The sequence below is a fragment of the Homo sapiens genome, chromosome 2 (assembly GCF_000001405.40).
Source record: "Homo sapiens chromosome 2, GRCh38.p14 Primary Assembly".
Lineage (NCBI taxonomy): Eukaryota > Metazoa > Chordata > Mammalia > Primates > Hominidae > Homo > Homo sapiens.
In genome coordinates, this window is record NC_000002.12 from 223,158,018 (window position 1) to 223,302,196 (window position 144,179).

Here is a 144,179-nt window from a genome sequence, read left to right on the forward strand (position 1 = left end):
TAAAAGTCCTTTGGCTTTTACTTACAAATGTAGAGCCAACAGATAGAGATCCAGTGCCCCATTTAGAATATTTGGCAGGTTTATAAATATTGTTTCAGGCAACAGCTCTTCTCCCATCTTGTTTAGCTTTCATGGTAGTGCGTTATCACATCCTTCACCTGGATTCTCTTGTTTAGCCTAAACAAGTTTCTAGCATTAATCGCATTTGTATTATTTAAGATGGCAAGACTCAACCTGACTTCTATTATTGTTCCTCTCTTAGTCGGCTTTAGCTAAATAGGAACTAGTCTGATTTTGGTAAAGGCAGCTGGAAGTGGGGGTGGGTGTATCTCTCTTCTAATTTCTGTTGTCTTTGTTATTGTGACTACAGCAGCAGTAGATCAGAGCATGGACTTTGGTAGCAGACAAGCCTGGGTTTGAATCCTGACTCTGCCACTTATGTAAGTGATTTCAGCTCTCAGTATCTCAGTTTCCCCATTTATAAAATGAAGCCAATATGGGATTGTGGAAATAAAATAATCCATTTAAACTCTCTAGGACACAGTAAACACTCAACAATTATGACCTCCTATTGTGAATTCAAGCCACCTGCCTTATTATTATTATTATTGAGATGGAGTCTTGCTCTGTCGCCAGGCTGGAGTGCAGTGGCGCAATCTCAGGTCACCGCAACCTCCGCCTCCCGGGTTCAAGCGATTCTCCTGCCTCAGCCTCCCGAGTACCTGGGACTACAGGTGTGCTCACTATGACCAGCTAATTTTTGTATTTTTAGTAGAGACGGGGTTTCACCATGTTGGCCAGGATGGTCTCCATCTCTTGACCTCGTGATCCAACCACCTCGGCCTCCCAAAGTGCTGGGATTACAGGCGTGAGTAATCTACTTACTAACTCTAAGTAAACTTCTGGTAGAAGGCAGGTCACCAGATTGTAAGCCACCCAAAGGCACTACTTGCTTCTTGGTATATTGCACAGGCTAAGACACCTATTAGGTGGTTGTTTGGAAATCTTGGTTGGATGTTTTATGGTCAAGATTGGAGACAATAAGTCATAAAAACATGTTTTCCTCTTTATTATCTCTTTTATCCATAAGTTAGTACCAAGAAAAGTTTGACCAATGATGAAGGCAGGGCTCCCTGGGAAGCTTCAGGCAGGTAGGGATTGGTTTACCTGGTTCCCTCCTAGACCATCCTACACAGTGTACCCAGCACCTGTATGTGATGGCATACAGTAGGAGAGGTATCTTTTGACTGACTAGCTTTGCAGGCAATGAGCTTGACGTGACTGAAACCCTAAAGTCAGTGGCGGACAAGCACTGTGGCAACAGAATATAGTGAAAACCAGATGTGAGATTGTGCTCTCACAGTCTCATTATTGTCCTAGAAATTAATGAACTTGGAGAATATTTCTGAGGTTTAGTAGCTAGGGCACCAGATAACAAGCACACAAAATGTACAGTATAGCTGGATGCCTCATTAGTGCTGTAAAGCGAATAATGCATACGTTACCTCAACAGGTTATTGTGTAGGATTGCTAATTAATGTCAGTTATGAACTTTGGAGCTACTGAAAGTACTGAATTGCTGTGTTATTTGTTAGGAATAATTTGATTCAGTTGTATTTTGACTCTTGGTGTTTAGGATAGAGTATCCAATGCCCTCAGAATTCCCTTTCTCTCTCTCTCTCTCTCTCTCTCTTTCTTTCTTTCTTTTGACAGAATCTCACTCTGTTGTCCAGGCTGGAGTGCAGTGGCTTGATCTTGGCTCACTGCAACCTCTGCCTCCTAGGTTCAAGTGATTCTCCTGCCTCAGCCTCCCGAGTAGCTGGAATTACAGGCGTCCACCACCATGCCTGGCTAATTTTTGTATTTTTAGTAGAGATGGGGTTTTGCCATGTTGGCCAGGCTGGTCTCGAACTTCTGACCTCAGGTGATCCATCCGCCTCAGCCTCGCAAAGTACAGGGATTACAGGTGTAAGCCACAGCGCCCAACCCTAGAATTTCATTTCTAAACTTTTTCTAGATGAGTCAAGTTAGACCTTTAGAGAAGTTGAAATTGGGCCAGACGCGGTGGCTCACACCTGTAATCCCAGAACTTTGGGAGGCCGAGGCGGGTGGATCACGAGGTCAGGAGATCGAGACCATCCTGGCTAACACGGTGAAACCCCGTCTCTACTAAAAATACAAAAAATTAGCCAGGCATGGTGGCGGGCGCCTGTAGTCCTAGCTACTTGAGAGGCTGAGACAGGAGAATGGCGTGAGCCCGGGAGGCGGAGCTTGCAGTGAGCCGGGTTGGCACCACTGCACTCCAGCCTGGGCGACACAGCGAGACTCCGTCTCAAAAAAAAAAAGAAATTGAAATGTTCAGCAATGCATATGTTTCTGAGGTTTTGCCATCACATATTATATGTGGTAAAGGGATAAGAACACTGGCTTGGGAGCCCAGACACCTGCATTTGGTTTTAGTTCTCCAACCAAATCATCCTGGGTAACATTCAAGATGTAACATCCCAGAGTTTCAGCTTATTAGGACTGATCATTACTACCAACTAAGTTTAATATTTATTCAGTTTCAATACTCATTAGTTGTTTTGATTAATAACATCTTGCTATGATTTATCCTGTACTGCTCATAAGCAACAAACAAATAGATACCATTTTAAAATCACTGAAAGAGTTTAGAAGGATTAACAATAGAATATAAGGTATTTTTGGGATTTAAAAATAAATACTAGCCTTGTATTGGCAAAATACCCCTTTAAACCCATGTGGCACTGTTATTTTACTTGATAATTGGTTCTGTTTAAAATTTACAACATGTTTGAGTGAAGAAATCCTTGATTATTATTCCTCATTCAAATACCTGTACATTTTGTGCTAGACTGAGTAGAAAGGAATATGAGTTTTATTTCATCTACTGTGTGTCTACTCCTTTGGGGAAGACAGGGTACTAACAATTATGGGCTGGTAAATATTTCAACTTGTTTCCAAGACTGCGGTAAGTAGTACAAAACTACAAGGCTCAAGGAAAAATTTCTAGCTGGGTAATATGTACCTTGCTCCCAATTCCATTTTAATTCAGGTGGGGTCAAGAATTGTGATAAAAATGTTAGCACTTATCTTCTAACAGAAAAACAGGTTGGCTTTTTTAGTCATGCAAAATACAATTTTGAACTTCTGCAGAATGTTCTGAAAAAATGTGAGGTTATTTAGTTTACTCAAAATTTATTTCTACCTACTTCTAAAATGGATTTCAGGTGACTAAGGTACAGTGAGTCCTCACTTAACGTCACTCATATGTGCTTAGAATCTGGAATTTTAAGCAAAACAATGAATGAAGAAGCTGATTTTACCACAGGCTAATTATATAAACAAGAATTAAGTTACTAGGGCATATTTCTGGTTACAAAAATATAACTAATTTTAAATAAAGATAAAAACACTTCTAATATTCAATATTAAGATAAATGTGAACCATACACATATTTAAAAAAGATGACTAAGAACACGAAAATGGTTTACCCAAGTTCTGGGAAATCAGTGAGCGAAGGCAGTCATAGTGCTGGTGGGTTAAATCAAAGAATAAATGCAGAGCAAAAATGTCAAGGATAAATATCTGCCACCATGCAACTCAAAAACAATCACACATATGGCAGGCTTACTGAACACTTTCGTTTTACATCGTTTATTGTGGTAGCTCTATAGGATTATCACATCTTTTACAAGTTTTTATTTGACAATAATTTGTATTCATTCATTCATTCTTTCATTCATTCATTTTCCTACCAGCTTACTCCAGTTCAGGGTTGTGGGTGGCTGGAGCTTATCCCGGCACTCAGGGTGCAAGGCAGGACCCAATCCTGGCCAGGACACCATTCCATCACGGGACACACTCACACACACATACACACACATGCACACACGTACACACACACACACGCTCACTGAGACTGGGACAATGGAGACACACCAGTTCATCTAACATGCGCATCTTTGGGATGTGGGAGGAAACCAAAGTACCCAAAGAAAAGCCACGCAGACACAAGGAGGATGTGCAAACTCCACCCAGATAGTGGGCCTGGCTGGAAATCCATTTCTCCCCTCAATGTTACAACGAAATGACGTTGAACAGAATGGTGTTATTCAAGGACATGCTGTACTAACAAATTTGAGCTGCAATTGAAATTCATCGTTATTTGCTGTGCTGGAGATGATTTGGTTAATGGAAGTTTAATGGGCTAAAACTGCCCTTATTTGGTAAGGATTGAAAAGTGATTTTATTGCTCCTTCATTTTCACATGGTTTTCATCAACACTGATGGTTCAGAAAATAAACATGAGTGCTTCTGAGACCTGCAATTTTGAGAAAGCTGAGTCCAAAGCATTAGTATTGAATTTGCATACAATGAAGTATGCATTCATGTTAATGTGGCCCAGCTGGGTTATTTTAAATAGAAATTTGGCATCCTTGGACTAATATTCTGAAAACCTCCAGATTATAATTTATTATTATTTTATTCAAATTTTAAAATTCAGTATATATCTCCCAGAAGGCTGATTTTTATTTAAAAGAAAAGGAAAACGGGCTGGAATTGTTTTGGGGATGTTTTATTTCCATCTTGCCATTTAAGTGGTTAGGATAGTATGGAGTGATGGAAGAATTATTGTGTTTCATAGATTCAAAGGTACACATTTTTTTCTTTTATATTTTAACATCTTTAAAATCAGCATGCATCTTATAGCTGATAGTATCTTAAAATTGCCGTCAACCAAAGTATACAGTTTTCACTGCTTGCATATAAACAAACTTGGTGAAAACAAAAGTACAGTCCCTTGAAGCTACTGTCAACAAATCATTTAGATGATTTGACAGAGGACCCGAATTCTAGTTATCGTCTGAAGACTTTTAGTTGACAATTTGGTGAGATGAAGGAAGTATCAATAATCAAAGCTTACAGAATGGTTGTCAGAGGATCGGCAGAAAAGCCAGAGACAGTAATGAAAACTCTTCAGGACTGTTGCCATCAACACTTTAAGTTGAAAATGTATTCAGAAGCTTGAAGTCTGAATAGGAAATAGTTTTAGGAATACCTCAACCAATTTATTTCACTTTCATTTTATTTAATATGTATGCATTAAAATGGCTAGGCACGGTGGCTCATGCCTATAATCCCAGCACTTTGGGAGGCTGAGGCCGGCAGATCACCTGAAGACAGGAGTTCGAGACCAGCCTGGCCAACATGATGAAACCCCATCTCTACGAAAAATTCAACAATTAGTCAGGTGTGGTGGCGCACATCTGTAATCCCAGCTACTCAGGAGGCTGAGGCAGAAGAATCGCTGGAATCTGGGAGGCAGAGGCTGCAGTGAGCCAAGATCATGACACTGCACTCCAGCCTGAGTGACAGAGCCAGACTCTATCTCAAAAAAAAAAAGTGTGTGTGTATATATATATATGTAAATATATATATGCATTAAATGATATATGATAAACGTTTATACTTATTTAATCAGTAGGTTGGTTTCTTTCTTAAAAGTGAACAAAATAATAATCTGTGCTGTCACATTTTAGACAAAATATGGTACTTATATATTGTTTCAATTTCTACAACCAAAATGGTTGGGGCCACCAATGATGGAAAACCAGACCCATATCCCCAAACAGTCAAAAATACTTAATGGAAATTTAGGACATCCTGTGTTATTGTTTCAAAAAGCCTGGTACTCTTTCCTAAAGACCCCACTGTTCCAGGAGCTGCCCCTTTGATTATGGGAAAAAGTGAGAACTTGGACAACACAGATGTTTCCAATTTGGAGACTGAGGAAGCCCCTGTGCCTGCATCTTATTCTGGTTCTTAAGGATCATGGGAATATGTTTTCCAGCTTCCCCCCTCCCATGATCAACGTATACACAGCAATAAACTTTTATAGATGTACTTTATGTTAACCTCTGCCCCAACCCCAATACACATAAAAATATGTGGAATTTTCTCAGGCAATTTGGGGTAATATATTACAAAGATTGATTTTACGTTAAAGCCCATAATAATGAAAGGTCTACCCTTCTGAATATCGATGTGATGGACAGATAAAAATGTCCTATTTCTCTGGAAAATACATATCCTGTAAGGTAGGAAAAGTCAGAAACAAAACTGTAGGAGCTATAAGATAGAACAAGCACACTATGGCTTATTTGTAAACCTGGGACTTCAGTGTTCACATTTTGTATAAATTTTGACAGATGCTACGATCTATGTTAGGATGTTGTAATAGCTATCCCAAAATAAAATCTTTAAATAAAAAAATTAACTCAAATCTTCTCACAATCAATACTATCATATTAAAACTTCCCAGCTTAACAACGCCAACATCAAAATTATTTCCAAAGTAGCCAATGACCACTTTGATTCAGTAGCATTCTGCATATTCCAGGGCAGTAAAAGAAAAAGGACAGTCCCTGAAAGTTGTTCCAATGGAATTTGGCTTCTTCTCAGGCTAATTTGTTCCATTTATCTTCAAGCCTAAGATCCTTGGCATAAGGTGCTAAAATACATACCAAGCTATAAGGACTAGTGATGGATAAGGGGCCTCAGGACAAAGGTATGTATTATAGTTCCACAATAAGAAAATACACTAGGAAGACAAATCTTTCTTCCTTTCTCCCTCCACACTTATATCTAAAAACTATTTATTTTAGCATCTACTATGTGCCAGGTACAGCCTTGGACAAAAAGAAAAAAATCCACTCTCAAAGAAATTACACACTGTTAGAGGAAAAAGTAATGAGCAATACATATACTATATAAACCACATCGTGTATTAGAAGGAGATAACTGGAAAGAAAATAGAGTGGAAAAATAGAGTGTGAGCATGAGTTAGTGGGAGAGAATGAGATACAGTTTTTGTTTTTGTATTTGTTTTTGTTTTTGTTTGAGACGGAGTCTCGCTCTGTCAGCTAGGCTAGAGTGCAGTGGCACGATCTTGGCTCACTGCAACCTCCGCCTCCCGGGTTCAAGTGATTCTCCTGCCTCAGCCTCCCCAGTAGCTGGGACTATAGGCGTGCACCACCACATCTGGCTAATTTCTGTATTTTTAGTAGAGACAGGGTTTCACCATGTTAGCCAGCTTAGTCTCGAAATCCTGACCTCGTGATCCGCCCGCCTTGGCCTCCCAAAGTGCTGGGGTTACAGGCATGAGCCACCGCGCCTGGCAGGGATCCAGTTTTAAATAGGGTAGTCAGGGTAGGCCTCATTGAAAGGTGAAATGTTGGCAAAGACTTGCAGGTATGAGGGAGTTAGACAGGAAAATGTCAACGGGAGCATATTCCAGACAGAGAGAAGAGCCTGCAGACTAGTCCCAAGGCTGAAGCAAGTCTGGAGTGTTAGAAAGACCACAAGGAGGCAAGAATGGCTCACTTGGAGTGAGCAGGGCAAAGTAACAAGTGATGAAGTCAAGAGAAAAGATGATGAGATTATCTGGGACCATGCAAGTCACTGTAATTGTGAGGTCTCCTTTGACTGGTGTTCCAGGCCTGCAGCTTCCTTCAATACCAAATGCACCATGGTTATCTCAGACTTCATATATGCTGTTTCTGAACTTTAGATAACCTTCCCCCAGATCAAGGTGTGGCTCGCTCTTTTCTTCATGCAGTTCTCAATTTTAATGCCACCTCCTCAGCAAGGCCTTTTCTCATCATTCTGGTCCACTGCCACACTATTGCACTTTAGTTTATAAAATTATAACAGTCAACAATAAGAAAATCCATGTATTATGCAAGTAACTAGTGGCTTCCATGTAAAGAAACCTGCTCCCTCTATCAAGGTACTCTTATTCTTTCTCACCGAGTGGAATCTACAAGCTGCATAGCAGTTTCCTTCCAATTATAAAGTAATGGTGGCCAGGGACTTTGGCCTTGAGTAGTTTTGCTAAGGAAGCTGGATCTGAGCCAAAAGAGGCTGTGGAGACCAGCCCATCTTACCTTCTTGGTGGAAAATCACTGAAAGATCTTTGATTTCTGGTGTTTTTCAATGCCAGCATTGTGGTTAAGATATCTTCACTCATTTTCTGATAACAGAACTCTGATTTCCTCCACTGGCCATTGGCCCAGTGATAGGTTTGAGGATGAACACATGGCCCAGGTTGCACTAATTGAGGCTGCCACTGGAACTTGCCTGCTAGAGTCATCAGGGAGGGTGTTTCCTTTCTGGTTGATCTGCTAAGTTGTGCACTGGGTTATTAGTGTCCATAGTGCTTACCATATGGAAAAATCTTCCCTAAGAGGTAGTGAGAGAGATCAAGACCTGGTGGCACCATATGGGACATTGATCCTGCTGTACCTGAGTCAGTTGTGCTCTTGGACTTTGTAGTGATAAGAGCCATGATTACACTAATTTGAGTTAGATTACTTTCCCTCAGAGTTGAAAGAGTCTTAATAGTGCAGATATCATCTAGTTTCTACTCTCTTTTTCAATAAGTAATAATTCCCATTGCTTCCTAACCACTATGGGATTCAGAGGCTAGCTAGGCCCTTGCAAACAGGCCTTCTGTGGTTTTAAATTCACTTCTCATTGCAAACAGGCCTTCTGTGGTTTTAAATTCACTTCTCATATATCTCACACTGTAGGCCATTGTGGGCTGGGAATTCTATTTGTTGTTGTTTCTTCTCCAGTAAATGGAAGATGTTATTTTCTTCTCCAACTTACATATCCTTATTTCTAGTTTAATTATACTGAAGATCCCCCAAAGATCTTGGAAAATTAAATCAGGCGTACGTGCAAAATTTCCAGTTCCATTAAGAAGGTCCTAGAGAGTCAATTCCTTCATAGTCTCTTGTTTTTCTTAAAATGATATTTTTTCTAGTTAAAAAATGATTCCACTCCACATCTAAAAGCTGCTGATGTTATTAGGCATTTAGAACAACTCAGGAGGAAAAATGGGTTTCTAGGAGGATGTTTCTCTTCACTTGTTTTCTGTTTTGCTTTTTCTTTTTCCTGGCATCACAGACCATGAAGGCCACAACATCTGTTACCCAGGAATACACAGAAACAACCTAGTCTCCAAAGTAGCATCTATTATCAGCATCTTTCTATTGCTGATGAGTATCAGGGGTTTCCAGAAAGCCACACTGGAGCAATCCCACTTCCGGGTATAGATCAAAAGAAGTGAAAACAGGATCTTGAAATGGTATTTGCATGCCTGTGATCATTGTAGCATTATGCACAATAACCAAGAGGTAGAAGCAACATACATATCTATCAACAGATAAGTGAATAAAAAATGTGATATATACATACAATGGAATATTATTCAGCCTTGAAAGGCAGGAAATCTTGTCATGTGCTACAATAAGGATGAAATTTGAGCACATTATGCGAAGCAAAATAAACCAGTTACAAAAAGGCACTTGTATGAGGTATCTAAAACATTTAAACTTACAGAAACAGAAAGTAGAATCGTGGTTGTTAAGGGTTGCAGGGCGTGTGAGGGGAATAGGGAGATGTTGTTTAACGGGTGTGGAGTTTCAGCCATTCAAGAAGAAAAATTCCTAGAGATCTTCCGTACAACAATGTGCATATAGTTAACACTATTGAATTATATACTAAAAAGTGGTTAAGATAGTAAATTTTACATTATATGCTTTTTACCACAACCTTTTTTTTTTTTTTTTTTTTTTGAGATGGTGTCTCACACTGTTGCTTAGGCTGGAGCACAGTGGTGTGATCTCTGCTCACTGCAATCTCCGCCTCCTGAGTTCAAGTGATTCTTCTGCCTCAGTCACCCAAGTAGCTGGGATTACAGGCGCCCACCATCACGCTTACCTAATTTTTTGTATTTTTAGTAGAGACAGGGTTTCACTATGTTGGCCAGGCTGGTCTCAAGCTCCTGACCTCATGATCCACCCGCCTCGGCCTCCCAAAGTGCTGGGATTACAGGCATGAGCCACTGCGCCCAGCCTACCAAAACTTTTTTAAAACTAAAAGATATTTTAAAAATAAAGCAAAGTAAAGTGAAACGAAACAAACCAAAAAAGCAACACTCAAGCACTCACATGGTCTTTGGGAGGCACCTCTTCCTGAGAACTCAGCATCACCAAGTCAGAAATCCCATTGGAGGGGTGGATACTAGACCTGGAAGACTACTCACTTACCTTTGTTTCTCGAGTTCCACCCTCTCATTTTGCTTTGCTTGTTTTATGGAAACACAGCCACACACATTGGTTTGAATCATCTATGGCTGCTTTCACACTACAATGGTGGAGTTGAGTAGCTATGATATGGTCTACAAAGCTGAGAATACTGACTATCTGGTCCTTTAATAAAAAGTTTGCTGAGAGATCTGGGCATAATTGTGTCCCCCTCCCTTCATTCATATGTTGAAGTCCTAATTCCTAATACCTCAGAATGTGATGGTGTTTTGGAAATAAAGTCTTTAAAAAGGTATTACTCCAGTCAGAATAGCTATTATTAAAAAGTCAAAAAATAACAGATGCTGGTGAGGTTGTGGAGAAAAAGGACCGCGTGTACACTACTGATGGGAGTGTAAATCAGTTCAACCATTGTGGAAGACAGTGTGGCGATTTCTCTAAGACCTAAAGACAGAAATACCATTGGACACAACAATCTCATTATTGGGCATATACCCAAAGAAATATAAATTATTCTACCAAAAATACACATGCATTGATATGTTCATTGCAGCACTATTCACAATAGCAAAGACATGGAATCAACCTAAATGCCCATCAATGGTAGACTGGATAAAGAAAATATGGTACATATATACATATATACCATGGAATATTATGCAGCCATAAAAAAGAAAGAGATCATGTCCTTTGCAGGAATATGAATAGAGCTGGAGGTGATTATCCTTAGCAAACCAATTCAGGAAAAGACAATCAAATACTGCATGTTTTCACTTATAAGTGGAAGCTAAATGATGAGAACACATGGACACAAAGAGAGGAACAATACACATTGGAACTTATCAGAGGGTGGAGGTTGGGAGGAAGGAGAGATTCAGGAAAAATAACTAACAGGAACTAGGCTTAATACCTAGGTGATGAAATGGAGGATCTGTACAACAAACCCCCATGACACAAGTTTACCTATATAACAAACCTGCATATGTAACCCTGAACTTAAAATAAAGGTTAAAAGAAAAGATATTTCAGCAAAATGAAGTCATTAGGATGGGTTGTGATCCAATAAGACTGGTGTTCTCATAAGAAGAGGAAATTTGGACACAAATATACAACAGGAAGACCATGTGAAGACACAAAGAGAAGACAGCCATCCACAAACCAAGGGGAGAGGCCTCAAAAGAAACCGATTTATTGCGGCACTATTCACAATAGCAAAGACTTGGAACCAACCCAAATGTCCATCAGTGATAGACTGGATTAAGAAAATGTGGCACATATACACCATGGAATACTATGCAGCCATAAAAAGGATGAGTTCATGTCCTTTGTAGGGACATGGATGAAGCTGGAAACCATCATTCTCAGCAAACTATCTCAAGGACAGAAAACCAAACACTGCATGTTCTCACTCATAGGTGGGAATTGAACAATGAGAACACTTGGACACAGGAAGGGGAACACCACACACTGGGGCCTGTTGTGGGGTGGGGGGAAGGGGGAGGGATAGCATTAGGAGATATACCAAATGTAAATGACAAGTTAATGGGTGCAGCACACCAAACTGGCACATGTATACATATGTAACAAACCTGCACAGTGTGCACATGTGTGCTAGAACTTAAATTATAATTTAAAAAAATTTAAAAAAAATAAAAATTAAAAAAAAGAAAAGAAGAAACCGATTGTGTCGACACCTTGATCTCAGACTTCCTGTCTCCAGCACTGAGACAGTAAATTTCTGTTGTTTAAGCCACCAAGTCTGTGGTACTTTCTTATGACAGTGCTAGCAAGTGAATACATCTACCCACAGAAAGTCCTTTGCTTTCTGGTCTTTGCCAATGCCAGCCTCGTGGTTAATGTCCGTTCACTCATTTTCAGATAGCATAACTCCTGTTTCCTGTTTGTTTTGTCTTATGAAGAGCCATGGTTATATCTGACCATATGAAAGTCAAACTGGGTAACAGCTGGCTGCATTGTGGCCATTTCACATGTTAAGAAGATTACACCTAAGTAGCTTAACACTTTTAAATGTGTCATGGAGCCTCATACTGTGCTGAATAGTGCCCCCCTAAAAAATATTATATGCTCAGGTCCTAATTCCTCAAACATGTGAATGTGATCTTATTTTTTTTTCAAAAAAAGAGTCTTTGCAGATGTGATTAAGTTAAGGATTATCTGGGCGGGCCCCAAATCCAGGGACAACTGCCTTGTAAGAGACACATAAAGGAGATACACAGAGGATGGGGCAAAGAGACCAGGGAGTCAGAGTTTGAGGGATATGGCCCTAGGCCAAGGAATGCCCAGAGACAGAAAAAGCTGGAAGAGACAAGAAATAGATTATCCTTAAGAGCCCTAGGGGAGAGTACAACCCTGCTAACACCTTCCTTGATCTTGGACTTTTGGCCGCCAGGACTGTGAGAGAATAGAGAATATACTTCTGTTATTTTTTAAAATTTATTATTATTATTATTATTTATTTTATTTTTGAGACAGGGCCTCACTCTGTCACCCAAGCTGGATTCAGTCGTGCCATCTCAGCTCACTGCAGCCTCAACCTCCCAAGCCCAAGTGATCCTCCCACCTCAGCCTCCCAAGTAGCTGGGATTACAGGCATGTACCACCATACCTGGCTAATTTTTGTATTTTTAGTAGAGACAGGGTTTTGCCATGTTGCCCAGGCTAGTCTCAAACTCCTGAGCTCAAGTGATCCACTTGCGTTGGCCTCCCAAATTGCTGGGATTACAGGCATGAGCTACCGTTCCCGGCTACATTTCCGTTGTTTAAAGCCATTTGTTATGGGAGCCCTCTGAAACTAATTTCAGCCCTAGTGATATCCAAGTTATGCCAAGTGTTGTCACACACAGTGCATGCTACATTTTTTATGATATGGGTTAAACAGGAAGACACTGTTATACTTGGAGACAAGCTTGCTCTTGAACTGGTCTTTCCTTTCTCTGAATTCTTATTGCATGTATGATAAGGCTTTACACAATCAGTATACATTGAGATTTCCAAAGGACTTTCAATGATCTACTGTCTCACTTGAGAGAGTACTACGCAATCTCCAGCAGATAGACAGGGGAGGTGTATTAGTCTGTTCTCATGCTACTATGAAGAAATCCCCAAAACTGGGTAATTTATAAAGGAGAGAGGCTTAACGGACTCACAGCCCTGCATTGCCAGGGAAGCCTCAGGAAACTTACAGTCATGGGGAGAGGTAAAGGAGAAACAGACACCTTCTCTACAGGGTGGCAGGATGGAGTGAGGGCAAGCAGGGAAAATGCCAGACACTTATAAAACCCTCAGATCTTGAGAAACTCACTCACTATCATGAGAACAGCTTGGGGGAAACAGCCCCCATGATTTAATTCTCCACTTGGTCCCTTAACACATGGAGATTATGGGGATTACAATTCGAGATGAGATTTTGGGTGGGGACACAGCTAAACCGTATCAGGAGGCATGATACTCCACTGATTCAAGAACTGAGGTTTAGGTTGATAACTTTCCCAAATGATTCAGACCCAGGCCTGCTGATCGCTAATGGGTGTCCTTTCAACAACCATGAAGGCATGCCTAAAGGCCAGCAATAACAAGACAGATGTGCCAAGGACCTCCAATGAAGCGGGGTCTGTACTACAGTCATATCTACTCATGGTTTCCTCGATCAATATCAATAAATGCGGTATTATATTTCCCATTCATTTGGATGGATATTTTCTTTGTGGGAAAGCAAACACAAATGAATTTATTATATATATATAATGTAAGATTTCAGAACCACAGGTCATTAAGCTGAATGTTTTGTTTTTGTGGGGCTAAGTGAACTGTTGTGAACGAGTACGGCTCATCTCCATGGTACTGACCTCAAAAGTTGAGAGAAGTAGTACCATTTCACCTTTAGTTTTACTTAATTGTTGCCATAAGCCTACTGGAGAAAATTTAGGTAACATTTTTAACTTCATTCTTCTTCTTATTTTTTTTAATTATACTTTAAGTTTTAGGGTACATGTGCACACCGTGCAGGTTTGTTAAATATGCATACATGTGCCATGTTGGTGTGCCGCACCCATTAACTCATCATTTAACATGAGGTATATCTCCTAATGCTATCCCTCCCCACTCCCCCCACCCCACAACAGGCCCCAGTGTGTGATGTTCCCCTTCCTGTGTCCATGTGTTCTCATTGTTCAATTCCCACCTATGAGTGAGAATATGCGGTGTTTGGTTTTTTTGTCCTTGCGATAGTTTGCTGAGAATGATGGTTTCCAGCTTCATCCATGTCCCTACAAAGGACATGAACTCATCCTTTTTTATGGCTGCACAGTATTCCATGGTGTATATGTACCACATTTTCTTAATCCAGTCTATCGTTGTTGGACATTTGGCTTGGTTCCAAGTCTTTGCTATTGGGAATAGTGCCACAATAAACATACATGTGCATCTTATTTGAAAATCAGAGCTAGGTATGGTGGCTTATGCCTAGAACTTTGAGAGGCTGATGTGGGAGGATTGCTTGAGCCCAGTAGTTCAAGGCTAACCTGGGCAACATGGTGAGACCCTGCCCCTACAAAAAATAATTAAATCAGCTGGGCATGCTGGTGCATACCTGTGGTCCCAGCTACTCAGGAGGCTAAGGTGGGATGATCTCTGGAGCCAGAGAGGTTGAGGCTGCAGTGAGCCATGATCACGCCATTACACTCTAGCCAGGGCAGCTGAGTGTGACCTTGTCTCAAAAAACAAAAACAAAAACAAAGACAAACCAGCCATAAACATTTTTAGTGTTTATCTTGTGTAAAACTTTTCTTATGTATTATTTATAACAACTCTACAATTTAAGTATTGATATTCCTATGAATGAAAGAAATTGAGACTTAGAGAGGTTAGAGTTATTCAGAGTCACAGAGCACCAAGTACTAAAGCCAGGATCTAAAGCCCAGGTCATTTGATTCCAGAGCCTGAGGTGTTAGATGTTGGTTACTTTTAATGTAATGGTAAAAACTGCAGTTACTTTTGCACCAGCCTAAAGGTATGCTCCCACAAGTGGCAGGGCACAACCTTCCTCAGACCTGTGTGGACTTGGCTCTCACCCCAGGAGGGGAACTCGGAGAAATGGTGTCTTTCTTTGGCCCAGCATGTGTCACAAAGCAAAGCAGACATATTTCAGCAGCTTTGGGCTGCTGAGCTGCTGGGTCCTTGACACAGCACTGATGAAGTGCTCTATTTTCCTATCTGATTTCACTGCTTTTCACAAAGCTATTATTTAGTGTGCAGCAACAAGGAAGCATAAACATCGCTCTGACTTTTTGCAAGTAAATATCAGCTACAATAAGCATTTGGTCTCCCTCAAGGCTTTCAAATCTACTGAAATGTCAGGTGCAATGAGATTCTGGGCAAAGGACAGAAGAGCAAATGGATTTTATAAAGGTTCCCCGAATGCTCAGAGCCTTAAATGAGCTGACCAACCCTGCTTTGGCTAGCAGCTCCCAGGATCATTTGCATGGTTCTAGCTGTATCTCCTCTGGTGGACAATGAGTGAGGATTTAACTTAGATGTCAATTCAGGTAGTTGCTTAAACTGCAGTCACAGATCACTGACCCATCTCCCCTTGACCATACCTGGAGCATCGTGTGGCACAGAAGACTGCTTGGGGTGTGCCCGATCTGAGGGAAGCAGCTGCCGAAAGGAGACTACTTGTTATCCAATGAATTTAACCTTTCTGCGGGCTTTCGTTAGAGGAAACTTTTACATCTGGGTTGCCAGAAGAAAAACTGTTTGGGTTTACATGGGCATTCAATACAAATATAGGTCCTTCTGGCCAAGGCACAACATTAGCAGGATGTACACTGGCACTAGTGAGAATGTTCTGAGCATTGCATTCATACCTTTCCACTCATCACAGCTCTGGATTTCCAAGTAAACTATTTACATGGAGTAGGGGGGTCTCCTCATATTTGCCTATCAGAATCTTCAGGCTTTGTACATGAATGTTTTACACCCTCTTTGCACATTATTAAAAGATGAATTTAGGCTGGGTGCAGTGGCTCACGCCTGTAATCCCAGCACTTTGGGAGGCCGAGGAGGGTGCATCACGAGGTCAGGAGATCAAGACCATCCTGGCCAACATGGTGAAACTCTGTCTCTGCTAAAAGTACAAAAACTAGCCAGGCGTGGTGGCATGCACCTGTAGTCCCAGCTACTCGGGAGGCTGAGGCAGGAGAATTGCTTGAACTTGACAGGCGAAGGTTGCAGTGAGCCGAGATCATGCCACTGCACTCCAGACTGGGGACAGAGTGAGACTGCGTCTCAAAAAAAAAAAAAAAAAAAAAAAAAGAAGATTTTTTTCTCATGTAACCAGGATCTCCTGGGTAACAATTTTAGATGGGCCAAAAGTTACTGGTAGCTTTTATGGGCCATTTGAGTGGAGTGGTTTATTTACTTCTTCAAATACTTTTTCTCATCATTTATATGTCTCTAGGCTTGGGAGCAACTATTTCCAAAATTACACAGCTATGCCAAAACACCAACAACAATAAAACATAACAACAATGACTTATAGCATAGACTTGGCATTGGGGCGGGCAAGCATCATAAGGATAGCTATAATTCAACATAATTATTTAAATGTCTTTCTGATTTTTTTATGCTAAAAGCATCATCAGCATTTGCTCCATATTAATATTGATCAAGTCTCTGAAACAAACATTTCTGTGAAGTATTTTTATTAGCTATTTTTGTACTTTAAAAATCTATGGAAACATAAAGAAACACCCTATAAGATTTCATATTTTTAAAGGTTTTTAATTAACTCACCATCTCTCACAAGTTAACTCTTCTTTAATAGGAGCTTAAAAGGACATGTTGGGAACTCATAAAACTCTAAAGCCAATTAATTATAGGAGGTCTGGATAATTTATGGTAGTTTTGAGAAATACTAAGTAGCAAAAAAAAATTGCTCTTAAATTCATGTCCCTCTTATCTGACCTCTGGAAAAATGTTAGTAAGATTTATTATTTTGTTCTTGGGTGGTTGATGTATTCTGCAGATAATTCAGATAGGGCATTTAGAATTCAGGAACTCTTTAGTTTTATGACACTGCCTATGCGGATATAAGAAAGTGATCCTCTGATGTGTGCAAAACTGGTACTAAATCCTTTAGACTCATGTAGCACAGGGGTTTCGAAGTCTGTCAAGCCCCAGTCTTGCAGTAACTTCAAGAGTGCATCATTTGCAGAGGATTTGATGCAATTGTTTCTATGTTAATCTTAACGTTTAGTTGGGTCACTTATTGGAATCATTCTTGATCTCTCTGCTTTCTGTAAACATCAGGCTGGAGCTATGTAGACTCCATTTGCCTGAGGGAGTTGATGAGACCCTGACAACTGATGTGATTACCCTGACTGGTGGTATATCCCCTCCTCTCCCCAGCTGCCCATCCTCATGGCCTTTCCCTGAGTTAGGCAGCAAAGACAGGGGACGTTGTCTTCAGAAGACCATAAAAAGTACAAATGCTATTTGGAAGCAAAGGGGAGATCTGGGGAATCTTCTTCTTTTTTTTTTTTTCCCCTCGTGAACCCTACTGACATGATTGGTTTGCTCAAGACTTGGAGAGGCACAAAGTCTGGCCCTAAGGAAATGTGATCCAGTGACTGGGGTTTGTTGGAGGGAAGGAAGAGGAGAGGCACACAGACACAAGCCTTTTGTGACCTCCTGAGCACCCATAAGCCTGGCTTTGAGAAAGGATGTTCTCTGCTTATATTTTCAGTTAGGGAGGCAATGGGAAGCAATGGGAGTTCATAGGTGAAGTGCTTAGCAATGGCAGGTGTGATGGTAGAATGTTGCAAAGGAAAGATGAAGGTACAGCAAGGAAGCCACTCCATCTCTTGCATGATTATGCCTGAATCAACCCTACAAACTGGATTACTGGATTATAAATTCTGTGGGACTCCAGCCAACACCAATTTTAAGCATGTTTTCTAAGCTTTGTTTGAGGGCATTTGTGTATTAAGCCAATATTTCACAGAGGCTCTGTTCTTTGTAATAGTCCATTTTAATCCTCGTTGTTCTACTAAGCAAATCATGTTTGAATGTTGGCTTATAAAGAATAAATACTGGAATCTAGTCTGTTGGCGTAATATGGCTTTGGGTTAGCATATACTTAACTATCTTAGAAACTGCTGTCTTCCCGCACTCCAATAATGTTGTAAGCTTAGTTCATGGATATAGGGAAATAATCTCCATTTATAAGTTGTTTACCTGCAATCCCCCATATTTCCAGCATCTTAGGCATATCTGTCTTTAAAATATAAACAACAGTATGTTAGCCAGGCTTGCCGGCTAACATACTGTTGATTATGGGCTTTTGGTATTATTCACAGCAGGGGTCCCCAATCCCCGGGCTGTAGACTGGTACCGGTCTGTGGCCTGTTAGGAACTGGGCCACACTGCAGGAGGCGAGCATTACTGCCTGAGCTCCACCTCCTATCAGATTGGCAGTGGCATTAGATTCTCATAGGAGTGCGAACCCTATTGTGAACTGCACATGTGGGAGATCTAGGTTGCACGCTCCTTATGAGAATCCAACTAATGCCTGATGATCTGAAGTGGAACAGTTTCATCTTGAAACCATCCCCCGCTGATCCTGTGGAAAAATTGTCTTCCAAAAAGGTTGGGGACTACAAATCTAGAGTAATACTGAAATCCAGAAAGACTGCTGACTGAGGATGAAGAAGAATGAATTGCACTTTGAAATAGGTTCTAGTCAATGTCCTCAGAATGTGCAGGACTGGAACTCAGGAGAGAGAACAGGGATGGAACAAGAAGGTTAAGTCATTCTGCTGAGGGTGAATGTTAATGCCCTAAGTGTGCTGAGAGATGTATCAGTTGGGAAAACAATAAAATAATTGCTTAAGAAAAATAGAAGATTATGTCTCTGTCATGTCACTGAGGTTCAGGCCTGGGATATTGGTCCTATAAAGCAATGATCCAGTATTCTTCCTGCTCATGGCTCCCTATTGTTAGGGCGTGTCTGCATTTGTCTTTATGGTCTAAGATGACTGCTAGAACCGTGGCTGTTACATCTGTATTCCTGGGAGCAAGAAGGGCAAATATATTCATTTAAAGAAGACTTCCAGGAAGTTTCACAAAACATGTTCTTTTACCTCTTATTGGCCTAAATTTAGTCACTTGGGAGGCTGCAGGAGAGTCTGGCAATTGTAGTGTTTTTCCTGGATAGTGAAAGATCTGAGTGAACAGTTAAAAATTGAGAATTTCATTACCAAGGAAGAAATGGAGAATAGTGGATATTGAGAGGCATCTATGATATTAGTGTCTTCCATGAAGAGTCCTAAAGGAAATGATTTGGGATGTGAGTGCAACCCAAGAAGGAGAGAAAGATTTCTCCAGAAGGAAGTGTTAATTCCATTGCCAAGTAGAGAGAGAAGTCAAGGAGAATGGGAGCCAAGAAAAAGTCACAGGATTTCATGTTAGTGGATCATTTTAGACTTCAGCAGTATTTAGTTTGAGTAGTTTGGGGCCTCGTTGCAGCAGCAAACAAGGCACGAACACCTTCAATTCTTAAGCTTACTGTTTGAGTAAAATAACAAAAAAACTAGCCAATGAACAAACAAATATATAATGTCAAGTAGTTATATACTTTCCATAGAACCAGGCAGGAAGAGGAGAGCATTATTAGTGTGCCAGCTTGGAAACAGTGGCCAGGAAAGCTCTTTTGGAAGAGGTGATGTTTGAACAGACACTTGAGGAAGTGAGGGATGGACTCAAAAAGTTGCCTGTTAGGAACAGAGAACAAATGGTCAAAGCCCCAGGCTGCAGTGTGCTTGTGTTATTACAGGAACCAGAGGAGGGTCATGTGGCCACAAAGAAAGGAACAGAGGAAGGATATTTAGGAAATAAGTCAGAGGAATATCCAGGTGCTGTATTGTGAAAGCCCGTTCAGAATACAATAAAATTTTATTCTGAAAATGATGAGGAGTCATTAGAAGGGTGAGTGCAAGAGGGTGACATTTTATTATCTACATTTTATTTTATTTTATTTTATTTTTATTTTTATTTTTATTTTTTTTAAGTTTTTTTTTCTTTTATTATTATACTTTAAGTTTTAGGGTACATGTGCACATTGTGCAGGTTAGTTACATATGTATACACGTGCCATGCTGGTGCGCTGCACCCACTAACTCGTCATCTAGCATTAGGTATATCTCCCAGTGCTATCCCTCCCCCATCCCCCCACCCCACCACAGTCCCCAGAGTGTGATGTTCCCCTTCCTGTGTCCATGTGATCTCATTGTTCAATTCCCACCTACATTTTAAAAGAATCTCTTTGACTACTCTATGGTGCGTGGGTTGCAAGGAAGCAAAAAAGAAGCAGAAAGACCAGACAGGTAGGGGCTGTGGTAATCAAGGCCAGGGATCATGGTGCCTTAGATTTCAGTTGTAGAGGTGGAGGTGGGAAGAGAGTATTTGGATCCATAAGATATTGAAGGTAGATAAAATAATATTTGCTGATGGATTTTATGTGAAATACGAAAGAAAGAAAGAAGTCAAGGATGATTCCTAAGTTTTTCGCTGTTGTAAATGGAGAAATAGCGCTGTCATTTGCTGAGATGAGAGGTTAGTGAGCTGGTTTGTGTAGGGGCGACAGGAGTTTGGTTGGACATGTTAAGCTTGAGATATCCATTAGACATCCAAGAAGAGATGTTTGGTGGACAGAGGGATATGCTAGTTTGGAGTTTATAGGAGAAATGGCTCAGATATAAATATTTGGACTTACCAGCAGATAGACAGTATTTAAAACCATGGGACAGGGTGAGATCACTTAAAGACAGCATGTAAATAGAGGGTAAAAGAAGGCTGGGGAGTGGGGGTGGGGGGCTGAGTCTAAGGGCACATTAACAATTTACAGCTGAGAAGAGAAAGAAGACCCAAAAAGGAGATGGAGAGGAAATGGCCAAAGAGATAGGAGGCATACCAAAAGAGTACAGCCTTGCTAAAGCCAAGTGACTAACTTGTTTTAAATAAGAAGTGATCATGTATGTCAAATGCTGCTGAGAGGTCTAGAAAGATGAGGTCCATGGGATCTGGTGATGGGCAGAAGTAGTGAGGATAAGTCTGATTGAAGGGGATTCAGGAAAAAGTGGAATTTAAAAAAAATGGAGAAAAGGGTAGATAATTATTTAAAGAGTTTTTCTATAAAAGGAATCAGAGAACTAGAGGAGTAAATGAAAAATGTGAAGGTCTTAAATATGTATCTTTGTCATGGGAGATATCTTAGCATGTTTGCCTGGCTATGGAAATATCAAGGAGAAAGAGAGAAAAAAAAATTGGTGGTACCACTGCAGGTAGATGGTTAGATTTCATGGTCAGAAGTTGTAGTTCTTTTCTGATGGCATCTATTTCCTCAGTGAAATAAGAAACAAGATCACTAGATGAGAGTGAGAAGTGGCCAGGGGATCTCCTGGATTTTATGAGAAATATAAAGTGTGAAACAATTATCTTGGAAATTGGGAGATTGACTTGTAACATGGAAAAGGGTCAGTAGTAAGCTACTAACACTACTGTGAATCAGCTTATTTGATAGTTTCTTGGAAGAGAGGATGGAACAAGGCTCAGAGAGGAAACCAAATTCCTAAGGTGGAACACACAGCAGGAGGGAAAGAGTTCAGAAGAGAAAGGAAGAGAGATCTCCTTTGTGATTTATTGTAGAACTTTACATACCAGGGGACCTCAAAAAGTTTATGGAAAATGTGCATTATGAAAAAACTATGCATGGATGAACTTTTTTTTGCACCACAATAAACTTAAATAACTTGTACTAACTTGTTATAATATGTCTGAAGAGAATCTACTTTGAGGGCCTGAGGAGGGTAATGTATCAGTTCGAATACAGCCCTTATCATAGTAACATGAATTCTGCTAAAACTGAAGCAAGAACAGACACCAAATTTATGGTGAAGCTTGTGTGGAAGAATGATGAAATTATCGATGCTTTACAGAAAGTTTATGGGGACAATGCCCCAAAGAAATCAGCAGTTTACAAATGGACAGCTCATTTTAAGAAGGGATAAAATGAGGTTGAAGATGAAGTCCACAGTGGCAGAGCATCCACATTAATTTGTGACAAAAAAATTCATCTTATTTGCACTCTAACTGAACAGAACTGATGATTAACAGCAGAAACAATAGCCAACACCATAGACATCTCGATTGGTTCAGATTATACAATTCTGACTGAAAAATTAAAGTTGAGCAAGCTTTTTACTTGCTAGATTGTTAAAACTGTTGTGCCCAGATCAGCTGCAGACATGAGCAGAACCCTCAATGGGAAATATAAACAAGTGAGATCAAGATCCTGAAGCATTTCCTCAAAGAATTTAACAGGAGATAGAGCATGGCTTTATCAGTATGATTTTGAAGACAAAGCACAAAGCAGTGACTACTAAGAGATGGAAGTGGTCCAGTCAAAGCAAAAGCAGACCTTTCAAGAGTAAAGGTCATGGCAACAGTTTTTAGGATGCTCGAGGCGTTTTGCTTGTTGACTTTCTGGAAGGCCAAAGAACACTAATAACATCTGCTTATTATGAGGGTGTTTTGAAAAAGTTAGTCAAAGCTTTAGCAGAAAAATGTCCAAGAAAGTTTCACATGAGAGTCCTTCTTCACCATGACAATGTTCCTGCTCATTCCTCTCATCAAACAAAAGCAATTTTGTGAGAGTTTCAATGATAAATCATTAGGCATCTGATGTACGGTCTTGATCTGGATTTTTCTGACTTGTTTTCTAATCTTAAAAATATATACAGGGGACCCATTTTCTTCAGTTTATAATGTAAAAGAGAACATAGAAAAGAATTTAAGCATTGATGAGGTTAAATTCCCTGAATCCTCAGTTCTGTAGGGATGGACTAAATGGCTGGTACTATCATGCATAAAAGTGTCTTGACCTTGATAGGTTTTAGGTTGAGAAATAAAGTTTATGTTTTTCATTTTTATCTTTTAATTTCATTTTCTGTGAACTTTTTTGAAGTCTCCTTCTATACTGAAGAAGGGAGTTTAATCAAAAGGTAGCAGGAAATTATCCCTTTAAGAAATCCATTTGCCATGACTAATGATAGTGACATATATACAATCAGATCTTTAAAACAAGCGTAAAAAATCAGGACTTCTGTATTTGAGACACAATGTGAGTATTTATACCAGAAACTCATAATAATTTCTACAATTAAACATTAACTTATGCTCTGGGATTTTTGGCAGACAGGAAAGCAAGCAAGCAAACAAACAAAATAAAACAAAACATAATGGCTTATATAGCTCTTATTGTCTGAAAAACAAAGCATATGATTTTCTAGATGAGTTAAATATTTTTATAGCATGCTATTCCAAAAGAAATTTATTTGGTGGGTTTGTTTACAATGACCAATTTAATTGAAAATCTCTTCAATAGCAATTTTACACAAGATTTAAACACAATTTTCCTATGACCATTTCATATTCCAAATTTGCATAGAAGCAGATGGTATTATGTTAATTATTGTTTTGAGAAGACATTTACATGGGATATAAAAATAATGTAGTCTAGTAGCTTCCTGCTGTTCAACATATACAGGAATAGAACTGAGAGATTCCTGGGAAGGAACACATGGTTAGCATGTCCTTTAGCCTTCAAATATAAATGATTTCAAAGACATTTAGCATTTATTTTGAGATTAAACTATCTGGAAAGTATTGAGAAATTTGGTATATTGTGCTAAACACGAAAACTTGGGGACAAATGACACTTTGTTATTTATTTATGTAAAGTATTTATTGAGCATCTACAATATGTCTGGTACTGTTCTAGACACTTGGGTTACATTCATGAACAAAATAAACAATGTTCCCTGCCCTCATGCATAAATGTTATGAAAATTAAAGACCCTGACTTGCTTCATGCTCACACAGGCAATAGCTATAAGATTTGGTGGGGAGGTGGAGTAATTAGCCAGGAGAGGAAAGGTCTTTAAAATTCTTGTATTTGTTCATTCATTCTTTCATTCATTCATTCAGTAACATTTAGTAAGTGATTGCTAATAAATCGGGCACTGACCCAGGCTGAGATAGGTGAGTCAAGGCTGTGAGACAGTTATCAGAAAGAAAGACTGTTGGGACAATTTGCATCAAGGAAAAGCCTGTGGGCAAAATATTGGTGTAAGATAAAAGAATATCCTGCCATTTAGACTCCTTCAAAAATGTTGTGGGTTTTCAAGAGTGTGATGGTATCCTCCTTACTGGAAATATTCAAACAGAGTCAGAATTAGATGCATCTGATAATAGCTTACTGGAAATTTTCTAAAATCAATTCCAGCTCTGAGTTTATTTATTCTTCTGGTCCTGTGTCTTCGTAAATGACCAATGTATGCATATATCTGAAACTCCCTGGGCTGCAAGCTTGGTACTGAGCCTAACAGTACATCCTAAAGGAAAGGACCTAGAAATCCGGAGGGGATTCTTGAGCAATATGTTGTTTGACATGATGCCATGAAGTCCTCATTCCCAACCAGACTGAATTGGTTATTTCCAGAAGCCAACCTTACAATGGCAGAAGTGGAGGTGAGCTGGTGTTTGAAACAGATTTTCTGTATTTGTGTTTTTCTGGTTTGTGTCAGGATCATTTTCTGCCTTATTCTGTCTGGAGAGTTAAGAATGATTTAAGATGGTTGTTAAAACATGGATTTTTAGAGACCTTTAGTTGTCCACGTTGATTTGATGTGGTGTGATAGGTTGTTCACTGTGATGTACAATGGCATTAACTTCTTGAAGCCTAAAGGCGAGTTAGAAAATAGCAACTCTTGAAAGGTGATCATACGTGAGATGTATTTATTTTGTAGATAGGAGTGAATGCAAAATCTCTCATCTCACTAACATTCTTCCTTGCTGCAGAATAGCAGCTGTCAAAAAGTGGTACAGGTGGAATGAGGGACTCTCAGCTGCAATCTCTTGGAACACTGGAGCCAGGCATCCTGCTCATGACACTCACAAGGGGAGTCCCTTTCTGACCAGAGAAACACGGAGTTACTGGAAAAGATTTTCTTCATTAACTTTTTATCTCATAATGCTTTCCCTTTAAATGTTTCTGATTACTTTACTCAAAAAATCTCAGAACTAATAATCCTCATTTATCACAATGTGATATAGTTTGTCATTTTAAGTTTTATTAATAATATTTTGTGGTATTTAACAAAGAATAGTAAAATTTTCAGGGGTTCCACTGCCTGGATAAGTTTGAGAACAGCTGTGTGAGATCCTCCTTTAATTTATATATTTAACAACCATTCATTAAATGTTTGCTAGGACTATACACAGTTAATAACACAGGGAGTGGATACATAAACTTTAAACATGATTCTAAGATAAAAATTATTAAACAGTTTAGGAATATAATGGGAGGAATATTGAACAAACAAGTATAATACAATATGTGATATAATAAGACAAGATAGTTAAATAGTCCAAAGAGAATTTAAATGTTGCCAGTGTCCAAAGCAATAATTAATCTTAACTGGAGATCTGGGGATAAAGTAGCCTTGAAGATTGAGTCAGTAGAAATGCTGGTTTAAGACTTTGGGCATCAGTTACAAAAACAGAGGTATGAAAAGGCACAAATTGTTTAGGGCAGTGAGTTGCCTTGCAATTATGGTACTTGGTAGGGTGAAGTAGGACACACTAGATGGGTAAGCAGAGATGAGTCATTCAGCAATGGCTATTGAATACTTCCTATCAGCCACACTCCTATCCCAGTTTGTGAGGACCTTGAGTGTCATACTAAGGATTTAGAAGATAGCTCATCGCTTTTATGTTAAAGTCTGAAATCAGTGACTTGACCCTAACTGTGTAACAGAAAAGACTTGGCAGAAGGCTTGTGGATAGAGAGAGGCAAGACCAAAGTCATGGAGACTAATTGGAGAATATTGAAATAATCCAGATAGACGATGGAGAGGATTGGAAATCCTCTTACTTACTGAGGAAGTCAGTCGCAGTAAAAATAGAAAAGTGGGGTTGGTATATATATACCATGGAATATATGCAGCCATAAAAAGGAACAAGATCATGTCCTTTGCAGGGACATGGATGGAGCTGGAAGCTGTTATCCTGAGCAAACTAACACAGGAATAGAAAACCAAATACCGCATTTTCTCACTTACAAGTGGGAACTGTACGATGAGAACACATGGACACATGGTGGGGAGCAACATACACTGGGGTCTGTCGGGGGTCAGGGGAGGGAGAGCATCAGGAAGAATAGCTAATGGATGCTGGGCTTAATACCTAGGTGATGAGTTGATCTGTGCAGCAAACCACCATGGCACATGTTTACCTACGTAATGAACTTGCACATCAAGCATGTATCCCGGAATTTAAAATAAAATAAAAGTTGAAGAAAACATAAGTGGGGTTGGTTTGTTTCCTTTACCATAGATAATTTGCTACTGGGTAATCACAGATGTATTTCCCATTACTGACTATCTCAGGTCTTTGATAGCTCATGGAAAACATTATCAATATATATCTTTAAAAAACTATCCTTAATTCTTAGCTATGGACTCTGAAACATTATAGAAGACATGTGGGTTTTCTATTTTCTTTCATGATTAATTAAATAGATATTTGTTGAGTACCTAAAGGGTGCTGGGGATAGAGCAGTAATCAAGACAAAGGGCTGCCCTGTGCAGTTTACATCCTCATGGGAAAGCATAGATGAATATGTCAACAAAGAAATAATGTTTACATGTACTGTTTTATTTTTTAATTATGTCTTCACATGCTACTTATATTGTCCAAATATGAATCTTTATAGTCATAACATAATCATATGAATACATGCCAATCTCTTGGCCCAAGGAATTGGGCCTTATTGATATTAAGAGATGAGTTTAATATTTAATAGATAGAGGAGGTCTTTGGGAACACATTTTTAAAGCAGCAGTGGATTTGGCATGTATTAATATATTTAAACGAAATCAGAAAAGTTATTCTACTTGTACTGAGATAATATAAAATCCATAGTAAAAGGCTAATCCACATTTAATTTATGACAAATGGAGGCATGGCAGAATCATGGGGAAAAGATGGTCTTTTCAATAAACAGTGTTGAGTGAATTAGATATGCTTATGTAAAAAAGGAAATTTGAACCCTACACCACATAGAAAATCAATTACAGATGCATTTAAATTTAATTATAAAAGTAAAACAATAAAGCTTCTAAAGGATAATATAGGAAAACATATTCCTAATTTTGAGGCATGGAAAGATTTTTTAAATAGGATACAAAACCACTAATATCACGGGAAAATCAAATAAATTACATTAAAAGATGATTTTTTTGTTCTTCAAAGAACGCTGCTGAGAAGGTTAGAGAAAATAAGCAATAAGGTGGAAGATGATAGTTGCTATATATAAACCAACAATGGGCTTTATACAGGATGAATAAAGAATTTCTACAAATTCAAAAAAAGAAAGACAAGCCAACAAAAATGGAGGGGGAACAGATGTCAACAGCCACTTCACAAAGGAGGGTTTAAAAATAATCAATAGGCATTTGAAAAGGTGCTCACCCTCATTAACAATAGGAAATATAAATGACAACCATGATGAGATATTTCAATGAGTCACCTCTAAAGAATAATCAGACTAGGTAAAATAACAAAGAATGACCTGGCCGGGCGTGGTGGCTCATGCCTATAATCCCAGCTCTTTGGGAGTCCGAGGTGGGTGGAACACTTCAGGTCAGGAGTTTGAGACCAGCCTGGCCAACATGGTGAAACTCCATTTCTACTAAAAATACAAAAATTAGCCGGGCATGGCTGTGGGCACCTGTAATCCCAGCTACTCAAGAGGTTGAGGCAGGAGAATTGCTTGAACCCAGAAGGCGGAGTTTGCAGTGAGCTGAGATTCCGCCACTGCACTCCAACCTGGGCAACATAGTGAGACTCCATCTCAAAAAAAAAAAAAAAAAGAAAAAAAAAAGAATTAGCAAGCTGTAATATGTTAATACAATGCAGTAGCATACAGCAGTGAAAATTAATCTATAGGAACACACAACCACTAGATAAATCTGCAAAACATAGTATTAAGCAAAAGAAGTCATACAAATAAGAAAACATCTTATGTGACTTTACTTGAACTTCAAAAATTAGGCATGAGAAATCTAAGGAGCTAAAAGTCAGGTGCATAGTTATGTGTGGGGAGGAGGAAGTCAGTGTTCTATATCTTGATCTAGGTGATGATTGCACAGGTATATTCACCATGTAATAATTCATTGATCTATATACTTATAATTTGTGCTTTCTATTCTGAATATATGATAGTTTACTTTTAAAATTTTTAAATGATTTTCAATTTCCCAGGGGAAGATTTGTTTTGAAGACACCTTGAGAATGGTCAATATGTAATTACCTTAGTTCCCTAACTTTTATCTTATACTCCACCTTGGGGCTGAGAGGGAAACGTGAAAAATTTGAATTCTTAACACTATCTGTAGTTCTTAGATTTCATAATCGTCCCAGATTTTTTACTTTCAGATAATCCCTTGCTTGTATTTTCCAACAATACATGATAAATTATAGACAAATACAATCTCATTTTCTCCATTTAAACTAATGTCTTTATTGCCAATCATTTCTGAACCAGCCAACTGTGGTAGAACTGATGAAATAGTATCCCACTTATAATAAATATGTGTTTTTCATTAAAGAGACCCAGACAATCTTGTTTTATTTCCTGCAAACTGATGTGATTTGTTTCTTCATGAAGTTAGAAACTGCTACAGAGCTAATTTATAATAAAAATTAGGAAAAAGTATTTAGCCAAACTTTCAAAAGGCATTTTCCTACCAGGGCATATGTTGAACAAACTGAATCTGTAGCTACTTTTTTGGATTATCTTAATCCAGCATCAAAGGGGTCAGTGGGGCAGGTCTAACAGGTCCATGATGGCTTAGGTCTTTGATTAGAGACTTAAGTCAGCAAGCTTGGAAGGAAAAGATGCCTGAATTTAATTTTGTCTTTCCATGGCAATGGCTGGCTTTGACTTCTCTTCAGTGGTACTTCTGGTTGTTCTGTTAGAGTTTTTGATTTCCCAAACCAAAGTGATGGTGGGGAGACCATGAAAGTACCTAAGCCCAGACTGCAATATCAATAAACATCCTCAAAGCATTTGTAGGCAGGTGGTAAATGGTTCACCTTTGAGTTATAAACTACTAGAAGAATGCTTGTGTGTATAGGAAGAGGACTTCAGGAGCTTGTCTAGGCATGTCATCTTTCTAGGTTTTGCTGGGACTGCATGAAGCCAGATTTCAAGTTCTTTTAGCAGTCCCACTGACAAGATTGGGTTATCTCAAAAAAGGCAGGCAGATTCCCATGATGCTGGAGCCCTTCACAGAGAGATTTTGTTGGGACGACAGCCACTTTTCTCACCAAATTCCAGCCCGGCTTCCGAGTGTTACCAGCGGCAAATCTGTGGGAGTCTGCAGCAAACTTGAGCCTTGCCTCCTCAGAGGAGAGAATTTGACCGATGGGCAGAAGTAAGTTTAAGGCAGAGGGAAAAATCAAGGCAAGTTTTTAGAGCAGGAGTGAAAGTTTATTAAAAAGTTTTAGAACAGGAACAAAAGGAAGTCAAGTACACCTGGAAGAGGGACAAGCAGGTGACTTGAAAGATCCAAGTGCCCTGTTTGGCCCTGGGCTTGGGGTTTTATGCAGTGGCATGGTTCTGGGGTTTGTTTCTCCTCCCTTGATTTTCCCCTTGGGGTGGACTGTGCACATCCACAGTGGCCTGCCAGCACTTGGGAGGGGCTGCATGTTCAGTGTGTTTATTGCAGTTGTGTGCATGTTCACTTGAGGCATTTTTCCCTTACCAGGTGAGTGTTCCCAGAGGAAGGTCATCTACTGGTTAAACTCTGCCATTTCACCTCTTCATGCACATCCTTGAGCCTGCTTGCCCTGGTCTTGAGATCTTATTGGGAAGCTGCTGCTCACCAGGTTCAGGTGTTTTCTATCTATTGAGAGACTTTTTTTTTTTTTTTCTGGCACTGGCTATGACAAATTATTATTTTACAGAGAGAGTCTAACAACCAACAGCCTGATCATCCAGGATGGTTACCTGACATTCCTAAGGGAGGAGGGCCTCTCTTGCCCTGCTCAAGTCTGCCTAATTATCTACTCTGGCTCAATGTGCCACTGCCCTCTTGCTTAGCATGAGGCTTTCCTTTTCTCCAACTCATATTTGAAGGTCCTTCTTATTCAAAATTTGATCCAAACATCAGCAGTGTCTAACTGGGGATTTGTTGGAAATGCTTTCAGTTAATCTACAGATTTTGAAATTCTGTTAATTGCTTCAAAAGATGGAGGAAATCCCTACATCAGAGAGTTTTGACACTGTTAGTCACTCACTGGTTAAATAAAAATGTTATATTTAAACCCCTATTTTGGGAGTTGAAACATAGAACATTATTTGAAAAGTTATACATGGGCTTCAGATATATTTTGCACCTAGTTTCATTTTTCTGGAATTTGCAGAAGGGATTATTATGTGATTCTAGGGGCAGAAAAATAAATTTCATGAATTTCACTCAAGTCCGTGTGAAGAGATCACCAAACAGGCTTTGTGTGAGCAATAAAGCTGTTTATTTCACCTGGGTGCAGGTGGGCTGAGTCCGAAAAGAGAGTCAGCGAAGGGAGATAGGGGTGGGGCTGTTTTATAGAATTTGGGTAGGTAAAGGAAAAAGTGGGGTTGTTCTCTGAAGGGCAGGAGTGGGGGTCACAAGGTGCTCAGTAGGGGAGCTTTTGAGCCAGGATGAGCCAGGAGAAGGAATTTCACAAGATAATATCATCAGTTAAGGCAGGAACCCACGATCTGGATGTGTACGTGCAGGTCACGCGGGATATGATGGCTTAGCTTGGGCTCAGAGGCCTGACATTCCTGTCTTCTTATATTAATAAGAAAAATAAAATGAAATAGTGGTAAAGTGTTGGACAGAGAAAATTTTGGGGGGATGGTATGGACAGATAATGGGCTATGTTTCTCAGGGCTGCTTCGAGCGGGATTGGGGGGGCGTGGGAACCTAGAGTGGGAGAGATTAAGCTGAAGGAAGATTCTGTGGTAAGGGGTGATATTGTGGGGTTGTTAGAAGAAACATTTGTCATTTAGAATTATTGTTGATGGCCTGGATACAGTTTTGTATGAATTGAAAGACTAAACGGAATAAGAGAAGAAGAAAAACAGGTATTAAAGGACTGAGAATTGGGAGGACCTAGGACATCTGATTAGAGAGTGCCTAAGGAGGTTCAGCATAGCCTTGCCAGCAAAGATTATTTATTTACTTTAAGAGTTAAGAGTGGTGGTTTGGGGATAGCACCAGGAGATATCAGCTGTGATGGCTTGGAGAAACAGTGTAAACCGGCAGTGTAAACAAGAGCAGGGCATGTATGAGTAGTTAAGAACAGTGAATAGGAGTATGACTAGACAGAAGATAGTAGACATGACAAGTTTTTTGGGGCACAGTCCAAGTTGGTCTGGTGTCTGGAATGAGACTGGGGCCTAATAAGAAGGAACGTCCATACAAGAGCGCAAATGGGCTGTACCTTGTAGCATTCTGAGGACAGGCCTGAATTCTGAGAAGGGAAAGTGGTAAAAGTATTGTCCAGTCCTTTTTAAGTTGGTGTCTGAGTTTGGTGAGGTGTGTTTTTTGAAGACCATTAGTCTGTTCTACTTTTCCTGAAGACTGAGGACTGTAAGGGATATAAAGGTTTCACTGAATACTAAGAGCCTGAAAAAATGCTTGGCTGATTTGACTAATAAAGGCCAGTCTGCTATCAGACTGTATAGAGGTGGGAAGGCCAAACCGAGGAATTACGTCTGACAGAAGGGAAGAAATGACCGTGGTGGCCTTCTTAGACCCTGTGGGAAAGGCCTCTACCTATCCAGTGAAAGTGTCTACCTAGACCAAGAGGTATTTTAGTTTCCTGACTTGGGGCATGTTGAGTAAAGCTAATTTGCCAGTCCTGGGCAGGGGAAAATCCCTGAGCTTGATGTGTAGGGAAGGGAGGGGGCCTGAACAATCGCTGAGGAGTAGTAGAATAGCAGATGGAACACTGAGAAGTTATTTCCTTGAGGATAGATTTCCATGATGGAAAGGAAATGAGAGGTTCTAAGAGGCAGGCTAGTGGCTTGTACTATAGCATAGCCTGCCTTTGCTGGTGTGTGGTGATTAGACCTGGTGGAACTGCTATCAATAAACCAAGTGTGATCAGGGTGAGGAACAGGGAATAAGGAAATGTGGGGAAATGGGGTGAACATCAGGTTGGGGTGGATCAGTGTGGGGAAAAGAAAGAGAGATCAGATTGTTAATGTGTCTGTATAGAAAGTAGACATAAGAGACTCCATTTTAATCTGTAACCCTACCCCCAACCCTGTGCTCCCTGAGACGTGTGCTGTGTCAACTCAGGGTTAAATGGATTAAGGGCGGTGCAAAATGTGCTTTGTTAAACAAATGCTTGAAGGCAGCATGCTCTATAAGAGTCATCACCACTCCCTAATCTCAAGTACCCAGGGACACAAAACACTGCAGAAGGCTGCAGGGACCCCTGCCTACGAAAGCCAGGTATTGTCCAAGGTTTCTCCCCATGTGACAGCCTGAGATATGGCCTCGTGGGAAGGGAAAGACCTGACCGTCCCCCAGCCCGACACCCATAAAGGGTCTGTGCTGAGGAGGATTAGTAAAAGAGGAAGGAATGCCTGGTTGCAGTTGAGACAAGAGGAAGGCATCTGTCTCCTGCTCGTCCCTGGGCAATGGAATGTCTCGGTGTAAAACCTGATTGTATATTCCATCTACTGAGATAGGGGAAAACCACCTTAGGGCTGGAGGTGGGACATGCCGGCAGCAATACTGCTCTTTAAGGCATTGAGGTGTTTATGTGTATACATATATAAAGCACAGCACTTAATTCTTTACCTTGTTTATGATGCAGAGACCTTTGTTCACGTGTTTACCTGCTGACCTTCTCTCCACTATTATCCTATGATCCTGCCACATCCCCCTCTCCGAGAAACACCCAATAATGATCAATAAATAATAAGGGAACTCAGAGGCTGGCGGGATCCTCCGTATGCTGAACACCGGTCCCCTGGGCCCCTTTTTCTTTCTCTATACTTTGTCTCTGTGTCTCTTTCTTTTCCAAGTCTCTTGTTCCACCTAATGAGAAACACCCACAGGTGTGGAGGGGCAACCCACCCCTTCAGATCAGAGAGATGCAGTCATGAGGGTCAGGTGTGGTATCAGGAATAATGTGGGATGCCGGATTGAAGTCCCGGCCAGGAATAATGGTAATTGTGGGAGACTCAACAAAGAGTGAGTACAGCTGAAGGAGCCAGGGAGCAGAAAGTACATGCATCAGGTGTGAGGAAGAAAATAGATTTTGGAAATTATGAGAGCTGTAGAGAGTGAGTTGAGCATAGTTTGTGATTTTAAGGGCCTCTAAAAGTATTAGGGCGGCAGAAGCCGCTGCACGGAGACATGATGACCAGCCTAAAACAGTAAGGTCAAGTTGCTTGGACAAAAAGGCTACAGGACGCGATCCTGGTCCTTGTGTAAGAATTCCAACTGCACAGCCCTGCACTTCAGCTGTGTGTAATGAAAAGGGTTGGGATGAGTCAGGGAGAGCTAGGGTTGGGGCAGTCTCTAAAGCTGTCTTCAAGGAATGGAAAGAGGAGTGGGGAAAGGATTTAGGATCTATAGGGTCAGCTAGGTTTCCTTTTGTGAGTTTATATAATGGTTTTGTTAGGATGGCAAAACTAGGTATCTAAAGGCAAAAGTATCTAACCATGCCTAGGAAGGAAAGGAGTTGTTGTTTTGTAGAAGGAGTTGGGGTTTGAGAGATTAGTCAGACACGATCGGCAGGGAGAGCACGTGTGTTTTCATGAGAATTATGCTGAGATAGGTAACAGATAAGGAAGAAATTTGGGCTTGACTGAAGTAATGGGGGCTGTCTGTGAAGCTTTGCAGTAGTACAGCCCAGGTAATTTGCTGAGCCTGATGGGTGTCAGGGTCAGTCCAAGTGAAAGCAAAGAGAGGCTGGGATGAAGGGTGCAAAGGAATAGTAAAGAAAGTATGTTTGAGATCCAGAACAGAATAATGGATTGTGGAGGGAGTTATTGAGGATAGGAGAGTATATGGGTTTGGCACCATGGGGTGGATAGGCAAAACAATTTTGTTGATAAGACATAGATCCTGAACTAACTTGTAAGGCTTGTCTGGTTTTAGGACAGGTAAAATGGGGGAATTGTAAGGAGAGTTTATAGGCTTTAAAAGGCCATGCTGTAGCAGGCGAGTGATAACAGGCTTTAATCCTTTCAAAGCATGGTGTGGGATGGGATATTGGCATTGAGTGGGGTAAGGGTGATTAGGTTTTAATGAGATGGTAAGGGGTGCATGATCGGTCACCAAGGAGGGAGTAGAGGTATCTTATACTTGTGGGTTAAGGTGGGGGGATACAAGAGGAGGAAGCAAAGAAGGCTTTGGATTGGGAAGAAGGGCAGCAATGAGATGTAGCTGTAGTCCAGGAATAGTCAGGGAAGCAGATAATTTATTTAAAGTGTCTCGGCCTAATAAGGGAACTGGGCAGGTGGGGATAACTAAAAAGGAGTGCTTAAAAGAGTGTTGTCTAAGTTGGCATCAGAGTTGGGGAGTTTTAAGAGGTTTAGAAGCCTGGCTGTCAATACCCACAACTGTTATGGAGGCAAGGGAAACAGCCCCTTGAAAAGAAGGTAATGTGGAGTGGGTAGCCTCCGTATTGATTAAGAAGGGGACGGACTTACCCTCCACTGTGAGAGTTACCTAAAGCTCAGCATCTGTGATGGTCTACAGGGCTTCCGAGGCAATCGGGCAGCATCAGTCTTCAGCCACTAAGCTGAGAAGATCTGGGAAGGAGTCGGTCGGAGAGCCTTGGGCCAGAGTTCCAGGGGCTCTGGGAGTGGCTGCCAGGTAAGTTGAACAGTCCAATTTCCAGTGGGGTCCCACACAGATGGGACATGGCTTAGGAGGAATCCTGGGCTGCAGGCATTCCTTGGCCTGGTGGCCAGATTTCTGGCACTTGTAGCAAGCTCCTGGGGGAGGCGGTTCTGGAGGAATGCCTGGCTACTGCGGTTTAGGCATTTGGAAGTTCTTGTGTGCTGGAGATGTGGCTGGGGTTTGTCTCACAGTGGAGGCAAGGAATTGCAACTCAGAAATATGTTGCTACTTGGCTGCCTCTACTTTATTATTGTACACCTTGAAGGTGAGGTTAATTAAGTCCTGTTGTGGGGTTTGAGGGCTGGAATTTAATTTTTGGAATTTTATTTAATGTCGGGAGCAAATTAGGTAATAAAATGTATATTGAGAATAAGATGACCTTTTGACCTTTTAGGGTCTAGGGCTGTAAAGCGTCTCAGGGTTGCTGCCAAACGAGCCATGAACTGGGCTGGATTTTTATATTTGATGAAAAAGAGCCTAGACACCATCTGATTTGGGATAGAGAAAAAGGAGCATTAACCTTGACTATGCCTTTAGCTCCAGCCACCTTTTTAAGAGTAAATTGCTGGGCAGGTGGGGGAGGGCTAGTCACGGAACTTAACTGTAAGGCGGACCTGGTGTGAGGAGGGGAGGTGATAAAAGGATTATAGGGTGGAGGAGCGGAGGCTGAGGAAGAATTGGGACCTAGCTTGGCCTGGTGAGGAGGGGAGAGGTCAGATGGGTCTGTAGAAAAGCAAGATTAGAGAGACTCAGCAATGCTTGGGGTTGGGACTGAGCGGACAGGTGGGAGGGAAAGAAGGAAGGTTTGGGACGAGTTGCATTGGGAACAGAGACTAGGGAGGCACCATGTGTAAAAGAATGCCTGGACATCAGGCACCTCAGACCGTTTGCCTATTTTGCAACAAGAATTATATAGATCTTGTAGGATGGAAAAATTGAAAGTGCCATTTTCCAGCTATTTGGAACTACTGTCGAGTTTGTATTGGGGTCAAGTGGCATTGCAGAAGAAAATAAGATGCTTAGATTTTAGGTCAGGTGAGAGTTGAAGAGGTTTTAAGTTCTTAAGAACACAGGCTAAGGGAGAAGAAGGAGGAATGGAAGGTGTAAGCTTGCCCATAGTGAAGGAGGCAAGCCCAGAGGAAAGAGAGTAGAGACACGGAGAAGGGGTGGGGGTTCTTGCCTTCCAGAAAAGCAGAGAAGGGGTCGGGGCACAGAAATAAGGGGTTGGGGTGCAGAGATAAGAGGTTGGGGTTCAGAAATAAGGGATCAGGGCGCAGAGATAAGAGGTCGGGGTTCCTGTCCCTCCCTCAGAAAAGCAGGACTTGCCGCTAAGGGTGAAGGAGAAGGGGTTGAGGGGTTCTTGCCCCTCCCCTAGAAAAGTGGAGAAGGGGTAGAGACACAGAGAGAAGGGGTTGGGGTTCTTGCCCCTCCCCCAGAAAAGCGGGACTTGCTGCTAAGGGTGAAGGACCAAGGCAGGCATCCCTGCGTGGTCTGACACCTCTGAAACCTGGGTGAATAATCAGAAAGGCGTCCCTGCAATGATTAAACACCAAGGGAAGGCTGCCTTCCCTAGTCCGTGACCGGCACCGGAGTTTTGGGTCTCCTTTGTCTGTACCAGAAAATGAAAGGAATTGAAATTAAGAGAAGGGAGAGATTGAAGTGTGGCGCCAAGATTGAAAGGAGAAAGAGGTTGAGGGATAGTGAGGGAGGTTGGGGAAGAGAGTAAAAAGAGGCCACTTACCAGATTTGAAATTGGTGAGATGTTTCTTGGGCTGGTTGGTCTGAGGACCTGTGGTCGTAGGTGGATCTTTCTCACGGAGCAAAGAGCAGGAGGACAGGGGATTGATCTCCCAAGGGAGGTCCCCCGATCCGAGTCATGGCACCAAATTTCACTCGCATCCGTGTGAAGAGACCACCAAACAGGCTTTGTGTGAGCAATAAAGCTGTTTATTTCACCTGGGTGTAGGCGGGCTGAGTCCAAAAAGAGAGTCAGCGAAAGGAGATAGGGGTGGGGCCGTTTTATAGGATTTGGGTAGGTAAAGGAAAAAGGGGGGTTGTTCTCTGGTGGGCAGGAGTGGAGGTCACAAGGTGCTCAGTAAGGGAGCTTTTGAGCCAGGACGAGCCAGGAGAAGGAATTTCACAAGATAATTAGTTATCAGTTAAGGCAGGAACAGGCCATTTTCACTTCTTTTGTGGTGGAATGTCATCAGTTAAGGCAGGAACCAGCCATCTGGATGTGTTCATGCAGGTCACAGGGGATATGATGGCTTAGCTTAGGCTCAGAGGCCTGACAATTTGTTTAGGTTCTACCATAGAGAGTTTGTTTTAAGTTAGCAGGGCTATAAAATTAGCTTTATGTTGCCAGTGGAGAAAGGATTTGCAAGGGAAAATAGTCACAATAGCAATAACATGCAGTGCTTATTATTGTCATAAGTATATTGTCATAATTATTATATTATACTAAATATGATAATTATATGCCAGGCACATAGTAACTACCCTATGAGATAAGTACTATAATTATCACTGATTTACAGGTGAGGACACCAAGGGTCAGTGTGGTTTAATAACTTGCCCAGTCACCCAACCAGGAGGTGGCACAGCCAGGATTCAAACTCAGAGAATCTCGGTCCAGTGTCTGTCCCTTTAGAATCATTGTATTAAGATGTATCTCAGCTGTATTTTTAGCATGGAAATGTAAACTTTTAAAGTTTCTATCAGAGGGGTCCAAAGAGTTGTGGCCATTTTAAAGAAAAGCTAAAAATCTTGATATTCGCCTGGAATTTATGGATCTTTAAATGTTGGCAATTAATTTGAATTGTTTTTAAAAACTCACTTTGGGGGCTAAATTATCTAAGGCTGCCAGTTTGAGATGAATGTCCTATATAATTTCCATTTCATTAAAATCTTGATATGCTAGTCTCAAATAATTATTTTTCCATTTCTTAAAATCTTAATCTGGTGCTTCACCAGGCAACATTTTGTTAACTTATTCTGGTAAAACAATAAATGGTTTATACCTAAACATAATAACATTGCATTTCTTCAAGTTATATTTTATATTTGACCATCTTAGTAGTCCAGGTTGGCCTCAGCTTTCCCCAGGGTCAGAATTCAGGGTGTCTGACTACTTTCAGAGGCCCTGAGGGCATGAAGGTTGCTGGGAACCTTCATGAAAGGTCATGAACAGTACATGAACGGGTTGGCCAGTGAAAGCTCCCTTTGGGTCCCCAGCGTCTTCTTCTGACATCGTTTTTCCTGGGGCAGGACATTTCACACAGTCCCCCGCTGCTCCCTGGAATCTGGGACTCCTGCTTTCTTGAAGGAATGCCTTGTTGTGTAAGTGAACCCACAGGGAGGCAGCGGCAGGAAGCATTCTTCACAGGAGGCTCCTTTGAGGACCCAAAGCTGGCCTCTAGGAGGGGTCAGGACTGAACTTGAGTTTGTCTGTGTTGAGACCTTAGGAGACTCCATGATTTCTGTGTCTTCTAGATCCTGAACTGTCAACCACCATGAGTCTGTTGATCCTTTATCTGACACTTCCCCAGTTCCCTGTTCTGTTACTGGAAAGCTGTTCTCTTACTAGAAAGGGATCCAGAACCAGACCCCAGGAGAGGGTTCTTGGATCTTGTGCAAGAAAGGATTCAGGTCAATCTGTAAAGTGAAAGCAAGTTTATTAAGAAAGTAGAGGAATAAAGAATGGCTTCTCCATAGACAGAGCAGCCCTGAAGGCTGTTGGTTGCCCATTTTTATGGTTATTTCTTGATTATATGCTAAACAAGGGATATGTTTTTTATGCCTCCCCTTTTTAGACCATACTGGGTGAGTTCCTGATGTTGCTATGGCATTTGTAAACTGTCATGAAGCTGGTGGGAGTGTAGCAGTGAGGACAACCAGAGGTCCTTCTTATTGCCACATTGGTTTTGGTGGGTTTTGGCTGGCTTCTTTACTGCAAGCTATTTTAACAGCAGGTCTTTATGACCTGTATCTTGTGCCGACCTCCTATCTCATCCTGTGACTTAGAATGCCTAACTGTCTGGGAATGCAGCCCAGTAGATTTCAGTCTTATTTTACCCAGCCCCTATTCAAGATGCAGTTGCTCTGGTTCAAGTGCCTTTGACAGTTCTTTACCCAGGCCTCTTCCAGTTTCCTCTCTCACTCAATGGAATTGTTCTTTACCAATTCCACAAACAAGCCTGAAACCTAGAATCTGCCCCTGACATTTCTTGCGCTTGCCTCCTACAGTCAACTTTCTTCAAGTCCTAGGGATTTTACCCTCTAGCTCTGGAATCTTTATTTCTCTCATGCTCATTGCCACAGTCATATGCCAGGTGACCATTATATCTTGTCAAAGGGTTTTTCACACATTCTGGCCCTGCTCTCGTCTGTTCTCCCCAAAATGTAAAGGGATCATTAAACATGCAAATGTGGTTATATGACCAACTTCACCTCACTATCCTACAGGGGTCACAGCCAGGCACTCCACAATCTCATTGCCCACCACTCACCCCATCGTGGACTGCCCTGATTAGCTAAGCATGGCTATTCCTACGTTTATGGTAACGGGAGTGTTTTCTGTCACCAGGTAGGAGGTGGGCTGATAGCACAAGCATTGGAGACCAGAATCAAGAGCTACCATACAGTTGGGAAAACTGGCTAGCCATATGCAGAAAACTGAAACTGGACCTCTTCCTTACATCTTATACAAAAATTAACTCAAGATGGATTAAAGACTTAAACATAAGACCTAAAACCATAAAAACCCTAGAAGAAAACCTAGGCAACACCATTAAGGAAGTAGGCATGGGCAAAGACTTCATGACTAAAACACCAAAAGCAATGGCAACAAAAACCAAAATTGACAAATGAGATCTAATTAAACTAAAGAGCTTCTGCACAGCAAAAGAAACATCATCAGAGTGAGCAGGCAACCTACAGAATGGGAGAAAATGTTTGCAATCTATCCATGTGACAAAGGGCTAATATCCAGAATCTACAAAGAACTTAAACAAATTTGCAAGAAAAAAAAAAAACCCATAAAAAGCGGGCAAAGCATATGAACAGACACTTCTCAAAAGAAGACATTTATGTGACCAACAAACATATGAAAAAAAGCTCATCATCACTGGTCATTAGAGAAATGCAAATAAAAACCACAATGAGATACCATCTCATGCCAGTTAGAATGGTGATCATTAAAAAGTCAGGAAACAACGGATGCTGGAGAGGATGTGGAGAAATAGGAATGCTTTTACACTGTTGGTGGGAGTGTAAATTAGCTCAACCATTGTGGAAGGCAGTGTGGTGATTCCTCAAGGATCTAGAACCAGAAATACTATTTGACCCAGCAATCCCATTACTGGGTATATACCCAAAGGATTATAAAACATTCTACTATAAAGACACATGCACCCGTATGTTTATTGCAGCACTGTTCACAATAGCAAAGGCTTGGAACCAACCCAAATGCCCATCAATGGTAGACTGGATTAAGAAAATGTGGCACATATACACCATGGAATACTATGCAGCCATAAAAAAGGATGAGTTCATGTCCTTTGCAGGGAGATGGATGAAGCTGGAAACTATCATTCTCAGCAAACTAACACAAGGACAGAAAACCAAACACTGCATGTTCTCACTCATAAGTGGGAGTTGAACAATGAGAACAGTTGGACACAGGGAGGGGAACATCAGACACCTGGGCCTGTCAGGGAGTGGGAGGGGGCTAGGGGAGGGATAGCATTAGGAGAAATACCTAATGTAGATGATGAGTTGATGGGTGCAGCAAACCACCATGGCACATGTATACCTATGTAACAAACCTGCACATCTGTACATGTATCCCAGAACTTAAAGTATAATAAAAAATTAAAAAATAAAGATGTCATGGGTGGTGAACAAAAAAACAAACCAAAAAAAGAGCTACTATACAATCTCACAGGTAAGACTGGCCTTGTAGTAAGAAAGTTGGTCTCATGTTGACTTAGTGGAGAATGCTACCTAGAATTTTTCTCATCATAGTCTGATTTCTCATATAGTTCTGTCTGCTGCAAGATAATATATTATTTGAGCTGATTTGTCTAACAGTTGTATTTCAGTGTAAATTAATTAATTAATTGCCATTCTGGTTTACACATTACCCCTGTGATCTTGGTAAGAAGTGTCTGTCCTTATGGACAGTTTCCCTTCTCAAGATGCTAACAATTCAGAGTTCTTAGCCTGCAAATCCTATCTGAATATCCATGAATTCACCTGTGGGGGCACCTTACCAGAAGGCCAAAGAGCAGTACCTCAGTGACATCCTCACCTCACCTTATAACTTCTATTTGACCTTTGATATGTAGTAGATGTGAGTAAGGATTAAACAGAAATTAGAAATGTGTCCCAAACAGTCAGAGTCCATATATCATCCAGAGTGGGCCTCAGAATTCCAAAAATTTTCCTCTGAATGTCTTCCTCTTGCTTTTTCCACTCTTTGTCCTTTTGTAGGTATAACTCCCCAGGGGGCTGTAAACTGTGTCTGTCTCATATATTGCTGTATCCTGAGTGCTGAGCCTGGTGATTACACATCAATAGTAGCTCAGTAGATATTGGTAGAATAAATGAAGGAAGGAAGGAAGGAAGGAAGGAAGGAAGGAAGGAAGGAAGGAAGGAAACCCTGACATTTTCCATTCTGCCTTTTCTTCTACTCCCCCTCTACCTAGGCAGAAGTAATTTAAAAATCCCAGTTTTCCTAGATTATAGATGCAAATTTCTCCCACATATTTGTGATATGTCTTACTGTTGATGGGTGTTGAAATGCTAAACAATCCAGTTATTTCCATTGTGCTACTGGGACTTGTTTTGCAGGAGCATAGCAATGGCTGCTTTGATTATTCCACACCCTTAAGAGAACCCTCTGTTTTCCTCCAAAAATTTAGTCAGGTGGTTGAATTACTTGGCTTCCTTGAAGACTTCTCTGTTGTCAGGTTTTCCTTCTGAAAGGAAAAGCTTCATTAAAATTAGATGAAGAGCACACAGCTTCCAGTTGTTAAACTGTCAACCCTGGCAAAAACAGTGGTGAAGGCAAACCAAAGCTTTCAAGAGAGCGTGTTCTTGAAGAGAGCATGTTCTTGCCGGCTGAACTAATGAAGTGCAGACCCCCTGCTGAAGTCTCAAGTAGATTGCCAGTTCACACAAATGAGCTGAAAAATACCATTCAGTTTTAATTGTGACATTTCTTTCGCGAGGCAGTTCCTTTCACTGGGTTTTTGCTTTTTTCTTGTTTTTGTTTTTGATTTTTTACAAAAATTCTTGACGAATAAAAAATGAAACCAGCAGGAATGTTCTTTAAAGAGCCCAAGAAATGGTTTTGAGAATGCACTGACACTTGAAACATGGGAGAAATCATTATTTTAAAATGCCCAATCCGCTTCCCTCAGTTTTGAACAAAATCAACGACAAAGCAAAACCAGTTTTCAAGTGTTATAGTAATTCGCAAAATAAATTGCAAAGAATGGCAGAGTACCATCAGGGTTCTTCAAGGGCTCTACAAACAATCAATTTGAATTTAAGTTTCTACATAGATTTTAAACTTTTTAAAGATGGTAATCTTTAAATAGTTAAATGTCACATATTTAAAATATAAACTCATCAGAGGACTTCAATCAATGTATTTGCTTGGACTGATGGGTTCATATTTTTCCAAGTAGGAGTAAGTTATAATGCTTCTCCTGACCATTCAATATCCTGAGACTCCAAGGCAAGTGGTGAAATGACCCTAACACTTATAAGTACTTGTCTGTCTTGAATGAGGATTTTCTTTATGCCATATTGCTAAAGGAAAACATATAAATTAATTGTAAGCTAAAACTGCAAGAAGTCTTTCACTGCCATTTATGAGCCTGGATTTATATTTTTGTATGAAAGAAAAAGGAATTGTGTTTTCATTAATTGGCTTTCTAAGCAAAATGCCATAAATTTGAACCAATAAAATGAATTTATTCTAATAAGATGTCTCCTTGTTTTAAATCTCTGATAAGATGTTGTTTTAAAAAAGAATTCTATAGTTAAAAGTTATTTTAAAGACCACTTAATTATATTATCTCTATGTTATGTCTAAAACCATGAAATGACTTAGTGATTTTGTAGTGAAGCTAGTATTTGGCAATTGTTATAGGCTACCCTTTGGCTAGAATATTTTTAGTCCATATTTCAGTTATATATTGCTATGTACCCCAAAACTCAGTGGCTTAAAACAAGTGCCATTTATGTATGATTCTGTGGGTTGACTGGGTGTCCCTTCTGCTGGTCTTACCTGGGCTCACTCATGTAGCTGTATCTGGCTGGTAGAACTGCAACCTGGGCCCAGCTGCACTCTTCTTTCTGCAGTGGCTTTTCATCCCAGGATTTTTATGGCATTGCAGTTTCAAGGTGTTCAAGAGAACAAGCCCCAGTGTACAAGCCCTTCTGAAGCTTCTATTTGTGTTACATTTGCTGATGTTCCGTTGGCCAAAGCAATTCACATGGCCAAGTCCAATGTCGACTTGGAAGGGGAATACATAAAGGCACGAATATGAAAAGGCATGTGATTCACTGGGTGCCATTACTGTAATAATTTACCATAGTTTCCAATCAATAGAATTATGAAAGACTCTCCTAAACTTTACAGCACTGGAAAACAGGGCCCACAGACTATAATACAAGAGGGAGTGTATTATAATAATGGCCTTAATGAATAACATTCTCTATATTCACACTTATTTGCAATATAATACTGCCATTCTTCCTGTTTTGGTTGGGCTGCTATAACAAAATATCATAATATCATTATAAACAATGGAAATGTTTTTCTCACAGTTCTGGAGACTGGAAAGTTCAAGACCAAGGTGCCAGCAGATTCAGTGTTTGACAAAATCCTACTTCCTGGTTCATAGATGGTACCTTTGGGCTATGTCCTCACATTTTGGAAGGCGTGAATTCACTCTCTGGAGTCTCTTTTATAAGGCACTAATCTCAAAGAGGGCATGATCTTCAAGAATTAATAACCCTCTCAAGTCTCTACAATCTAATGCAATTACCTTGGGAATTAATATTTCAACATATCTATTTGATGGGACACAAACACTGAGAACAGAGCACTTTCCATTGAGTGGTAGATACTATTTCTCCACCTTGAATCCTAGTTAACATTCTAACTTGCTTTAACCAGTAGAATGTGGCTGACATGATGTTTTGGAAGCTCTGGAGCCTAAGCCTCAAGATGCCTTGAAGCCTCTGCCTTCACTTTCTTGGAACTTAGATGCCATATAAAGGTGGGCTAATCTACTGAATGATGAGGAACCATGTGAAGAGAGAGGTCCCAGACTTCCAACCATTCCCATCAGGGCCTTAGACACATGCACGATGTCAACACAGACTCTCCAGCTCCAGCTGACCCACCAGATGAATACAACCACAAGAGCAAGCCCGTGTGAGACCACCCAGCCATCCCAGAGATTTGTGAGAAATGATGTTGAGGTGTTTGTTACTTAGCGATAGATAACTGGTATGGGGGTAAATATTAACTCTTATTCATTCCTTGTATGAACCATATGAAGCAAGCATTAATTTTCCTCTTTTACAAAAAAAAAAAAGAAAAGAAAAGAAAAGAAAAAGAAACTGAGACCCAGAAAGTTTGAATCTCTTGCTGAAGGTCAGACAGCTAAATAACTGAGAGGATACACATTTGCTGACTTGCAAACTCATAGTCTTTCTATAACACATTGAATTTGGAAGATTTAAAACCTGTCTTTTTCAATCTGAATAAAGATGAGCGATTTCAGTCTAAGTTTCACTTTTTATCCCTTTGAGCAACATTACCCTGAAAGCGGATCCTTGGTGTTTTCTCCTTTGGTGGAATGCTTTCTCTTTCTTTGACTGATTGTTTGCCCTAAATTTTAGAAAATCCCACATGCTTCAGAAATGGAAGAGTGAGGTGAAATCATCCCTAGGAAATAAGACAGCAGTCAGAATTGTATGGTTAAGTTAATCTTAACAATGAAAGAATTACTAAAACTTTTCTTCAGAAAATCAGCAAGAAACATTTCAGTAACCATGATATTCTGTTCTAGAATATTTCTACCTCATTTTTCTTCTGTGTTTTGATTTTGATGGGATAGCCTAAGTTTCTAAGTTATTTTTTGAGATTTTGGATTTAATACAGAAGCAGAAATTTGTCACAGTAAGGGAGGAGGCCACCCCTCATATCGTCTTATGCCCAATTTCTGCCTCCAAAGAAAGAAGTAAAAACTAAAAGGCAGAAATGAAATCCACAGGCAGACAGCCTGGCGCCGCACCCTGGGCCTGGTAGTTAAAGATCGACCCCTGACCTAATCGGTTATGTTATCTATAGATTACAGACATTGTATAGAAATGCACTGTGAAAACCCCTGTCCTGTTTTGTTCTGATCTAATTACCTGTGCATGCAGCCCCCAGTCACGTACCCCCGCTTGCTGAATCAATCACGACCCTCTCACACGCACCCCCTTAGAGTTGTGAACCCTTAAAAGGGACAGGAATTGCTCACTCAGGGAGCTCGGCTCTTGAGACAGGAGTCTTGCTGATGCCCCCGGCCGAATAAACCCCTTCCTTCTTTAACTCGGTGTCTGAGGAGTTTTGTCTGCGGCTCGTCCTGACACAACAGAAGTAGGTATAGTCCAATGACAGAAATGGGACTGCTTCTATTTGTAAAATATTCATTGTTTTCCAATGGTGACAGCCATTACAGCAATGCAAAGCATATTTTGGAGACTCCAAAAAAATGTGGAAGGCATAAATAAGGATGAGCATATTTGGTGACAGGGCCATCAAGACACTGGTGAGTCAAACTTGAGTGATCCAGGCTCTTACACTCAGTGACTCAAATTCACCAAACCCATTTTGCTCCTGAAGGCCATGCTCAGAGAATCAAATTCACATGCAGAGAAAGAGAAAATACTTCCTTTGTTATTGAATTTTTTTCTACAGGCACATCGGGAGCACATTTTTTTCTAACCACATAAGACACAGCTGAGATAAACACTTCTGAGTATTGCTGAGAGAGAAAGTGAATTTAAGAAAGTTATGTAATTTTGAACAAGAGGAATTAATTTCTGTTTTTGGAGAAACTTGAATCAGAAAGTGGCTCTAGATACTAACAAGAGTAAAAGAAGAGAGAGCTCTGTTCACTACCCCCAACTCCCCTCCCTAAGAAACATATTTACATAAACAAAGCAGGGTGGGGATGGGGTAATCTATGAGTCAATAGGATCATGTCCATCAGCTTCCAGCAAATGAAAGTCCACGAAAATGCTTTTTCCTTTCTCTTTTTAAATGTACTTAGTTAATTGACCATTTTAGAATGCGATACAACTCAAAAGGTGTTTAATGTGCTAGGAATAAAGGGTCTTTAAACATAAAGAGTCAGGATGACTACTAGAGGCACCTAGCACTAGCCTCCTCCACAAAGAAGGACTGAAACAGCCAGTAGGTAAACACGCATTGAATAGGGGCTTAGGGTGTCTAAGAGAGAACACTGAAACTTAGCAGGAAAGTGACAGGGAACCTCCCAGGCACAGAAGGAAAGGGAAACAATGCAGCTGACCTGGCTGGGGTTGGCTTGGAGCTGGGAGAAATGCTCCATTGTGGGGTAAAGGTAAGTGAGAGATCCCTAGTGGTCCACATTCCCACCACAGACTCCTGCAGTCCTAGCTATGAGAGAGTCCCTTAGACCTCATGGGCCCTAAGACTAGTATAGGGCACTGCCTGGGGTCCATGAGACAACATTGTTACAGACAGGACATTCTCTCCACATCCCACATCACCTCCCAAGACCTAAGCAGCTGCAGTGCATTGGCATTTGGGAGCCCAACACTTCTCAGACTACATGCTGCCCTGGGCCCCAGCAACCCCTGCATCTCCACATCCATGAAGCCCCTCTGACATCCCCCCATGTCCATCCAAAGAACTATAGCATTCCAATGCTGGCTGGACCTAGCAGCGCAGCCAGGTCTCAGCATTCCAGCCCTCTCAGAGTGCTAACCCTTGGTAAACAGGCGATGCAGTGCAACAGGGAGGCTGCCCCTGGGACAAAGGGAACCAAAGCATGGGCTCAACAGAGCTTGAGAGCTCTGCCTCTTCTGGGCTGCTGCCACTAACTGCAACCCTGCCTCCTGTGTGCTTGCATGTGCCTTCATGGAACCTAGGGACTGAACTTCCCAGACACTGTCCTGGGGCTTGAGGACAAATCTCACATCCTCTCCTGACAGCGCCACCCAGAGACCTTGAGAACAGGCTTGTACCACCTTTCTCCACCAGCACCCAAGTATGCGATCTGGGGGTCTGGGGATCAAGCCACCCTGCCCAATACTGCTGGTGCCCATATGTGCCATTCGGGGGACTAAGGACAGGCCGATCCCATGCACCATTACCACTGCCAGTGCCCAAGTGTGCCATTTGGGGGTCTGGGGATTGTCCTACTCTCTCTGCCACCACAGGTGCCCATGCACAGAATCTGTAAACCTGAGGGCAGTCTTGCCTAGCCCACTGCCACTGCTGCTGGCACTCCAGTGCATCATCTGGGGAACTGAAGATTAATCCTCTCCACCCACTGCTGCTGGCACCCACGCACATCTTCAGGGGGCCTGACAAGAGGGCCTCCTTGCCAACCACTGCTGGTGCCTGCACAGGCCATCCAGCAGCTTGAGGACAGACCCGCTTCACCCACTGCCATTTCTGCTGGTAATTCCATGCACTGTCTGTGTGCCTGGAAACTGCTCTGCCCTGCTCATCACTGCTAGTGGCTGTGCACACTATTGAGGGGCCTAAGGACAGGTCTGCACTGCCTGCTGCTGGTGCTGGCACCTACATACCTCATCCCAGGGTCTGGGGATTAATATGCCCAACTGGTGTCTATGCAAGCCTCCTGGGGCCTGAGGATGGACCCACTCTGCCTGCCCCCACCCCATGTGCATGTTATCTGGGGGCCTGGGGATAGGGCTACCCTGTCCACTGCTGGGGCCCCATGAGTTCTTGGAGGACTACAAACTGGCCTGCCCTGCTTGCAGCTACTACTGCCACTGGCAATCACCCATGTGCACCACCTGGAACTGGCCATCACTGGCAACTGAGCAAGCTGCCTGGAAACCTAAGGACTGACCCGCCCAGCCTTATTACCACAGGTGCCCACATCTATTGCTTAGGTGCCTGAGAACTAGCATGGCCAACCCACTGCCACCACCACTGGTACCTGAGGACTGGAACACCTGGCATCCCTGTCCCCAGCAAAGCCTTGCCACAGCCTCCACTAAAAAACACAGCCTAAGCCACTAGGGAACTCAGAGACACTACTGATACTGATTACAGCCAAAGAAATCATATAGAGAAGACACTACTAAACCCATCCAGAATAAAAGTCAAATGTTAATTACAGGTACATCTATGGGAAAAACTTCTTCCCTACAAAAGCCAATCCACAAAATGGGAAAAAGTAGCTGTTACACCAGGTGTGCAGATGTCAATGTAAAGACACAAGAAACACAAAAAAAGCAAAGAAATATGACATCTTCAAAGAAACACTGTAATTCTCCGGTAATAGAACCTGATGAAAAGGAAATCTATGAAATGCCTGAAAAAAATTCAAAATAGTTATATTTAAAGGAACTCAGTGAGATGCAAGAAGACACAGATCAATAATACAAAGAATCAGAAAAACAATGTATGATACGAATGAGGAATTCAACAAAGAGATAGACATAAAAAAGAACCAAACAAATTCTAGAAGTGAAGAATTCAATGAATAAAATAAAAATACAAGAGGTTCAACAACAGACCATATTAAGCAGAAGAAAGAATTTCTGAATTTGAAGACAGGTCTTTCAAAATAACCCAGTCAGACAAAAGAGAAATTAAAAGAAAAAATAATAATTTTATAACTTTAATATGGGCCATCATAAAACAACCTAATATGAATTTGGGGAGTTCCAGAAGAAAAAATGATGGGCAAAGTCATAGAAAACCTATTTAATAAAATAATGGCTGAAAATTTCCCAAGCCTTACAAGAGTTAGAGACAACCAGATACAGGAAGCTCAAATATACCCAAATATATCAACCAAAAATGTCTTCTCTGAGGCACATTATAGTCAAACTGTAAAAAGTCAAAGACAAAGAGAGAATTTAAAAAAAAAGCAGGACAAGTGCATCAAGTCACATATAAGAGAATCTCTATCAGACTAACAGCAGATGTTCTCAGCAGCAACCTTACAGGCCATGAGAGAATGAGATGATATATTCAAAGTACTGAAAAAAAATCCTTTTGCAAGCAAGAATACCAAACCCAACAAATGCATCCTCCAAAACTGAAGGAGAAATAAAGTCATTCCCAGACAAGCAAAAACAGGGAATTCATCACTAGTAGTCTGGCCCTACACAAAATGTTTAAGGGATTCCTACACCTGGAAGCAAAAGGAAGATATCTACTATCATGAAAACACATAAAAGTGTAAAACTCATGTACATAAATATACAAATGAGAAAAGGAAAGGAGTCAAATATTACTGCTGCAGAAAACCAGCAAATCACAATGACAAACAATAAGAGAGGAAGAAAAGAGCAAATGATATATGAAAGAATTAGAGAATAATTAACAAAATAGCAGGAATAAGTCCTCACCTATCAATAATAACTTTGCATGTAAATAGATTAAATTTTATGCTTAAAAAATATAGACAGGCTAAATAGACTTTTAAAAAACCTGATTCAACTATATGTTGCCTACAAGGCACTCACTACACATGTAAAGACACGTGTAGATTGAAAGCAAAGAAAGGAAAAAAAATTAAGTTGGTGCAAAAGCAATTGCGATTTTGGCCATTACTTTTAATGCTATTAATGGCAAAAACCACAATTACTTTTGCAGCATAATGACATTAAAAGTAATGTCAAAAACCACAATTACTTTTGCAGCAACCAACTACATTCATGCCAATGAAAACAAAAGGTGAGCAGGAATAGCTATACTTACATCAGATGAAACAGGATGCAAGTCAAAATCTGTAAAGAGAAAGGAGATCACTATATAAAGTAATTAATTCAGCAAGAGGTTATAACAATTCTAAATATATACTTATCCAATACCAGAGCACCCAGATACATAAAGCAAATATTATTAGATCTAAAGGGAAAGATAGACTACAATGCAATAGTAGTTGAGGACTTCAACACTCACTCTTAGCATTGGACAGGTAATCTAGGCAGAAAATAAACACAGAAATGTTGAATTTAAACTGTGCCATAAATCACGTAGACCTCACAGACATTTACAGAACAATTTATCCAACAGCTGCAAAATACACATTCTTCCTATCAGCACATGGAGTGTTGTCCAGGACAGACAATCTGTTAGGCCACAAAACAAGTCTCAACAAATTTGAAAAAATCAAAATTATGTCTGAGGGCTCTGTTCTGTTCCATTGGTCTATATCTCTGTTTTTGTACCAGTACCACGCTGTTTTGGTTAGCCTTGTAGTGTAGTTTGAAGTCAGGTAGCATGATGCCTCCAGCTTTGTTCTTTTGGCTTAGGATTGTCTTGGCAATGCCGGCTCTTTTGGTTCCATATGAACTTTAAAGTAGTTTTTTCCAATTCTGTGAAGAAAGTCATTGGTAGCTTGATGGGGATTGCATTGAATCTATAAATTACCTTGGGCAGTATGGCCATTTTCACGATATTGATTCTTCCTATCCATGAGCAGGGAATGTTCTTCCGTTTGTTTGTATCCTCTTTTATTTCGTTGAGCAGTGGTTTGTAGTTCTCCTTGAAGAGGTCCTTCACATCCCTTGTAAGTTGGATTCCTAGGTATTTTATTCTCTTTGAAGCAATTGTGAATGGGAGTTCACTCATGATTTGGCCCTCTGTTTGTCTGTTATTGTTGTATAAGAATGCTTGTGAGACACAGGAAGGGGAACATCACACACAGGGGCCTGTCGTGGGGTTGGGGGAGGGGGGAGGAAAAGCATCAGGAGATATACCTAATGTAAATGACGAGTTAATGGGCACAGCACACCAACATGGCACATGTATGCATATGTAACAAGCCTACACTTTGTGCACATGTACCCTAGAACTTAAGGTAAAAAAAAAAAAAATCAAAATTATGTCAAGCATTTTCTCAGGTGACAATGGAATAAACCTAGAAATCGGTAGTAAGAGAAATGTTGGAAACAATACAAATACATGGAAACTAAACAACATGCTCTTGAATAACATTGGGTCAATGAAGAAATTAAGAAGTAAATACCAGCCTGGCCAATATGATGAAAGCCTGTCTTTACTAAAAATACAAAAATTAGTTGGGCATGGTGGTGGGCACCTGTAGTCCCAGCTACTTGTGAGACTGAGGCAGGAGAATCGCTTGAACCCAGGAGGAAGAGGTTGCAGTGAGCTGAGATCACATCACTGCACTCCAGCCTGGGTGACAGAGTGAGACTCCATCTCAAAAAAAAAAAAAAGAAAGAAAAAGAAAAAAAAAAGAAGTAAATAAAAAAATTTCTTGAAAAAAATAAAAAATGAAAACATCACATACCAAAACCTACGGGATACAGCAAAAGCAATGCTAAGAGGGAAGTTTATAGCAATAAGCACCCACATCAAAAAGCAGAAAGACTTCAAATAAGCAACCTAACAATATACCTCAAAGAATTAGGAAGGGTATTACAAACCAAACCCAAAATTACTAGAAGGAAAAACATAATAAAGATCAAAACAAGACTACCCAAATTAGAGAATAAAGAAACAAAACAAAAGATCAATGAGACAAAGAGTTGCTTTTAGAACACATAAACAAAATTGAGAAAGCACTGGTTATACTAAGAAAAAAGGACAGAAGACCCATATAAATAAAATGAAAAAGGAAAAAGGAAACCTTACAATTAATACTACAGATACAGATACTAATACTGCGGATACTGATACTAATACAAAGGAACATAGAGATTACTATGAACAAGTATCTGTTAATAAATTGGAAAATCTAGAGGGAATGTATAAATTCCTGGACACATTCAACTTACCAAGATTGAACCAGGAAGAAAGAAAATCTGAACATACCAATAACAAGTAGTGAGACTGAATCAGTAATAAAAAGTCTCTCAATAAGGAAAGTACAGGACCAATGGTTTTATTGCTGAATTCTACCAAACATATAAAGAAGAACTAGCCCTAATTCTTCTCAAACTATTCCAAATAATTGAAGTGGAGAGATTTTTTTTTTCTAACTTATACTATGAGATTAGCATTACTTTGATCCCAAAACCAGACAAGGATAGAACAAAAAAGAAAGCTGGCCAATATCCGTGATGAACGCAGACATCAAAATTCTTAACAAAATACTAGCAAGCCTAATCCAACAATATATTAAAACAGGAATGTAGGATAATTCAGTGGGATTTATCCCAGGAATGCAAGGATGGTTCAACATATGCAAATCAATAAGTGTGATACATCACATCAACATAATGGAGGACAAAAACCATATGATCATCTCCATAGATGCAAAAAAAGCATTTGATAAAATTCAACATCCCTTTATAAAAACTCTCAACAAATTAGGCACAGGAAGAATGTACCTCAACATAGTAAAGGTCATGTGAATGGGGAAAAGCTGGAAGACTTACTCTAAAAATTAGAACAAGACAAGGATATCCACTTTTACCACTCCTTTTCAACATAGTACTGGAAGTCCTAGACAGAATAATCAATCAAGAGAAAGAAATAATTAGAAAAGAGGAAGTCAAATTGTCATTCTTTGCAGATAACATGATCTTATATATAGAAAAGCCTAAAGGCTCCACCAAAAAGCTCTTAGAATTGATAAATTCAGTAAAGTTGTGGGACCCGAAATCAACCCACAAAAATCAGTTGCATTTCTACACATCAATAACAAACTAGCTGAAAAACAAATCAAGAAAGCAATCTCATTTATAATAGCTAAAGAAAAATTAAATACTTTGTTAAATAAATAAATTTAAGCAAGGAGGTAAAAGACTTCTACAAGAAAAACTACAAAAAAACTATTTAAAGAAACTGAAGAGGACACAAACAATTGGAGATACATCCCATGCTCATAGATCAGAAGAATTAGTGTTATTAAATTTTAACATCTACAGATTCAATACAATTTCCATTAAAATACTAAGGACATTTTTCAGAGAAATAGAAATAACAATCCTGAAATTTGTATAGAACCACAAAAGACCCTGAATAGCCAAAGCAATAGTGAGCAAGAAAACAAAGCCAGAAGCATAAAAATACCTGACTTCAAAATATACTACAAAACTAATAATATCACCCCAGTAAGAATGGTTATTATCAAAAAGACAAAGAAAAACAAATGCTGGAGATAATGTGGAGGAAAGGGAATTTTTATGCACTCTTGGTGGAAATGTAAATTAGTATGTTCATTTTGAAAAATAGTATGAAATTTTCTCAAAAAACTAAAAATAGAACTACTACATGATCCAGCAATCCCAGTACTGGGTATTTATCCAAAGAAAAGGAATCAGTATATCAAAGAGATACCTGCACCCCCATGTTCATTGCAGCATTATTCACAATAGTCAAGACATGGATTCAACCTAAATCCCCATCAACAAATGAATGCATAAAGAAAATGTGGTGGTATACACAATGGAATACTATTCAGCCATAGAAAATAATGAAATCCTGTCATTTGTAGCAACATAGATGGAACTAAAGGACATTATGTTAAGTAAAATAAGCCATGCACAGAAAGAAAAACACTGCACATTCTAACACTGTGGGAGCTAAAAAAGTTGATCTTATGGTTCTTATGGATGTTTTGGAGATTAGAATGATAGTTACCTGAGACCAGGAAAGGTGGAGAATGAGGTGAAAAGAAGTCGATTAACGGACACAAACATACAGTTAGATAGAAACGGCAAGTTCTACTGTTTGATAGCACAGTAGGGTGACTATAGTTAACAATAATTTATTATATATTTCAAAATAGCTAGAAGATTTGAAATGTTCCCAACACAAAGAAATAATAGATATTTGAGTTTATGGATATCTTAAATATCCTGATTTGATCATTACGTGTTGTATACATGTACCAAAATATCATATGTACCACATAAATATGTTCAATTATTATGTACCAACAAAAAAAAAGAGAAGAGTTCTACTATTTTTCAATAAACTCTCTTATTCTGTCAAAAAAGCATATTATAATGTTATATTCCCTTCCCCCATGCAAGGAACAGAAAACGTGCCATGAAGTGCTAACAGTTCCTAATGAATGTTGTAGTGTCCATAAAATTAACAAATTAACAAATTGTTTTAGTTTACATTAGGATTCATTTTTGGTGTTGTACATCTATGGGTTTAGACAAATGTGTAAAGCCATGCATCTTCCATTATAGTATAATGGATGATAATGATGTGTCAGTGTAGGTTCACCAATTATAACAAAATTTAACCAAATTTTCAATTTTTAATATTATAAATTGCACTACAATAAACAACTTGCACATACGTCTTTGTGCATTTGTCAGATTAATTCATTAGGATACATCCTAAGAAGTAGGATGTCTAGGTCAAATAAAATATGCATGTTTGGAGGCATTTATGCATATACCCAATTGCCCATCATGATAGTGATATCAATTTACACTCCCTTTAGTCATTTGTCCTTAGATTCTTTTAAATCTTGGCCAATCTGATAGAATAAGTAATTGTGTCTCATTTTTGTTTAAATTTGTACTGCTTAGATTATTGATGAGGCAGAATATAGTTTTGTGTATTTATCAGCCATTTGCATTTGTGTGTGTGTGTATGTGATTTCCTCATTTAGTTATTTAACAATTCTAGAGATAATTCAAACTACCTTTGGCTATGTAAATCAATCTGAAAATTTCCCCAAAATTTTATGTTTTTACCTTATTTAAATCTGTTTTTTCTTGTCTGATACTTACGAAAAGACTAGGAATCTACTATGCACCAAAACAAATTATTTGGTATGAAAAACGGGCTTTTCCAACAGGTTTTGACCTCTCCTCTTTTTTTTTTTTTTTTTTTTTTTTTAATACAGTGCAAAGCAGCACTTTCAAAATTTGACAGGACAATAATAATGCTAGTTGAGGTTTTGGATGGGGCAAAGGCTGTGGCAAAAGAGAGGAAAATCTGGTTGAAGAAATGGGGGGGATATTAATAGGCAAGCTGTCTCAAACTTGTTTTTTAATCACAGAATCATTTTTTTAACCTCTTTGCATTTGTGATGGTCACATGTAAATGGCAACAAACAGTAAGACTAGACCTATGCCAACCTTTCATGTACTGTTTGAAAAATCAGCTCAAAATGCGTGCCCTGCAAATGGTGTGTCAGAAACGTCGTCATTTCATGTGAAACATGAAATAATGATAATAATTATTATTACTTGTATATTAGGGTTCTCCAGAGAAACAGAACCAATAGCATATATATGGAATACTATTATGAAATACTAATATATATTTTTATGAATATATATTATATAATATGATAAATTAATATAATATGTAATAATATATATTAAGGACATAATGTATGTTATAGAAATAGGCTCATGCAATTATGAGACTGAGAAATCACACAATCTGCCCTCTGCAAGCCGAAGAACTAGGAAGGCTGGTGGTATAATTAAGTTCAAGTCTGAAGACTTGAGAACCAGAATGTCGACATCTGAGGGCAAGAGCAAATGGGTGTTACAGCTCAAGAAGAGAGAGTAAATTCATCCATCTTCTGCCTTTCTGTTCTATTTGGATCCTTCTGGGTCCAATGGATTGGATGATGTTCACTCACGTTGAAGAGGGCCATCTGCTTTACTCAGTTCACCAATTCAAACACTGATCTCTTCCAGAAACACCCTCACAGACACACCGAGAAATAATAAGCTATCTGGGTGTCCCTTAGCCCTGTCAAGTTGACACATAAAACTAACCATCACATTACTCAGAAATGTATCTCTGAACGACTTATATTTACTGAGTTAAAGGAGCTTCCTTTGAGATGCCCACTTTCTCAATACACAAGCAGGACTACAAGCTGAAATGTTAAAGCTGGAAGAACCTTTGAAGCACCTCCCTCACCTCAGTTTCCTTACCTGTGTAATGATGGTTGTGTATAAATGAAATATTTTACCTTGGTTCATATAATTTAGAGTAGGAGAAGCCCAGCAATTCCTAAATAGAAACTCCACAGGTACTGCCTTTGTAGCAATACCCATGGTAGCTCTGGGTCATGGCATGTTCATTGCATATGAGTCAACACTTTGCTCTGATGAGACCCTGAGCCAGTATTAGACTGAGCTTCTCCTAAACACTGATGCGCTTATGAGATGGTTTCCTATCAGATTACAGGGTTTATGAGCTGCAATTATTTGTTATATTTTCAAGTTTATGCTTCACAAAGATGACAAAGCTGATTATAACTCTTAAGGCCCACAAGAATAATTGTTGCCGTGAGGCGAGCTTAAGATTTCTGCTTGCATCATAAAGCACACTCCTAATGAGAGATGCAGAATTTTGTAGCTTCTCTGCTTTTTAAAATACATTTTTGATGAAAAGATATTTCATGCTCCATAGCTTCTTATACCTCTGACCAGCTTTAAACTTAATTAGTCCCATCTAAACCAATGTCAGCTGTGTTATGGAGAACTCTTCATGGCAAACTTTCCCATTTGGATGAAATATGAGATGTGCATGGGCACATTCTGCTGAACAAAAAAAAAAAAAAAAAAAAAGCAAAGACTAAATTTCTTGTCTGGAAGCAAAGTTTCTGGAACATGTAACTCAGGCGGCTCAGACAGCAGCAGTTTGTGCTTTATTTTGAAAACATTCCTGCTCGTGAAGAACAGAATGCAAAGGGTAATCAACTTCTGGGACTTTGCAGAAAACCCTTCTGAAAAAGAAGAGAGTGATGAGCAAACTAGGCCCCCACACACCATGGAAATTTTAGAAGTTTTCTTAAGCTGCTTTTCACTGATAAGCTACCTTATGTTTTTCAAGTTCCCATAGTGAGGAAAACATTCAAGTGTGTAGTCTACAAAATTAACTGTCTGGCTAAATCCCACGGAGGTGGATTCTGCAACTCAACCTCCTGCCTCCCCAGACCCGCCCCTCCCTTCTCACTTCTATCCCTTGCTGCTACCCTATAAGGATCTTCTGGAGTCCATTTGCTCTGCTTAATATTCTGTGAACATTACTTGCTGTCTCTGCCTTGTTCCCCTGATTGGGGTACTCTCTGTGTCTTCCTGGCTATCTTGCACTGTTCCTGAGGTACGGAGAGCTATATAGCTTGTTCATATGAAACAAGTTTTAATGAAGACTGTCTTTGGGACTGGGTACTTTCTTCAGAGTGATGTGCATATCAATGTGAATAGGATGTCGTTCCCTCCCTCAAAGTATTCACACTTTAGTGAACTCCAAAGGCTTTGCATTTATTCCAACCCCTTGGAACCCACTTGTTTGCTAAATTCCCACAGCATTTACTTTCAAAATCTTTCGGTTTCTAACTAACCAATTATTGTTGTCTTAGAAAAATTTCCCAAGCTGTCTTAGAACAGTTCCCTGGTCTTTTGGCTGCTGCATTCATGAAATTGAACAAATATATTCCTTAATGTACAATTATTTATTTACAATGTTCTAGAAATTTTGTTTTTTTAAATCAATTAAGTTTAAAATGAACTATTTTATTGCTATTTGAAATAGATAACCAGTCTACAGCCATGCTACCCTGAATGCACCCGAAACAGATAACCAGAATTACTTGCCTTAAATAAGAAGCAATCATAATGAATGCAATGAAAGAAAAACGTTGTTCTTAAATTCTAGTGAAAAGAAAACAATGTTTATGGCAGCCTTATTTATAATAGCCCCAAACTGGAAACAACTCCAATGTCCACACTAGTACAATAGATAAGTTGTGGTGTACCTGCACAATGAAATACTACCCAGCAACAAAAAAAGAACAAACTATTATAACATCCAACTGCACTGAATATCAAAGACATGATAGATAAAAGAGGCAAGGATATGAACTATATGATTCAATTTCTGTAAAAGTCAAGAATGGGAAAATCTAATCTATGGAAATGGAAGTCAGGATACTAGTTACAACTAGAGAGGGGTATTGATTGGAAAAGGGCACAAAAGAACTCTCTGGATGATAGATACATTCTGTATCTTAATCTGTCAATGGTTACATAAATCCATCCATATGTATATAAAAATGTATCAAGCTGTGAGTTTAGGATTAGTTCAAGTTATGCATATTACACTTCATATAAATGTAAAAATGCAAGTGAAATGTGATGAGATCTTAAAAATAATTCCAGCTGAAGACTCTTAGCTTGGAAATCTCTGAGTCTGAGATCTGCTTCCTGTAAAAAAGGAGATTAGTAAGGGAGAGGGGTCTTAAGGACATATTAGCCCCAAACTGAGACTCTTGTCGTATACAGAGGTTGAGGAGAATTGAAAAAGGATGTCTTTCTCATTATTGAGTTTAAATGTTCCATGGCATTATATCCATGTGCCACTCATATTTTAAGAAATTGCTATATGGCATTTCTTACATTTCCTTTTTATGATTAGGTCCAGTCTTTTGACCTATACTAGAAATCCTATGAGAGTGGAGATCATTGCTGATGTGTCTTGCTAGTTTCCCGTATCACTCATTACAAAAGCCATAATTTCCTGGAAAAATAGGCGCTCACGTCATGCTGATAGTTTAACCTACCCTAAGTTAGTTACTCCACAACCGTAGACTGTGCGCCTCCTATTGAATGTGACAGATGAAAAAAGTGTGATGAGTAGCTTCACTAGAAGCTGCTACACCTTGCAAGATAGGGGGATTCCTAGGGCACAGTTTCTTAACTATCTTCCCTCATTCCCCTTTGGACTCACAGATACATTTAAGGTTGTAATGGAATCTATGGGTTCCCTCCTTAGGAAAATGCAAATATGTACACACACATACTGTTTTGCATAAAGTTTATTTCATTGAATTGAAACTTGATTGTCTTCACATAGAATATTTAAAACATCTTTACCATAATATATTTCTTTTTTTGTACAAATTAATGTCTAGTTCATGAAAAATAGGGAAGCTAATCCAAATTATCTATTCAGAAATATAAATGTTAATCTTGTTCAGAAATAAATAGATGGCATTATCATTTTATTGATAATAAGATAAAATCATAAAGTAATCTTTGATGTGTTATCTTTGACATGACATCAGTCTCAACTTTGTTTCTTTTGGCAACATGTCCTGAAAATTGTGACTCATGAAAACCTTTAGTAGCAAAGGTAATTGGAGCCCCATAGCTTGCTTTGTCAGGAGAGATTAAGGAAGGGAACAACAAAATTTCAAAGATTCTTCATCACATAGTAGAATACAAGTTCATAAAGCAGGAATCCTATTTTGTTCAGTGCTATATCCCCAGTACCTAGAATGGTACCCAGCACATGGCAAATACTAAGTAAACATTTGAATAAATAAGTAAAGGGATTCCTTTTTCCAGAAGTCTATGAGATTATTTCTGGAAAGCCTTTCTTCTTGAATTTATGTTAGCTGGGAAAGGATTACGAATCTTTATTTCACATTTATGGAAGTCTGAACTGAAGGACCTTCAGAATCCTTTGGGGTTTCTGGCACTTTATCCCTTTGACTTTAGCCTGTACAGGCTCTCCTCCTTCATTAGAAAGTTTGTCCTCTCCAAACTCCCAGAATAGCTGCCCAGACAGAAGAGTTGGGCCCTTCTTCCATCCTGAAAATACAAAGCATTTATATTGGGACATATCCAAATTTTGCTGAAATTGTAGACTTTTGCAATTTAACCTGCCCCTGAGAAGAAGCCACACTATTGGATGTATTTCCAGGTTGGGTAACATAACATTCCTTTGGCTTTGCTGGTTTTATACTTTGCAGAAAGGTAAGAGACCTTTTCCAGAAAGAGGATACACTCATGACATTTCAGAATGAAAGTAAAACCTTAATATGCATAGCTTTGTAGTATTCCCTTTTCTTTGACATTTTCCAGCCTAAAAAGATCAAGGCAAACAAAGACTCATGCCATAATTAAAATGATGAGTTTTTTAAAATTCCTACCCTGATGAACAGTATTACATGAAAATAATGGCAGCTATACATTTCTTCATTGTATAACATCATGTCTCACATTGTACTTCTTCGATAGAAAATAGTAATATAATTGCAAAAAGTAGCATTCAACTCTCTTACTTACGAAAATAGTTTCCAGAGCAATAGAAAGAAAATCAAAGAAACATTACTAATGAGTGTTCTCTAGTTCACAAACCTTCTGGAAACTCCTCCATGGACCCCAGGTTAGAAATGCAATCTGAGCTCAAGTCTTGGCAACAGAGGTAAAGGGAACTCTATAGGGGCTCCAGACTCCAAAAGGTGGAGAAAACTGCATTAGCAATCCACCTAAGAATAACAGAATTATTGGAAGTTGGGACATAAGGTTCAAGAAAGAGACTCCCACATCGGGAAGCAGCTGGTTTTACTACCAGTTTTACAGATACTCTGGGTAGTGTCAGTCAAGTCTCTGCCCTTTTTCTTTTTCGTTGCTTTCTCTTCTCTCCCTTCCCTTCCCTTCCCTTCCCTTCCCTTCCCTTCCCTTCCCTGATTGGCATTCATATCTCATACATTGGAAAACAAATCTCATAGCATTTAGCTGTTATACATCATGTCAATAAAATGGGCCAAAAGTCCAAACTTCATCTGTATGCCAATGAGAGACATAGACTTTAAGAAACATTCAGAGTAAGTTTTAACTGTGGCATCAGGTAAATTGTGATGTGGCTCTGCTATCTTCCCCACAATGATCCAAACATTCCTCCCTTCCCCAGCTTCTGCCCCTGTGACCCTGCCTTGAAGGTATGGTTCGACCCTATGCTCTCTGTTAAACTAATTTCCAAGCAGCTTTAAATTTCTCATCCCCTTGATATTAACATGCCATTAATTGTAAGATATGTCACTGATTTTACAGCTTTTTGTTGGCAGTAGAGGGTGGCGGAATACTACTACATTAAATGTAGACATCAACATTGATTGCAAAATACATTTAGATTTTAGAAATGAGAAATTATGAAAAGTATTGTAGAATGGATAAAATATGTTATTGCCTTTGTTAGGACAACACATTTTAATGGGGGGAATTCTAGCCTCTGATAGATGTGTGAGAAGGAAGAATATTTTCATTTGGGATGAGAAGCCTTCCTTCTGCACCTCCTCATTTCATACCATTTGGTAGGCAACTATCTGTCTTCTTCTACCCTAATTTCTTGTAAGCCTGGTCTGGTGAGTTGCTCCTTTATTATCTTATGGAATTAATAGGTTGTTAATAAAAGAAATATTATTTAAAAATGAATCTGCATATGATGTGTGTGAAAATTTAGAGATAAAGTTAATCTTATCTTAGGCGATGGCCTAATACTTTCAGGAGGAAGCACAAGTCTCCTTCTGAGATAACGAGCTAGAAGCACATTTGCAGAGTGTCTCTACTTCTTCAACATTTCACACATGAAAATCATAAGGAAGTATTGGTAAAATCAGATCTTTTGATTTTCAGTTATTGCCCTTTCCACCCTGGAACAAATGATATATGACCATCTCTTTCCTGTTGGTTAAATAAGTTGTGCTTTTAAAAGGAATGTACTGCTGGAGAATAAGGGCTGCAACTCACTGAGCTCTGATCAGATCCTTTTGAGGTAGGAAGTTGAGGTAATAGAGTTATCACAAGGAGGCACTGTGGCGAGGCACGGAGGGAAAGGGGACTGTGGTTCAGGGTGGGCAGGGACACTGGGATCCGGAGACAGAGCAGAGGCATCGTAGTGGGGAGAGGAGTACTGCAAGAGGGGAAGTGGGAGAAGGCTGATGGCCAACATTTTGCTCAAATCAGTTCTACGCACATCTTTTTGTACTTAAAAAAAAATGCACAGAAAGAGACAAATACGTCTGAGATTACCGTTCTATAATTTTTCTTCAGTACTACCAATTTGTAACCTGGAGGTGGCATATTTAGGGCTTGCAGATTTTATGATCTGCCCTCAACATGATCCTGTGCTGGTGTGACTCTGAGCCTGGCCTTAGGAAGGTGTTTGCTTTGATATCTGCTTGAAAACAGAGTGAAAACACTCTGTTAATGACAGCTTGTTCCCAGCTGTTTGCCATGGGATAATTCTTTTTAGCCATGCTTCATTTCAGCTTTATGGGAGCACTAACTGACCTTCGGAAGTACACATTAAAACTATACCTGTAGTCAGAACATGGAAACACAATCCTCATTAGGTTTATAGTGGCCTTCGAGCCCAGAAATTGATTTCCCTGCACAGTAGCTCATCCCCAGAACTGTTGGATGTAGCATTGCTATTCTCATTTTAAACATGAGGAAATGCCCAATGTGGCCAACTGGCATACAGTAAAACAGCAGTTGCCAATGTGGGGTGGAGGGCAAATTTGCAAACATTTGGCAATGTCTGGAGACACGTTTGATTTTCACAACATGTAAGGCATGGGCTACTGGCATCTAGTGGGTAGAGGCCAGGGATACTGCTAAAAATCCTGCCATGGCAAGACAGCCCCTGACAATATAGAATTATCTGGCCTCAAACATCAATATTGCTGAGGACAAGAAATCCTGCACTACTAGGATTTGGATTCAGTTTCTCTGAATTTGAAGCCCAGCCTTCCTACTACATGGTGCAGAAGAGATGATTCCTTTTAGTATATCTTCTATTTCCAAAAGGGGAGGTGGAAAAGGTGAGGGCAGAACTTGATCTGCTCCAGAAAACAACGGGGGATGGAAAAATCATTATTGACAGTTTCCTCTGCCAGGCACTGCTCTAAGTACTTTGCATGGTTTATTTCATTTAATGTGTTAACTTAAGAATCACAAGATCTATAAATTTAAAAAAGGAGACTTTATTTCTTAAAAAGGGTTACAGCTTGCAAGGTGACCATCCCACAGGCCGGGAAGCGCAGCCTCCCGCAAAGACTAGAGAAAGGCATTTCAAAGGAGGAGAGGTTGGAATAGGAGCTTTATGCTGACCAGGTTGACTAAATGTACATATTCAAGAGGTCACAGGAAGGGCCACGAATATTCATGAAGGGGGTCCTGATGCATGCCTATTTAACAAACTTGCATGTTACATATGACCCATGCTCAAGTTGGGGTGGACAATTAATATTTACATGTATTACAATTAGGCACCATAAGTCAAAAAGTCTTTTTGAGACATGAAAGCACTCAGTGCACACCCTCTGTAAACTGGCTAGGACCAGTCCATGGTCAGCCATCTTGTTATCAGTAAAAAATTACTGAAATCAGTCTTTAGTCCAATCAAAGCTGCAGTTATGGTTTGTGAAACAGAGGGCTAGTTAATATGTCTAGTGGTGGATGATAATTGTTTTAATATTGCTTATCTTGAGGTCAGTGTTTGTTTAGCTGCTAGAGAAAAAGAAAATCCTTGTGGCACTTAGAACATAGTTTATTCTTTAACCATAGGGGTGTGTGGCTTATCTTTTACCTGGCATGGCTTTAGGTCCTGTTTATAATTTGGTATCTTTTTGCCACAAAGAGTCTGTTCTGACAGTCTTATGATCTCTATTTTAACATTAACACTGGTCAGATGTGTTTAAAACTTGTTGAACCTGCAGCCTTCAGGCTACATGCAGCCCAGGGCGGCATTGAATGTGGCCCAACACAAATTCATAAACTTTCTTAGAACATTATGAGTTTGTTTTTTTGTTTGTTTGTTTGTTTTGTTTGTTTGTTGTGTGTGTGTGTGTGTGTTTTTTTTTTTAGCTCATCAGCTGTTGTTAGTGTTAGCATATTTTATGTGTGGTCCAAGACAGTTCTTATTCCCATGTGGCCCAGGGAAGCCAAAAGGTTATACACCCCTGGTCTAAACATAAAGGGAGGGGGGATAATGTGGTATGTCTGACCTCCCACCCTGTCATGTCTGCAAACAGATTTTTAAGGTTTCTCTGGAGTGCCCTTAGCCAAGAAGGGGTCTGTTCAGTTCGTTGGGGGTAGGGGTAGGGGTAGGGGTAGCGGTGGGGGGAGCTAGGGTTTTATTTTTAGTTTACAAATGTTAAATAAGTATAACTCTATGAAGTAGTTGCCACATAAGTCACAATAAAGTTAAAAAACATGCAAAGATCATGGATCGAGGGATGGACTCACATGGATGTGTTGTTTCTCAGAAGAAAGTTGGAGGAGCCAGGAAACTTTATGTTTACATTCAGGTGCAGAGAGCAACACTAATCATACCAAGAGAGGATTCATCTGCCCACTTTCCTGCCCCTTATCCCAAGGGTAACACTTACTCACTCTGTCAACATTTGGGATGCCAGGACTTTTAAAATGCTGAGTAACTCTACATTATTACAGCATTTCATTAAATCTAAGACACCGTTGGTTGTAAGATGCACTGTTTATTTTATATACCAATAAGAAAAAAAAGCCACATAATCTGTATTTGTAAGACATTACCAATTCTCAGAGATATATTTCTATATTTTAAAAACATGTATCTAACAATTCAGTGCAATATAGTAAATACCAATCCTCTATGACATGAGGCTGTGTTGTACAGAATACAATGGGGCATGAGAACTATCCTTGTCCTCAGGAAATAAAACAAAAGCCTTTATAATCATGTAAACCATGTTCATAATCATGTAAACAATATCAGAGCCATTGACTTTGCTTACTTCACTGCCAAGTTTTAGACCAGTGCCTGACACAAACTAGGTTCTCAAAATGTTAGTTGAATGAATGAAAGAATGATTGTTTTAGAAGTCTCCCTTTCTTTCAACATTTTTTTTTCCAGGTGAGAATACATCTAGGTTCTTACACTTACTTTCATGTTCTGAGCCTACAAAGGAGCAAAACTTTGGGTTTAATTCAGAAAATAAATGGCCATGGAAAAGGATGTTAACCAGCAAGCTGGAAGGATTCTTCCCTAGACATTTTACAGCAAGTGCTTGGGGGTCTCATCAATCTTTTAGACAAGGGTCAGGTTTAAGGATGAAAAGTGAAAGCACATGTGCCTCTGGTGACAGCGTGCTGTGGTGGTGCTTTGTGTGCCATTGATATACATCATCAATCTTCCTTCCTTGCATTGCCTAACACTCCAGTTGGAAGTTCAGGCAAAATTCTGGGATGCTGAAAGGACTGTAGTCTCTGAAATAAAAATTTCTGAATGGGCATTATTTGCATCCTTTGACCTTGTCATTCTACTTCTTGAAATAGTTTCTTGAGAAAGCGAGTCCTTTGTTCACCAGATATCTATTGAACGCTTCCATGGCAGATACCATTCTGGGCACTGGGGACATGGTGGTAAGTGAGATGGACAAGAGCCTCTTCCACTGAGGCTCATATTCTACAGGAAGGGAGACAGATAGACAACAAACCAACACTATCATAGAGTGATGTGTACTGTGCGGAAATGTAAATAGTATAGTTGGAAGAGACTTATAAGAGCTTACTTTAGACTTCAGACCCTGAATATGTCAGGGAATCTTTTCGAATGACATAGCATCCAAAATACATCAGCTTAAAGCTAAAGTGCACCAACCCTGTACAGATTTGGAAGTAGCATTTCAGGAAGAGGAAGCAACTGGTAAAAAGGCCCAAAAGCAGGAACAGGGGTGATCAACGTGTGGTGGACAAAGAGAAGAGTTTTTTGAGAGGATGGTGAGGAGGGTAGAAGCTGGCTGTGTAGGACTTTATAAGCCAGGGTCAGCAGTTGTTCAATCTCATCAAGTTGTATACCTTAATATCTGTAGATGTTTATGCATGTGCGTAATATATATATTATATAATTTTTAAGCATGGTAGTGACATTATCTGACTTTTACTTTTAAAAGATTGTTTTGGTTTGGCATAAAGAATAGATTGTAGAGGGAGCAAAAGAGGAAGTAGAGACACCAATTAGAAATCTGGTACAGTTGTCCAATACAGAGGTGATGATGGCCTGCCCTAGCACAGTGGCAATAAAAATAGAGAGATGATGGATACAGGATATGTTTTGCAGCTGAATAGATAAGACACATTGATAGACTTGACATGAAACTAAATAAATTTAGGATAACACCTAAATACTTACTTTGAGCTGTTTTATGTTGGCAACTTTAGAGGAAGAATGGGTTGCAGTGGCAGGAGAAGGGCATTACGAATTTTGTTTTGGTCTTATTACATTTGTGATGCCTATTAGACATATATTTTAGATATTGAAGAGACAATTATATATGAAAGTCAAGAATTCCAGGAAGAAATCAGGCCTGGAGATAGAAATTAGAAGTCATTTTTATATAAATGTTATCTAAAGTCTGTGACAAATGTTGCTGAGTACATAGATAAGAAAGAGGGGAGTGGCCAGCAGAGTGGCCAGTCATCTGTGGATGACTCCAAAATTTAGTAGTTAAAGAGAGGTAGAATTGCTAGCAAAGGAGAACAAGGAGGAACAAATAGTGTGACAGGAAGAATATGTTAATTCAAAACCAAGAGAAGAAAGTGTTTCAAGAAGAATGGAGCATTCAGCTGTGCCAAGACATTGGAAATTAAGGTAAGAAGTAGTAACTGATATTGGATTAAGCAAAATGAAGATCAATGGGGACTTCGACAAGAGCATTCCCTCAGGTAGGTACAGAGGGCAAACTTTATTCAAATGAGGGAATGAGGGAAGAAAGGAAGGGAGGGAGGAAGGGAGGCAGAGTGGCAGGGAGGGAGGGAAGGAAGGAAGAAAGGAAGGAAGGAAGAACTGGAATAATAGAGACAAATATTTCAAGAAGTTTTATTTTAGCTAGATGGATATATGGGATAAAGGGAGGTTTTATTTTTCAAAGTTAGTTGGCCATTTTTTATGTTGATGGGAATGACTCAGTAGAGAGGCAGCTGTCAATAACACAAGAAAGAGAAGGGGTAATTGCAGAAGGGAAGTCTTTGAGAAGATGTAGAAAGATGATGAGCTCCAGAGTATTGCTGGAAGTGTAGGTCATGGTTAGGAGTAGGAAGATTTTATCCAATGTAACAGGAGGCGAGATTATGAGAAAAGATGTGAGGCGAGGGGCTTTGCTGAGGAGAAGATGGAGGCATTGATTTTTTCTTTCGGTAAAGTACAAGGCAAGGCTATTGGCTGTGAGTGAGATGGTCAGATGGGGAGCAGATTGTTGGAGAATGTGTGAAACAGTTTGAGGCAGTGGGAAAGCAAATAAATTAAGGAAGTACAGTAGGATTGCTATGCTGTGTTGATTGCTTTTTTGAAATTTATTATCATAAATTGTAAGAGAGACCAGACAGCACTGTTGTATATTTTTCTCACCAATAGTCAGCTGCTTGGATGCACCACAAGCATATAGTTGGGTTTAAACAAGATTGGAGCTTTGTTTGGCATGGCAGTGGTGGGAGGAGGGGCAGGGAGGTAGAGTGTTTTCAAGACAATGATTAGAATGATGGACAGGTGCAATTTCAGCTGTGTGGGCCGCAAAACTGTGGGCTGATGATGGTATGTAGTAAGCAGCTTTTAAAATGGCTCCTAATTAGCCTCGCTTGTGGGTATTCACATTCAAGCAATTCTCTCACCTTGTGCGTGGGCTGGACCTAGTGACTTGCTTCTAGTGAATAAAATATGCTAACGATAATTGGCTGCCATTTTTGAGAATGTTACAAAAGACTGTGACTTTGGTCTTGGTAACACCCTCTCATCTCATTTGCTCACTCTGATAAGGAAGCACTCATGTTGTGAGCTGTGCATTGGGAGGCCCACATGACCAGGAACTGAGAGTAGCCTCTGAACAACAGCCAGTGAAAAACTGAAGTCCTCAGTCCAGCAAACTGCAAGGAACTGAATCTTGTCAACAACAGAAAGCAGATTCTTCTTCCATCAAGCCTTTAGATAAGACCACTGCTATGGCCAGCATCATCATTGAAGCCTTGAAAAAGACCCAAAGCTGGAGGACCCAGTTTAGTCGTGCCCAGATTTTTTACCTACAGAAACCACACACACAAAAAAATGTTCATTGTTTTAAGCTATTATGTTTTGGTGTAATATGTTATGCAGTAACAGGTAGCCAATACATGACATGGTGACAGAATGAGTGAGTCAAAGTGCTATAGTGGCTGAAGAACTGCTCAAGTGGTTGTGCTAGAGCAGCTGAGGTCAGGAAACAGTGGTCACAGAGGGGAATGCTTGAAGTTAAGACTTCAGAGGTGATGCAGATAGTGATAACAAGATCAAAAGGATGACTACAAAGATGGTGGCTGAGATGAGATCAAATAATAGATCTTTGGAAGTTAGAAGACCAAGAAACCTAGAGATCAAGATGTTACATTTATGTGGATGTTGGTAATACCAAAAGTAGTAATGGGAGAAGAACTGAAAAGAAAGATGAATGTAAAATATTAACTTAGTCAATTGATGAGAAGCCATGGTTGGGGTCCTGAGGACAGTAACCAGGAAAAGTGATGGCTTCCGAGGAAGTAAGCCCCTGTTATCTTGGGTGTTCTTCCACCTTGGGAGGTGAAGTCCATCTCCAAGATACTTGCTGCTCCCCGTTCCTAGAAGCTGGACCACGCACCTATAGCCTGTGCTCTGATAATGATTCTAAGTTGGCAAAATGAAGAAGCATAGAGATATTGCATGCATTCCAGAAATGGTGATGACAGCAGCTCCTTCTAGTTTCTAGTGGCAATGGTGGCGACAGTACCAGTATTTAGAATCCAGTCCCAGGGGCCAGGCGCGGTGGCTCATGCCTGTAATCCCAGCACTCTGGGAGGCTGAGGTGGGCGGATTACGAGGTCAAGAGATTGAGACCATCCTGGCCAACATGGTGAAACCCTGTCTCTACTAAAAATACAAAAATTAGTTGGGTGCGGTGGTACACGCCTGTAGTCCCAGCTACTTGGGAATCTGAGGCAGGAGGATCGCTTGAACCCGGGAGGCGGAGGTTGCAGTGAGCAGAGATCGTGCCACTGCACTCCAGCCTGGTGACAGAACATGACTTTATCTCAAAAAAAAAAAAAAAAAATCCAGTCTCAGGGAGGCTGGGGATAGAAGCTGCAGGTTCTGTGTGCAATTGTGTGTGGAAACAGCAGGGAGTTCACTGGGACAGAGCCGTTCCTCCAGTGAGCTCTCCAGGCTTCCTGGAGATTCTGTAAGCTGCCAATAAATTCACTTTTGGCATAAGTTACTATAATGTACTTCATCTGCTTACAACAAAGAATCCTGACTAACATCCAGTAAAATATGATGCCATGAACATCAAAGAAACTGAGGAATGTAAGATGAGAGGACCATATAAAGGAGCTGAAGAGGAAATGGTTTTGCCAAATCACAGACAAAGCATTATCATAAGTTTGCTATGAAATGTATCTATGAGGATGTTCATTTTAGCATTATTTATAATAGCAAAATAGGGAGTTCCTTACGCAAATGGTAGCATAGTCAAAAATTGTTCTCTATGGGACCTAGAAATGGTGTGCTGTTGGAAAACTAATGATATGGAAGAGTGTTTAAGATTTGTTGGTAAATGAGAAGAACAAGGCTACGGGATAGTATTTGCAGTGTGATCACAAATTGGTTTATAGAACTATAGATACCTGCATAAAAATACTAGAGGTGTATATCACCAATATCTCTGGAAAATAAGATTATAAGTCATATACATTTTCTTCTTTGTGCTTTTAAGTATCCTTCGAATCTTCTGCAATGAACAGATTTAAATGTTCTGATTTTTTTTAAGTTAAAACAAAAGCAGGACTTTTTTTCATAATTTCAACTTTTATTTTAGATTTCAGGGTACATGTACAGGTTTGTTACCTGGGTATACTGTGTAATACTGAGGTTTGAGGTATGAATGATTCTGCCACCCAAGTAGTGAGTGAAGTGCTCAATAGGTAGTTTTTCAGCCCTTCCCCCACTCCCTCTTCCCCCACTCTAGTAGTCCCCAGTGTCTATTGTTCTCATCTTTATACCCACGCGTACGCAATGCTTAGCTCCCTCTTATAAGTGAGAACATATGCCACATTTGGTTTTCTATTCCTGTGTTAATTTGCAAAGTGAGAATTTTGATGGTGAGTATTCATTCTAAAAGCACACTGGGGAGTTGGTCTGGACTTTCTTGGTTGTGACCTGACCCCAGGAGGCTAGGGATTCCCACCCAGAATTCCGTGGCTTTAGTGCTCATTGTGTCATGGCATGCCTCCCTAGAGATGCAGAAGCCTACCATGGCCATCAACCTATCTACACTGACCAAGAATGGAACTTTGGAATCTTCTATTTGTCTAGGGTATATCTCCCTTAGGTGACAAGAGAAAGGACAGAGTGAATCTGGAATGGTTGTCCTTTCAAAATCAGGTGTGGAAACACCAGCTGTGCTGAAGAATGCACTTGGCCAGTATCACTAGTCCTAATTCTCAGTATAGATTCACAGGGTAGTTTTTAGATTTTTTTTAAAAACCTACATTTTCTCCTTGTTCAAGGAATTAGTAAAGATTTCTTTTCTTGAAACCTGTGGTTTAATCTCTGTGACATTATTTTCCAAAGGTGTTTTGAAAGCCTTTTTTTCTCATTGAAGGAAAGCTTATGAAACCCTGTTTATCTTGAAAAAAGTCTCTCTTTATGATAATACAGTACAGAAAGAAGAAAACCCTCCCTCAAAAATTAGAGCAGTGTTCACTCAAGCAAAATGATTCACTCATTTAATCCTTTTTTGTGCTTCAATACAATAAGATTAAAAAATCATTTAGCTAGGTCAAGGTTAATATGCTTTAAATTACATTATAGAAAAAGATAAAATCTATTTTGTCTATATATTTCAACAGCAGGACACAAATTTTTTTTTTAATTCCATATAAGATAAGATTCATGTGCTGTAAACAATACAAATGGGCTAAAATGCATTGTTTTTATAAATTTAACTTAATATAGTCAGTTGCAGCTGTATGGCATCTGACCTTGGAGGACTGAACACAAAGAACCAAACTTTGAACTTTCACATTACACATTTTCTTTCAAATTTGGTGAATACAATACTGCACTATCCTCACTAGAAGTTGGCTCTTCCTGGCTTTGCTTTTTATGCACCACAGAGAATTTTTGAGGTCACTATCAGGAGGGGACCCAGACTTCCTTCTGATATCCAGAACTAGTGCCCTGGTACATTTTCTCCAACCCAGTGATGAAATCTATAGTATCAATGCCTCAACTTCAGGAATTTTGTAGTGGAAGAACATTGGCCATAGCCTCCTTAGAGGTCAACCCAGAACTAAAATTAGAGGTGCTACGATTGTCAAATTTTATTTTAATTGTATTTTTTTCAGGGAAGCAGACATGGTCAACATTCAGGCCATGTAAGTCAATACCCAGGTAAGGAATTCCAGATAAAGTTGCTCAGAAGAGAGTTATCTGAGCAACCCTATCTGGAATTTGCAGTTGCCTGCAAGTTTTAGGGACTGTACCCATGGTCTGTGTGGAGTGCATGATGGCCTCTGTGGAAGTAGGCTACACCAGGCCTCACATAAATAGTTATGTGTGTCCAGAACTAGCCCTGGAATGCTGGTTTCTGTCGCAGAGCTCCTGTTTTAAAACTTGAAAGCTGTGCCTAAATCCAGGGTTATTTCATGTGTGCAGAAAGTAAAGAAATTTCGTCATTATTGTTTTCATTATTATGGATGCAGGATATAGATCCTTACAATTTACTTCTTAGTTAAATACATCACAAGACCATCTTACTCATAAATAAGATAGTTTACCATTTTACTTATAGAGAAAGTTTATAGCAAAACTTGTTGGACTTTTCTATGACATTATGGGTTGTTCTGTTAAGCCAATGGATGAAATATCATTTTTTAATAGGAATGCTTATAAACATTTAGATGACTTTCTATGTTTTGAGCTATTAATGTAGTGCTTTTATGCAGCATTAAATAGTATAAAGCGGTGCTTGCCTAGAAATCCCTGACACAGCTCTCACATTCTCAATATAATACAACAAAATGAGGAAAATCCACAGTAGTTTCAAAAAAATGAGATTACTAGCGAATCTATCGGCAGCATCTCGGGTGGATTATTCAATAATTTCAAGGCCAATGGAACTACACAAAGAAATTATGGCCACCAGAGACAAAGTGATTCCCCTGCAGAAAGGTATGAAGACATTCAGTCCTTCTGTCCCTGACTCAAAAGCACAGAGTGTTTTAACAATCAGAAACCAAGGCAGCTTTGCCTGGAGGCTAATTTTTGTGGGAGTCAGAGGGTGTTTGCTCAAGCCCAGAGCTGCCAATACTTTGTACTCATGTATGTAGAATTCTCCTTACCAGTAAGAGAGGATAATAGCATGTGGCTTCCTGGTAGATGCTGCTTCTATAGTGGAAGCACTATCAGCAGTCAATAAAAGATGATATCCTCAGAGTTTCATCGGGTACCTGAGCTCAGATATATAATGACATTTTCATTTATTTGGTTTTATTGGAAATGTAACATTTCCTCTAGCCTTTCAAGTTTGTTACCACATAATTACTGGTAGTGTTAACATTTATATTACAATTTCCAAGACAGTTTATCTATCTTCCTTTCTTCCTTCTTTCCTTCCTTCCTTCCTTCCTTCTTTCCTTCCTTCCTTCCTCCATCCCTTCCTTCCTCCTTCCCATCCTTCCTCTATTTCTCTCCATTTCCCTCTGTTTCTCATCTATTACCTTCTCTGTCTCTCATCTATTACCTTCTTGTTTATAGAGATTCTTGATTAGTACAATTTCTCTTCCTCTTATCTTTTCTGTCATGATCTCTCTATTTTGGTTAATTTACTGCTGGTTAGAATGCTTTTTCAAGAATTGAACTCAAATTGAGTATTTGGATTCTGTGTATTCCTTCAATCTTTGGTATCTTTTTCTCATGTTAGACAAATAATCTATTAATTTTGTAGTCATTTTCTGTCAATGATCTGTAGATGCTATTTTACTATCAATTAGGTTTTAAGTGTTGTAGATGAGAATTCTGATGCTAGTCTCATTATAGGCAAATACTTTTGTTGTTTCTGTCTAGAAGCTGCCAAGATTTTTTTTTTGAATTTCATAAATTTTGATTTTAGTAGACATAAAATATGCATACTAAAGATATATCTACCTTTTCATAAAAAATATTTGGAATTGTCAGTCTTCCTTCAGATGAGAGAATATACTTCTAGTGTTAGTTTAATCACCATGTAACCTGCTTCCTGTTGTCCTTCTGAGATGAATGTCATTGATATAACAGGTCTTTTGGATCTCTCCGTCAGGTCTCTTGCATTTTCTTTAACAATTTCTATCTCTGTATTACTCTTCCACTTCATTTTTAAAATGGAAAGTACAAGTCTTAATAGTAGCCATGTCTTTCAATTTATTTACTGATTTAAAAAATCTAATATCAAGTTTTTTATTTGGCTAATCCAAGAAATCTCTTTGTTCTTATTTTAATTTGCCTCAAGTACTCTTATTATGTTGTTATTCAAACTATTTTCTGTCTCTTCCAGCAAGTCTATTTCATCAGGGCAAGTTCAGATATTCTATTTGTTCTTCTTGATGGCTGCCAAACCCATGTGTGACTGTTATTTGGTAATATAAGCTCAGTTCCAACCAAAGAGACTCAATGTAACTGGTATTAGAAGAGAGGTGTCTCTAGCGTGGCAGTCAGGCTGTTCCTGTAGAGACAGCAAAAAGAATCCTGTTTTCTCTGTTCCCTAGTCTCCTCTCCTTTCCTCTCCCAGTACTGGAAGTAGGGGTTAAGATCAATTGTCAAAGAGATAGGAAGACCTGGCACTCTTATACTGTGAATGTCCACCCTCTCTGCAGAGTCCCGGGATCTTGTAGGGGCAAGTTCTTTTAGTATCGTGGCAGTCAGATCCTTGGGACCTCTTTTAATTCTGCCATCAGGATCACTCCTAACCCACAGAGAAAGGAACCCTGCAATAGCTATACAGCTGCTCCCCGTTGACCCATATACATTTTTTGGCCCCAGCAGAAGTGGATGGGTTGGAGCCAGAATGAAGCTAAAGAAACATGGGAAGCAGTCAGCTATCTTCTTTCCAAATCCCTTTCTCCAGGAAAAAAACCCTTTCACCGAGAGGATTCATTCTGAGATCATGATATATATCTCACACAATATGCAGAAAGCTTTACTGGGTTGGCCTCTGAATTATAAATGACTATCTGCTTCCATATTTTATTAACAACAGTGACTGATGATCACAGTGGTGCCCTTGAGCAACTATAAGATTTATAAAGGATTTATAGTATTGTAAAGAAAGTCAAATTATGCTAAGCACAAGATTTAGTGTTGTCTGACTTTGTACTATCCAGATACTTTGGAAATGTAATCCCATGGATGATTTCCACAGTAACAATATGGAAACCAGACTGATTAATCAAAACACTCAAAAAAACTGGTTGAAAAGTGTTTACTAGTTATTTCTGTGTTAGGTCAAATGGAGCTATTCTAAGCTTTATATAACAGCATAGAATATGTTTTTTAAAGTTTTGTTGCATAATATTATAAAACTTTCACCTTTTGCAAAATTCAGGAGGTTGAACTTCAAGCTGATAATAATTTTGCTTCTGCTTATATAAATAAGATTTTCCTCTGTTACTCTCTGACTGTTTTCCTATTGAAGTAAAAAAATGTTGCTTTTCAACTTCCTACATATTCCTTGTAGGACAATTTTTGTGCCTGTAGGGCTAAGATTTGAGATTCTCTTTCAGCTTTAATTTGCTTCCCTTAAGATACCAGTGACAGGAGATGAAATGCTAGCAATATGAATCTAGAACACAACTTTATGACCGTGGAATCTTAGAGAATTTATTACGATATGTAATATGCAATTCTTGGCACAAGAGTATGGACATTCCTGATTTTACAATGTTCTTTTCCTAATCTAATGTCTCCAAGCAAAGATACAAAGATTCTACTTTCATAAAATGCTATCCTCAAGTACAGAGGCTTTCAAATATCATGATCATATTTATTATAAATTTGCTTTTTTCTATTTTTCAGGTCCTTTTGAGAAAAATATTTTAAAATTGGGGTATTAAGAAAATGGGTTTGTGACTTGTGTTTCAGTCTAAGTCATGTTTCAGATATTTTGGTAAAAATTTTATTGTATTAGAAATGTAACAATACACTGGTAACATCGAAGTTATTATTTCCATTGCAGATTTTTCTCTTGAACTTGAAACATAAATTCAATGGCATATTTGAATTGTTTACTAGGATATACAAGAATTAAATATCATGTGTCAAAGTAGAATTCTGTTTCCCACCTGTAGGAGTTTAATGGTGTCCTTCTAAATGTTATGTTCACCTGGAACCTCACAATATGGCCTTATTTGGAATAAGGACTTTTAAATATATAATTATAGTGAAGATTTTAAGATGAGATCATCCTGGATTAGGGTGGGCCGTAAACCAATGACAAGCATTTATATAAGAAACTCTCTGAAAACAGAGAGACGCAAAGGAAAAGACCATGTACAAATGATAGCAGGTATTAGAGTTATGCTGCCATAAGCCAAGGAACACCAGGAGCCACCAGAGGCTGGAAGAAGCTCCCCTAGGATCTTTGAAGGGAGTATGGCCCCACCAATACCTTCATTTAAGACTTTTGATCTCCAAATCTGTGAGAGAATAAATTTCTGATGTTTTAAGGTCATGTGGTTTGTGGCAATTTGTTACAGCAGTCACAGGAAACTAACACACCACCCCTTCTGAAACCTGTTACACTATAATCTTCCAAATTCAAATAAGTGACAACCCCATTTTCAAAAAGTTGAAGACATGCACAACTGTTTTTTTAGTTTTACATGTAAAATCCAGTTTATTACAACAAAAACATGGAATCAACCTAGGTGCCCATCAATGGCAAATTGGATAAATAAAATGTACTACGTATACATAATGGAAAACCATGCAGCTATAAAAAGGAATGAAATCATGTCCTTTCCAGCAACACATATGCAGCTGGAGGCTATTATTTTAAGCAAATTAACACAGAAACAGAAAACCAAATATCATATGTTCTCGCTTTTAAGTGAAAGCTAAATCTTAAGTATGCCCGCACATAAAGATGGGAGCGATAGATACTAGGGACTCCAAAAGGAGGAAGGGAGGGAGGGGAGCAAGGACTGAAACATTTTCTGTTGGGTACTTTCTGGGTGACGGGATCAACAGAAGCCCAAACCTCAGCATCATGCGATACACCCTTGTAACAAACATGCACACATACCCACTGAATTTAAAATAAAAATTAAAAGTTAAAAAAAGTCCAGTTTATTAGCTAATATTATTGGTTTTATCTGCCAAAGGTAGCTGAAATCCAACTACTTCTTAGTACCACCAACACTCTAACCCTGCCCAGGGCACCACCAGCCTTTGCCCAGATCTCAGCAGTGGCCTCCTAGCAGATGTTCTTTGTTCCACCCTTGTCCCTCCTTTACGTATAGTAAATTCTTCATACAGCAGCTGAGGTGATCCTTTTAAAGCTAAGGCAGGCACTCCTTGTCTCAAACTCCTTTAGGGGATGTATGCCTATCTCAGTGAGGGTTGGAGCCAAAGGCCTTGCCATCTTCCCTGTGATCTTTCATCTCCCAATGAACACTCAGCTCATTCTCTGCCTCTCCTTCTCCCCACCTTTCCCCCCTCCCCCACACAATGTACTTCCACTACACTGGCCTCTTTTCTTGTCACCTCCGGGCCTTTGCATCTGCCATGGCTTCTGCCTGGAGTGTTTTGCATGGTTTGCCCACATCCTCACTTTCATCTCTGTACTCAAATGTCACAGGAGGCTTTCTCTGTCTTCCCTATATATAAAAATAGCCCCCTTCAGGCTGGGCATGGTGGCTAATGCCTGTAATCCCAGCACTTTGGGAGGCCAAGGCAAGTGGATCACATGAGGTCAGGAGTGTGAGACCAGCCTGACCAACATGGCGAAATCCCATCTCTATTAAAAATACAAAAATTGGCCGGGTGTGGTGGCACGTGGCTGTAGTCCCAGCTACTCGGGGTGGGTTGGAGGTTGCAATGAGCCGGGATCATGCCACTGCACTCTAGCCTGGGCGATAGAGCGAGACTCCATCTCAAACAAAAAACAAAAAAACAAAACAAAAATAGCCCCTTTCATTCTCTGTTCCCCCTCACTTAACTTCCATCTTCCTAATAGCAGTGATAATGACCTGACATGCTGCATGTTTATTGTCTGTTCACCACTGTCCCCATCTCCAGCCTTGAGTGTAAACCTCCTTAGAACAAGAGCTTTGGTTAGTTCAGTTGTTATATCCCTAGTGCTGATCTACAGCAAACACTCCGTAATTATTTATTGAATGAAAGGGCAGCTCAGACCGCACTGTGAGACTCATTTGCTAATACTGTTTATACATTAGAAAAAACTCAAGCATTTTTTCTATATGCTTCTTTAGAAGTTGTTTGGAATTTTTATGAGTAATTATTTTATTTTAAATGGATTGAAAAATTATTTGGGTACAGTGGGTTCACAGAACACCACTTGAATCAACTCATATATTCTGTGAGTAAAAATAACCAAACAATCCAAAAGAAAAGGTAAAAGACCTTTCCATCTCTCTCTAGGATTCTTGATTTGTGACTCAACTTTATCACTCTTCTTCTATGCAGCTTTTAATTTGCTTTTAAAATTTCTGTTAGCAATTAGGATGATCCAATTAAAATGTAATGGGTCTGACGTTTGCTATAATTCTTTTACTTCAATGACATGAAAAACTTTTATAACTTTGGGACTCAGAGGAGATGTCAGCTGCTTTCTTCCCTCCTCCCTGCCCCATCTTCCATTCCTTCTTGCTCTAGAGGTGATAGCCACACCCCCTATTAAAGCTGTCTTTGCCAAGAATACCAGTGATATATTAATGACTCAACTCAGGAACTCCAGTACTGTTTTCTCAGAATATTTCACACTTGCAGTTTCTCCACTTGGTTGGGTTATGGTTTTTTCCCCATCATCAGCTGTTCCCTGCCACATTTCTTCACAGCATCGGTCTCTCCTCCTCTCTAAATATGGACAGAACATGAAGCCATCTCCAGTGCTCTCTGAACCTATCTTTTTGGCAGCTTCAGTAATTGCCTTCCCAAACAACATCCCTAATTCCAACCTCTGTTGACGTCTGTTTCCACGGCCCCAAGTGACTGATGGGCACTTCCATCTAAAATCCAGTTTATTATAGCAAAGACATGGAATCAACCTAGGTGCCCATCAATGGCAAATTGGATAAAGAAAATGTGTTACATATACACCATGGAATACCATGCAGCTATAAAAAAAGAATGAAATCATCTCCTTTGCAGCAACAAAGATGCAGCTGGAGGCCATTATCCTAAGCAAATTAACACAGAAACAGACAACCAAATATCACATATTCTCACTTAGAAGTGGGAGCTATATCTTTAAATCTGTTTCCACAGCCCCAAGTGACTGACGGGAATTTCCATTGTAAACCATGGCCTCATTAAATTTGTTTCTTCTTGAACTTGTTTTTCACACCCCAACAGAGTATTCTGGACACACATATTCCGCTTCACACGGCCACACATTCACTTCTTTGTTTCCATGTCTATGTCCTTCATTAAAACATGCTTATTATCATCTATGCATGTAAATGTTTTAGAGAAACTTCAATGTCCTTCTTGATTTTCCTTATTGGGTGGAATACATCCAAGTTAACTTTTACAAAATATCTCTCTGATAGTCTCATTTTCTCTCCCACCAAACAAGGTTAAAAACCTTTAGTGGCTCCCTAATCCTGTAGGTTATCTGATTCCCTATAGACAACATTTAAACATTTAGCTTTGAATAAACAGGTCTAGCCCAAGCCTTCCTGTCAAATACTATCCTATTTCCTTTTCTTTGCCTAAACTCACTGCTCAGCCAAACTGATTTCCCGTTGTCCCCTGAACCTGCCGCATACATTTCCACTTTTACGGTTTTATTCTCCTCTCCTTTCTTATTCTCTGACCACATCCTATCTGTTCTTTAAAAACTAATCAATCCACCTTTGCTGATTCCACCAGTCTTAGATTATTTCTCCTTCCTCAAGGTTCTTTACCAGCGTTTATTGTCCATGAGCTGAAGCCGAGTGCAGTGGCTCACGCCTGTAATAGTAACACTTTGGGAGGCCGAGGCGGGCAGATCACCTGAGGTTGGGAGTTTGAGACCAGCCTGACCAATATGGAGAAACCTCGTCTCTACTAAAAATACAAAATTAGTTGGGTGTGGTGGCGCATGACTATAATCCCAGCTACTTGGGAGGCTGAGGCAGGAGAATCACTTGAACCCAGGAGGCGGATGTTGCAGTGAGCTGAGATTGCACCATTGCACTCCAGCCTGGGCAACAAGAGTGAAACTCCATCTCAAAAAAAAAGAAGAAAAAAAAAAGATGAATTCAGTTGTATTGTAGATCTCTTTTTATATTCTTCCCAACTAACTTTTAAGACCCTGTGTATGTGAATTGTCTTCTATTGTTTAAATATCCTTCATTTTTCTCAGTAAAGAATCTTACTTACTTACTTACTTACATTTGAATTACCATCTGTCTGTCTCTGTCTCGGTCTCTGTCTCTGTCACTGTCTGTCTCTCTCTCTCTCTCTCTCTCTCACACACACACACACAATTATTTACTTTTGTTTTATAGCCAACCCTGTTAAATTAGAATTCAGGCAGTCACATTTAAGTATTTTTAAAGTTTTATTTCTCAGGTTATATGGAAGCAATACATTGTCACTCTAGAGAACTTAGAAAATTATGAAAAAATAGAAGGCATTAAAATCCTTCTGTAAGGTTTGTTTGTTTGTTTGTTTGTTTGTTTGTTTGTTTGTTTTAACTTTAAGTCCAGGGATACATGTGCAGAACATGCAGCTTTGTTACATAGGTATACATGTGCCATGGTGGTTTGCTGCCCCTATCAACCCATCATCTGGGTTTTAAGGCTTGTTTTAAATCTTTTTCTCTGCATGAAACCCACAGATATATGATCATTATCATTCATTATCCATAATTTTGTATTCCTTTTTAATGTCATGTCATAAGTGTTTTTTGTTTCAATTGATACACTTTTAATTATTTCTAAATCCCTATTGGTAGCTGTATAAGATGGGCTTGCTATGACTTATGTCAATGCAATCCTCGAATACAGGAAGGCCTGAGTAATTTCCCTAAGATCAACCACTAGAATGTTGTAGACTTTTTTTCCTCCATTACTATTTTCATCCTAGCCCTGCTCAGTCCCTCTTACTGCAATGAAAGGATCGCTCTCTAGGGATCAAGAAATAGATAAATTTCTAGGACCCAGCTTCTCTCCAGTCAGTTGAGTTAGGTGCTACCCTTCACCTTAATACTTTTAATAGCTATGTCCAGAGGACAGCAATAAGGGTAGTGAGGGGAATTTCAACAAAGCCAAGTGAGGAGCTATTGAAGCAACTGAAGATGTTGAGCTTGGAGGGAAGATGCAGAAGTGATCATCGCAGCAACCTTCAGACATTGGAAGAGCAGTTACGTGGAAGACGGTTATGGCTTGTTCTACTCACCTTTGCAGAGGGTAGAAATAGGACCAAATGAAAGCAGATTTCAACTCAACCAAGGCAAGATATATCTATCAAGATTTCTGAAAATTAAACTATAAAAAAATCCTGGGCCTCTGTGAGTCATGGTGAGGGCCCTGGCCCTGGATATACTCTGAGAAGATGCTGCAGAGGGGATTCCAGGATTTCATAGGTGTTTTGACACCAAATTGGATCCTCATGTCACTTCTGGATGTGGAGCTATGTGTCTGCATTCACATCTTTTTAAAAATTTATTTAATGAGAAGGAGTCTTGCTCTTGTCACCCAGGCTGGAGTGGAGTGGCGCTACCTTGACTCACTGTGACCTCTGCCTCCTGGGTTCAGGGGATTCTCAGCCTCCCGAGTAGCTGGGACCACAAGTGTGTACCAGCATGCCCAGCTAATTTTTGTGTTTTCAGCAGAGACAGGGTTTCACCATATTGACCAGGCTGCTCTTGAACTCCTAACCTCAGGAGATCTGCCCACCTCGGCCGCCCAAAGTGCTGGGATTACAGGAGTGAGCCACCGCATCCGGCCGTGTAGTCACATCCTTTTTAACTTCACCTTCACCCAAATAAAGCCTCATTTGGCCACTAAAAGAGCAAAAGCCTTGCTCACATTATTCCAGTCGTATCCTTCAGGCTACGTCATACTTCATTCTAAATAATTCCTGATATCACTAACGATGATTACTATCCCAGATGTTTCTATCTTTCATCAAGAGAGCCAACAATCATCCTTTGTCGATGATGATGAACACCTGAATGATTGCACAGAGTGGAATAGGCAGTACCCTGCAGCAACAGACTGTGGTTTCTGCTGAATACTGGCTCTGCCACTTTGCTGTCTATGGGTATTTGGGCCACTTGCTAAAGCCCTCTGTGTCTTTGGGGGTGATAACTTCAGAGGGCTGTTGGAAGATTAAATCTCCTGCTGTTTATAAAGTGCATAAGGCAGCGCCTGGTACATAATAGATGCTCAGTAAATATTAAGCATTATATATATATTATTTTATATAAGATGCCATGCTGAGCTCTCTGATTACTCAATGAATACATTGCATGATCTGCTTTCAAGAAGCCCTTAGCCTGGTGGAAGATAACCTGGGTGAAGAAAACATCACTGTGAGGCATGTTTATGCTCTGGCAGGGAATGTACAAATGCAGGGGACGCTCATAGCCAACGCACCTTGCTCTGCCTTTGGTGATTAAGGAAGGCTTGTGAGAGAGGATAGCTAAGCTGAAGCTGAAGCATGAACTACACTTGGTGAGTGAAGTTGAGAGTAGCAGTGCTTTGGGAGTAATGAACAGTATGTGCAAAACTTTGGAGGTGAGAGAGAAGATGCCACATTAGAAGAGACCAAAAGTAAGAGAGCAGATGGTATTTGAGGAGACTCTAAATACCTGCAGATAATATAAAATGGCAGAAGTGGGTAGATGTGAGAGGGGCCTATATTTTTATTAACAGTACTCTTTGCAATTTTCTATTATACTCATCTTGCAATCTGATTCAATTTCTATGCTTTATTTTCAGATAGTCTCATAATTGATCTTGTAGTACAGCGGTCCCCAAGCTTTTTGGCATCAGGGATCAGTTTCATGGAAGACAATTTTTCCTTGGACAGGGGTTCTGGGGGATGATTGAAGTGCATTACATTTATTGTGTACTTTATTTTTATTATTATTACATTGTAATATATAATGAAATAATTATATAACTCACCATAATGCAGAATCAGTGCGAGCCCTGAGCTTATTCTCCTACAACTAGATGATCCTACTGGGGGTGATGGGAGACAGTGACAGATCATAAGGCATTAGATTCTCATAAGGAGCATGCAACCTAGATTCCTCACATGGGCAGTTCACAATAGGGTTCACACTTCTGTGTGAATATAATGCCACTGCTGATCTGACAGGACGTGGAGCTCAGGGAGTAAGGTGAGCTATGGGGAGCAGCTGCAAATACAGATGAAGCTTCTTTTGCTCGCCTGATGCTCACTGGTCCATGGCATGGGGTTGAGGACCCCTGTTCTAGTGTAGCTACAAAGCTTTCATAGTTCTTTCCATCATTGAAAGACACCTCTAAACCCAATTTGACTTTTGTCCTGTTTGGTAGGCCATTGACCCCAAAACTCATGTGTGTAACCCCAAAGCACCTTATTATTCTGGCCCCAGTAACAAGGCACCCCTGAGTTTGGAGGAAGTTTTATGTGTCAGAATTCTATAATGTATCTGCTTATGTTTTGACAATGAACTGAGATAACCCTAAGCTAATAGTACTTGGCTGTACCTAGTTTATCCAGAGGTTGTTCATTCAACTATTTACAGATGATTAATTATAAGAGAGCTGAGACATCTCCTTCCCAAATACTCATATAAAATAGAATATTTTTCAAATTTGGCGTTTTCTTTTTACCAGATGGTTTCTCTGTTTTCTCTTTCCTTCTCTTTTTTTCTCTGTAAGTGCAATATTAGCATCAAAATGGTCAGCTCAATTTCAAACTTAAACTTGATTCTTCATAAGGAATCTGTGCTCAGTGATTAGAATTAGGCATAATGCTATAAATAATCTTTGCGGTTATTCAACTTGGCCCATTCATTTAATTTTAATTTTAATTAATTTATTTTTCATTTCCAACTTTTATTTTAACTTCAGGGGTACATGTACAGGGTGTGCAGGTTTGTTACATAGGTAGCCATGTGCCAAGATGGTTTGTTGCACAGATCATCTCATCACCTAGGTATTAAGTCCAGCATCATTAGCTATTCTTCCTGATACTCTCCCTCTTCCCACCCCCAACCATCCAACAGGCCTGAATATGTGTTTTTACCCACCATGTGTCCATGTGTTCTCATCATTCAGCTTCCATTTATAAGTAAGAACATGCAGTATTTGGTTTTCTGTTCCTGCATTAGTTTGCTAAGGATAATGGCTTCAAGCTCCATCTATGCCCCTGCAAAGAACACAATTTCATTCATTTTTAGGGCTGCATAGTATTCTATGGTGGATATAAACCACATTTTCTTTATCCAGTCTATCATTGATGGGCATTTAGGTTGATTCTATGTCTTTGCTATTGTAAATAGTGCTGCAATGCATGTACATGTGCATGTATCTTTATAATAGAATGATTTATATTCTTTTGGGTATATATCTAGTAATGGGATCAATGGGTCAAATGGTATTTCTGCCTGTAGGTCTTTGAGGAATTGCCACACTGTCTTCCACAATGGTTGAATAAATTTATGCTCTCACCAACAGTTCAAAAGCATTCCTTTTTCTCCACAACCTCACCAGCATCTGTTGTTTTTTGATTTTTTAATAATTGCCATTCTGACTGGTGTGAGATGGTATCTCATTGCAGTTATGATTTCAATTTCTCTAATGATCAGTGATATTGGGCATTTTTTCATATGCTTTTTGGCCACATGTATGTCTTTTTTTTGAAAAGTATCTGTTCATATCACTTGCCCACTTTTTAATGGGGTTATTTTTTCTTGTAAATTTGTTTAAGTTCCTTGTAGATACTGGATATTAGACCTTTGTCAGATGAATAGATTGCAAAAATATTCTCCCATTTGTCTGTTCATGCTGATGATCATTTCTTTTGCTGTGCAGAATCTCTTTAGTTTAATTAGATCCTGTTTGTCAATTTTTGCTTATTGCAATTGCTTTTGGCATCTTCATCATGAAATCTATGTCCTGAATAGTATTGCTTAGATTTTCTTCTAGGGTTTTCATAGTTTTGGGTTTTATATTTAACTCTCTAATCCATCTTGAGTTGATTTTTATATACAGTATTATGAAGGGGTCCAGTTTCAATTTTCTGCATATGGCTAGCCAGTTCTCCCAGAGCGACTTATTAAAGAGGTAATCCTTTCCCCATTGCTTGTTTTTGTCAGGTTTGTCAAAGATCAGTTGGTTGTAGGTGTGTGGTTTTATTTCTGGGTTTTCTATTCTGTTCCATTGGTCTATGTGTTTGTTCTTATGCCAGTACCATGCTGTGTTGGTTACTGTAGCTTTGTAGTATCATTTAAAATCAGGTAGCGTGATTTCTCCAGCTTTGTTCTTTTTGCTTAGGATTGTCTTGGCTATTTGGGCTCTTTTTTTGGTTCCATATGAATTTTAAAATATTCTTTTCTAATTCTATGAAGAATATCAATGGTAGTTCAATAGGAATAGAATTGAATCTGTAAATTGCTTTGGGCAGTATGGCCATTTTTATGATATGGATCCTTCCTATCCATGAGCATGGAATGTTTTTCCATTTGTTTGTGTCATCTCTGATTTATTTGAGCCGTGGTTTGTAGTTATCTTTGAAGAGGTTCTTCACTTCCCTTGTGAGCTGTATTCCTAGGTATTTTACTCTTTTGGTGGCAATTGTGAATGGGAGTTCTTTCATGATTGTGGCCCTCAGCTTACCTGTTTTGGTGTATGGGAATGCTAGCAATTTTTGCATGTCGATTTTGTATCCTGAGACTTTGCTGAAGTTGCTTATCAGCTTAAGAAGCTTTTGGGGTGAGATGATGGGGTTTTCTAGATATAGAATTACGTCATCTGCAAACAGAGACAATTTGACTTTCTCTTTTTCTGTTTGAATACTCTTTATTTCTTTTTCTTACCTGATTGCCCTGGCCAGAACTTCCAATACTATGCTGAATAGGAGTGGTGAGAGACGACATCCTTATCTTGTCCCAGTTTTCATGGGGAATACTTCTAGCTTTTGCCCTTTCAGTATGATATTGGCCATGGGTTTGTCCTATATGCCTTTTAATATTTTGAGGTATGTTCCTTCAATACATAGTTTATTGAGAGTTTTTAAAATGGAAGGATGTTGAAATTCTTCAAAGAATTTTCTGCATCTATTGAGATAATCATGTGTTTTTTGTCTTTGGTTCTCTTTATGTGATAAGTTACATTTATTAATTTGAAGATGTTGAATCAGTCTTGCATCCTGGGGATAAAGGTTACTTGATCATGGTGAATAAGCTTTTTGATGTGCTGCTGGATTTGGTTTACCAGTATTTTGTTGAGGATTTTTGCATCAATATTCATCAAGGAATTGGCCTAAAGCTTTCCTTTTTTGTTGTATCTCTGCCAGGTTTTGGTATCAGGATGATGTTGGCCTCATAGAGTAAGTTAGAGAGGAGTCCTTCCTTTTCTAGTTTTTTGGAATAGTTTCAGTAGAAATGGTACTAGCTCTTTTTTGTACCTCTGGTTGAATTTAGCTGTGAATCCATCTCATCCTGGGTTTTTTTTTTTGGTAGGCTATTTTCACTGCCTCAGTTTCAGAACCCATTATTGGTCTATTCAGGGATTCAGTTTCTTCTGGTTCAGTCTTGGGAAGGTGCATGTGTCCAGAAATTTGTCCTTTATTCTAGATTTTCTAGTTTATTTGCATAGAGGTGTTTATAGTATTTGCTGATGGTTGTTTGTATTTCTGAGGGGTCAGTGGTGACATCCCTATTATCATTTCTGATTGTGTTTATTTGAATCTTATCTCTTTTCTTCTTTATTAGTCTAGCTAGATGTCTATCTATTTTATTAATTTTTTCAAAATCCAGCTTCTGGATTCACTGATTTTTTGAAGTGTTTTTTTGGTGTCTCCATTTCCTTCAGTTTGGCTCTGATCTTGGTTATTTCTCATCTTCTTCTAGCTTTGTGGTTTGTTTGCTCTTGGTTCTCTAGTTCTTTTTGTTGTGATGTTAGGTTGTTAACATGAGATTTTTGTAGGTTTTTGATGTGAACATTTAGTGCTATAAATTTCGCTGTTAACACTGCTTTAGTTGGGTCCCAGAGATTCTGGTATATCGTATCTTTGTTCTCATTAGTTTCAAAGAACTTCTTGATTTCTGCCTTAATTTCATTATTTACCCAAGAGTCATTCAGGAGCACATTATTCAATTTCCACATAGTTGTGTGGTTTTGGGTGAATTTCTCAGTCTGGATTTTGAATTTGATTGTGCTGTAGTCTGAGAGACTGTTTGTTATGATTTCAGTTCTTTTGCATTTGCTGGGGAATGTTTTACTTTCGATTATGTGATCAATTTTAGAGTAAGTGCCATATGGCAATGAGAATAATGTATATTCTGTTGAATTTGGGTAGAGAATTCTGTAGATATCTATCAGGTCCACTTGATCCAGAGTTCAGTTCAGGTACTTAATATCTTTGATAATTTTCTCTCTCTATGATCTGTCTAATATTGTCAGTGAGGTGTTAAAGCCTCCCACTATTATTGTGTGCAAGTCTAAGTCTATTTGAAGGTCTCTAAGAGCTTGCTTTATGAATCTGGGTGCTCCTGTATTGGGTGCATATATATTTAGGATAGTTCGCTTTTTTGTTGTTGAATTGAACTCTACCTTTATGTCCTTTATGTAACTCACTTTTTTGTCTTTTTTGATGTTTGTTGGCTTAAAGTCTGTTTTGTTAGAAACTAGGATTGCAACCCTTGCTTTTTTCTGTTTTCCATTTGCTTTGTAAATTTTCTTCCATCCCTTTATTTTGAGCCTATGTGTGTCTTTGCATGTGAGACGGATCTCTTGAAGACGGCATACTGATGGGTCTTGGTTCTTTATCCAGCTTGCCATTCTGTGTCTTTTAATTGGGGGCAGTTAGCCCATTTATATTTAAGGTTAGTATTGTTATGTGTGGATTTGATTCTGTCATCATGATGGTAGCTGGTTATTTTGCAGACTTGTTTACATGGTTGCTTCATAGTGTCACTGGTTTGTGTGCTTCAGTGTGTTTTTCTAGTGGTTGGTAACAGTTTTTGCTTTCCATATTTAGTGCTTCCTTCAGGACCTCTTGTAAGGCAGGTCAGGTGGTAAAAAATTTCCTCAGCATTTGCTTACCTGCAAAGGATCTTATTTCAAATTAAACTTCATAAGTGAAAGAGAAATAAGATCCTTTCAGACAAGGAAATAATGAGGAAATGAAATATGAAATTTGGTGTTAGAAATTTTTTTCTTTAAAAATGTTGAATATTGGCCCCCGATCTCTTCTAGCTTATAGGGTTTCCACTGAGAAGCCTGCTGAGAGTGGCTGGAGGCCCTGGCTGGGAGGCTCCAGCTGGGAGGACCTGTCCCATGAAGAGGAGTGGATTGGGGTCACACTTAAAGAAGCAGTCTGGCCATGCCTTGACAAAAGAGCTATGTCTTGGTGGGGAACTGCTTCTGCCCCTCTTGACTTGGACTCTCCAAGGCCCACAAGTTGAAACGGCTGAGTCGTCCAACTAACCCAGGTGGCAGCCCTCCCCTCTCCAAGGCACTCCATCCCAGGGAGAGATCAGAGCTCAGTCCACAGTCTGTGTGGGTAGGTGGGGCTGGAGGGCCTGGCTGGGAGGTCCCACTCAGTGAAGGAGAATGGATCAGGGCCCCACTTAAAGAAGCAGTCTGGCCATGATCTTACAAAGCTACTGTGCTGTGCTGCTGGGGGGACCCTTCCTTGTCAGAACCACCTGGACTCTCCAAAGCCCACAGGCTGGAATGGCTGAGTAAACCAAACAGCAGAGATGGCACCCAACCCTCCCCTTAGGGTCTCTATCCAGTCTCAGGCAGCCTCTATTCTGTTGCCTGTGTCTGGCTGGAATTCCAAGCCAGTGGGTCTTATCTTGTGAGGTGCCGTAGAAGTGGGGCCTGGAGAATGACACTGCTCAACTCCCTGGATTCCACCCCCTTGCAAAAGGTATATGTGGACCTCCCACCTTGCCTGAGTTCCAGACCTGGATCCCCAGGGATCCTGGGGCTGGAGTATACAAAGCTCCTGGATCTCTGTGTTTGCCTGAGCAGCTACTCTGCCAAGACTCCACACAGTTCTGTATGTTGGAACCAAGCCCCTGGTGGCATGGGTTCACAAGGGGATCTCCTGATCTATGGGTTACAAAGACCTGTAGGAAAAGTGTGGTTTCCTGGGGTTGCACAATAACTCACCAATTCCCTTGGCTGGGGGTAGGGGTTCCCTTGGTGCTGTGTTATTCCTAGGTGGTCTGTCATCCCACCCTGCTTTTCTTCATTCTCTGTGGGTGGAGTTGTTTCCCTAATCAGTCCTGGCATAAGAACCTGGATATTTCAGTTGAAGGTGTCATAGTCACTGTCCCATTTCGTTCCTCCCCATGAGTGTCGTGGACCACAGCTGCTTCTAACTGGCCATCTTAGTCCCTCTCCCTATTTTTAAAAATAATGTTTTATTTGCATGTAGCAAAATTTAAATTGATAAACTTGGTTTCACTAACATGAAATAGACTACATTTACTTATTTTAATGGACTTTGTTTCTTAAAATCTTTTTGTCAAATAATGGTACTTTACACTGTGGGAAGTCTTTGGTGTTCTAGTTAATGATGAAGAAGACAGATATTTCATAAATTTATCACTAAATGTGGTTTAAAATGTTTCTTCTTTTCTGGAGTGTATGTATGCCACCACCAGATGGGGGCAGAGTGATGCAGTGAGACTGGGGAAGAGCACTGTTCGGAAACAACATGGTGGAAATCTAGTTGACTGAAGAGCTTCATGTGTATAAACTCAAGATGTTTTGTTTTATAAATTTCCTTTTATGTAAGCGTAACAAAATATAATAAAATGTAACTACTTAGAGCGAATAAAAAAGTATTCTCCTTAGAAGCCAGATCTGCTGTGACCCATCTGTTTTGTTGCATTTTAGTAGTAATTAAGATCTGAGTTCTTCAGAAGGGCTACAAGAATTGGAATCTAAGCTCTCCTATTACAGTAGTGTTATCTCCTGGCTACTCAACTATTTAGGCCTCAGTTTTTTCATCTTCAGTGAAATGGGATTAATAATGGTTCCTATCTCTCTATATTGTGGTGAGGGCAAAATGAAATAATGTTTGTGGTGAGTAGAGCATAGAGTAACGTTTGATGTATGTTAGTCCTTATTGTTCTTATGGATTCTCTGGTCAGCTACCTCCTTTTGTCCCTTCAAACTCCTAAATCTTGCTTAGAATGCTAGCTTTTATAATTCAATCAAATTAGGTGCATTGTAGCTTTGTGGCAAGTAATGGTCTTCATTTCTGTATAAAAATTATATTTTAATCTGTTGGTCTCTTATATATAAGAGTGTTCTAAATATGAGCCCCCAATCAAAAACCAGAAGCTCTTAACTAAAGATACTGATTTACTGTTAAAATGCTTCTCACGTAGGAAACTCTATGCAGTGATGTGTAACAGGAATTTATTCATTAATGATGGTTAGGGATTCTCTATAGCAGCTCAGAATAAAGGTGGGTCGTGAATGAATAAAAAATTCTATGTACATAGTCTGTAAGGGGAAAATAAGGGTATAGAGAAAGCTTAGGAATAAGATAGGCTTACATTATCATCTCCCCTGGTGGTTAGATATTCTTGGGGTAAACCAATTAGCGATTTAGCTTCAATTTCTTCGGTCACAAAATTACAGCAAAAATACAATACTTAATGCAGATGCTCTCAAAATGTCACTTTATTTACCTTTCACCCACAACCAATTTGCTTTTCCTTTTATTATTTTTGGTCATGACTGGAGTGACCACATAATTTGTAGTTCAAATTGGGACACTTTTGAGAAGGAAAGAGTGTGCTAAAAATAATTGAAATTATTATTACTATTTTTTATAAGACATGGGGGTCTTGCTATATTGCCCAGGCTAGAGTTTAGTGGCTAATCACAGGAGTGATCCCACTACTGATCAACACAGGAGTTTTGACCTGCTCCATTTCCGACCTTGGCTGATTCATCCCTTCTTGGGCAATTTGGTCCGCTCCTGGGAGGACACCATATTAATGCCAAACTTAGGGCAAACACCTGATTGGCATACTGTACTACAGCCCAGATCTCTTGGACTCAGGAGATCCTCCTGCCTCAGCTTCCCAAGAAACTGGGACCACAGGTGTGCACCACCACACTCAGCTGTAATTATATAATTTTTGACATTTATGAACGCAATTATTTTTATTATATTGCCCAATGAATAACATGGTCTATTTGAAAATTATTTTCCAACATAAAAATTCTTTTGGAAAGTAAGATAACAGATCTCTGTGTAGATTGAAAAAACAATTTTTTCACTCTACGCACTAATTAGCTGAACATTAAAAATAGCATAAGCAGAATAATTTTTCCTGATACATATTAATGTACTTAAATCAGCTTTTAGCTTTGTCTACTTATAAATTGATACCTTTAGCTATTCCTATTTATTCTATCACTTGTATTTTCTAAAGAATATATTTTTTCAATATAGTTTGTTTCTATTGATAAAAATTGAAACTTTCAAGTTTCATCTTATAGATAATAATTGTGATTAGTTAATACATTCAGTTGACTCTTTTAATAAATGCTATATACTGATACCTTTAACTGACTCAATTTTCAATTGAAAAAAGTACTTCATCCACAGTTGCTGAAGTACCTGGTGAGTACAGAGCAAATTCTGCTAAATGAAGGTTATCCTGAATTGTAATATTTCATAATAAAATGTGTAAATATTTCTACCCAAACATTTTCATATGTATGCTCATTTTGATTCTAGACAGGTGACCTTTCTTCAGCAAATATTTTTACAAGACAAAACTCATTAAATAATTTCTCTAGTTGTGATTTTAAAACAAATTTTGTCAAAATTAGATGTCATAGGACAGAGGCCTTCTGAATTTCATTCAATTGTGTGGTTCAGGAAATAAATCTGTTAAGTTAAAAGTATCTCCATCACATGATTCTGCCTACTGCTTGAGATATTCCAGAGCATAGTTATTTAATCTTCTTCAATATTTCATTTTGAACACTCTTTGAGTTCTTGTTTAATTTATTTGGTTTCAAATTTTATTGGGATAAATCCCAATGACTACCTGTTTATAAGCTTGGTTTTAATAAATCGCGATTCTCTCTAAAAGCTCTGCAAGCTGACATTTTTCCTTGTACCACTCATTGAATAGTTTGATTAAAGGTTCATGACTAATTTTGAACAAAATGTAGCCAAAATGTAGATACTTATTAGAAAATGCTCAATATCATTGTAAGATACTTAGGTTGACTTATATAGAAATCCTTCCAGGGTTCAAACATTTTAAAAATCCAAATTATTATTGATTTAAAAAGTAAGTATTAGAAAATTCAGCATATTATATCCATAAAATATTTGGCCAATTGCTTTTTTGTATATATAGGAAAATATCTGTATATTTTGACAACTGTAACTCCTATTCCTATTAGTAGAATACTGTAGATCATTTGAATACAGTTAAGATTTGTTTGCATAATGCAATTAATTACAAATACATTTCTGCTCCAAAGATTTCATCATTTAATTGGAATATCATTTTTACCATGGCATTATGCTCCATCAAAATCATATTCATATTATCACTGTAAAAAAGTAAATCACACACAAAACTTTGTTTCCAAAGTTGAATTTTTAAACCAAATTTTCAGTAACATTGACAATAGCACTGGATGTTTTGTCTTTGACTGACTGAATCAGTTTCTAACACTTTCTCTTTGATTCCACAACTTTGATGAAAATAATTTAATATTATTGGAATTAACTTTATCGATTTTCCATTAGAAGTGATATACAACAGGCTTCATTTTGCTGTTGCAAAGTTCTGTTAATGGAGCCAACACATTAGCATCTATAAATTCACTATTTTTTACATGCAAAGAAAACCTGGTATTGAAAATCAATTCATGAAATTAACTTAAAAGGTGCTATCATTTGATTTGAATGAAAAGGCATGCTTCACAGAAATATATTCCAGCTTTTTCAAATGCATGTATTAAGTCATCATTTTAAGGCAGGTTCTTCTTAAATAAATACAAACTCTGAAAGTAGATGTTGACATATTTTTAGAGATTTGAGTCTCGTAGTTGTTATGAGGTCCATGTTATTCCTATAGATCCAAAAGAGGATGTTCAGTATTGAAAAACATTTTGAGCAAGTTAAATGTTCATCATGAACTTTCTTAAGAAATGGTGATTCAGGTTGATTCATTAAATATGCACCTTTTTGAGCTCATTACTGTTTAAAGGATTCAATATCAAATAAAAAAGAAAACCAAACAATAAAATCGTTGTTAGATTATACCATAATGCAAACTACCCTAGAAGAGCAATCAGACTATTCTAGACATTCTATGGCAGGACTGCTCAGCCTCTATTTCCCACACTTTGGTGTTCAGTTAAGCTATAATTTCCCATGTTGTCCCCTGATCCCACCAACTGACAGCCTAGGAGTTACCAGCATTCCACAGGCTGGCTCACCCAATAGCTGGCAGAGACAGCAACATGCAATACTTCTCCCACCACCACCCTTCTCCAGTTTATATTGTCTGAGCCAGCCTTATTGCACCAGCGATCACCACTGAGTGAGAAGTGTTAGTTTCTGGGTGGGGTAGGGAAAGGACAGATGGGTTTATCTTTGGTTGTCTTTTAGGTTTCACCACGTGTTCAAGTGAGCATCTTTTTTTACTGCACACATCTCTCATGTATGCTGCTAGACAAGACCCTGGTAGAAGTTACAAGTTCTTTTTCTTTCTTTCTTTCTTTTTTTTTTTTTTTTTTGAGAAAGAGTCTCGCTCTGTCACCCAGGCTGGAGTGCAATGGCGCAATCTTGGCTCACTGCAACCTCCGCCTCCTGGGTTCAAGCGATTCTCCCACCTCAGCCCCTCGAGTAGTTGGAATTACAGGCGTGTGCCACCATGCCCGGCTAATTTTTGTATTTTTAGTTAAGGGGTTTCACCATGTTGGCCAGGCTGGTCTCAAACTCCTGACCTCAAGCGATCAGCCCGCCTCAGTCTCTCAAAGTGCTAGGATGCCAGGGTGAGCCACCGCACCCAGCTGGAAGTTGCAAGTTCAAAGTGGAGTTCTACCAAACTCATTTAGCTTATTGCAATACAGCCAAAAACATCAGGGACAAATGCTTAAAGTGAGAAGACTTTGGGAATTCAGGAGGTAACCAGGGCTGTGGCGCGCAGCCAGGGTATGTGGGTGCACTACGCATAAGGAGCTTTATCCACGCAACACTCTTGGTCCTGTCTCACTCTTATTATCCCACGTTTCCACTTCTCCTAAATGCTCGTTCATTTTAAGAGAAGTGACTCGGTTACTTGGCTCCTTCTCTCCTTTCCTTAGCTTTTTATGGGCAATAAAACCCAGCTTCTTCCTAGCTTAATGATTTAGCTTTGCTTTAAGGGTTTAATGATAGTTATAACTCAGTCTTTATAGATTTTTTTTTTTTACTCTGAAAGAGAAGGCATTTTCAATCATGTGATTGAGAAATCATTCTTAAAAATAAAAATGCACTGGGATTTTAACATGTTGATTACAGGTACCTTTCTGTTTCTCAGAAAAGGTAAAATTACTAGTAGAAATGAAATTGGGAGAAGTATGGGACATGTAAGCTCTCCTATGACTGAACATCCCAGTTAGAGTTGGGTGAACCTCAGAGAAAGCTAGTTTCATGGCACTGTATTCAGTTAGTTACTCTTACGTTGTTTTGTAAATGTTTTATATATTTCAGTGTGTTGTGTTTCTCCAACTAGATTGTAAACTCATTGAGGGCTTTTTATCATTTTAGTATTACTCTATAAATTTTAGTATAGTTTCCATGTTTATTTAGTCACTGTATTTATTGACTGGTAGTTAACAAAATTTCTCTGACTTTTTACCTGTAAAAAGAACCAATTTCTCTTTTTCCCTCGTCATCTTTGAGTCCTAGTCAGTGAAAAAGAAAGAAAGAAAGAAAGAAAGAAAGAAAGAAAGAAAGAAAGAAAGAAAGAAAGAAAGAAAGAAAGAAAGAAAGAAAGAAAAAGAAAAAAGAAACCAGAAGCTTATCTCTTGAGCCTGAGGAATGTGCCAGGCAGGAAGCCATGCCTTTAGTAAGATACATGGATTGGCTAGGTTTATTCCCCACCGTAACTCAACTTCTTGTATTGAATTGCAAGTTGAAACAGTAAAGTGCACAATCTTGACTTTACAATGCAATGACTTTTTACAAATGTATACACTCATGTAACTACCAAGGTCAACTTAAATTATTTCCAGCACCCGAAGCCCCTTTCTTCCATCTTCCAGTTAATGATCCCCATAAAATCAACACCATTCTGACTTCTTTCACTATAGATTCATTTTGTTTGTTTGTGGACTTTGAAGAAAGAGAATCACAGTGTACCTAGCCCTTGGCATCTAGCTCTCTACTTTTTAGAGTCAAAATTTGAATTGAGTTGTAATATATAGCAAAGTGCACAAATAAGTATATATTATAGCTCTTTGAACTTTTACTAAATAAATCTATTCAGCCAACCAGCACCCATATCAATTAAGTAAAATATTTCCAATACTCCTGTATTCCTTATTCGTGTCCCTTCCAATCAGTTCTTCAATGTTAAAGATAACCATTTTTCTGACTTCTAAGACTATAGAATAATTCGTCTTTATATAAGTGAGATCATAGAATGTGTCCACTTCTGCGTTTGACTTCTTTCACTCAAAATTATAGCTGGTAGAGTTATCCATGTTAATGTGTACAGTTGTAGTTTGTTTTTCTTTCATTTCTGTTTAGTATTTCATTGAATAATTATACCACCATTTAAGAAGTCAATTATATATTGTTTGAACACGTAGACTTTTAGCAGTGTGGGGCCATTGTGAATAGTGTTGCTAAGAATATTATTGTTTGTGTCTTTTTGTGTGAACATGTATATGTATTTCTGTTGGATATGTACCTAGTAGTAGAACTGTGCATGTTCATGGTTGGCAGATAATACCAAACAGTTTTCTAACATGGCTATTAATTGAATGGATATTATCAAACAGTAATATCCATTAATTGAATGGATATTATCAAACAGTAATATCCATTAATTGAATGGATATTACCAAAGTTTTCTAACATGGTTATTAATTGAAGTTTACACCAGCATTTTACGAAAATTTGAGTTGTTCTACATCCTTATCAACACAGTGGTGTGTGATGCTATTCTGAATAATACTTGACTTTAGGTTTTCGTTTCTTTCTAAGATACAGAAATGTAGTTGTTCTTGTGTATTGACCCCATGTCTGATGATATTGCTAAATGCCTTATGACATTTAGCATACTAGTTTGTGGTAGATCCTTTTGGATGTTTTTATAATCACAACCAGATATTCTGTTAATAGTGATAATCTTATTTCTTACTTTTACATTATCCTATATATAATACTAAATATGTGACAATACTAAATATCTTTTATTTTAAAATATTTTCATTACTTTTTTCCAGTTTTACTGAGTTGTAATTAACAAATAAAATTTATATGTATTGACATATGTATATGCTGTGAAGCGATTAAAACAATAAAGATTAATATATACATTGCCTTAACTTGTTATCATTTTTCTTTTGTGGTGTGAACATTTAAGATCTTCTCTCTTAGCAATTTTTAAGTACACAACATATTACTGTTTACTATATTTGCCTTATTTCTGAATTCAAAGAAAAAATCTCTCAATATTTAGCATTAAGTATGATGCTTAGAGTAGCTGATTTGTAAATAATTCTTATCAGGTTAAGGAAGTTAATTTGTTACATATAACTGTAATTTGAAATTACTTTTCTTCTTTGGTTAGAAGTTTGGTCTGTATAGCATATCTTTTTCCATTTTTTTCCCCATTGCTCTTCGGTCCTTGTAGTTCTGTGTTTTGGTCTGGGGTCCATTTCTTCCTTCTTAAAAAAACTCTGTTTAATCTATCATTTAGTGCAACTCTGCTGATGGAAAATCCTTTCTGTTTCCGTTTATCTGAAAATTTACTTTTTAATCCTTTTTTAGTTTGGTAAAATATACATAACATAAAAGTCACCATTCTAACCATTTTTAAGTACACAGTTCAGTTGTTGTGTAACTATCACCACTATCCATCTCCAGAAATTTTTTATCATCTCAAACTGAAACTCTGTGCCAATTAAACAGTAACTCTCCATTCTCCCTCCCACAGTCCCTGATAACTGTTATTCTACTTTCTGCCTCTATAAATTTGACTATTCTTGGTGCCTCATATAAACAGAATCATACAATGTTTGTCTTTTGTCTGGCTTATTTTTCTTAGCATAATGTCCTCAAGGTTCATCTATGCTGTAGCATATATAAAAATTTCACTTCTTTTTTTAGGCTGATTAACATTCCATTGTAGGTATGTATGATATTTTATTTATTCATCCATTGATAGATATTTGGGTTGTTTCTACCTTTTGGCTATTATAAATAATGCTGATATGAACCCTGATGTACAAATATATGTTCAAGTTCTTGCTTTCAATACTTTTGAGGTAATTTTATGTCCAATTTTTTGAGGAGCTGCTATGATGTTTTCCACAGCTGCTGAACCATTTTACATCTCCACCAGCAATGTACAGGGTTTAATATTTTCCCATCCTCACAGACACTTTTATTTTTGTCTCTCTTTCTTTTTTTTTTTTTTTTGTTTTTAAACTGCCATTCTAGTGGTTGCAAAGTGGTGTCTCATTGTGGTTTTGATTTGAGTTTCCCTAATGATAAAAGACATTGAGTATCTTTTCATGGTGCTTATTGGCCATTTGTATCTCCTCTTTGGAGAAATGTCTATTCAGATTTTTTGCCCACTTTTTAATATGACTTGTTTTGTTATTGTTGTTCTTTCATAGAAACTCTTTATATAATCTGTATATTAATCTCTTTTCAGATGTATGCTTTGCAAATATTTTATCCCATTTTGTGGATTGCCTTTTCATTATTTTGATAGTGTTCTTTGATGCACAAAATTTTAAAATTTTGAAGTCCAATTTATTTATTTTTCTTTTCCTGTCTGTGGTTTTGATATATTCATTTTTATATGGATAGCTTCATTGGGTATAAAACTCCATATTGGTAGTTATTTCCTTTAATCAATTTATAGACAACATTTTATTGTTTTCTGCCTTCATATTTTCTGGAGGAAAATTCAAAGGGATCTGTTGAATTAATTGTTGCTCCTTTGAATGTGATTTTCTTTTCTTGGGTAATCCAAAAATTGTTTTTTTCTCTTGCATATTCAGTTTGTCATAATTTGACTAGGTGTTATTCATTTTATTTACCCTGCCTGGGCTTTTCAGAACTTCCTGAATTGTTGCTTGATGTTTTTGATCAGATTTGGTAATTCTTAGTCATTACATCTTTAAATATGTCCCATCTTTCTCTCCTTTCTTTCTGCTTACATGTACATTATGCCTTTTTGCTATGCCTACATGTATCCTAACACTCACTATTTTCTGTATCTTCATGACTACTTCTCTTTATTCTTCAGTCATATATTTTCTATTGACATATTTCCTAGCTATTGACAATATATTCTGCTATTTGCAATCTGTGTTAAACTTATACATTGAGGTTTAAATTTCAGATAATAAATACTTTTATTTCTAGAATGTTTATATAAATAGATTCTAATTGCTGGTGAAATTTTTCATTTTTATATCTATGTTCTTGTTCTCCATCTCTTCATCGATTTTCATGAACAAATTATTCATATTTATTTGAAGGTGTTTGTCTGCAAGTACAATATAATGGTTATTATGGAGAGGGGGTAGTTGTTTCTATTTTCTATTTTTGTTTTTTCCTGTGGAATTTTACTTGTAAGATTTTGTCTTTTAGTACACCTTGTAATTTTTTATTGAAATCCAATTTGTTTTTATAATATATTGTGGAGGCTATTAATTATGGTATATTTCTCCAGAAAAGGTTTACCTTTTCTTTGCTAGGATATAGTATGAGGCTGATCACTTTAAACCATTATAAATCTGAGTTGAGGCAAGACTAGCTCCCATTTTGATAAGGCTAATCTACCTCTGGTTTGTTCTTGTTCTTCTAGGGCTTTTTATTGTTGTGATTTCTGTTCTTTTACATTTGTTGAGGAGTGCTTTACTTCCAATTATGTAGTCAATTTTACAATAAGTGTGAATGTGGTGCTGAGAAGAATGTATATTCTGTTGATTTGGGGTGGAAAGTTTTGCAGATGTCTATTAGGTCTGCTTGCTGCAGAGCTGAGTTCAGGTCCTGGATATCCTTGTTAACTTTCTGTCTCATTGGTCTGTCTAATATTGACAGTGGGATGTTAAAGTCTCCCATTATTATTGTGTGGGAGTCTAAGTCTCTTTGTAGGTCTCTAAGGATTTGCATTATGAATCTGGGTGCTCCTATATTGGGTGCATATATATTTAGGATAGCTAGCTCTTCTTGCTGAATGGATCCCTTAACCATTATGTAATGGCCTTGTTTGTCTCTTTTGATCTTTGTTGGTTTAAAGTCTGTTTCATCAGAGACTAGGATTGCAACCTCTGTTTTTTTTTTGTTTTTTTTTTTTTTGCTTTCCATTTGCCTGGTAAATATTCCTCCATCCCTTTATTTTGAGCTATGTGCATCTTTGCACATGAGATAGGTCTCTTGAATACAGCACACTAATGGGTATTGACTCTTTATACAATTTGCCAGTGTGTGTCTTTTAATTGGGGGCATTTAGCCCATTTACATTTAAGGTTAATATTGTTATGTGTGAATTTGATCCTGTCATTGTGATGTTTGCTGGTTATTTTGCCCATTAATTGATGCAGTTTCTTCAAAGCATCAATGGTCTTTACAATTTGGCAGGTTTTGCAGTGGCTGGTACCGGTTGTTTCTTTCTGTGTTTAGTGCTTCCTTGAGGAGCTCTTGTAAGGCAGGCCTGGTGGTGACAAAATCTCTCAGCATTTGCTTGTCTGTAAAGGATTTCATTTCTCCTTCACTTATGAAGCTTGGTTTGGCTGGATATGAAATTCTGCATTGAAAATTATTTTTTTTAAGAATGTTGAATATTGGTCCCCAGCGTCTTCTGTCTTGTAGGGTTTCTGCCGAGACATTTGCTGTTAGTCTGATGGGCTTCTTTGTGGGTAACTTGACCTTTCTCTCTTGCTGCCCTTAACACTTTTTCCTTCATTTCAACCTTGGTGAATCCAATAATTATGTGTCTTGGGGTTGCTCTTCTCGAGGAGTATCTTTGTGGCATTCTCTGTATTTCCTGAATTTGAATGTTGGCCTGCCTTGCTAGGTTGGGGAAAATCTGGATAATATCCTGAACAGTGTTTTCCAACTTGGTTCCATTCTCCCCATCACTTTCAGGTACACCAATCAAACGTAGATTTGGTCTTTTCACATAGTCTCATTTATCCTGGAGGCTTTGTTTGTTTCTCTTTGCTCTTTTTCCTCTAATCTTTTCTTCTCATTGTATTTTATTAATTTGATCTTCAATCACTGATACCCTTTCTTCCACTTGATCAAATCAGCTATTGAAGCTCGTGCATGTGTCACAAGGTTCTTGTGCCATGGTTTTCAACTCCATCAGGTCATTTAAGGTCTTCTCTACACTGTTTATTCTAGTTAGCTATTCGTCTAATCTTTTTTCAAGGTTTTTAGCTTCTTTGTGATGGGTTTGAACATCCTCCTTTAGCTCAGAGAAGTTTGTTATTACCGACCTTCTGAAGCCTACTTCTGTCAACTCGTCAAAGTCATTCTCTGTCCAGCTTTGTTCTGTTGCTGGTGAGGAGCTGAGATCCTTTGGAGGAGAAGAGGCACTCGATTTTTAGAATTTTCAGCTTTTCTGCTCTGGTTTCTTCCCATCTTTGTGGTTTTATCTACCTTTGGTCTTTGATGTTGGTGACCTACAAATTGGGTTTTGGTGTAGATGACCTTTTTGTTGATGTTGATGTTATTCCTTTCTGTTTGCTAGTTTTCCTTCTAACAGTCAGGTTCCTCAGCTGCATGTCTGTTGGAGTTTGCTGGAGTTTCACTCCAGACCCTGTTTGCCTGGGTATCACCAGCAGAGGCTGAAGAACAGCAAATATTGCAGAACAGCAAATATTGCTGCCTGATCCTTCCTCTGGAAGCTTCATCCCAGATAGGCAGCCACCTATATGAGGTGTCTGTCGGCCCCTACTGGGAGATGTCTCCCAGTTAGGCTACACAGAGGTCAGGGATCCACTTGAGGAGGCAGTCTGTCTGTTCTCAGAGCTCAAACTCTGTGCTGGGAGAACCACTGCTCTCTTCAGAGCTGTCAGATAGGGATGTTTAAGTCTGCAGAAGTTGTCTGCTGCCTTTTGTTCAGCTATGCCCTGCCCACCGATGTGGAGTCTAGAGGCAGTAGGACTTGTTGAGCTGTGGTGGGCTCCGCCCAGTTGGAGCTTCTCCGCGGCTTTGTTTACCTACTCAAGCCTCAGCAATGACAGACTCCCCTCCCCCAGCCAGGCTGCCACCTCACAGATCAATCTCAGACTGTTGTGCTAGCAGGGAGCAAGGCTCTGTGGGCATGGGACCCACCGAGCCAGGCATGGGAGAGAATCACCTTGTCTGCCAGTTGCTAAGACTTTGGGAAAAGTGCAGAATTTGGGTAGGAGTGACCCATTTTTCCAGGTAGTCTGTCACAGCTTCCCTTGGCTAGGAAAAGGGAAATCCCTGGACCTCTTGCACTTCCCAGGTGAGGCGACTCCCTGCACTGCTTCAGCTTGCACTCCATGGCTGCACCCACTGTCCAACCAGTCCCAATGAGATGAACCAGATACCTCAGTTGGAAATGCAGAAATCTCCCGTCTTCTGCATTGATCATGCTGGGAGCTGCAGACTGGAGCTGTTCCTATTCGGCCATCTTGGAACACCAATAATGACAAATTATTACATTCACTTTTTTAGCTACATCAAAATTATGAATAATTAGAATGAAATTGTCTTATAAATTTTGATATCTTCTGTAATGGGGATTGGTATCTCAAGTTACCATATTGCTCCAGGTACAGTTGACAGACTTTCTGCCTCCTGAATCAAACATATATCTCAAGGCATGAAAGCCTCTGAGAAAGGGAAAAAATTACCTTTGGAAAGCCCATGCAGTTTGCTTTAGAGAAAAGAATTATGCTATCACCTCAATTTTATACACAATGTCATGACCCATTCTTGTAATGCTTAATCCTTGCTAGTTTCAGCTATCTGGAATATAGTTTTACGTATAGAAACAAATAAAGGTTGTTCTGAACAGAGAGCTATAATATAGTACATATTTTATTTTTTTCTAGAGAGCAATAGAATCTTCTTCAGATCCATAGTATTGATCTAGGATCATGTGTGATGTTAGCTTCCAACTCCATAAACTGAACTGTCTAGTTTTTCCTTAGGGAATGTCTGATCTTGTTAAGTTGCAACTAATTAAAAATTAGGGAGAAGTCAGTGAAAAGTATGAGGGTTTGTAGAATCAACATATAGAGAGTGGACAGATAATCTCACAGAAAGACACAGAATAAGACCTGAAAACTGGGGACACAAGAAACAGAGCCAAAAAGCCATTCACATGACAGCTGTTCATCCTCTTCATCTTCCCCACTGTCTTATATAAGAGAAAAATACATATTTTTTTCTAAGAATGTCCTCATAGCCTGAAGAAAAGTTGAATTATGTTTCTGTGTTCTATTTATTAGGTAATATTTTATTTTTTGTATCTTTTATATGGTTTTATGTCAGTTCATATATGCTGAATTCCTCATTTCAGTGGGATATGAATTAAATGAGATGTTTTTTATTGACTTCTTTGGGGTGAGTGTATAAGGAGAAAAAAGGAAGAAAAAGGCAAAAGTACTTGGGTTAAATGACTAGGACTGTTCAATTTGGGTAGGGCCCTCATGCCAGTATTTAGTTAATTTATTTTTCTGCCACTGTAGACAATGTCATAAAGGATTTTTTTTCTTGCTTTCAAGGATTTTTGAATCAATATGTTACATTTAAAGTTCTTTTTGTGCTTTGTTAGCATCAAGGTGATGTTTTCATAAATTAGAATGTTGGAGATGATAGCTGTTTAGTTCCCTTTTTTTTGAAGGTATTGTTTATTACTGTTAAGGAGATAATACATGCCCTGCACATTCCTCAGATGAGCTCATCTGATGTAAAATACAATGTTCCCCGTATCTTTTGTTCCCTGAATAACTCTATGATTTAAATGAGTGACTCAGAGGCAGAGAGGAAAGGAAGGAAGGGAAAGTACAATTTAAAAAATAACTACTTAACTCCTACTTCAACTTCAGTTCCTTGTTCGATTGTTTCTTTCTCAGAAAGAAACTTCTCTCCTAATTTATTCAGTTCACATCCCCCTATGAGAAAATATCATAGCACCATGGACTTTTCTTCTTGGGTTTTGTTACATTGCAGTTTCACTTTTTTTCAATGCCTTGTCAGTAGTGTCAGTCTCTACATCAGTCTAGGCTGTATGGCAGATAGACTTTAAGATGGACCCAAAGACCCCTGCTTCCTGGTATTCATGCTCTTGTGTAGTTCTGTTTCCTTGAGGGGCTGCTTCTATGAGATGCTTCTAAGCAATACAATATGGCAAAGATGATGATCTGTCATTGTTATGATTATGTTATGTATGATTGTAACTTCTGTCTTGTTAGCAAACTCTCTGCCATGCTGGCTTTGATGTACAAGTTGTTATATTGTCAGCTACCCTATGGATAGGCTTATCCAAAAAGGAACTGAAGAGAGCCTCCTGCTGACTGCCTGCAAAGAACGAAGGCCCACAGTCCAAAAACCTACAAGGAACTGAATCTTTCCAACAACTGCTTCGATGAACTTGGAAGCAGGTCCTTCCCCAGGCAAGTTTTCAGATGAGACCTCATGCTGACTGACACCTTCATTGCAGCCTTGTGAGAGAAGGGGAACTATGTATGAGACAAAAAGTGAAATATTTAAAAAGCACCAAGCATTTGATATAAATATATCTTCAAGTCAGACTGGAATGTTAGTCAGGAATAAAAGGTGGAATAATAAGGGTATTCTCCTCTTTCCAGACCTCATGATGCCTACACAGAGCTCAGTTATGCCTATTCTTTCATTTGCTATTCTAACCTCATGACGAGGGGTCTTAAAGAGAGGTGAGGAGGTAAAAATGAAAAGAATGGAATAATCCTAATACTATGGTTTGGGGGCCCTCTTCTGGGTGGACTGTGGGGATTTCAGGAGCCTAGATTGCTGCTGAAAGAAGTGCCCAGGAAAAACCATTCATCTACCTGCTGAGATCTCCCTTCCTGCCTGTCCAGCATTCTTAGTAGCAGATGGGACAGCCTCAGCACTATTATTAATAGTGAGAACTATTATTTTCACTATGAGACCTGCCTGCTCTGGATACAGCTTAGCAATTTTCAAATTCTCTCTCCCACAATCTAGTGTTACAACCTCCTACCTCTTTTCACCAGGAACCACGTCCTGCAGGGGTCAGTGAGGACAAATTAACTTTGCATTCGAGTGGCCTAGAGCCTTCTCCATGGTTCCATTCTCTTAAACACTGGGGTATGCTGTGCCCTTTCTTGAACTCTCCCTTTAGTGATTCAATTCAATTCAATTCAATTCAATTCAATTCAATTCAATTCAATTCAATTCAATTCAATTCAATTCAATTTGATTCGATTCAATTCAATTCAAAATGTTTACTGAGCACCTACTCTATGTTGGCTTAGTTTTAGGTATCTTGAATATATTTGAGAATAAAGCAAAAAACAAAGACAAAACCCAAAAAATCTTGCCTAAGCAAAAGCAGCGTATTTTCATGTATTTATTTACTTTTTTTTTTTGAGACAGTGTCTTGCTCTGTTGTCCAGGCTGGAGTGCAGTGGCATGATCTTACTTCACTGTAACCTCCGTCTCCCGGGTTCCAGCAATTCTCCTGCCTAAGCCTCCCAGGTAGCTGGGATTATAGGCATGTGACACCACGCCTGGCTAATTTTTGTATTTTTAGTAGAGACAGGGCTTCACGATGTTGGCCAGGCTGGTCTCGAACTCCTCACCCTCCTCGGCCTCACAAAATGCTGGGATTACAGACATGAGCCACCGCGCTCAGCCAAGCAGCTTACTTTCTAGTGAAATGTCTAGATAATAGATATACTCAACAACTTCAGCAAATAGAAAGGGTAAGAGTGATAGAGAATTAGTAACATTAGACAGTTTGAAATATTAAATAGGGCGCTTCAGATAAGTCTCTCTGAGAAGAAAGAATAGAGCAAATAGTTTATAGCAGTTGGACAGACAGGCATGTGGTTTCCTGGGGCAAGAGTGGTTCTGATGCTGTGGAGGCCCTAAGATGTCCTGTGTCTGGTATTTTTGAGAACAAAAAGGAGACGTGCCTGCCGGGAACAGAGGAAGTGAAAGAGAAGGTGGTGAGTGATGAAGTCAAAGAAAGGAGCAAAGCGGCAGACACGACATGTTCTCACAGGTGATTTATTCCTGGTATTTACTCTAATGAAACGCAGAGCCAGTGCAGGGTTCAGAAAGGGGAGCGTGACATGCACTAATTCACATTCTAAAAGGATGACTCAGGAAGGCATCCCTCTGTGCTGTCTGCCCTGGTCTCTGAAGAAGCCTGTTTTACTACCTTGTCCACCAGGGCTGCAGGTAGATGTCCATGGGCCCCGCCCGCAGTCTTGACCACCTGGGTCTCTTGTCCTCAAATGATGGACATGTCCACCTCCACCAGGCCCTCACAGCCACCACCTTTGCATTCTTCAAGGTGTCTGTTTCTCACTAAGTCTCAACCCAACCATGTCCATCGCCAGGCTCCTTATTTGTCTTGGGCATGGCGTCTTTATTGCTGCTCACCCCACAGCTCCCAAAGGTCCCCATCTCCCTTTCATCTACCTGCATTTTTCCCCACACCTTCCAGGTGAGGCTCATGCTTCATCTCCAAACACCTAAGGCCACAAACCACATTGAATTTTTTCCAGATTGCTTACACATTTTAATGAGACCTCCTTAGCTCAATTGTAAGTTTCCCTGATCCCAGCATATAATATGCCCCACACTGCCATCTTTGTCCATCAGTATTTATGTGTCTCAGGTGCTGTGCTACACACTACAGATAAAAGGTGAGAAAAAAACCACACAGACACTCTGCTCAAAGGGTTACTGCCTATATTAATTATTTATTGCTGTGTAACAGGTCACCACAGACAGTGGGTTTTTTAAAAATTTATTATTTCATGGTTTCTGTGCGTCAGGAATTTCAGCATGGCTTAGCTATGTCCTCAGCTTATTAACCTTCTGTCCATTTCCATTTTTCCATATAAGACCTTATGAAACAATTACATATAACTTTTTAACAAAATGTCTGTGAAACATATTATCTCTAATTTTCTTGAATGACAAATTGATTTTCTTGACAAGAAAGTGGGATTAATTCTTGTCTCATGCCATTGGTAAGGAGAAAAAAGTTTAACATCACATTGTCTTTGATAGAAATATTAACTGATACTCTCACGAATGATCCTTGGACATACAGATATGAATTAGATACATGCCCTAATAAACATATGTGTAGAAAATAAAAATGTTAAGATAAAGGCCCATGCTAGTAAAAGATCTTATATATGAAACACTAACTTGATTACATTTCAGATAGTGTAAAAGGCCAATCCACAGTCCATATAAACTTACAGGTTGAGTTTTATTTGATTATTGAAGTTGTAGGACCAACAGAAAGAGAGTTCTAAATTTTGTGTTTATTGACTTTAGCAAGTCCCTGGGTCTGTTACACCTACTGTTTAGTTCCCAGTCAAGTATAAGGTCCAATATTTTAAAATTCAATATTTGAAATATTGAAAATATTTGTTTGTGTACACACACAGACACACATGCATACCCATACACACAAAAGATAGCATACATTGGACCCATTTGATCACATTCTTTTATGGGGATTGAGTTTATCAATCTTAGCACAACCCAACACAACTGGCTGGGTTCAGGCCTCCTGAGTAGTTTCCCTGAGCTGAATGGTATATGAGTTGCTTAGGGTTGCCATGGCAGCATTCTACCAACTGGGTGGCTTAAACACCGGAAATGTATTGCCTCTCAGTTCTGGATGCCACAAGTCTGAAATCAAGGTATCAGTAGGGTTGGTTCCTTCTGAGGGCTGTGAAGGAGAATATGTTTCATGCCTCCTCCTGACTTCTGGTGGTTTGCTGGCAGTTTTTGGCATTTCTCTGCTTGTACAAGTGTCACCCTGATCTCTGCCTTCATGTCCACATGTCATATCCAGTCAGACTGGATCATCTTCCTACTCCAGTATGATAACCTCATTTCAGTTTAACTGATTACATCAGCAATGACTGTATTTCATGTAAGGTCACATTCAGAGGTTCTGGGGATTAGGGCTTCAACGTAATAATTTTGGTGAGGGTGACACAATTCAATCCATAACAGATGGGTTCATGGGGAAATGAGATGCTTGAGTAAAATAGTTGCTTGGATGTATTGAAATGGATTTGAATAAAACAAACTCATTCCATTTTTTTAATCCTAAATATTAAATCACAAACTATGAATGCTGGAGTTAAACAAATGGGGGTAAGAAAAACTTTATGCATATTTTCTTTTATCCACATTGAAATATTAATAATTTCTTTTGTTTTTTATTATTATACTTTAAGTTCTAGGGTACATGTGCACAATGTGCAGGTTTGTTACATATGTATACATGTGCCATGTTGGTGTGCTGCACCCATTATATATATAATTTTTAAAACTTAAGGATTCAACACTATTTGATATAAAAGATAGCCTCTGGCCTCACTCTTTCAGGTATGTCTGTGGAAGGCAGAATAATGGCCCACTAATAGTTTCTATATCCTAATTATGGGAACCTGTAAATATGTTACCTTTTATGGCAAAAAGGAGTTTGTAGATATGATTAAGGTTAAGGATCTTGAAAGAGGAAGATTATCTTGGTTTATTCAGGTGCATTCAACCTAATCATAAGAGTTCTTAAAAGCAGAAAACTGGCTGGGCACAGTGGCTCACACCTGTAATCCCAGCACTTTGGGAGGCCAAGGCATGTGGATCACCTGAAGTCAGGAGTTTGAGACCAGCCTGGCCAACGTGGTAAAACCCCATCTCTACTAAAAATACAAAAATTAGCCAGGCATGGTGGCAGGTGCCTGTAATCCTAGCTACTCAGGAGGCTGAGGCAGGGGAATCGCTTGAACTCAGGAGGCAGAGGTTGCAGTGAGCCGAGATCATGCCTTTGCATTCCACCCTGGGGGACAACAGCGAGACTTTGTCTCAAAAAAAAAAAAAAAAAAAAAAAAAAAAAGCAGAAAACCTTTTCTGACTGAAGTCAGAGGGAGTTGAGACTAAGGAAGACAATTCAGAGGGAGACACAATATTGCTGCCTTTGAAGATGGATAAAGAGAGTCAAGAGCCAAGGAGTAAGGGCAGCCTCTAGAAGTTGAAAAAGTCAGGGAAACAGATTATCTTCTTGAGCTCCCAGAAAGGAACGCAATCCTGCTGGCATCCTGGTTTTAGCTTAGTGAGACTTGTGACAGTCTTCTGATTTCCATAACTATAAGATAATAATTTTGGGTTGTTTTAAGCCACTAATTTTGTGGTAATTTGTTATAGTAGCCACAGAAAACCAATACACTCTCAACCCAGACTGCATGCATCTATCTACATAATGCTTAGCACAGCCCTCTGTACACAGTAGGTTCTGTATAAATAATTTTATAAATATTCTCAAATATGAATCACAAAGTTGTTTCAGTAAAACAGAAATTGTACCAATCTGGGTTTTGTGCATTGGTAGTTTTCAGGATAAACTAAGCATGTTTAGAAATCTGAATTTAAGTTCTTCCTGGATTTTTTTTTTTTTTTTTTTTTTTTTTAGACATAGTCTTCCTCTGTCGCCCAGGCTGGAGTGCAGTGGCGTGATCTCAACTCACTGCAACCTTGGCCTCCTGGGTTCAAGCTGTTCTCTCGCCTCAGCCTCCTGAGTAGCTGAGATTACAGACACGTGCCACCACGCCTGGCTAATTGTTTGTATTTTTAGTAGAGATGGGGTTTCACCATGTTGGCTAGGCTGGTTTCAAACTCCTGACCTCAAGTGATCTGCCTGCCTCGGCCTCCCAAAGTGCTAGGATTACAGACATGAACCACCTTGCCCGGCCTCCCTGGCTTCTTAAGTGGAGGAGCTGTGTCTCCATTTTGCTTGGATCAGTGCTACCAATACAACTATACATGTTTGGCCTCACAGAAAATATGTTTCTGTTAAGTTTGTCAAATTTAATAGTTATCCCTATGTCCTGGGTGAGTCTTTCACTGAGGGATGAGACAGGAGAGTGGACTTTGTTTTGAAGATGGGAGCAAGGCCTTTGGGGTCAGCAAGGGATGTTGGGCAGTTTGACTGAGTCGTTTCAATATTTTATCAGGTTCCCTAGTGAGTCAGCCTCAGTCCGAATATCAGAGGCAGGTGGGAAAAATTATAATAGGAGAACTTTCTACAATGAGAGTACAGGGCTCACAAGGAGACCCGAAAAGTAGCCAGCATCTCCGCAGGAGAAGAGGCCACTGCAGAGAAAAGCAAGCAATGATGTTCCCACTGAGAAAATTATAATGTTGAGACCCTAGCCAAGGTTCACCAGGGTATTTCCCAGCAGCCAAGGAATATTGACAGAAAGGGATAATTTGTTATTACCTCAATGAGAGCCTAGTCGATTTTCCTCCCTCACTGATTTTTCCTCGAGGATGGCAGGTAATAAATATGTGGCAGCCTTATGAAATAAGAACAAGGTGATCAGGTGCTTTTAGTAGCTTTTTGAAGGGTCCTTTCTCCTGCTATTTTTTTGTCTCGTATTTTAATATTATCTTGCCACCTATAGTTCTTGGTGAAGAAATGCAAATCCCACAAAACAAAAAAAATGAGGGGGCTGAAATAGTTGACTCTAAAGCAGCAATGTTAATTTTCAGAAGAGCATTTTTTTCTAGTGACTGCTAAAGTCCTCTTTGTTTTATCCTTGTCATATTTAAAGATTTATTTTATTCATTGATGAATTAGTCAGTGATGAGCTAAGTATCATAAAAAATAACAGAAAGCATAACTCAACAGAACAACACATACATTTTTTTCTCTGTTCTCCATTTCAAAGAAAAAAATGACCACAAAACAGGTTGACATCAGTATACCATTTTATTTAAAAAAATTTTTAAAACCACTTTTGATGTCTGCTCTATTGCCAGCACAGAAAGTAGAGTTCATAACAAGGCATCACATTCTATATACATTGGAGATATATATTTAAAATAATGACCCAAAGCCACATATAAGATCTTCAAATAAACAGCTAAGATAGACATTTTTTCTTTACTCATGCATAATAGAGAAGTAATGGAGAGTAGTGCATTTCAGAGGGACATTTTTCATTAAAGGTGAAGTTAAAGAGGGCATCGATCTCAGTCAATTGTCCCACCACCTACTCTGTTCTCAGGCTAAAAACTTTGGAGGCATCCCTGCCTCCTCCCTTTTTCATGGAATTCTCATCCAATCCATTAGCCAACATCATTGGTTCTACCTTTAAATGTATCTTATCACCTGTAATAGAAAATCCTTAGATGCAGCCACATCCTTGTCTCACCTGCATGACTGCAATACCCTCCCAACATGTCCCCCACTTCCACCCTTGCCTCACTATAGTTCACACAGCAGCCAGTGTGATCCTTTAAAATGTAATCCATATCACGTCATGCTTCTGCTCAAGACCTGCAGTGGCTCCCTATTTCGCTCAGAGTAAAATTCCAAGTCTTGCCCTATCCTGCAAAGCCTGTGTGATGTGGCTCCCTGCTACCCCTCTGACCCCATGCTTCTCCTCATCATGCACTCCAGCAACTCTGGTTTCCTTGCAGGCTCCCACCTTTGAAACTTTGCACCTGCTATCTCATCTACCCAAAATATCCCAATCCCCTAACATATACACAGAGATCATTCTCTCACTTCCTTTATGACTTCTGCAAAACCTCCACCTTGTCAAGAGAGACCTTCCTTGATCATCCTTTCTAAAAATGCACTGCTAGTCTGTCTCTATCCCCTCATTTTTTTTTTATCTTTCTTCATAGTACTTATTGCAACTTGATGTATCGTAAGTCATACATCTAATTTAATTAAATTGCCTCCTCCCTTTTTCATGCCCTTCTCATCCAATCCATTAGCCAACATCATTGGTTCTACCTTTAAATGCATCTTATCACCTATAATAGAAACTCCTTAGACCCAGCCACATCCATGTCCCACCTGCATCGCTGCAATACTCTCCCAACAATACCAGCTCAGTTTATGAATGGAAATAAACTCAGTTAACTTTCACTTAACAATTTAATTTAATAACAATTTAATTAAATTAGATGTATGACCTAAGATACATCAAGTTGCAATAAGTTATGACATTATTAAGTTAAATGTATGACCTAGTAATTAAATGTATATATTGGTGTGTTGTATATATATCATATAATAATATATGGTATTAATTGTATATTAACAGACTATAATATATTTGTTATATGTTATAATTATATGATATATAATGTATATATTATGCACACATATATATTTAGTTACTGATTTACTATTTGACTTCTCAACTAGAAGGTAAACTTCTTGAGGATGGGGAATTTATCGGTTTTGTTTGCTGCTGCATTTCCAGCACTCATAACAGTGCCTAGCACGCAGAATATGCTCAATAAACTTTTGTTGAATAAATATATGAATGACTGAATGAAAGAGGCTTGGTAAGCTAATGATGCATAGTCCAAACAACAATGAACTGAAATAAACTCAGTTAACTTTCACTTAGCAAGAAATGTTAACCTAATAGAAAACAGCATTCCCCAAATTCCTTGAGGTTTTATGTTACCAGAAAATTTCTTGATTTATTTTGTATTTTCCTTAGAATATCAACCCTGATATGACAGATACACTTTAGCTCCTTGGCAGAAAAATGTCATGCTAGTAAGGTCTTGGGGTAGGTTGTTTCCAAAGATGACCACCAACAATGCCTTCTGTCCCTCAAATTTTGCTGGTCTTTTGATTTCTTTCCCCGATAGAATAAGATGGAAGTGATGTTTTACCAGCTCCAGACCTAAGCCTTAGGAAACTTTTCAAGCTTGTATTTTTGTCCTTTTAGAAGCAACTCACTATATATAGAAGTTTAGACTAGATTACTGAATGATGAAAGTCCATAAACAGGAGAAAGAGGATATATTGGCGAGTACTGAGTTACCCTACAACACAGTCAACACCAAGACACCAAGCTATTAGTGAGGCCATTTTGGATCCTCTAGCACCAATTGAGCCACCCCAGCCAATACCCCAAGAAACTAACTCTTAGCCCCTCGAGCCATCCCACTGGAGGCCCCAGATATTGTGGAGCATAAGCAAGCTATTCTTGCAGAATCATTCCTAAATACCAGACCAATACAATTATTTTCAAATAAAATGGCTATAATTTTGAACTGCTAAATTTTGGGACTCCCTGCTATGTAGCAATAGATAAGTGAAACCAGTCTGACATATTAAAGAAGGATAATATTGAGAAATTTGGACATCTGAAGTTTACTCTTTGAAAATTTGATCGAGCTTAGTAAAATCATATTTATGTGTGGATTTATACACACACACAGTGTGTGTGTATATATATACATGCACACACATTTGTATATGTACATTGTAAATATATCTACACGTGTTTTCTGTCTTCATTTTACTAAAAAGATTAATATAAAATTAAGTACTCCACTAATAATACCTTGGAAATTATAGTTTATTCTTTTCATATAATATCATGAAAGCCTTACAGTTTTTAAATGCCATGCATTTAACTGTTTTATTTGCTTGTTAGTTTATTTTATTGATTTAATCATCATTGTCAAATCAGTGATAAACGTCCATGGGTTGGAAAGTTTCTGAGAGAGGCCCCGCTGTGATATAATAACATGTACTTTGCCTCTCTTCTCATATGATACTAAATTCTGACTTGGCTTAGATTTATTTCAGAGCGGCTCTTCCAGTCAGCTCTTCTCAGCTGTGTAGAAAAGAGCCACGCCCTTCTGCACGTGATTGCAGTGTGCTTCCCTGAGTTGATTTTGAGATACATTCAGAGGGTACTAGCTAATCCTGGCTTTATTACAAGAGGAACCTGAAAATCAAATATATTCAAGAAATTGAATTCCTATATCATTTTGTAGAAATGAGTGAGAGCAGGAATGCGGGTCAGAGAATGGTGCCAAGAAATCAAATGGCTCAGTGATGAAGCCCTACAAAGATTAGGAACCACTGGTGTAGATAATTTCCACTTCTTTTTAACCATACATTTCTTTTGGAGAATCTGCAAAATACGCCTTGGATGGTCTTTGGGATTACATTGGATCAAGACATGTAAAAAGCTGCTCAGAGTCTTAGAGAGATTACTGTGCTGTAAGGAGATTTGCTTTATTGATCCTATTTTATTACTTTGAAAATGGAAAAACCATGCTTTTGTCAATCATGTGAAATAGGAAAGTAAAATCAAATAGTTGGTTTGGTTTTCTCAGAGTAAGGAAAAATAATTCACAGCAAAAATGAAAAATGAAAGTTCTTTTCAAGTAACTCTTATTACCAGTTAGAAATATGTTTTTGTTATTTTCCCTTGAAAGGAGAAAGACTATCATATAAAAGAATACTAATTTCATTCTCAATAAATATGCATTTGTTGAATATGATGCCTTGTATATAGTTAATTATAATGTATTATCCAATGTCAAGCACTGTTATATAAGCTTAAGCTCAAAAACTTGTTTTTAATTCATGAAACAATATTTATGTTACTCTTCAAGTATTATTGAACCTTTATTCTTTAGTCTGTATGTATTTTTTGAATTTTAGTAGTATTGTAAAACCTAAAAATATTTTTTCTACTCCACATCCCCAACTTTTTAAGTATTATCATAATACAATTTTTAGCCTGAGAATGCTTTTGGATATATTTTTGCTTTTTCTATTTGATGAGAAAATGCTCCTCTATCAAAAAATAAATTTTGCTAAAAGATTTATTAGAGAATGCTGTTAATTTATTAGAGGAAGCTGTTAACGTGTTATTGTGATCACTGGTGGTAAGTTTCTTCAAGAAGTTTTGGCAATAACATTTAGCTTAGCATTTTTTTCTATATAAACTAGAACAGATTTATGGAAGAAAAATTGGAAAATTCAGAAAAACATAAAAAAGGAAGCCAGAGACACACATACTTTCTCTTTTTCTCAGAGGATGTCAATCCTGTCAGTTGTTAGATATACTATCCATAGATTTGGGTGCCTGTGTATGTTAAAATTGAACCACCTAAGACATAGTGTATTAGTCCATCCTCACACTGCTATAAAGATACTGCCTGAGACTGGGTAATTTATAAACAAAAGAGGTGTAATTGACTCACAGTTCCTCATGGCTGGGAAGGCCTCAGGAAACTTACAATCATGGTGGAAGGAGAAGGGGAAACAAGGCATGTAAGAAAAATCTTATATGGCAGCAGGAGACAAAAGAATGTGTGAAGGAGGAACTGTCAAACACTTATAAAACCATCAGATCTCATGAGAACTCACTTGCTATGATGAGAACAGCATGGGAAAAACTGCCACCATGATCCAATCACCTCCCACCAGGTCCCTTTCTCGACACCTGGGAATTACAATTTGGATTACAATTCAAAGTGAGATTTGGGTGGATACACAGCCAAACCATATGACATAGAGTGTTTGAAATTGCTATGTTCACTCAAAACAATGTAAGCAGTTTTCCAAGACATTATTATTTCAATTTCACATTTAGTGACTCTACATGTATGTCCATTTTGTGAGTGGGCTGTCATTTATTGAACCAGTCCTCTTTTGTTGAACTTTTAGGTTGTTTTGCATCATGGTTGTTGTAATTAACACTGTGATAAGTGGTCCTCATATATAAATTTTCTTGCTCATCTTGAATTGTTTCCATGGGATAGACTCTTCAAAAGATCCTTGGGTCCATTAGTATGAATCAGAAAAATCTCTCAGCCGTATCATACAAACTTTAGAAAACAATCTCAAAGTAAACAGAGTATAGCAAAAGACACCTACTATCCCCCATTTAAAACCATGCGAATTTCTATGGCATTTGGAGCGAGGTGGGCTTTTAGGCAGAGGGAAACCTGTAGTCTATGTTCAAAGGCACAAAGTGACAGAAAAGGTACAGGAATTCAGTCTGATTGGCATTTTGGTGAAAAGAGACTGGTGGCAAGGGAGGCAGGGCTAGGTGAAGGAAGAACTCAGATGTCAAGCAAAGACATGAGTCTTATTCTGCAGAAGATTAGGAGCCATCAAAGGAGTGTAAGTATTAGTGCAAAAAGAACCACTTTTCACTGGAAAAAAGGTAACTAGGCAAGCTGGAGGAGCACCACTAGAAGCAGGAGGATAGGCAGGAGCTGCTTATAATAGTTCTAGGCCTGAACTAGAGCAGCTGGAAATAGAGAGGAGAACACAGTTCATGAGTTTGAACTGAAAGGCCTAGGGCTCAATGTTGGAGGAGAGGGAGGGCAGAGGAGAGAGAGAGAGAGCTTGGAAGAGGGGGAGCAGGGTGTTGTTTTGGTTCGGGTCCTCTGAGGAGTAGCCTCCATGATGGGATTTGACACAAAAAGATTTCATGGAAAAATGTCTGTATGGAATAATGGGTGAAGGAGCGGGAATAGGCAGACCATGGTAAAGTCCTAGGAAAGGGGAGAAGGAAGAAAGGATTGGGTAGAAAGAGGTCCAGACTTTAGCACAGGTCAAAGGAAGTTTTGGCCATGCTGGTGTACAGTATTTGAGCAAATATTGCCCCTTAGAAGAACCCCACATCAGTCAGGAACAAGCTGGCTAATGCTAATATCCCCTTATGCTCAGTCACTGGCTGAGAGCAACTTGCCGGGAGCCTGGCCTCGATGCTAAGCTGGCAGTGGACCCCACAGGGCAGCAGCTGGGGCTCAGTCAGCAATGCCCCCTCCCACAGCAGGGTCTCTTAAAGAACATCTGAGCTTCACACATCCATGGTACCACCACTGTTAACTGCTTTCTGGCCTGGGTGGTGCATGAAACATGCTAAGTGTAAAATCAATCCTGGTGTAAGCCTAGGTTTCCAAGAGTATAATTAAGCAAGGTGGGGAAAAATCATTTCTTGTTACAGAGAGAGGGAAATGTTACAGAGAAAGGACAGTTAAATCAGGCAGCCCTACTTTGCTTTCTGACACTATCAATTTATAACTTTGGGACTTTGACAGAGTGATCAAATTCTGTTATTCTCAATTCATAGTTTTTTATTCATAAAGTGGGAATTAAGAATACATACCTCACATAGATTTTCTGAAGATTATGTGATATCTTGGATATATGCCATTGCTTTTGGCACAAGGTAGACATTCAGTGGTTATTAGTTTCATAATATCTGGCAGATTATCTTATTGTTCCAGACTTGTGACATAGCCAGAGTGCATAGGTATAAATTGTTCTTTCAGTTTGCTTAGTGCAAAAACTCCTTCACTCCTAGAGCTTATGGAGAAGCTATTCATTTGTCTTCCTAGCATGCCCATTTATATTCTGAGTTTCACACCATTAATAGATAAAACCTCAGGAGCTAAGAAGATGGTTGTCAGAAAAGCCAGTGGGAAGTGCTTCCACTGACAAAATGGCCAGAAGTGCTGGAACACTCTGCAGACTTTACAATTGCAGATTTTAAAATTCTGGGTGTGGCCAATGCTACCTTATTTAAGTAAAAGCTAAGGGTCTTATAAACTGATTTTTAACTGGCAAGATCGGTAGTAAAGTTATTGTAAGCTCAGGTTTTAATTTTTCTTATACTATTCAGATAGGTGGGGATAGGTCCCAGGCACTAACAGCTTTATAAAGCTCCCGGCTGATTCTATTGAGTATTTTTGTTTTATTTTTTATGCCTTTTATTATGGGTTTGAGAACCATTGATCTTGACCAGTAATATTGCCTTCTCAAACAGCCTCAGTGTCACTATTAAACATTTAGTTATATTTGTTTAGATTTATTTATTTATTTATTTATTTATTTATTTATTTATTTTTTTTGAGACAGAGTCTTGCTCTGTCGCCCAGGCTGGAGTGCAGTGGTGCGATCTCGGCTCACTGCAGCCTCTGCCTCCCAGGTAGCTGGGATTACAGGCACATGCCACTACACCCAGCTAATTTTGGTATTTTTAGTAGAGACGGAGTTTTGCCATGTTGGCCAGGCTGGTCTCGAACTCCTGACCTCAGGTGATCCGCCTGCCTCAGCCTCCCATGATTAATTTTTTAAGTATAACTGAGATTTTTAAAAAACAAAAACAAACAAAAAACATGTTCCTCTCAATACCGTGGAGCCCCTCTACTGGAAGCCCAAGAGGATTTGGCAAAAGAGACCCTTGGGAAGGTAGGCAGAGCTGCTTAATGGCACTTAGCTTACCTAAGGCAACAGAGAATCAATAGCCTCTCCAGAGTTGGCCTTGCAAGTCTAATCCCAGCAGCTCACCTCATGCACTGTGTATGAGGTATGAGAGGAAATAATGACTTCACCCTCCTCTCCTGTTAACTGTTAGAAACTCAGGGTTTCTACTATGGAAACGTCTAAACCCACTGAATTTGGAAAATACCTTTGGAAAAAAATAATTTCTACTCACAAGAATATACAAACTTTAGAGAACAACTTTGAAACAAGATAATTTCTAAGACTGAATTTAGAATTGTTGTGTAGAAAATATAATTTGGCTTGGTTATCTTTTTACTCTTTCGGGTATCTATGTGTCTCTCTGCCTGTAGAGAGGGTTCTGGTCTGGAATAACTTGCTGAGGGGAGCACTGAACTCAAACACCTTCTTGTACAATTCTACCCCTCCAGCTTGCAACCTACAAGACCCACTATTCCTAGGAAAAGCAGTCCACCCTCAAAGCAGCAAGATGCAAGAAGAGATAGTCTTGCTTAGAGGGCTATGAAGTTAAACAATACTGGCTTTGAAAGCTGGTGCTGGTATGTACTAATAACAAATCCTTGGACAACTCACATAACCTGTCTAATTTATCAATTTTCTCATTGATAAAATTGGTGCAGTATAATAATAATGCACATTTATATTCATTCCCTAGGACACAAATGGCAAACCTGATAAACAGGCACTGGGGAGGATCCAGTGTCCCTGACACACTTGGGCGTAATCTAAAGGTAGTGGGACATGAATGAAGATGGAGAAAGGGATTTGACACAAAAAGCTGTTTGCTACTTTGGCCAGGTCTGGGTCTCCCGTAGTGTCTGTGTGTGCTTTTCATTTTCAGGCAGAAGTCAACCATATTTGTAAGAGCCTGAGATCACATTTTCTCTTGGGAGTTATAAGCAACCTGGCTTCACTCAGGCACCAGTTTGGGTGGCTAACTTGAACCTTGGCCTTGAAATAAAGAAGTAAAACGAATTGAGAGTAATGAGCTAACCGGTGATTCCAAATGTAAGTTAAATCTTGTTTGGAATGGAATTATCCACCCTCTTTGAACTGTCACTCCACCAGGTTTTTTAGGAATCATTTGCTGATTCCGATTCCCTACTACGTGTTGAGTTCTGCTGCAAACATGGAAACAAAATGCAGAAAGAGGCTTTGAAGGAGTTTACAGTATAATTGGGGAAACAAGATATGAAGGCTTACTTTGTTTTTCTCTTTCGTGTGTGTTCCTAATGTCAACAGGAGTAGTTCAGATACTAGAATCAAGTAGATTTTAGAAGAAGGGAATAAAATGTTTCTAAGGCTTGTGGAAGCCTGGGTATGTTTATGAATGAGGTTTGAGAAAGGTTAGATGGGAAAAAGAAACTGCATTACTTTTTAGAATGAAAGTAGAATAGACTTGGCTAACACAATTTTTGCTAAGAAAAGTGGCAAAAATCATTAAAGCAGTGGATGGAGGAATGATAAGGTTGGACTGGACCTTGAAGGCAATGAGCAACTACTGATTGTTTCTTCAGAGGTGAGGAAATGGAATGTGATAAGTGTGATACTTATTCTTAGCAAAACTACAATACTTTAATATATGTACATGATAATAAATACAACAAATAACATTTGCTATGTGCATATTATATCCTGGATATTGCTCTAAGTGCTTCCCATAAATGGAAATTATTTAATTAAGTAATAACCTTAGTGATAGGTACTCATAATGTCCCATTTCAGATGGGAAGTAGGAACTTGTAGGGAGATTGTTCTGGTGGTGATACATTGCAAAGATCAGGTGGGGCAAAGACACTGAGGCAGGGAACCTGGGGTGGAAGTCGGCAAGACAGCCAGACAAAGGCATCAAGCCCTGAGTCTAGATTAAGGCTGTGCTATCTGACACGTTATTCTTGAATGTGAAGAGAAATGTCCAGGTTAAATATTAAATGTAGATGAAATAATTAATGTAGATAAAGCCCTATTTGGTCCATTGATTAACAGGGGCAAAGACTCTCCTTTGTAAAGTCAAAGGGCACCGAATTTTCTGACATCGACAGAGAAGCCCAAATACCACATTTCTTAGGGCTCCTCTGAAGGTGTTCTTCAGTGTTCATTCGAGAAACTTAACTCTTGTCTGCCATTACCCACCAGGCAGAAATTCAACATTTGGTAAACGAGTGGTTCTTTTAGATTAAAAAAATGAAGAAACTTGTATCATTTTATATTTACTTCTGCTTCAAACAAAATAGTATTATTTCTATTTATTTATAAAGTATGTTTTTATTTTACTGATACATAATATTTTGAGTATGGGGTATATGAGTATTTATGGGTATATGAGTGAGTTTTGTTACATGCATAGAATGTATAATGATCAAGTCAGTGTATTTGGGGCATCCATCACCTGGAGTATTCATCATTTATGTGTTGGCATCATTTCAAGTCCCCTCTTCTAGTTACTTTGAAATATACAAAATATTATTGCTAAGTATAGTCACCCTATTCTGCTATCAAACATTAGAACTTATTTCTTCTATTAAACTGTATGTTTGTATCCATTAACCAACTTGCCTTCATCATCCTCCTCACCCACCCACCCTTCCCTGTCTCTGGTATGTATCATTCTATTCTCTGTTTTCATGAGATCAAGTTATTTAGCTCCCACATATTAATGAGAACATGCAGTATTTGTCTTTCTGGGCCTGGATGGTTTCATGTAACATAATGACCTCCAGTTCCATCCGTGTTGCTGCAAGTCACATGATTTCATTCTTTTTTATGGCCAAATAGTATTCCTTTGTGTATATATAACTCATTTTCTTTATCCATTTATCCCTTGATGGACACTTAAGTTGATTTCACATCTTCGCTATTGTGAATAGTGCTGCGATAAACATGAGAGTTCAGGTGTCCCTTTGATACATTGATTTGTTTTTCTTTTTTGAATAAATGCCTGGTAGTGAGATTGCTGGGTCATATGGTGGTTTTATTTTTAGTTCTTTGAGAAATCTCCATACTGTTTTCCATAGTTGTTGCAATAATATGCATTCCAGCCAAGAATGTTTGAGTTCCATTTTCTCCACATCCTCTTACCTGTTTTTTCACTTTTGTCATTTAATAATAGTCATTCTAACTAAGTTGAGATGATATCTAATTGTGGTTTTGATTTGCACTTCCCAGATGATTTGTGGTATTGAACATTTTAAAAATATATCTGTCAACCATTTTTATGTCTTCTCTTAAAAATGTCTATTCATATCTTTTCCCCATTTTTAATGAGGTTATACATTTTTTGCCATTGAGTTGTTTGGGTTCCTTGTATTTTCTGGTCATTGGTCTCCTGTTAGATTAATAGGGTACAAATATTTTCTCCCATTCAAGAGGCTGTCTCTTCACTCTTATTGTTTCCTTTGCTGTGCAGAAGCTTTTTACTTTAATAGAGTCCCATTTGTCTATTTTATGTTTTTGTTGCCTTGCTTTTGAGATCTTAGCCATAAAATCTTTGCCTAGACTAATGTCTTATGTTTAAGTGTTTAATTCATCTTAAGTTGACTTTCGTACATGGTGAGAGATAGGAGTCCAGTTTCATTCTTCTGCATAGGGGTATCCAGTTTTACCAGCACCATTTATTGAATAGAATGTCCTTTCCCCAATGTATGCTCTTGGTAGCTTTATCAAAGATTAATTGGCTATGAATATTTAGATTTCAGTTCTCTGTTTTGTTCCATTGGTCTATGCATCTATTTAATATCAATACTATGCTGTTTTGGTTACTATAGCCTTGTAATATATTTTGAAGTCATGTAGTGTGATGCCTCCAGATTTGTTCTATTTGCTTAGGATTGCTTTGATTATTCAAGGTCTTTTGTGGTTCTATGCAAATTTTAGGATTTATTTCCTACTTTTGTGAAAAATTACATTGGTATTTTGATAATTACATTGGTATTTTGATTGCACTGAATTCATATTTAAGACATGCCAAGAAGTATTGAGAAAGACATTATAGGCAACCATGTACCACAATTTAGATCTATTATATTTTGCCATGTTTTCTTTATATAACTTTTTACTTCTGCTTTTAAATAGCTTTATGAAGTTATGGTTGACTTCTGTTGCACATAACTGACTATAATTTGTTAAGTTTTGACATACATGTACTTTTATAAACCCATTACCACAATCAAGGTAGTGAACATTTCCATCATCTACATATATCACTTTTCAAAGGAGTAAAATATTTCTGATATAGTGTAGTGCCAACACTCTGTTCTTACCTATCTGTTTCTAGAGTTAATCACTCTCTAGAAGCTATTTCTCCTGTGCATTTGCCTTAAAAAAACTTATGCATCTACAGGTAACATGCTGTAATATTTACTAATATACTGCTTTGAAATTTTACATAGATATCATCATATTAAACATTTTTAACTTGCTTTCTCCTACTTCCACCAAAAGGTTTTTGATATATCCATGCTTATCCATGTAGATTAGATTAATTAATTTAACATATTCTATCAAAATATTATATTGTAGTGAAAAATTAAATAAAACTGAAGTTTTTGTCTTGAAAATCGAAGTTTAAATTTAAAACCAAAATTAAATTCCAAAATTGCAGTCCAAAGCCAGCTTTTTACAATGTATCATAGCTGCCATCTAAGGGGGTAAAAGAATATAAGTTTTAAACCCACTAATTGTTAATAGTAATTTATTTATATGTAAGAGTATGGGTAATTTTATATTTTATGTTTTATTCTTTCTATTTTTACTTTCCAAATTAATCATAATTAATATGTATTATTTTTATAATAAAAATAAAATATCAAGTTGAATTATTGGGGTGCTTTACTATGAAACTATCTCACTAGGAAGTTTACAGGCAAATGTGAGCATGGAAAAATGATCTTAAAAGTGTGTATAAGCAGCTGAGACAAAATCTTCACTGAGTTGAGGAGAGTATTAGGTATGGAGAGATTTTCTTACTGTTTTATAACTTGTGGTGCATATGTCATGGATAGAACTTATCAGTTTTTATTCAGTGAGACTCTTCCAAATACAGCTGAAAGAATCCCATCAGATTTATAGTGATCTTCTAATAGGCACAGTTATATGATGTCATTTTTCTCAAAGATCACTGCATCTATTCATTCCATGAATGAAAGCGCTTATCCCATTCACAAGGAAGCTGCTAAGAGTTTTTTACACCAACCTTCTGTACATTTTTCCCACTTGGAAATACATATATATATATATATTTTTTCCACTTTTTTGATGTGACTCATTTCCCATTGATTTTTCATTTTTAATAAAATTTTTCTAAGCACTTCAAGGGAAAGGCCATTAAATGCTTCCCTGAGTGCCCATAACTGAAGTAAAAATAGAGGAGCAGAATATTTCCCCACATTTTTCTTATACTTGAAAAATGTTGTTGCATATTTTTGAAATATTTATCTTAGAGAAAGCTCGGAAGCCATGACATGGTGGGCCAATTTCTCTGCTCTATTGTTAAGGTTTTTACCATTCCATAATGCTGACAAATTATCATCTTAATTTATAAATTTATTTATGTTGGAGTTGCAGTGCCTTTGTAACTTACCACAATATGCTATTATGAGGACTGAATGCTTAAGCTGAAGGGGTCTGAGTGTGTTACTGTAAGTTGACATGAAAAATCTGTGTCAGAATGGATAATTTTGACCCAGAAAGCTGGAACTAAGTTTATATAGAACCCCCAATTCGACACTGTGTCTTTCTTCGTTTGAGATGTTTTCTCCTTTCCATCGATTGGCTTTCTGCATTATTCTATCTCAAATCATACACACGTATGCAAACCCACATTCTCTTGCTTATGGCAAATGTGTACCTGCTTTTTCTCTTATCCAGAATTGCATATGCTACTTATATACTAATAGCCCAAATATTTGTATGGTGTGTGAAATGTGGGAGTATTTCAAGCTGTAACCAAATAATGTTAAATAGTGAAAACTGGTTTATTGAATAGAAGCACATTTTCAAAAAGCTTTGTTCCATGGAAACACTTTTAATATGTGCTTGCCAGCCAGCATATGGCACATGTCTCAAGAAGTGTCAAAATACTAATTTTTAAAAATGAACAAACATGTTATTGATAAATGTATTACTTGGTAGAAATGGTTGTTGAATATTACTGATCCTTATTACTCTACAGAGAAAGGGAAAAACTCAATTAACTAATAGCATTGTAGTCTAATTGTACACACCCATTTCTGTTTCTCAAAGGATAATACTAATAATTATCTTAGCAGAATTGAATAGCAATATGTCTAAAATATCTTCTACAGTAGTCTATTTTTAATTGCTAACAAAGGAGAAAAAATATTGAGAATTAGTATCTTTTTAAACAATGAGTAAATTGACGTTTTAAACTGCATTTTAAAATTATTTTCTTTTTAATGATACTTCTCTTTTTAAGGACACAATTAATGAAAATTATGTATAAAGCATTAAATGTTTTTTCCAGATTTGTTCTTTCATTGTATTACATTTATAAATTTATAAAACAAAATTTTATTCAATTTTGTTTAATTTTACCCATGAGATACTGCATACAAAGAGAGTGTTTGCAGATATTATAACCACACGGTCTCTGTAATAGAAATAATCATTTTTGGTATGCATTATATTGTTCAATTTTGTTGAACAATGTAACGAACACTCCACTTGACAAGAGAACACTCAGAATCATTATGGCACAAAGATAACTGTCATTTATTGTTCACCTTCTAGTTTCCAAAGATGCTGTCTTCACTTGTGCTATTTTGCTTCAGTAGTCATATCACCATTGTAAAGGTAAGAAAAGAGACTCACAAAGGGCAAATAGCTTGTCCAAGGTCACTTATCAAGTAAGCAGTGGAGACAAAACTCAGTCACTCTTGTTCTGGCTCCGCCGTGTCCTTTCACTTCCACATGCTCCCTTTAAAAAAAGGATGATAGGAGATGGAACAGGAAAAGACGAGAGGTAGAGTATAAAGCCAGTATTGAGACTAAAAAGCAACCACTCATTCCAAATAACTTGCATTCATTCAGATACACTCAGGAAATTGTTGGAGACCAACAAATAGATCAGGCAATCTTTAGTGAGGAGAGCAATAGCTCTTGTGCTCTCACAGATGGGGATGTGGGCCATGGAGACCTTGGCCTCAGAGTTTTTATTTCCTGTCCTATTTTGTGCTTGTTTGGCAGAAGGTTCAAAAGAGAGTACTATATGCCAAGAGGAGCTATCAGACAAATGAAAAAGTAGACACTCAGAACAGATGATGATTTTGGCAGAGGGATTATTACTGGTTTGATAGGATACAGCAAAAGACCTCTACTGCTTTTGCTTTATTGTAGGGAAGAAATACTGACTAGTTTATAGACCACTAATATTCCCTATGGAGAAAAATGCATACGTCATTTTAAATATAAAATTTTAAATGGCAAGATTTGCTGGCAAGATTGAAAAGGAAAAGGAGAGGAAAAGACAAGAATGTAAAATAAGTTGTCTGTTCCTTACCCATAACTCTATATTATTCATATTATTATAGGTATCAGGAGGTAATATTCATGTGAGGCTAGCATATAATGTCTGTTAACCTCTTATTATAGAAATTGTACAAAACTGAAATCCAGAAAAGTCAGAGAAATACTGTTAGCAGTAAAACTAGGACATGGTTTTGTTTTGTTTTTTCATTTTTTTTAAACAAAGACAGGGTTGGAGCCTCATTAGCTGAAAAAATCTGAATCTCCACATGATTAGAGTGAGGGAGATTATGATATACATTATTCTGGTGTTAAAAGAACAACTTTAGACAAATTAAATCGATGGAGTTTAATTGAACAGTGATTCATAAGTTGAGCAGCCCCTGAATCAAAATAGGTCCAGAGATTCTCTGGAGCTGCCACATAGACAAGATTTATGGACATAAAAAGGAAAATGATGTACAGAAAATGGAAGTGAGGTACAGAAACAGCTGGGTTGGTTACAGCTTGGCATTTACCTTATTTGAACAGGGATTAAACAGTTGGCTGCCTGTGATTGGCTGAAACTCAGAGATTGGCACAAGAGTAGGTCAGGTCTGTTTACATGCCGGTAAGTTAGAGTTCATTATGTATGGAGAAATCTTTAGGTGGAACTTAAGCTATGTAATAAGGCAGCTTTAGGCTAAACTTAATTGAACGCTGGTGATTAAAGAAGTATTGAATTTCAAAATGGAGCCTGAAAAAAGATACTATGCCTCCCATTGGCCTTGCCCCTTATGCCAACTACTTGTCTGTTCATGCAGGCTGGCAGCCATCTTGGGAAAGAAACCTGGGGCTGCCATTTTGTAAGGGCTTGGTTTGTCTTTGGCTTTATTTGGTCATACATTCAGCAAATCTTTATTAAGTGCTGAGAAAAGAATAGAACGTTTATCTGAGGAATGAGAGTTCAAGTTATCAGGCCTAGAGAGACATTAAAAAATGAGACAGCTATGACACCCTACTTCCTTGCTTTTATACTGTGTACTCATCTCTTGAAACTGCTTGCTAGTGCCAAAAGTAACTGTAAATGACCCTAAGAATGCAGTATCAGACACTGTAACTCACACTCTATATCTTAAAAATGTAAAGCCAATTACTAATCAATGCTATTTCTGTAAACTGATGAGAATTTCTAACAAACAATTTTATATCATCACATTCTCCCTTTTTTGCCTTAAAAAACCTGCTTATAACAAAGGCCAAATAGAGCTTATATTCAAGAATGGTTGGATCTGAGCCTTCTGGGCAGCTGTCTTCACTTCAGCTCAAGTAAACTCTTTAAAAAAGAAAGAGAGAGAGAGAAAGAGAGAGAGAGGGAAAGAAAGAGAGAGAGGGAAAGAAAGAGAGAGAGAGGGAGGGAGGGAAAAGAAGAGAAGAAAAGAAAAAACCATAAGATTAATAAAAGAAAGAAAGAAAGAAAACATAAGGAAAAAAAGAGAAAAGAAATCCTGGAGAGATTCCATGAGTCAACTGGTCTGCAGCTTCTAAAACCTTTTGTAGGGTTCCTGTGGCCCCCTGTTGAAGAGTTCTGTAAAGACAGAACTATTGAAGATTGTGCCTCCACTTTGGCTTGTTTAAACCCTTTACTGCTTTTTGGAAGAGGAAGAATCAAAGTAAATTTTATGGTTGGCTCCTTTACTGGGAAAAAGGAGGAGAAGCTCTTTGTGGTATCACATAAATAAGCATTTCTTTACCAGCATGTGAGTTCTTCACCCTGGGTGACAGGAGTCCAGGAGCCCAGTAAGCCAGAGTTATAAACAGATGGGGTGAAATCAGGGTGGATGGGCAAGAATGGAGAGAAACAAATGAAGTTTCAAGGCACTAGGACTGTGTGAACTTCTATCCCCTTGAATTATATCATCTAGATGTTATGGGATCTCTGGGGTGTCAGTTTTTCTGGCTGGAAACCTCTGTGGCTGCAGTGCCTTTGCCCAAGTTCTTCTCCTGTGTCCAGGAAGAACGAGGTATGCAGACAAGTGAAGGGTGAAGAAGAGTTCTATTTCATGTTAGAACAGCTAAAAGGATTGGGTAGCTCCTCTTGTAGGCAGGTTGTCTGGTCGAGTGTTCAGCCCTTAGCAGAGAGGAGGCCCTGGAATGGGTGGCTCCTCTCCATAGGCAAGACATTCTGATGTCTCTGCAGATCTCTGAAGCTCTCAGCAGAGAGGATATTTCTCTCTGCTGGCAAGTTGTCTCTGCAGCTCTTCAGGGAAGGCTATTCCTTTCTGCAGCTAGTTCTCCGGTCCCATGGTCTCTCTGCCGTCTTCCTCCTCTGGCCATCCTCTGCCTGCTCTGGCTGAGTCCAAGGCTTTTATGGACCTCAGCGGGGAGGAAATGGGGCCAATTAGTTGATGGGCAGCCATGGGCGAACCCAGAAGAGGCACCATGAGTCCCCACTGTGGTCCACAGGACTGACAGCCCAGCAACCAGTCTTCAGACCCTTCTTGGCCTGAAGGTGGGGCCTTACTGGCGAACCACCCCCTTCCACCCAGGAATCAATTTGCCTCCCGCTGCCATTCATGGCCTAGGGGCTTGGCTCCAATGCCCACTCTAAGATCAGAGCAAGTGCTGGAAGTGGAGAGAGGCCAGGCAGTGGGAGCAGACACCCTGAGCCTTCAGGGATGGGAGTCCTTCCTGTGGCCCCCAAGGGTGCAGGCTGCAGAGATGCCGGGGTCCTGTGCCTGGGAGGGTGGCTGCAGCTGCACCCAGGAGCTCTCACCCTGCTAACTCAGAAGGGGCAGGGCTCCCACTTGTCCCCAGCTCTTCCTTGTCTCCTCTACAGCCCAGGTCTACAGCCATGGGTGTGGTGGCTGCAGCTACACCCAGGAGGGCAGATCCTTCCTGCTCTTGGCCCTCCCACAAGAGCACAGGGAGGCGCGGATCTACAGCTGGTTTGGGCAGCTGTAGCCCCACTCCGGAGAGTAGGGCTTCTGCCTGCTCTGTAGAGCAGGAGGCCTGGGGTCTGCAGCTGTGGTTAGGGTGGCTGCAGTAACCGAGGAGCTCCAGTCCCAATCAGAAGGGGCAGGGTTCCCACTGGCTCCATGGAGTGTGCAGCCACAGCCACGCTTCCCCACTGCAACTGGCATGATGAGCAGCCACTGCCATCACAGATATTTGTCTCATTTTGTTATTTACTAGAGAAAACATAACAATTTCTTACTAAAAATTTTGAAGTATAAAAATGGAAGGAGAATGTCTAAGTCCTCTGGAAATAAATGGCATTGACAGTCTTCTTGATTTAATTTCTGCTACTTATTTCAAGAGGCATCCAGATGCTTTCCTTAATTGGATCCAGTTAAGATAGTCCTGATGGAAAATTCAGTATATTGGCCATAATTATTGAATTAGTGAATCACAGACATGATTAGAAAGAAATTAACATAGCCACCTGACTCTTGTGAAGGTTATAATTGATTCTGGTTATTAAAGTTGTCCCAATTAAATTAGTGATGACCATCTAAACTCAACATTCCCTAACAATAATAAAGTGACTTTTATTTGTGCAAAACTATTATTTTTAATGTTGGATAGAGAAAACAATCTCTATCTTTTAAAAGTATCTATGGAAAATATGTTTTTTTTGTAGTAATAATTTAGGCTCTCTTATATGAGGAAAAACTATCAGATCCTATCCTGATTCCAGGAAAGTAAAATTGAAGGTGACCCTAAAGATAAATCCTAGTCAATAGCATTCTATTATGTTTACCCCCTTTAAACACAAATTGAACACCTCCCCTGAAAGGAATTCCTGTGGCTGTTTATTTTAATCTTTATGAAGATTTAATGCTGGGAAATTGTTTCTCATACTAAGTTCTCTTATTCATTTTATAATTTTTTTTTTTTTGAGATAGAGTCTCACTCTGTCCCCCATTCTGGGGTGAAGTGGTATGATCATAGCTTATTGCAGTCTTGAACTCCTGTCTGGGCTCAAGTGATCCTCCCACCTCAGCCTCCCAAGTAACTCGGGTGCGAATCAACATGCCTGGCCATTTTACAAATATTTATTGTGTACCTACGACTTGCCAAGCACTGGGGTATAGTATAAACAGTGGTGAAAAAAATAACCTCTACACTGAAAGAAATTAAAATGGGTGTGAAAATATTTGTATTTTTAACCAATTAGTCCTTGACTTGTGCTGTGGGCTGCAAACACAGTTCCTCAAAAACCTAAAGATCAGTTTTGCGCTTATAGCTCCTTTTTTACCCCTAGATAGGTTTTTGCGTGGGTGGAGGGGGTGTTGAGAGTTTTTATATGAGATGATTCCAAGTCTTTTCATAATTTTATGATTCTTCCTTGAATACATTTTACTTTCTCTCTATCCCATTTTAAGTGTTATACCTGGAATTAAATGTGATTCACCAGAACAGTGGTATGTTTTGCTTACGCACTCCCTAAACAAACTTTGAAAAACTGGGTACTCCTTTGAGCATTTTTAAGTAGACATCTAAAACTTTTTCATTGTAAGTATAAGTAGTTGCAGTGGATGTAATTTCAACTGTATTGGGAATATTGACTTTATAAATAAAACTTGTATTACTCTTTTTAATATATCCAAAGAAATATGAGCACCAAGGTGGCTTAATGTCCACCATTATACATTTTGACTCATGTTTGTATTTTGTTGATGATTTAGACTCACTTCTACTTCTCCTTGAAGTCACCATTTTATTTCATATCCCCCACAGAATTTTATCCTAATATAACATACTTTTATTCTTAAACATAACATACCTTTATTCTTTAACATAACATACTTTTATTCTTAAAACTATATATAAATAGTTATATATATATAGTTTTGTATATATATAGTTTTGTATTTATATATATGTATTTAAATATATAGTTATATATATATTATATATAGTTTTGGGATACATGTGCAGAACATGTAGGTTTGTTACATAGGTATACACATGCCATGGTGGTTTGCTGTACACATCAAACCGTCATCTACATTAGGTATTTCTCCTAATGCTATCCCTCCCCTAGCTCCCCACTCACTGACAGGCCCCGTTGTGTGATGTTCCCCTCCTTGTGTCCATGTATTCTCATTGTTCAACTCTCACTTATGAGTGAGAACATGCGATGTTTGGTTTTCTGTTCCTGTGTTAGTTTGCTGAGAATGATGGTTTCCAGCTTCATCCATCTCCCTGCAAAGGACATGAACTCATCCTTTTTTATGGCTATATAGTATTCCATGGGGTATATGTGCCACATTTTCTTTATCTAATCTATCATTCATGGGCATTTGGGTTGGTTCCAAGTCTTTGCTATTGTGAATAGTGCTGCAATAAACATACGTGTGCATGTGTCTTTATAGTGGCATGATTTATAATCCTTTGGGTGTATACCCAGTAATGGAATTGCCGGGTCAAATGGTATTTCTGATTCTAGATCCCTGAGGAATCGCCACACTGGCTTCCACAATAGTTGAACTAATTTACACTCCCACCAACAGTGTAAAAGCATTCCTATTACTCCACATCCTCTCCAGCATCTGTTGTTTCCTGACTTTTTAATGATCACCATTCTAACTGGCATGAGATGGTATCTCATTGTGGTTTTTATTTGCATTCCTCTAATGACCAGTGATGATGAGCTTTTTTTCATATGTTTGTTGGTCACATAAATGTCTTCTTTTGAGAAGTGTCTGTTCATATCCCTCTCCTAATTTTTGGTGAGGTTGCTTGTTTTTTTCTTGTAAATTGGTTTAAGTTCCTTGTAGATTCTGGATCTTTGTCAGATGGATAGATTGCAAACATTTTCCCCCATTCTGTAGGTTGCCTGTTCACTCTGATGATAGTTTCTTTTTCTGTGCAGAAGCTCTTTAGTTTAATTAGATCCCATTTTTCAATTTTGGCTTTTGTTGCCATTGCTTTCGGTGTTTTAGTCATGAAGTCTTTGCCCATGCCTATGTCCTGAATGGTATTGCCTAGGTTTTCTTCCAGGGTTTTTATGGTTTTAGGTCTTATGTTTAAGTCTTTAATCCATCTTAATTTTTGTATAAGGTGTAAGGAAGTGGTCCAGTTTCCGTTTTATGCATATGGCTAGCCAGTTTTCCCAACACCATTTATTAAATAGGGAATCCTTTCCCCATTGCTTGTTTTTGTCAGGTTTGTCAAAGATCAGATGGTTGTAAATGTGTGGCATTATTTCTGAGGCCTCTGTTCTGTTTCATTGGTCCATATATCTGTTTTGGTACTAGTATCACGCTGTTTTGTTTACTGTGGCCTTGTAGTATAGTTTGAAGTCAGGTAGCATGATGCATCCAGCTTTTTTACTTTTCTTTTCTTTCTTTCTTTTTTTCTTTTTTTTTTTTTTTGCTTAGGACCATCTTGGTTATATGGGCTCTTTTTTGGTTTCATATGAGATTTAAAGTAGTTTTTTCTAATTCTGTGAAGAAAATCAATGGTAGCTCAATGAGGTTAGCATCAAATCTATAAATTACTTTGGGCAGTATGGCCATTTTTAATATATTGATTCTTCCTATCTGTGAGCGTGGAATGTTTTTCTATTTGTTTGTGCCCTCTCTTATTTCCTTGAGCAGTGGTTTGTAGTTCTCCTTGAAGAGGTCCTTCACATCCCTTGTAAGTTGTATTCCTAGGTATTTTATTCTGTTTGTAGCAATTGTGAATGAGAGTTTACTCACAATTTTGCTCTCCGCTTGTCTATTATTGGTGTATAGAAATGGTTGTGATTTTTGCACATTGATTATGTGTCCTGAGACTTTGCTGAAGTTGCTTATCAGCTTAAGGAGATTTTGGGCTGAGATGATGGAGTTTTCTAGATATACAATCATGTCATCTGCAAACAGAGACAATTTGACTTTCTCTTTTCCTAATTGAATACTCTTTATTTCTTTCACTTGCCTGATTGCCCTGGCCAGAACTTCCAATACTATGTTGAATAGGACTGGTGAGAGAGGGCATCCTTGTCTTGTGCCAGTTTTCAAAGGGAATGCTTCCAGCTTTTGCCCATTCAGTATGACATTGGTTGTGGGTTTGTCATAAATAGCTCTTATTATTTTGAGATACGTTCCATCGATACCTAATTTATTGAGAGTTTTTAGCATGAAGGGGTGTCAAATTTCATCAAAGGCCTTTTCTGCATCTATTGAGATAATCTTGTGGTTTTTGTCATTGGTTCTGTCTGTGTGATGGATTACATTTATTGATTTGTGTATATCGAACCAGGCTTGCACCCCAGGATGAAGCTGACTTGATCATAGTGTATAAGCTTTTTGATGTGCTGCTAGATTCAGTTTGCCAGTATTCTATTGAGGATTTTTGCATCGATGTTCATCAGGGATGTTGGTCTGAAATGTACTTTTTTTGTTGTGTCTCTACCAGATTTTGGTATCAGGATGATGCTGGCCTCATAAAATGAGTTAGGGAGGAGTCCCTCTTTTTCTGTTGTTTGGAATAGTTTCAGAAGGAATGGTACCAGCCGCTCTTTGTAACTCTGGTAGAATTCGGCTGTGAATCCATCTGGTCCTGGACTTTTTTTGGTTGGTAGGCTATTAATTATTGCCTCAATTTCAGAACTTGTTATTGTTCTATTCAGGGGTTCCACTCCTTCCTGGTTTAGTCTTGGGAGAGTGTATGTGTCCAGGAATTTATCAATTTCTTCTAGATTTTCCAGTTTATTTGCTTAGAGGTGTTTATAGTATTCTCTGATGGTAGTTTGTATTTCTGTGGGATCAGTGGTGATATCCCCAGTATCAATTTTTATTCTGTCTGTTTGATTCTTCTCAATTTTCTTCTTTATTAGTCTGGCCAGTGGTCTATTTTGCTAATCTTTTCAAAAAACCAGCTCCTGGATTTATTGATTTTTTGATGGGTTTTTTATGTCTTTATCTCCTTTGGTTCTGCTCTGATCTTAGTTATTTCTTGTCTTCTACTAGCTTTTGAATTTGTTTGCTCTTATTTCTCTAGTTCTTTTAATTTTGATGTTAGGGTATCGATTTTAGATCTTTCCTGCTTTCTCCTGTGGGCATTTAGTGCTATAAATTTCCCTCTAAATACTGCTTTATCTGTGTCCCAGAGATTCTGGTACATTGTGTCTTTGTTCTCATTGGTTTCAGAGAACTTATTTATTTCTGCCTTAATTTCTTTACTTACCCAGTAGTCTTTCAGGAGCAGGTTTTTCAGTTTCCATGTAGTTGTGTGGTTTTGAGCGAGTTTCTGAATCCTGAATTCTAATTTGATTGCACTGTGGTCTGAGAGACCATTTGTTATGATTTCCGTTATTTTGCATTTGCTGCGGAGTGTTTTACTTCCAATTATCTGGTAAATTTTAGAATAAGTGCGATGTGGTGCTGAGAATAATATATATTCTGTTGATTTGGGATGGATAGTTCTGTAGATGTCTATTAAGTGTGCTTGGTCCAGAGCTGAGTTGAAGTCCTTAATGTCCTTGTTAAGTTTCTGTTTGTTGATCTGTCTAATATTGACAGTGGGTTGTTAAAGTCTCCCACTATTATTATTATTTATTATTATGAAGAGTTTATGTCTCTTTGTAGGTCTCTAAGAATTTGCTTTATGAATCTGGGTGCTCCTGTATTGGGTGGATATATATTTAGGATAGATAGTTCTTCTTGTTGAATTGATCCCTTTACCATTATGTAATGCCCTTCTTTGTCTTTTTTGATGTTTGCTGGTTTAAAGTCTGTTTCACCACAGAGTAGGATTGCAATCTCTGGTGTTTTTTTTTTTCTTTCCATTTGCTTGGTAAATATTCCTCCATCCCTTTATTTTGAGCCTATGTGTGTCTTTGCACATGAGATGTGTCTCCTGAATACAGCATACCAATGTGACTTGACTCTTTATCCAATTTGCCAGACTGGGGGCATTTAGCCTGTTTACATTTAAGGTTAATATTGTTATGTGTGAATTTGATCCTGTCATTATGACACTAGCTGGTTATTTTACCTGTTAGTTGATGCAGTTTCTTAATAGTGTTGATGGTCTTTACAATTTGGCATGTTTTTGCAGTGGCAGGTATCAGTTTTTCATGTCCATGTTTAGTGCTTCCTTCAGGAGATTTTGTAAGGCAGGCCTGGTGGTAACAAAATCTCTCAGCATTTGCTTACCTGTAAAGGATTTTATTTCTCCTTCACTTATGATGCTTAGTTTGGCTGATTATGAAATTCTGGGTTGAAAATTCTTTTCTTAAAGAATGTTGAATATTGCCCCCACTCTTTTCTGGCTTGTAGGGTTTCTGCAGAGAGATCCGCTGTCAGTCTGATGGGCTTCCCTTTGTGGGTAACCTGACCTTTCTCTCTGGCTGCCCTTAACATTTTTTTCTTTGTTTCAACCTTGGTGAATCTGATGATTATGTGTCTTGGGGTTACTGTTCTCAAGGAGTATCTTTGTGGTGTTCTCTGTCTTTACTGAATTTGAATGTTGGCCTGTCTTGCTACGTTGGGGAAATTCTCCTGGATAATATCCTGAAGAGTGTTTTCCAACTTGGTTCCATTCTCCTCATCACTTTCGAAGTATACCAATCAAACATAGATTTGGTCTTTTCACATAGTGCCATATTTCTTGGAGGCTTTGTTCATTCCTTTTCATTCTTTTTTCTCTAATCTTGTCTTCATGCTTTATTTCATTAAGTTGATCTTCAATCTCTGATATCCTTTCTTCTGCTTGATTGATTCAGCTATTGATACTCATGTATGCTTCAGGAAGTTCTTGTGCTGTTTTTCAGCTCCAGCAGGTCATTTATGTTCTTCTCTAAACTGGTTATTCCAGTTAGCAATTCCTCTAACCTTTTTTCCAGGTTAGAACATTCAAAAAGGTTCTTAGCTTCCTTGCATTGGGTTAGAACAATGCTCCTTTAGCTCGCAGGAGTTTGTTATTACCCACCTTCTGAAGGCTACTTCTGCCAATTTGTCAAATTCATTCTCCGTTCAGTTTTGTTCCCTTGCTGGCGAGGAGTTGTGATCCTTTGGAGGAGAAGAGGCATTCTGGTTTTTGGAATTTTCAGCCTTTTTGCGCTGGTTTTTCCTCATCTTAGTGGATTTATCTACCTTTGGTCTTTGATGTTGGTGACCTTCAGATGGGGTTTTTGTGTAGACGTCCTTTTTGTTGATGTTGATGCTATTCTTTCTGCTTGTTAGTTTTCCTTCTAATAGTCAGGCCCCTCTGCTGCAGGCCTGAGGGAGTTTGCTGGAGGTCCACTCCAGACCCTGTTTACCTGGGTATCACCAATGGTGGCTGCAGAACAACAAAGATTGCTGGCCTGTTCCTTCCTCTGGACGCTTCATCCCAGAGGAGCGCCCACCAGATGCCAACCAGAGCTCTCCTGTATGAGGTATCTGTTGACCCCTGCTGGGAGATGTCTCCAAGTTAGGAGGCATGGGGGTCAGGGGCCCACTTGAGGAGGCAGTCTGTCCCTTAGAAGAGCTTGAGCACTGTGCTGGGAGATCTGCTGCTCTCTTCAGAGCTGGCAGGCAGAAAAGTTTAAGTCTGCTGAAGCTACACCCACAGCTGCCCCTTCCGCCAGGTGCTCTGCCCCAGGGAGATGGAAGTTTTATCTATAAGCCCATGACTGGGGCTGCTGCCTTTCTTTCAGAGATGCTTTGCCCAGAGAGGAGGAATCTAGAGAGGCATTCTGGCTATAGCAGCTTTGGTGAGCTGTGGTGGGCTCTGCCCAGTTTGAACTTCATTTAAACTGTGAGGGTAAAACCACCTACTCAAGCCTAAGTAATGGCAGATGCTTCTCCTACCACCAAGCTTAAGCATCCCAGGTCAAATTCAGACTGCTGTGCTGGCAGCAAGAATTTCAAGCCAGGGAATCTTAGCTTACGGGGCTCTGTGGGGGTGGGATCTGCTGAGCTAGACCACTTGGGTCCCTGGCTTCAGCCCCCTTTCCAGAAGAATGAATGGTTCTGTCTTGCTGGTGTTCCAAGTGCCACTGGGGTATGAACAAAAACTTCTGCAGCTAGCTCTGTGTCTGCCCAAATGGCAGGCCATTTTTGTGCTTGAAACCCAGGACCCTGGTGGTATAGGCACTTGAGGGAATCTCCTGGTGTGCGGGTTGTGAAGACCATGGGAAAAGTGTAGTATCTGGGCTGGAATGCACTGTTCCTCAGGGCACAGTCCCTCATGGCTTCCCTTGGCTAGGGGAGGGAATTCCTCGACCTCGTGTGCTTCCCAGGTAAGGTGACATCCCACCCTGCTTCTGCTTGCAGTCAGTGGGCTGCACCCACTGTCTAACCAATCTCAATGAGATGAGCTGGGTACCTCAGCTGGAAATGCAGAAATCACCTGCCTTCTGCATTGATCTTGCTGGGAGCTGCAGACTGGAGTTGTTCCTATTCAGCCATCTTTCCAGCCACCTCTGGTAATATATCAAAACTATATATTAATGACACTAATTATTCTCTGCAATAATGAAACAAGTTCAATTTTTTTATTTCTAAGATAATAAGGATTTATGTGTTAAAATGTTAATGAGCATACATTGCAATAATCATAATAATAGTATGTACAATTCACCAAACATATTAAAAATTCTGATAAATGATTATTAAACAAAAAAGGTGAAAATATATTTTGAGTACTTTTTTAATGAGTTAAATGAGGAGGAAATTTGAATAAATTACCCTTGGCTGAATGAATTGTCTCCATTAATTTTTTCCCTTTTTTATTTTCATGAAATATTTGAAACCTTTCAGCAACATGCTATTTTAAGACTGTGGCTGAGTGGGAGCCATGTCTTCCTTTTATAACATGGACAATCACGATGCAGGCAGTGCAGTAGAGAAGAAACTCGGCCAGAGCTACCTTCTCAGGTGGATCAATTCAGAAAAAAATGTGGATTATGATGATCTAAAAATGAATTTCCTAAACAATTTCCATGTGCATGTTCTTTTTCAAAGTCTTTGTCTCTTCCAAAGAGTGGAAGTAATTGCCTTCCAGTCTGAAGACCAGCAGTCTATGTGTAGTTTAACCAGAACATATTAGAATGGGATTTTTATCTCCCTCATGTTAATAACAATCCTTTTATTAATACAACCAAAGATCACATTAAATATTTCAGGGGCCAAATTATACTCTAAATTTATATAAGCCCCACAGTTACCTTTAAATTAACTTTCAAGTCCTTTCTAGCTATGCTGTTCCTAAGTTATGTCCTTCCCCCATTGTGTACTTACATAAGCTTAAATTTATCTCAGTCAGATTTCATCCTTTTAGATTCAATTCTTACTCCAGAATGTTGAGATATTTTTGGATTGTGATTCTATCTTCAACCCACATAGAGAATATTTGAAGAGTATAGGCATATATTCCTAGGATCTAAAAAATGCAACATTTTCCAAGGATTTTCTTTTCAATAATCAAAATATAATTTTGCTACACTTCAAGGTAGTTAGTTTTTAGATAGTTCATCAGAAAAGACTTATAAAGGTATTCGATTTTTGAGAGGTGCTGGACTCTGATTTTAGTTCTTTCACATCATTCATTCATTCAACAACCATGAGTGCTTCCTGTGTTCTGGGCTTTGTGTTAATCACCATGAAATCAGAGATGAGGAAGATGATTCTACCTGAGTAAAGTGAGCATAAGAATTAAGAAAGCCATTAATAACAGTGCACAGTGATAAACACTATAAAATACATATGTCCAAGCTGGTCTAGGAGTACCCAGGAGGGGTATCTGATTCATGTAAAAGGAAGATAGCCAACAAAGAATTTGTAAAGTAGGTGACATAGGAATATAAAAGAATAAATAAAAGCAAAGTGTGCAAAGAACAGGGCATATGCAGTGGGTGGAAGAAAGGGTATTTCAAGAAGAATGCATAACCCATAATGTGAATTCATGGAAGTACAGAGTATTTCAAATTTTCAAACCTATGGAACAGAAAAGGCAGAAAAGGAAAATTCAGGCTAAAATGAAATGAGACACTTTAAGAAATGCAAGGAGAAAAAATAGTTTATTCACTTTGTTGTCAAAGAACAATAATCAAATATGATTAATTTTTTTTTGAATTTTGTGAAAATGAGAAATCTCATCAGTAAAATATGTACCTGGCACAGAGGCAAGTGAAACCCTACCTTATGACATCCAGACTTTTAATATTGGATTTCTAAGGAATTTGACGACTGAGTACAGATGCTACTACCTCTTCCTTGATTCTCTTCCCCCATCTCTGTCTTAGTCAGTTGCGTATCCCTGTGATGGTTAGTATTAAGTATCACCTTGATTGAACTGAAGGATGCAAAGTATTGTTCCTGTGTGTGTCTGCAAGGGTGTTGCCAAAGGAGTTTAACATTTGAGTCAGTGGACTGGGAGAGGCAGACCCACCTTCAGTGTGGGTGGGCACCATCCAATCAGCTGCCAGAGCAGCTACAATAAAGCAGGCAGAAGAAGGTGGGAGAAGTCAACTTGCTGAGTCTTCCAGGCCTTCATTTTTTTCCCATGCTGGATGCTTCCTGTTCTTAAACGTCAGACTCCAAGTTCTTCAGGTTTTGGACTCTTGGACTTAGACCAGTGGTTTGCCTGGGGCTCTCGGGCCTTCGGCCACAGACTGAAGGCTGCATTGTTGACTTCCCTACTTTTGAGTTTTGGGACTCGGACTGACTGCCTTGCTCTTCAGCTTGCAAAGGGCCTATCGTGGGATGTCACCTTGTAATAGCGTGCATCAGGACTCCTTAAGAAACTCCACTTCACATATACATCTATCCTATTAGTTCTGTTTCTCTAGAGAACCCTGACTAATACAGATTTTGGTACCGGGAGTGGTTCTAATGGAACAGAATTTTAAGGATGATTTTTTTTTTTTTTTAGTTGGTTTTGAGGTTTCTGGAGTTGGCTGCTTAATCTGATTAGACCTCAAAATCCTGAGGATTCTACTTCTAATAGTATGGAGAACACTGATAGTCCCTGTTTTGAACTGTTTAGAGAGTTATGCAAAGTAAATGCATTTGATACTACTGATTCACCACGCTTGAGGGGCGAGGAGTTTAGTGACTCTATACGTAATACTTTCGACCATTTGTGCAGAACCAGGGAATATAATGAAGTTGGTTGGTTGCTCCTAAGTTTGCTGGACAAAGTGATGAAAGAAAAGAATGAGCTCAGGGATTCTAAGTCCTGGTTCCAGAAACACACACTGAGCCTCAAGTCTTCTAAGATTGCCCTGAGTGAAAGTCTTATCTCCTGTAGATAAAGGGCTGAAATTGTGGAAAATCAGACACGAGCTCTTTAATGTGCATGTCTGATCTGCAATGAAAGGTGCACACTCAGTCTCACCAGGTGTCTACTGTTAAAGTGAGGTCATTAATTGGAAAAGAATGGGATCCTGCAACTTGGAATGGGGATGTGTGGGACAACCCTGATGAAGCTGGGGGCACTGAGCTTGTAAACTCTGATGAGGCTTTTTTGCCAGGGGAAACAGCCTCCCACCCCCAGTGGTGGCAACATCCCCTCCCCCACCCAGGCTGCCATCAGCTTTTCCACTGTTGTCTGAGGAGATTAACCATGCACTGCCTGAGGCAACAGTGATGGCCTCCTCTGAGACAGTTGCCAAGCAAGACAATGCTGATTCTTCTCAGGACCCACCCCCAACACCCCCATTTGCTTCTAGACCTGTAACTAGAATCAAGTCCCGGCAGGCCCCTATAGGTGAGGTTCTGTGTGACCCATGACAAGGTGCATTACATTCCAAAAGAACTGCTTAAGTTTTCTAATTTATATCAGCAGAAATCTGGAGAACAGATATGGGAATGGATATTAAGGGTGTGGGATAATGGTTGGAAGGAACATAAAGTTGGATCAGGCTGAATTTATAGATATGGGCCCACTAAGCAGGGATTCTGCATTCAATGTTGCAGCTCAGGGAGTTTAAAAAGGCTCTAATAGTCTATATGCTTGTTTAGCTGAAATACGGATCAAAAGATGGCCCACTGTGAATGAGCTGGAAATGCCTGATCTCCCTTAGTTTTAATGTAGAGGAAGGGATCCAAAGGCATAGGGAGATTGGAATGCTAGAGTGGATTAGTCACTTTAGACCTACTCATCCTAGCTGCGAGGGTCCAGAAGACACACTCTTCACCAATACCTTGCTAAATAGATTTGTGAGGGGAGCACCTGCATCCTTGAAGAGCTCTGTGATTGCTCTTCTCTGTACACCAGCTCTTACAGTGGGAACCACAGTCACTCAAGTGGAAAATTTAAATGCAATGGAAATAATTAGATCCTGGGGTGGCAGGAGCCAAGTGGCAGCATTCAACTGTCAAAAGCAAGGTGGGTGTAGTTACTGTAATGGAGAGCAGAGGGAAAGCAGCACTCAGAATAGTCTGACTCATGTAAAGCTCTGGCATTGCCTAATTAATCACAGTGTTCCTAGAAGTGAAATTGATAGGATACCTAATGGATTCTTACTTCATTTGTATAAGCAGAAAACTTCCAGGCTGAGTGACCAAAAGACAAATTTGAGTTATTAAAAACAGAGAATTGTGGCCCCTCAATCAACTTTCAGACTTGAGCCAGTTTACAGAGTTTACAGACACAGAATCCCTTGAATGAAAGGGATGCTGGATCCCCTTAAGGAAGGACTCCACTACAGTACCAACAATTTAGGCTGTTAATCTTTCTCTCATCCTTCCCCAAGACCTCTGTCCTTTTACCAGGGTAACTGTGCATTGGGAAAGGGAAATGGTTAGACTTTTCAGGGACTACTGGACGCTGGCCCTGAGCTGACGTTGATTCTAGGGGACCCAAAACATCATTGTGGTCCTCCAGTTAAAGGAGGGGCTTATGGAGGTCACGTGATGGAGGTTTAGTTCAGGTCTGACTTGCAGTGAGTCCAGTGAATCCCACAGGATTCATCCTGTAGTCATTTCCCCAGTGCCAGAATGCATAATTGGCATAGACATACTTAGCAGCTGGCAGAACCCCCACATTGGCTCCCTGACTGGTAGGCTTTCATACTAGGAAAGGATAAATGAAGGCCATTAGGGCTGCCTCTACGTAGAAAAATAGTAAATCAAAAACAATATTGCATCCCTGGAGGGGTTGCAGATATTAGTGCCACCATCAAGGACTTGTAAAACACAGGGGTGGTGATTCCCACCACATCCCCATTCAGCTCTCCTATTTGGCCTGTGCAGATGACAGATGTATCTTACAGAATGACAGTGGATTATTGCAAGCTTATCCACGTGGTGACTCCAATTGCAGCTGCTGTACCAGGTGTGGATTTATTGCTTGAGCAAATTAACACAACTCCTGGTACCTGGTATGCAGCCATTGATTTGGCAAATGCTTTTTTCTTCATTCCTGTCCATAAGGCCCACCAGAAGCAATTTGCCTTCAGCTATCAAGGCCAGCAATATACCTTCACTGTCTACCTCAGAGGTATATCAACTCTCTGGCTTTGTGTCAGAATCTTGTTTGCAGAAATCTTGATTGCTTTTCTCTTCCACAAGATATCACACTAGTCCATTACATTGATGACATTATGCTGATTGGATCCAGTGAGCAAGAAGTAGCAAACACACTGGACTTATTGGTGAGACATTTGCATGCCAGGGGATGGCAAACAAACCCAACTAAAATTCAGGGAACTTCAACCTCAGTAAACTTTCTAGGGGTCCAGTGGTGTGGGGCCTGTTGAGATATTCCTTCTAAGGTGAAGGATAAGTTGCTGCATGTGGCCCCTTCTACAACCAAGAAAGAGGCACAACACCTAGTGAGCCTACTTGGATTTTGGAGGCAAAAGTTCTCATTTGGGTGTGTTACTCTGGCCCATTTGTTGAGTGACTAGAAAGGTTGCCAGTTTTGAGTGGGGTTCAGAATAGGAGAAGGCTCTGCAACAGGTCCAGGCTGCTGTGCAAGCTGCTCTGCCACTTGGGCCATATGACCCAGCAGATTCAATGGTGCTTGAAGTGTCAGTGGCAGACAGAAATTCTGTTTGGAGCCATTGGAAGGCCTCCGTAGGTGAATCATAGCAGAGGCCTCTAGGGATTTGGATCAAGGCCCTGCCATCATTTGCAGATAACTACTCTCCTTTTGAGAGACAGCTCTTGGCCTGTTACTGGGCTTTGGTAGAAACTGAACTTTTGACTATGGGTCATCAAGTCACCATGCAACCTGAACTGCCCATCATGAACTGGGTGGTTTTGGACCCATCTACCCATAAAGTTGGGCATGTATAGCAGCATTCCATCATCAAATGGAAGTGGTATATATGTGATCAGGCTTGAGCAGGTCCTGAAGGCACAAGTAAGTTACATGAGTAAGTGGCTCAAATGCCTATGGTCCCCACTGCTGCCACCATGCCTTCTGTCCTCCAGTCTGTCCCAATGGGCTCATGGGGAGTTCCCTATGATCAGTCAACAGAGGAAGAGAAGACAGAGGCCTGGTTGTCAGATGGTTCTGCACAACATGCAGGCACCACCCGAAAGTGGACAGCTGAAGCACTACAGCACCTTTCTAGGACATATCTGAAGGACGTTGGTGAAGGGAAATCTTCCCAGTAGGCAGAACCTTGAGCATTGCACCTGGTTGTGCACTTTGCATGGAAGGAGAAATGCCCAGATGTGTGATTATATACTGATTCATGGGCTGTAGCCAATGGTTTGGCTGGATGGTCAGGGACTTGGAAGAAGCGCGATTGGAAAACTGGTGACAAAGAAATTTGAAGAAGACGTGTGTGGATGGACCTCTTTGAGTGGTCAAAAACTGTGAAGATATTTGTATCTCATGTGAATGCTCACCAAAGGGTTACCTCAGCAGAGGAGAATTTCATGTAGATAAGATGACTCGTTCTGTGGACACCACTCAGCTCTTTCCCAGCCAACCCTGTCATCACCCAATGAGCCCATGAACAAAGTGGCCATGATGGCAGGGATGAAGGTTACAATAGGCTTAATAACATGAACTTCCACTAGCCAAGGTTGACCTGCCTACAGCCACTGCTGAGCATCTAATTTGCAAACAACAGAGACCAACACTGAACCTTAGATATGGCACCATTCCTGGGGGTGATCAGACAGCTATTTGGTAGCAGGTTGATTATATTGGACCTCTTCCATCATGGAAAGTGAAGTGGTTTGTCCTCATCGGAATAGACACTTACTCTGGCTATGGGTTTACCTATCCTATATGCAATGCTTCTGCCAAGATTACCATCTATGGACTCATGGAATGCCTTATCCACTGTCACGGTTTTCCACACAGCATTGCCTCTAACCAAGAAACTCATTTTATGGCTAAAGAAGTGTGACAGTGGGCTCATGCTCATGGAATTCACTGGTCTTACCATATTACCCATTATCCAGCAGGTGGATGGAATGGCCTTTGAAATCAAAATTACGATGCCAACTAGGTGACAATACTTTGCAGGGCTGGGGCAAAGTTCTCCAGAAGGCTGTGTATGCTCTGAACCAGTGTCCAATATATGGTACCATTTTTCCCATAGCCAGTATTCATGGGTCCAGGAATCAAGGGGTGAAAGTGGAAGTGGCACCTCTCACCATCATCTCTAGTGACCCACTAGCAACATTTTGCTTCCTGTTTTCACGACATTACATTATGCTTGCTTAGAGGTCTTAGTTCCAGAGGGAATAATACTGCCACCAGGAGAGACAACAATGATTCCATTAAACTGGAAGTTAAGATTGACATCTGGACACTTTGGGCTTCTCCTACCTCTAAGTCAACAGGCTAAGAAGGAAGTTACAGTGCTCGCTGGGGTGACTGACACAGACTATCAAGATAAAATCAGTCTACCACTCCACAGTAGAGGTAAGGAAAAGTATGTATGGAATACAGGAGATCCCATAGAGCATCTCTTAGTATTACCATGCCCTGTGATTAAGGTCAATTGAAAACTACAATGACCCAATCCAGGCAGGACTACAAATGGCACAGAACCTTCAGTAATGAAGGTTTGGGTCACTCCAACAGGTAAAGAACCATGGCGGCTGAGGTGTTTGCAGAAGGCAAAGGAAATACAGAATGTGTAGAAGAAGGTAGTCATCAATACCTGCTATGACCATATGACAGAAATGAGGATTGTAATTGTCCTGAATATTTTCTACTTGTTTTGTTAAGGATATATTTGTGCATGTATACACTTGTACTAAGAAAATATCTTCATTTTGGCCGGGCGTGATGGCTCATGCCTGTAATCCCAGCACTTTGGGAGGCTGAGGCGGGCGGATCACAAGGTCAGGAGATTGAGACCATCCTGGCTAACACGGTGAAACCCCGTCTCTACTAAAAAATACAAAAAATTAGCCAGGCGTGGTGGCAGGCGCCTGTAGTCCCAGCTACTCAGGAGGCTGAGGCAGGAGAATGGTGTGAACTCGGGAGATTGTGCCATTGCACTCCAGCCTGGGTGACAGAGTGACAGGGTGAGACTCCTTCTCAAAAAAAAAAAAAAAGAAAAGAAAAGATCATCATTTTGTTAACTTTATTTTCCTTTATCATGTTGCATAAG

The 144,179-nt window shown here is 39.1% G+C and overlaps 1 long non-coding RNA gene and 1 pseudogene across 1 annotated transcript, besides 3 other annotated features; both read right to left on the reverse strand.

The window, feature by feature from the left end:
- Positions 31,933 to 32,909: an enhancer, noted in NCBI's record as "NANOG-H3K27ac hESC enhancer chr2:224054668-224055644 (GRCh37/hg19 assembly coordinates)". NCBI's record gives its function as "activates a minimal SCP1, AML or CMV promoter by ChIP-STARR-seq in naive H9 embryonic stem cells {active_cell/tissue: H9 hESC(naive)}" and the evidence as "EXISTENCE:reporter gene assay evidence [ECO:0000049][PMID:30033119]".
- Positions 37,068 to 37,613: an enhancer, noted in NCBI's record as "NANOG hESC enhancer chr2:224059803-224060348 (GRCh37/hg19 assembly coordinates)". NCBI's record gives its function as "activates a minimal SCP1, AML or CMV promoter by ChIP-STARR-seq in primed H9 embryonic stem cells {active_cell/tissue: H9 hESC(primed)}" and the evidence as "EXISTENCE:reporter gene assay evidence [ECO:0000049][PMID:30033119]".
- On the reverse strand, positions 45,039 to 54,116 carry LOC105373906 (uncharacterized). Its single transcript, XR_923951.1, has 3 exons — positions 54,076 to 54,116; positions 50,221 to 50,249; positions 45,039 to 45,165 (listed from the first exon to the last, which is right to left on the reverse strand). It is a non-coding gene; the product is annotated as an uncharacterized LOC105373906 (long non-coding RNA).
- Positions 64,414 to 64,708: a silencer, noted in NCBI's record as "tiled region #6911; HepG2 Repressive non-DNase unmatched - State 24:Quies, and K562 Repressive non-DNase unmatched - State 24:Quies". NCBI's record gives its function as "represses a minimal TATA promoter and a strong SV40 promoter by Sharpr-MPRA in HepG2 and K562 cells {active_cell/tissue: HepG2 | K562}" and the evidence as "EXISTENCE:reporter gene assay evidence [ECO:0000049][PMID:27701403]".
- RN7SL807P (RNA, 7SL, cytoplasmic 807, pseudogene) lies at positions 90,481 to 90,777 on the reverse strand (annotated as a pseudogene).